Here is a 117926-nt window from a genome sequence, read left to right on the forward strand (position 1 = left end):
AAGCTGATAACGCTTATGGTGTGGATATTTTCTTTTTCTTTCCTTATTTGCTTTGTGAAGACAAATAATGGTTAAGGATAGATAAAATTAGCCGGGTGTGGTGGTGCATGCTTGTAATCCCAGCTACTTGAGAGGCTGAGGCAGGAGAATCGCAAGAAACTGGGGGGCGGAGGTTGCAGTGAGCCAAGATCGCGCCATTGCACTCCAGCCTGGGTGACAGACTGAGACTCAGTATTAAATAAAAAAAAAAAAAGGATGGATAAAATATTTAACAGCGGCCATACATAATTCATTCCTGAGTCAACGCTCATTTCCAGGCCAGCAGTTCACTCTCAATTAGGGGTTCTCAGAACATGGAACCACCATGTCTCCTTGGTAGACTGACATTGTGCTTATTTTTACTCTTTTCTTCCTAAGGCTAATTGTTTTTACCTTTTCCTTGTTGAGTACTCATTCCTAGATGTTTATATCAATAGGCAACAAAAATAAAAATTGTAGGCAAGGCTTTTTTTGTTGGTATGTTTTTTGAGATGGAGTCTTGCTCTGTTGCCCAGGCTGGAGTGCAGTGGCGCCATCTCGGCTCACTTGCAAGCTCCACCTCCCAGGTTCAAGCGATTCTCCTGCCTCAGCCTCCCGAGTAGCTGGGATTACGGGCACCCACTACCATGTCTGGCTAATTTTTGTATTTTTTAATAGAGACGGGGTTTCAAAATGTCGGTCAGACTGGTCTCGAACTCCTGACCTCATTATCTGCCTGCCCCGGCCTCCCAAAGTGCTGAGATTACAGGCATGAGCCACTGCACCCGGCCAATTTTTTGTATTTTTAGTAGAGATGGTGTTTCACCATCTTGGCCAGGCTGGTTTTGAACTCCTGACATCGTGATCCACCCGCCTCAGCCTCCCAAAGTTCTGGGATTACAGCCATGAGTCACCGTGCCCGGCCAGGGCTTTTTGTATTCATGTCTGGGCCTTAAGGTTTAACTCAGAGCTTCAGAGACATAACTGAGAAGGAGAAATGTATATTTGTACATATAAATATTGTGTACAAAAAGTAAACCAGTTAAGGAAGCTGTGTGCCCATAGAAGTAATATGAGATTTTAGGAGAAATTTTCGAAAAAATAAATTACTATTCAGAGATAACCACTCAAGTTTTTCAGCATATGTGCACATCAAATGTATATTCATATTAGACCTATAAAATTATTCTGTAGTTTGCTTTTTTTAGAGGACAATATATTGCACATATCCTTTCTCTAACAATATGGCTCTGTATCATTTATAATGGCTTCATCATATTTCACTGTATAGATGCACCATCATTTTGTAAAACCAATTCCTTATTCTGAGCTGTTTTCATTCATTCACCATTATGAACAGTGCTGTGGTGAACAACTTTGTAAATACATCCTTTTGTTCCTTGTCCAGTTATTTCCTTAGGATAAAAGGAATCTTTAGGTCAAGGTGTACACATTTTTTTGGAAAGGGAGGGGGTGGTTTATGAATATATCCAATTTCCTTCCAGAAAGGTTGCTCTAATGTACACTCTTACAGGGATATGTGTGTCTTTTTCTCCTTGAAAACACCATATTTTTTTAAATTATTATTATTATTTTGAGACATCAAAATAATCCAGCTCCATCACCCAGGCTGGAGTGCAGTAGTACAATCACAGTTCACTGTATCCTCGACCTCTCTGGCTCAAGCGATCCTCCCACCTCAGCCTCCCAAGTAGCTGAGACTACAGGCATGCAGCAACACACCCAGCTAATTTTTTTTGTAGAGACAGGGTTTTGCCATTTTGCCCTGGGTGGTCTCTAACTCTGGGTTTCAAGTGATCCTCCCCCTCAGCCTCCCAAAGTGCTGGGATCACAAGCGTGAGCCACTGTGCCCAGCGCACTATTGATTACATTTTAGACTTTATTTAGATAGCACCAGTTTTCCACTAATGTCCTTCTTCTGGCCCAAGACTTAATCCAGAATACTGCATCGCATTTCATCCCCATTCTTTGTTACAGCTTCATAATATGTAACCAATTTAATTTATTTAACAACCCCCTATTGTTGGACCTTGGGTTATATCAGGTATTTTCTGTTTGGCTTTTTGTTTTGAGACAGAGTTTCATTCTTGTCGCCCAGGCTGGAGTACAGTGGCACCATCTCAGATCACCGCCACCTCCGCCTCCAAGGTTCAAGCGATTCTCCTGCCTCAGCCTCCCGAGTAGCTGGGATTACAGGCATGTGCCACCACACCCTGCTAATTTTTTATTTTTAGTAGAGACGGGGTTTCTCCATGTTGGTCAGGCTGGTCTCCAACTCCTGACCTCAGGTGATCCACCCGCCTCGGCCTCCCAAAGTGTTGGGAACAGGCGTGAGCCACAGCGCCTGGCCTCTGATGGATATTTTTTAAAAAATCACTGCGGTATTCATGTGGGGCAGAGGGTGAGGGGGAGGCAGGGATTGGTCCTGGCGAGCAGGGGTGGAGGTGGGAAGGAGGGGACAAATTCAGGGTATTTCTGAGGAGCAGTGGAATCTCTTGACCAAGGCCTTCTTCAGCGGGGAGATGGAGCCATGTCCTGAGGGACTTTGCAGCCTGGCTGGGAAGACAAGCTTCTTCCCCAGGGAATTAGACACCAGTGGTTAACAGGTTAGCAACTTAATCTTAGAGACGAGAAAGCAGTTTCCAAACTCTAAAACAGAAGGAAAACCCGTGACAGATTTGGCCACATAAGTATTTAAAGCTTGTATCTCTCTCTCTCTCTCTCTCTCTCTCTCTCTCTCTCACACACACACACACACACACACACACACACACAGAACAATTTCAGATTAAAAGGTGAGGGGCCGGGAGTAACCTGAGAAAGGATGGTCATCTAGGATTTATCAGCCACTCCCAGGAATCAAGAAGAAGAAGGCAGATAACTGGACAAAGGAATAGGAACTGATAATTCCCAGAAGAGGAGATTGGGAAGCCGGTAAACCTAAGGCAGTATGCTTAATCTCATTAGGAATAAGGAAAATGCAAAGTAAACAAAGGCCCACCCCTAAGAGTAGTAGCTGAAATTAAAGGAGGGAAGTGGGAGCAAGAGGAGCCTCTCCCCCTGGGATGGGGAGGAGCCGGCCAGGTTCTGCGGAAGCAGAAGGGGGTGGGTGTACTCCTGCGATGGCGCAAACACACGTCCAAGGGCTCTCCAGGGGGCCCCACCCTCACCCCCCAGACCATTTCTAGGAGTAGGGGCTGAACAGGACCCAGTGGAGGCTACCGTCCTGCATTGTGAGGGTTAAGTAAGAGGCTGAAAGGTCAAGTATGAGGTCCGGCTGGGCACTTCCAGTGACTCTGTCTCAGCCAGGCCAGGGGCCATGCGGAACTGGGAGCAAGGAGAGTGGGAGATAAAACCCTCAGTTCCAGTGGTTTAGCGTGGGAAACGCTAAAGTGATCTGTGTAACACAGCTCCTGGGTGGGGACGAGATGGCGAAGGAGTCTGTGGCCTGGAGGTGGCTGGGGACAGACTCCCAGCAGGGCTGGAAGGGGTCAAGGGCAGGGCTGCGCTATGACTTCCCTGGGCACCGAGCATCTTGGCCTGCAGGGGCCCTTCCAATAAGAAATAGGGCCCGGTGTGGTGGCTCACACCTGTAGTCCCAGCTACTCACAAGGCTGAGGTGGGAGGACTGCTTCAGTCCAGGAGTTGGGGGCTACAGTGAGCTATGATCATATCACTGCACCCTGGCCTGGGCCACATAGAGAGACCCTGTCTCTAAATAAATTTTTAAAAAATTAGCTGGGTGCGGCCGGGTGCAGCCGGGTGCGGTGGCTCACGCCTGTAATCCCAGCACTTTGGGAGGCCGAGGCGGGCGGATCACCTGAGGTCAGGAGTTCGAGACCAGCCTGACCAACATGGAGAAACCCCGTCTCTACTAAAAATACAAAATTAGCTGGGCATGGTGGCGCATGCCTGTAATCCCAGCTACTCCGGAGGCTGAGGCAGGAGAATGGCTTGAACCCGGGAGGCGGAGGTTGCTGTGAGCCGAGATCACGCCATTGCACTCCAGCCTGGGCAACAAGAGCGAAACTCCGTCTTAAAAAAAAAAAAAAAAAAAAAAAAAATATTAGCCGGGTGCAGTGCCAGAGTAGTTCCAGCTACTCAGGAGGCTGAGGTGGGAGGATCACTTGAACCCAGGAAGTCAAGGCTGCAGTGAGCTGTGATCCCACCACTGCACTCCAGCCTGGGTGATAGAGCGAGACTCTGTCTCTCTCTAAAAAAAAAAGGAGAAGTGCATATTACAACTTGGTATAATAATGAATAATTACTATTATATAATAACACATTTTCTTTGACCTAAAGAACATTTTTTGTCCTCTGATCCTAGAAGTAATTCACACATGTTCATGGGCGCATGCGTGGGCCTGTGCGTCTAATGGAGACGTCACTCCAGAAAGGAACCTCAGGCTTCTCCCAGGCAGCAGCAGGGCGTGGAAGTCTTTCTTTGTCTTTTAGACCGTTTTGTAGAGGGAAGCTGCTCTGCTGTCCAGCCCTGTGGAGGGGGGCAGGGTCTGTGTCCCTGAGATGACAGAGGGTTGGGGGCAGTTCACTCCAGTGACCAGTGGTTGGCCGAAGAGTGCTTTGGAGTTCAGCCCACCTGGGTTTGAATCTACATCCTCCCCGCATGGAGCTAAGCCTGACCAGTGCGTGTGTTCATCAAGCTCAGGCGTTTTTTGTTTGTTTGTTTATTTTTGGATGGAAAGGGGAAGTAGCCCTTCACCCGTCTCTCTTCCCTTGCAGCTGTGCCAGGGTTGCAATGAAGGCAGGTCTCAGGCAGGTCTCGGCTCTGCTCTGGCAAACGGGCCCCAGAGGTCTGAGGAATCCGGCCAGCGCCTCCAAGCTCATGTCCCTGGTCTCAGACCTACAGGCTTTGTGCACATCCTAGGCTGGTGACAGCATGTGTGTGTGTGTCACGGCTGGAGTGGCAGAGGCCCTGTGGGAGCCGCAGACCCAGGGCCCCTCCGTAGGTGTCAGGCTGTGTGGTCTGCCAGAGTCCCACACCTATTCGTGTGAGGGGAAGGTGCCTGAGCAATACTGTAGCCAACCAAATAGCATAGTGTCTTCAATACTACTCATTTCGCCCATGGAAAATTATGCCTAAGCCACCATGCGGGTTAATGAACGCTCCAGCCCAGGTCCGAAGAGATGCCTTTAGCACAGGGACGTGTGGCAGTGTCTGGAGACGTGCCAGTCTGTCACAGGCTGTGCTCCTGGTGTGGGGACACTGCTGAACACAGAGGACAGCCTCCACAGCAAAGCATTACATGCGGAGGTCTAGGGACCCTCCATAACCAATTCCAGAGCGAGAGCTTCTGATTGGAGAGCCCCACTCTGCGTGTCCCTTAGTCACTCCTGGGACCTAGGTCAGGCGTACACACACCTGCACCACACTGCCTAGACACAAGCACTTTATCTGTATTGTATTTATTTATTTTTGGCTCACTGTGTTGCCCAAGCTGGCCTCAAATTCCTGGGCTCAAGTGCTCCTCCTGCCTCAGCCTCCCAGGTAGCTGGGACTACAGGTGAGTGCCACTGCACCTGGATTTTTATGCAGGCGTTTCAGTGAGTCATTAGAGGTACAACGCTACCAACTTGCCACTTCAGGTGGCTCCATCTCGATGAGCCTCAGCCTCCTGGTCTATACAATGGTAACAGTGCCCTCCCCCCGGAGTGCAGTGGGGGTGAGTGAGAGGCTGTGTGTCCAGCACAGTGTCCGGGGTTTAGAAAGAGGGGGTCTTCTCAGCGGGTGCAGAGCACAGGCTTGAGGCCAGACTTCCTGGGTACCAGCAATTCAATGAGTGACTTCTTTGAGCAATGCCTGGCACCGCACAAGTCCTGTAGCCGTGTTGGGTACCACTGGCATTATTGCTGTTTTCAGGTTTTTTTTTTTTTTTTTTTTTTTTTGAGTCAGAGCTTGCTCTGTCACCCAGGCTAGAGTGCAGTGGCTCGATCTTGGCTCACTGCAACCTCCGCCTCCTGGGTTCAAACAATTCTCCTGCCTCAGCTTCCCGAGTAGCTGGGATTACAGGCATGCACCACAACATCTGGCTAATTTCTGTGTTTTTAGTAGAGATGGGGTTTCACCATACTGACCAGGCTGGTCTCGAACTCCTGACCTCAAGTTATCCACCCACCTCAGCCTCCCAAAGTGCTGGGATTACAGGCACGAGCCACCGCGCCTGGCCTGTTTCTAGTTTTTGACAGTTGAACAAAGGTGCTTGGCCCGGAACAGTGACCACCAGGTCACCTCACTCCCTCAGTGTCAGGGGTCTGTCTGCAGGCTCCAATTGCTCTCATCTAATCTCAGTCCCTCCTACCTGTCCTCATCCTTATCACTGCTCCTACAGCTGGAGACCAGGGTGGGGCACGTTTGCGATGGGATTCCCAAGTCAGCCTGTGCTTGGAGACCCAGCTTCCCCCGCTCCCTCCTGCTACCCCATCACCCTCCACTCCCCCGTGCTCTCTTCCCCAGCCTGGGCAGGCCCCAGCTGCCTTCCCACCTGGTGCCCCGATACACAGCCACCCCCATAGTGGCCTCAAGAGGCTTCTTCCCTGGCCGAGTGTGGTGGCTCACACCTGTAATCCCAGCACTTTAGGAGGCTGAGGTGGGCGGATCACCTGAGGTCAGGAGTTTGAGACCAGCCTGACCAACATGGAGAAATCCCGTCTCTACTAAAAATACAAAATTAGCTGGGCGTGGTGGCTCATGCCTGTAATCCCAGCTACTCGGGAGGCTGAGGCAAGAGAATCGCTTGAACCTGTGAGGTGGAGTTTGCAGTGAGCCGAGATTGTGCCACTGCACTCCAGCCTGGGCAACAGGAGCAAAACTCTGTCTCAAAAAAAAAAAAAAAAAAAAAAGAGGCTTCTTTCCCAAAGAGAGACTTTGTTTTCAAGGTGACCCCTGGCTGACCCCTGGCATGGCTGGTGGGAGTGGTGACAGGGCAGCGATGGGGCCATTTGAATTAAAATGCCCTCTGGATAATTCACAGAAATTCATGAGTCATCTTTATCTGGGAAAACCCTAGTGGAGTGAGCTGGGATCCAGGGCTGCAGACTGATAGACAGAGGGAAGCGGCTTCCCTGGATCCCGGTCCTCACTCCCGTGCCTGCTGTTGACCAATCTGCAGTCAGGAGGCATCCCTTTGCCTGCAGTCCTGGGACAGTGGACCGCAGGGGACACTGGGGCTTCCCAAGGAGCTGCTTGTTCTTCTCTTAAATCAGAAATCAGGGTACTCATTGTCTGTCTATCCAACAGGCCGCTGTCCTCTGCAGAGAGACACCTTGGGTGTCCCCTCCTGGCTCCAGGTGGTTCTGGAGCATGGCAGAGCCAGGACCGTGGGCTGCCCTGAAGGTAGTTCCAACCTGCTCTATTTAAACCAAGGGTCCTTTAAATTTGTCTCTCTTTTCATTTAAATATGCTCTTTAAAAACCAGCAGGCTGGGCATGGCGGCTCACACCATGTGGATCGCTTGAGGCCAGCAGTTTGAGACCAGCCTGGGCCACATAGCAAGACCCATCTCTATAAAAAAATTTTTTTTTTTTTTTTTTTGAGATGAAGTCTTGCTTTGTCGGCCAGGCTGGTGTGCAATGGTGTGATCTCAGATCACTGCAACCTCCACCTCCTGGGTTCAAGCTGGGATTATAGGCATGCACCACCACACCCGGCTAATTTTTGTATTTTTAATAGAGACGGGTTTTCACCATGTTGGCCAGGCTGATCTTGAACTCCTGACCTCAGGTGTTCCGCCTGCCTCAGCCTCCCAAAGTGCTGGGATTACAGATGCGAGCCTGTAATTACAGGCATGTGCCCAGCCCTAAACAATTTTTTTTAAAAGACAGAAAAACTCCCTGCCCCCTGGAGTTAAGATTCTTGAGAAGGATACTGGATTAACTGATGAATAAGACAGTCAGAACAGTGATGAGCTCTTTGAAGGATACGGGTGAGGGGCAAGGCCACGTTAGCCAAGGGGGTCAGGGAGGACCTCTCTGAGGACGTGGCCTTAGTTGTGAGGCCTGCATGCTGGGAGAGAGTGATACGGAAGACCTGGGGGAAGGGAGGGGCTACATGGCAATCAGTGGTTGTATTGAGAAGTCATTTTGCACATGTGGAAATATATTTCTGAAGTAAATTCCTAGAAGAGGGATTACTGAGTCAAAAAGCATATGACTTTCTAATTCTGATAGATACTGCCAACTTGTCCTCTTTAGGGTGCACCAATTTCTACTCCCATCCACCAAGGACAAGAGTGCCTGTTTCCCCACAGCTTTGCCAATCCTGTGGATTTTCACTAATCTGATGGTTGAAGAATGTATCTTATGTCCATTTGGGGTGGCTCACCTGTAATCCCAGCACTTTGGGAGGCCAAGGCAGACAGATTGCTTCAGGTCACGAGTTCGAGACCAGCCTGGCCAACATGGTGAAACCTCGTCTGTACTAAAAACACAAAAATTAGCCAGGCATGGTGGTACACACCTGTAGTCTCAGCTACTCGGGAGGCTGAAGCAGGAGGATCGTTTGACCTAGGAAGCAGAGGCTGCACTGAGCTGAGATCGTGTCACTGCACTCCAGCCTGGGCAACAGAACAAGACTTCATCTCAAAAAAAAAAAGTATCTTATTAGGAATGAGATTGAACATCTCTTTATATGATTATGAGCTACTTGAATTATCTTTTCTTTCCTTCTGTTTTTTTGAGATGGAGTTTTGCTCTGTCGCCCCCACTGGAGTGCAATGGCGCAATCTCGGCTCACTGCAACCTCTGCATCCCAGGTTCAAGTGACTCTCCTGGCTCAGCCTCCCTAGTAGCTGGGATGACAGGCTCTTGCCACCATGCCTGGCTAATTTTTTGTATTTTTAATAGAGACGGGGTTTCACCATGTTGGCCAGGCTGGCCTCGAGCTCCTGACCTCAGGTGATCCTCCAGCCTCAGCCTCCCAAAGTGCTGGGATTATAGGCATGAGCCACTGCACCTGGCCTTGAATTATCTTTCTACTTGAATTATCTTTTCTCCCAACCAACTCTTGGTATCCTTTGCTCAGTTGATGTTTTCCTTATAAATTTCTAGAAGCTTTTTTTTTTTTTGAGACAGAGTCTCGCTCTGTTGCCCAGGCTGGAGTGCAGTGGCACGATCCGGGCTCACTGCAACCTCCGCCTCCTGGGTTCAAACGATTCTCCTTCCTCAGCCTCCCAAGTAGGTGGGATTACAGGCGCCTGCCACTACTCCCAGCTAATTTTTATATTTTTAGTAGAGATGGTGTTTCACCATGTTGGCCAGGCTGGTCTCAAACTTCTGACCTCATGATTCTCCCGTCTCGCCCTCCCAAAGTGCTGGGATTGCAAGCATGAGCCACTGTGCCCTGGCTCTGGAAGCCTTTTAAATATGAAAAAGATTAACTTCTTTTTTTTTGAATCGGAGTCTCGCTCTGTCACCCAGGCTGGAGTGCAGTGGTGCAATCTCAGCTCATTGCAACCTCTGCCTCCTGGGTTCAAGCGATTCTCCTGCCTCAGCCTCTGAGTAGCTGGGACTACAGGTGCGTACCACCACGCCCAGCTAATTTTTGTATTTTTAGTAGAGACAGGGTTTCACCATGTTGGCCAGGATGATCTTTATCTCTTGACCTCGTGATCCACTCGCCTTGGCCTCCCAAAGTGCTGGGATTACAGGCATGAGCTACTGCGCCGGCCCGAAAGAGATTAACTTTTAACTATGATATGTGTTGGGAAATAATTTTTTCCCAGCTTGTCATGTTACTTAGACTATGATATGTGTTTGCAAATATTTTTCCCATCTTATCATATGACTTTTCTATTTTCTTTTTCCCCCATCTTATCAATTACTTTCCTAACAATTAACTTTATTGAAGTATGATTTACGTTAATAATAAAATGTGCTTTGAAAGTACAGTTTGATGAATGTTGACAAATGCAATACACCCATGTAACCACCAACACAAGACACAACATTTCTGTGACTCTAATGTTATTTTAGAATATGAGTATGGTTGTTTTGGCCATGGAAAAACTTTTCTTTTCTTTTCTTTTCTTTTTGTCTCCCTCTGTGGCGCAGGCTGGAGTGCAGTGGTGTGATCACAGCTCACTGCAGCCTCGAACTCCTGGGGTCAAGCAATGTCTCTCTCCTCAGCTTCCCAAGTAGCTGGACTAAAGGCACGAGCCACTAAACCTGACTAATTAAATTTTTTTTTTTTGTAGAGATGGGTTTCTCCATGTTACCCAGGCTGGTCTTAAATTCCTGGGCTCAAGCCATCCTCTCTCTCACACTGCCAAAGTTATGGGATTACAAGTGTGAGTTATGGCTTCTGCATTTTGTGTTGTAGTAAGAGATGCTTTTACATTCTGAGGTTTTTAAATAATTCATTCTTTACTTCTAGTCTATTTCTGCCTTCATTTTTTTTTTTTTACATTTTGCTCTTTGATCTATTTGCAGTATAGCCTGAGGTTGGTGTAAGGTTCGAGTCTAATAATTTTTTTTCTAGGGGTCTATCCAGTTGTTTCCGCCTTGCTTGAATGAAGTGAAATGATAGTAGTTCACAAAATCTACTGGTTTATAATGTCACATACCAAAGGCTTGTCTCTTTGAATCTATTTTCTAGACTTGGTATTCTGCTCTCTCATTCTGTCTCTCCAAAGATTTCCATATATAGAGAGAGACAGTCTGGCTCTGTCACCCCAACTGGAGTACAGTGGTGCGATCTCAGCTCATTGCAACCTCCAACTCCCAGGTTCATGGGATTCTCGTGCCTCAGCCTCCAGAGTAGCTGGAATTACAAGTGCAGGCCACCACACCCAACTAATTTTTTTGTATTTTTAGTAGAGACGGGGTTTTGCTATGTTGGCCAGGCTGGTCTCGAACTCCTGGCCTCCAGTGATCCACCCGTCCCGGCCTCCCAAAATGCTGAGATTACAGGCATGGGCCACCACCCCCACCCATTTCCATACCATTTTAATTATTGAGGATTTATAGCGAGTTTTAATATTGGGTAGGTCTAGCCCCCTTTCTTAGTTTACTATTGTTTCTGTAACTTAATAGCTTAAAACAACACAGATTTAATATCTTACAGTTCTGGAGGGCAGAAGTCCAAAAGGGTTCTCACGGTTTATAGAGTGAAGGTGTCCACAGGATTGTGAAGTCTCCTCTCTGGAGACTGTCAGGGAGGCTCTGCTCCCTGCCCTTTCCAGCCTCTGCAGGCGGCCGGGTGTTCCCTGGCTCTTCCTTTCCTTCCTTCGGAGCCCTCAGTGGCTGGCTGAGTCTTTCTCACGCTGCTTTCCTCTTCCGCTTCCAAGAATCCCTGTGGTTATGCTGGGCTCACCTGGATAATCTGCCCATCTCAGCAGCAACTGACCAGCAACCTAAGTTCCACCTGCAACCTTCGTTCCCTCTTGCCAGGGAAGAGCACATTCACAGGTTTCGGGCATCAGGAAGTGGACAACTCTGGAGGACCATTATTCTCCCAACCATGTCCCCATCATTGTTTTTCTTTTTTGTGTTGAGACAGGGTCTCGGTCTCTCATTGTCACCCAGGCTGGAGTGCAGTGGCGCCATCATAGCTTACTACAGCCTCATCTCCCGGGCTCGAGTGATCTTCCCACCTCAGCATCCGGGGTAGCTGGGACCACAGGCGCGCGCCACCATATCCGGCCATTTTTTAAAAATTATTTTATTTTATTTATTTATTATTATTTTTTTTTTTTGAGACGGAGTCTGGCTCTGTCGCCCAGGCTGGATGCAGTGGCGCGATCTTGGCTCACTGCAACCTCCGCCTCCCGAGTTCAAGTGATTCTCCTGCCTCAGCTTCCCATAGCTGGGATTACAGGCATGCACACCAAGCCCGGCTAATTTTTATATTTTTAGTAGAGAAGGGGTTTCACCAAGCTGGCCAGGCTGGTCTTGAATTCCTGGTCTCAAGCGATTCACCTGCCTCGGCTTCCCAAAGTGCTGAGATCACAAGCATGAGCCACCATGCCTGGCCTGTTTTATTTGAGTGACATTAAATCTATCTATTACTTTAGGAAGGACATGATAAGCATTTTCATTTGGACGGACTCCTCTCCTCAGGACTATTTACAATTTACCTTATGTAAGTCTTGTAAATCTCTGACGAGGCATATATGCCTAGTACTTTATCTTATAATTTGTGTCTTTTTTTTCATTCTGTGTTCTCTTGGGTTGTTATTCTCCTAAACAAATCAGTCTATTTAAATTTTCTGCCTTTCCAAATTATATTTTCCCAGGAAATTTGCGATTGTATCCAAATGTAAGCAGAACAGTCTCCTATGATTATTTACATTTCTTCTATTTCTATAGTTATTTCCCCCAATCGTTTCTTATTTTGTGCATTTGAGCCTTTTGCCTTCTTTTCTTGATTAGGTTAGCTTGCTTTTTGTTTCATTTTTCCCCCTTCCAAATAAGCAACTTTTGGATTTAGTCATTTATTCTGCTCTCACTATTTTCTCCTTCCTTCCTTCCTTCCTTCCTTCCTTCCTTCCTTCCTTCCTTCCTTCCTTCCTTCCTTCTTTCCTCCCTCCCTCCCTCCCTTCCTTCTTTTCTTCCTTTCTATTTCTTTCTTTCTTTCTTGACGGAATCTTGCCCTGTCGCCAGGCTGGAGTGCAATGGTGCAATTTCGGCTCACTGCAACCTCCACCTCCCGGGTTCAAGTGATTCTCCTGCCTCAGCCTCCCAAGTAGGTGGGACTACAGGTTCGTGCCACCACGCCCAGCTAATTTTTGTATTTTTTTTAGTAGAGATGGGGTTTCACCATGTTGGCCAGGATGGTCTCCATCTCTTGACCTCGTGATCCACTCACCTCAGCCTCCCAAAGTGCTGGGATTACAGGCGTGAGCCACTGCGAATGGCCGCTATTTTCTATTTTAATACTGTCTCGTTTTATCTTTATTAATTCCTCCATTCTCCTTTGATTCATTTTATTCTTTTCTTATTTCTTTATATTTTATACTTTGTGTTCTTTTTTATTTACTCATGTAGGTTTTTAAGGATATAAATTTTCATCTGAGGACATTTTTATTTGAACCCTGCAGGTTCTATATGTTGTTTTTATTATTTTTATTTAATGTGCTGCAACTTTGCTTTGTGCTTGCTCTTTGCCATAAGAGCTGTTTGAGAAAGTCTTGGTCAGGAGGGGTGGCTCATGCGTATAATCCTAGCACTTTGGGAGGCCGAGGTTGGAGGATTGCTTGAGGCCAGTAGTTCGAAACCAGCCTGGTCAACATAGCAAAACCCTGTCTCTGCAAAAGAAAAACTTTAAACTTAGCTGGGTGTGGTGGCACACGCCTGTATTCCCAGCTACCTGGGAGGCTGAGGTAAGAGGATCACTTAAGTCCGGGAGGATGAAGCTGCACTGAGCCGTGATCGCACCATTGCACTCAGCCTAGGCGACAGAGGGAGACCCTGTCTTAAAAAGCAAGAAAAGAAGAAAGTCCCATTATTATGGTATTTTAAAAACTGCCGTGTATCATTGCTTTGTGATCACAGAGTGCTGTCTGTGCTATTTTCATTCTGTGGAATTTTCCTCCAAATAGTTCACTGTAGGGTCAGTATTTGTGACTGTTCCATTGGTACTGGAGAGGCAGAGTATGTTGTATATTTTCAGGGTTCTCAGCTTAAAATATTTGTAGAATTCTGATCTTTTGCATTCTTACTTATTTCCGTCCACTTCATCTGTCATTATATGAGAGGGTTAATTATTATAATTTTGTGATTTCAATTACTCTTATTCAAAACTTTGCTGGCTAATCTTGACAGCTAAGTTCACTAAACATAAGATGCAAGTTGAGCTCAAAAATGTTAAAATGTAGGGGAAGGAAAGTGTCTTAGAATCAATAGGATAATGCACGCTTGTTTCAGCAGATCAACTGTGGGATGTCTTTACATTTTACAAGAGAAATCTCACTGCAGGTCTAGTTTGTGATTTTGTTAAATTTGTAGATTTTTCTTTCTTTTTTTTTTTGAGACAGTCTCACTCTGTCGCCCATGGTAGCTCACACCTGTAATCCCAGCATTTTGGGGAGGCCAAGGCAGGAGAAGCCTGGAGCGCAGTGGTGCGATCTCAGCTCACTGCAACCTCCACCTCCTGAGTTCAAGCGATTCTCCTGCTTCAACCTCCAGAGTAACTGGGATTACAGGTGCCCACCACCATGCCTGGCTAATTTTTGTATTTTTAGTAGAGATGGGGTTTCACCATGTTGGCCAGGCTGGTCTCGAACTCTCGACCTCAAGTAATCCTCCCACCTCAGCCTCCCAAAGTGCTGGGATTACAGGCGTGAACCACTGCTCCGGGCTAAATTTGTAGATTCTTTTGGGGAAAAGCTGGTAGCTTTATGAAGTGGAGCCTTCTCTTCAGCAAGTATGGTGTTTCCCCATTTCTTTCCTTCTTCTTTTAGTTCCTTCATAGTTTTACAGTTTTCTTCTTCAGGCTCCTATACATTTCCTGTTAGGAATATTTCTAGGGATTGGTCTTTGTTCTCCTATGAAGGAGGTATTTTTACCACTATGTCCCCTAACTGGTTGTTGTTGGTTTATAGTAACTTCCCCTCCTGCTTCTTTTTTGTGTAAAGTTATTTAGTAAACAGCTCCCTCACTATTTCCAATTGGTTAATACTTCCAGAGGGATAAGGCAATAGGGGATGCTTCCTTTTTACAAAAATGCCACCCATATTTCATAACGAAGAATAACTTTTTGAATAACAGATTAATTTTTGTCCTTGCAAAAGTAATATATATTCACTGCACAGATTTATAAAATATAGAAGGATACCGGGTGCGGTGGCTCACGCCTGTAATGTGCTTTGGGAGGCCAAGGCAGGTGGATCACTTGAGGTGAGGAATTTGAGACCAGCCTGGCCAACATGGCGAAACCCCATCTCTACTAAAAATACAAAAATTAGCCGAGCATGGTGGCCTGTGCCTGTAGTCTCAGCTACTCGGGAGGCTGAGGCTGAAGAATCGCTTGCACCCAGGAGGCAGAGGTTGCAGTGAACTGAGATCGTGCCGTTGCACTCCAGCCTGGGGGACAAGAGTGAAACTCTGTCTGAAAACAAAACAAAACAAAATTAGCCAGGCATGGTGGCACGCACCTGTAATCGCAGCTACTCAGGAGGCTGAGGCAGGAGAATCGCTTGAACCCAGGAGGCAGAGGTTGCAGTGAGCCAAGATCGTGACACTGCATTCTAGCCTGGGTGACAGAGTGAGACTCTGTCTCAAAAAAAAAAAAAAAAAAAAAAAGGAATGAAGTACTGATACATGCCACAACATGGATGAACCTTGAGAACATTATAGTAAGTGAAAGCAGTCAAACACAAAGGCCATATAGTATATGATTTCATTTACATCAAAGTATCTGGAAAAGCCAAATCCATAGAGACGTAAAGTAGATTAGTGGTTGCCTTGGAGGTGTAGGGGAATGGGAGGGTTGCAGAGTGATGATAAGGTGTGTGGGGTTTCTTTTTGGGAGCATGAAAATGGTGGCTGCACAGCTCCACAAATTTACTAAATATACCATTGAAATGTACACTTTAAATAGGTGAATTGTATAGTATGTGAATTATATCTCAATAAAGCTGTTAAGAATGATTCACAAACTCTACTCTTTCAAAATATGTCAACTCTACTCTGCCAGATGGTGAGAACACGGCCCTGAACAAGACCAATGCCGTTCTTGTCTTCACAGGATTGCTAATCTGGTGAACTTCCTCTGGAACTCTATTCTATATCCTTGCAAAGAAAATACTTGTCTTGAACTTCTGAGCTCAAGTAATCCGCCTGCCTCGGTCTTCCAAAGTGCTGGGATTACAGGCCTGAGCCACCATGCCCAGCCATTACTTATTTGTTTATTTACTTAGAGACAGAGCCTCGCTCTGTTGCCCAGGCTGGAGTGCAGTGGCACAATCTCGGCTCACTGCAACCTCCGCCTCCTGGGTTCAAGTGATTCTCATGCCTCAGCCTGCTAATGTAGCTAGAATTATAGGCACAGGCTACCATGCCCAGCTAATTTTTGTAATGTTACTAGAGATGGGGTTTTCGCCATGTTGGCCAGGCTGGTCTAGAATGCCTGAGCTCAAGTGATCCATCTGCCTCGGCCTCCCAAAGTACTGGGATTACAGGCGTGAGCCACTGCACCCGGCCTAATTGACATTTCTTGATGAATAGCAGTCTTCAGGTGATTGAACAAATCTGCCTATTCAGAATCTGCATTTTAACAAGATCCCCAGGTGATGTCATTCACCTGGTGCATTCTTTTTTTGAAAACTTTTTTCTTGTTGTTTTTAGAGACAGGACTCATTATGTTGCCCACGCTGGCCTCGAACCTCTGGGCTCAAGAGATCTTCCCCACTCAGCCTCCAGAGTAGCAGGTGTGCACCATCATGCCTGGCTCATTCAAATTTGGGAAGCACAGATCTAGAGGTCAACCTTTTATCCAAAGCAGAAACCCTGTGTGATTTCAATTGTCAAACTTCATGTCAACTCTCTATGCAAAGCACAAACCCCATCTGTCCCATCCCTATGTATCAGGAACAGGCTGGGAAGTGACAATTGAACTCTGCTAGAATTGTCCCACCTATCGGGGCTCACTGTGTGGAGAGCCCACCTGTCCACTTGTGTGTGTCTCACATTTACTTTATTTTTAATTTTTATTTTTGAGATGGGGTCTCACTCTGTCACCCAGGCTAGAGTGCAGTGGCGTAATTTCAGCTCACTGCAACCTCTGCCTCCCAGGTTCAAGCTATTGTCATGCCTCAGCCTCCCAAGTAGCTGGGATTACAGGGGCTCGCCACCTTGCCAGGCTACTTTTGTATTTTTAGTAGAGACATGATTTCACCATGTTGGCCAGGCTGGTCTTGAACTCCTGACCTCCACTCACCTCAGCCCCCCAAAGTGCTGGGATTACAGGTGTGAGCCACCACACCAGGCCTATTTTATTTTTATTTTTGAGACAGGGCCTTGCTCTGTCACCCAGGCTGGAGTGCAATGCCATGAACATAGCTCACTGCAGCCTCCATCTCCCTGGCTGAAACAATCCTCCCATTTCAGCCTCCCAAGTAGCTGGAACTACAGGTACACACCGCCATGCCTGGCTACTTTTTTTTTTTTTTTTTTTTAATTTTTAGTAGAGATGAGGACTCTCTATGTTGCCCAGGCTGGTGTTGAACTCCTGAGCTCAAGGAATCCTCCCACCTCGGCCTCCTTTGGGATTGCAAGCGTGAGCCACTGCACCTTGCCATTTCACCTCTAGACACCCTTTTCCTTATTTCCAGGTAAAGTCGGCTTCCCTTTGGCAGTGCCATTTTATTTGTTTTCTACTGCTGCCTGACAAATCACCACAGACTTAGCAGCTTAAAACAACATACATCGGCTGGGTGCGGTGGTTCATGCCTGTAATCCCAGTACTTTAGGAGGCTGAGACAAGTGGATCACCTGAGGTCAGGAGTTTGAGACCAGCCTGGCCAACATGGTGAAACCCCATCTGTACTAAAAATACAAAAAAAAATTAGCCAGGCATGGTGGTGGGCACCTGTAATCCCAGTTACTCAGGAGGTTGAGGCAGGAGAATCGCTTGAACCCAGGAGGAGAAGGTTGCAGTGAGCCAAGATCACACCATTGCACACCAGCCTGGGCAACAAGAGTGAAACTCCATCTCAAAAAAAAAAAAAAAAAACAAGCAAACAAACAAAAAACAACACACATGTTATCTCGGTTTCCCTGGGTCAGGGGTCTTGGAACGGTTTACCTGGGTCCTTGGCTCAGGGTCTCACAAGGCTGCCATCAAGGTGTTGGCTGGGGCTGTCTGAGGCTCCAGGCCTCTTCCAAGTGCATTCAGGTAGTTGACAGAACTTAGTTCCTGCAGTTGTAGGTCTAGGGACCTCAGCTCCTGGAGGCACCTGCAGCTCCCTGCCACGTGGACCCCAAGGGCAGGCCACAGCATGAATGCTCACTTTCTTCCAGGCCAGCAAAGGCCTGTTTCTCTGCCTTCCTCCACCTCTAAACCCTCCTTTAAGGGCTTGTCTGATTAGGTCAGACCCACCCAGGATCATCTGTTTTTTGTTTTGTTTTGTTTTTGTTTTTGTTTTTTTGAGACAGTCTCACCATGTCACCCAGGCTGGAGTGCAATAGTGCAATCATGGTTCACTGCAGCCTCAACCTCCTGGGCTCAAGCAATCCTCCCACCTCAGCCTCTCAAGTAGCTGGGACTGCAGGCATGCACCACCACACCCGGCTAATTTTTGTTATTTTTTGTAGAGACACGGTTTCACCATGTTTCCCAGGCTGGTCTTGAACTCCTGAACTCAAGCGATCCTCCTGTCTCTGCCTCTCAAAGTGCTGGGATTACAGGCATGAGCCACCACACCCAGCCATAATCTCCCTTTTGAGTAACTCAAAATAAGCTCATCAGGAGTCTAATCTCAGGAGTGATATCCCACGTATCCACTGATCCAGCCCACCCCGGAGAGGAGGGAGTTATACAGGGCATGTCCACCAAGGGGCAGGAATCTTGGGGGTCATTTTGGAATCCCACTTCCCTCAGCCCCTGTGTAGCACAGCACGAAGAGATGCCACTCAGATGGTCATCTATGTGAGTGCTGCGGCGACCAGCCTGCACAGCCAAGCCGGTGGTGCTTCTGTGGCTTTTGTCTCTCTGGATCAGTTGGATTTCTTTCCTTAGAAGCCTCATAGAATTCACTGAATCTTTCTTCCTCGTGGTCTTGCTTCAGATCATTCAAGCTTTCTCCAGACAAAACAGCTCCAGCTTCTTCAAACTGGCACCACGTGACGTGACTTGAGTTTTAATTTTTCTCTTTTTAAAGTTTTTAAAAATAATAGAGACAAGATGTCACTATATTGAGCAGGCTGGTCTTGAACTCCTAAGCTCAAGTGATCCTCCTGCCTTAGCTGCCCACAGGGCTAGGAGTACAGGCGTGAGCCACTGCACCCAGCCAACATGGGATGACTTTATATTCAGTTTCTCAACAGACCCAGATGCACAGTTGGTGATGATAAAATAAAAACTTCAGCTGAATTAAATTTAAGAGAGTTTAACTGAACAATGAACGATTTGTGAATCGGGAGCCTCTCAAGCCGGAGTAGGCTCAGAGACTCCAGCACAACCACATGGTGGAAGATTTATGGACAGAAAAAGGAAAGTGACGGACAGAAAACGGAAGTGACGGCCAGGAGTGGTGGTTCACTCCTGTAATCCCAGCACTTTGGGAGACCGAGGCAGATGGATTGCTTGAGGCCAGAAGTTTGAGACCAGCCTGGCCAACGTGGTGAAATCCCTGTCTCTACTAAAAATACAAAAATTAGCCGGGGGTGGTGGTGCATGCCTGTAATCTCAGCTATTCAGGAGGCTGAGGCATGAGAATCACTTGATCCCGGGAGGCGGAGGTTGCAGTGAGCCGAAATTGCGCCTCTGCACTCCAGCTTCAGTGACAGAGCAAGACCCTGTCTCAAAAAAAAAAAAAAGAAAGAAAATGGAAGTGAGGTACAGAAACAACCAGATTGGTTACAGCTCAGCGTTTGCCTTATTTGAACATGGTTCAAACAGTTGGCTACATTTGATTGGCCAAAATTCGGTGATTGGCACAAGTGTAGACTACGGTCTGTTTACACCTCCACTTGTTTTGTTTTGGTTTGGTTTTTTGAGATGGAGACTAGCACTCTAGTCTCACTCTAGCTGGAGTGCAGTGCCTTGATCTCAGCTCACGGCAACCTCCTCTTCCCAGATTCAAGCGATTCTTGTGCCTTGGCCTCCTGAGTAGCTGGGACTACAGGCACCCGCCACCATGCCCAGCTAATTTTTGTATTTTTAGTAGAAATGGGGTTTCACCATGTTGGCCAGGCTGGTCTCGAACTCCTGACCTCAAGTGATCCTCCCGCCTTGGCCTCCTAAAGTGCTGTGATTACAGGCGTGAGCCACCACGCCCAGGCAACACCTCTGTTTGTTATAGTTCACCGTGTACAGAGAAACCTTTAAGCCGTACTTAAAATATGTAATGAGACAGTTTTAGGCTAATCTTGATTTAACAGTGACAAATACTTTGGCAGTGTCACCTGTTTTCTTATTTATCTATCCATCCTCTTTGCCCTTCCTTGAAAACATTCTATTTTGTCAAAATTTCACTTATAGTATTTATTGAGTGCTTACTCTTTGCCAGACACTGTTTGAAGCAGCATACATAATGAGATTGTTCTTACTGAATTTTTTTTTTTTTTTTTTTTTTTTTTTGAGACAGAGTCTTGCTCTGTCACCCGGGCTGGAGTGCTGGAGTGCAGTGGCATGATCTCCGCTCACTGCAACCTCTGCCTCCCGGGTTCAAGCAGTTCTCAAGCCTCAGTCTCCCGAGTAGCTGAGATTACAGGCGCCTGCCACCATGCTTGGCTAATTTTTGTATTTTTAGAAGAGACAGGGTTTCTCTATGTCGGCCATGCTGGTCTCAAACTCCTGGCCTCAAGTGATCCACCTGCCTCAGCCTCCCAAAGTGCTAGGATTACAGGTGTGAGCCACCATGCCTGGCCTCATTGAATCTTTTTAGCAACCTTGTGAGTTGTATCATGCCATTTTACTGGAGAGGAAAGTCAGGCACAAAGAAGTTAAGTAACTCCACCAAGATCACACAGCTCATAGGTAGGGAGCCAGAATTTGAGCCCAGGCAGTTTGAGTCTAGGACCTGTGCAGTTAGCCCCTATGCAATGCTCCCTCCCGAAGCCACTCTCTGTACCCAGAATGGGCTGTCCTAGAGCCAGGGGTCATTCTTTCTTGGCCCCTCTGTTTTACATTCTGTATTCTTCTTAGTAAACATCCTCATTCCTATTTGCTTTTTAGCAGCTATATTATTTCATTACCTTAAATTGAACTCAGAGTCCCTTTAAAAGATCTGTGTTCATCACGTGAACTACTGAAAACAAGGCTTCCCACATCCTCATTAAGGTAAATGCATTAAATTTTTTTTTTTTTGCTGAATTTTTTAATGTGGTTGCTTTTGGCCATTATTACAACCAGAGGCCCCGCTCAGCTTTTTATGTTATCGATATGGCTGCAGATTTCATATAGAGCAGCATCTCATTTACAAAGAACACAGAATGCCATGCCATGGACTCCAAAGATGGAAAAGTCCTTTGAGGCTGGGCACGGTGGGTCATGCCTGTAATCCCAACACTTTGGGAGGCTGCGGTGGGAGAATGGCTTGAGCTCAGGAGTTTGAGACCAGCCTGGGCAACATGGTGAAACCCCGTTTCTACAAAAATTAGCTGGGCATGGTGGTGTGCCCCTGTAGTCCCAGCTACCAGGGAGGCTGAGGTGGAAGGATTGGTTGAGCCCAGGATGTCAAAGCTGCAGTGAGCCAAAATCAGTGCCACTGCACTCCAGTCTCGGCCACAGAGAGTGAGACCCTGTCAAGGCAAGAAAAGAAAAGGTCGGGCGTGGTGGCTCCTGCCTATAATCCCAGCAGTTTGGGAGGCCGAGGTGGGTGGATTGCCTGAGCTCAGGAGTTCTAGACCAGTCTGGGCAACACGGTGAAACTCTGTCTCTACTAAAATACAAAAAAAATTAGCCGGGCGTGGTGGCGTGCACCTGTAGTCCCAGCTATTCGGGTGGCTGAGGCAGGAGAATCACTTGAACATGGGAGGCAGAGGTTGCGGTGAGCCGAGATTGTGCCATTGCACTCCAGCCTGGGTGAAAGAATGACTCCATCCCACAAAAAAAAAAAAAAAAAAAAAGAAAGAAAGGAAAGGAAAGGGAGAGAGGAAAGGTGGGGGTGGGGAGAGAGAGAGGGAAGAGGAGAAAGAGGAGAAAGAGAAAGAAGGAAGGAAAGAGAGAGAAGGAAGGAAAGAGAGAGAGAGAGAAGGAAAGAAAGAGAAAGGAAGAAAAGAGAGAAAGAAAGAAGCCTTTAGAATTTTAATGAAAGGCCGGGTATGGTGGCTCATGCCTGTAATCCCAGCACTGTGGGAGGATGGCTTGAGCTTAGGAGTTTGAGACCAGCCTGGGCAACATGGCGAAACCCTGTTTCTACAAAAATTACCTGGGCATGGTGGTGCGTGCCTGTAGTCCCAGCTACCTGGGATGCTGAGATGGGAGGATTGGTTGAGCCCAGGAAGTCGAGGTGGCAGTGAGCCAAGATCAGGGCCACTGCCCTCCAGCCTGGGCCACAGAGTGAGACCCTTTCAAGGCAAGAAAGGCAAGGCAGAGAGAAAGGAAAGAAGGAAAGGAGGGAGGGAGGGAAGGAAGGAAGGAGAGAGAAAGGGAGAAAGAAAAGAGAGAAAGAAATAAGTCCTTAGAATTTTAATGAAAGGCCAGTTGTGGTGGCTCATGCCTGTAATTCCAGCACTTTTGGAGGCCTAGGTGGGTGGATCACCTGAAGTCAGGAGTTTGAGACCAGTCTGGCCAACATGGTGAAACCCTGACTTATTAAAAAAAAAAAAAAAAAAAAGAATCTTAATGAAAGAAGAGAGAAAGAAGTTCTTAGAATCTTAATGAACAAAAACACAAGTTTCTGAAACAAGAAGACAAATGTCTCAAATAGTCTAAAGAATACGGTTTTTACTAGGGTGTTTAGCAATTTTCTTGCAGATTCTGATCTATCTCTATGTGATATAATAGGTGCAAAGCTCAACCGCTCCACTCAACGGTTATGTGTGGGGGCCTCATTTTCTCCAGCTGCGGGACTGGGAAGCAAGTCAATTCCTTTTTTATAATTTTGAAATCCAGGAAACGCCAAAACCATTAGCTTTCTTTCCCATCAGTTTGGCAGAAATTCACTGAGGTGAAGAGACGGGAGGTTATTTAAGGCCTCTATTTAGCTCATTTAAGATGAATATCCACACATTTTGCTGAGAAATACAATTAGATAAGAGGATGCTGCCCCAGCTCCCATGGGACTTGTATGTGCTTTGTATTAGCCTTCTACAATCCAACGAGCTCAGATTCTGAAACACATCTGGCCCCAGCGGTTCTGGATGAGGGGTAACACCTGTAACACCCAGAGGTGGCTGAGAGCAGTGAATGAGAATCCATGGACAGCAGTGAAATTCACACCTTGGGAACCTCTGATGTCCCTGTATCTGGCCAGTAGTTTCTGCCACTTACTGTTTAGAAGATGCAGAGAAAACAAGTAGGGACACAATTTCAGTAGCTGGAAGGGAGAACATTCCTTCGCCCTCCAACTAAGTGACTCTCCTCTTGCTTCTCAAGGCCGGGGAAGCTCTGCCGTAAGGCTAAACGTGACACTCAGGGAGCATTTGGAATCTTGCCCTGGGCCTCTTGCCTCTAAAGCTGCAAGACCCTTTACGTGGCTCTGTTGTGGAAGGGAAAGGAGTAGAGAAAAACTGTTCAAATGACTGCAGAGATGCAGAAGCTTTCCTTATCAGGGAGAGAATGGGAAGCTGCGATTGCTGTTTCCTGTTTCTGTAGTGAACATTTCAAAATTATGACATAAAAATGGTTTTTGTTTGTTTTTTTGAGATGGCGTTCTCGCTCTCTCACCCAGGATGGAAGGCAGTGGTGTGATCAGGGCTCACTGCAGCCTCAATGTCCCAGGCTCAAGTGATCCTCCTGCCTCAGCCTCCTGAGTAGCTGGAACTACGGGTGCATGACACCATACCTGGCTAATTTTTGTAATTTTTGTGGAGATGGGGTTTCACCATGTTGCCCAGGCTGGTCTTGAACTCTTGAGCTTAAGTGACCCACCCTCCTTGGGTGGCCAAAAATATTCGTTTATGTATTTATTTATTTTTGAGATGAAGTCTTGCTCTTGTCCCCCAGGCTGGAGTGCAATGGCGCGATCTCGGTTCACTGCAACCTCCACCTCCCTGGTTCAAGAGATTCTCCTGCCTCAGCCTCCCGAGTAGCTGGGATTACAGGTGCCTGCCACCACGCCCCGCTAATTTTTGTATTTTTAGTAGAGATGGGGTTTCACCATCTTGGCCAGGCTGGTCTGGAACTCCTGACCTCAGGTGATCCGCCCACCTCGGCCTCCCAAAGTGCTGAGATTACAGGCGTGAGCCACTATGCCTGGCCCAAAAACGTTTTTTAATATCTGGGTTTTTATTGTTGGTGGTGGTGTTGGGGTGTTTGTTTGTTTGAGACAGCATCTTACTCTCTTGGCCAGACTGGTGTGCAGTGGCACGATCTCGGATCACCGCAACCTCTGCCTCTGGGGTTCAAGCGATTCTCCTGCCTCAGCCTCCCGAGTAGCTGGGATTACAGGAGCAAGCACCACCAAGCCCAGCTAATTTTTGTATTTTTACTGGAGACGGGGTTTCACCATGTTGGCCAGGCTGGTCTCGAATTCTTGACCTCAAGCAATCCACCCGCCTCAGTCTCCCAAAGTGATGGGATTACAGGCGTGAGCCACTGCACCCAGCCAATACCTGGTTTTTAACTATGCTTCTATGAAGATGGGTTGTGCTTGAAATTATTTCACTAGTGGGGAAACACGCTAAGTAGGAGAGCGACTTCACATTTTATTTATTTTTTCAGAGAGAGGTGCCCAGGCTGGTCTCAAACTCCTGGTCCCAAGCGATTCTCCCCGCTCAGCCTCCCACAGTGTTGGGATTACAGGTGTGAGCCACCGCCTGTCACGTGTTCTTTAGACCGTGGGGATCGTCACAGGACCTACTTGCCTCACAGGGTGTGGTGGGGATCCAGTGAGGGCATCTATGCAAAGAGCTTAGAATAGTGCCTGGCACATAGTGAGGGCTCAGGACACATTAGCAACGAATATGGTTTTAGAGATCGGGGTCCCAGACAAAGCTATGCCAGTGCTGAAACAGTGTCGATTGGAACCACCTAGGAGCATCTTTTAAAACTCTCAAAGCCAAGGCCACACCCCACACCATAAATTAAGTCACAGCCTCTGGGGGTGGGGTCTGAGCATCAGTATTTTCTGGAAGTTTCCCAGGAGTTTTCAATATGCAGCCACATTTGGGAACTGTCTGGTCTAGAACTTTGTGTGCCTGAGGCCTGCAGTGGGAGAACTGACTTTGAAAAGACACAGACAGGCAGTCATTTTGTAGCTAGAGGTGAAGCAGATGGGGTGGGGGCAGAAGCGTGTGGAACCTGGCACCCAGCGGGGGGCCACGGCTCCCAGGGGCCTTCGAGCCTGGCAACCACTGGCACCCCTACTCCCCCCAGGCTGGGATGGAACCACTGTCTGCACCCGAGGAGGCCTCCAGAGCAGGAGGCGGGAGCAGCAGCTCTGAGCCCGGCTTGGGCACCAGAGGGAGCTCGTGGGGACGCGCCACGGCTCCATCCCTGCAGCTGGTTCAAACTGGTTTGGGCAGGGTGCGGCCTGGGCGGGCTGCATTCCAGGCCTCAGGCTCGCGGCTGTCCGGGGCCTCCCCAAGGGCTGCGGACCTAGGGCAGGGAGCAGCAGGGGCAGGGCCCCCCGGGCAGGAGCCCAGCACCCTGAGAGGCTGGGGAGATGTTTAAAAACTCAATCCTCTTTGTGTAAAATCATTTACTTGGCCTCCCACGGGGGTCCCTGACTAAGGCTGGCAGCACGGCGGAGCCCTTGGATAGGGTTAGTCCCAGACATCAGTGTGCATTAGAATCGATGCAGAGCTTGTTAAATGCGGAGGCCCAGTGCCCCCTCTCACCAAAGATCCTGATTCAGAACGTCTGGGGTGGGCTTCTGGGCATCCATATTTTTAGCTAAATATTTCTAAGGTACAATCACATATTCAGAAAAAAAGGCTAGAAACAAAATGATTGTCAACCAGGCAACCTGGCCCAGGGTATGAATCGCTGGGACGCTGTTGAAGGACACAGAGACCCCTTCCCCAGACCTCCTCTCTCCCCAGGGAAGAGGATTTGGGTAATTAGCACTTTTAGCTAATATCCCAGGCTTTTTTTTTTTTTTTCATAAGGGCAATTTTCTTTTTCTTTTTTATTTCATTTTTTTGAGACAGGGCCTGGCTCTGTCACCGAGGCTACAGTGCAGTGGAGTGATCTCGGCTCACTGCAGCCTTGACCTCTAGGCTCAAGTGGTCCTCTCACCTCAGCCTCCCGAGTAGCTGGGACCACAGGCGCGTGCCACCACTCCTGTCTAAGTTTTGTATATTTTGTAGATACAGGAGTTTCGCCATGTTGGCCAGGCTGGTCTCAAACTCCTGGCCTCATGTGATCCGACCGCCTCGGCCTCCCACTCCCAAAGTGCTGGGATTACAGGCGTGAGCCACCATGCCAGCCTGGCTTTTGTTTTTTTTTAAATGAGTCATTTTAGACATTCATACAGTTTTGGTACTGCTACAAACATCAGCCGAAGAAATAAAACATTCCGAATATTGAAATCCCTCTCAGCCGAACACTTGAGGTCAGGAGTTCAAGACCAGCCTGGCCAAAATGGCAAAACCCCGTCTCTCCTAAAAAATACAAAAATGAGTCAGGCGTAGCCGGGTGCGGTGGCTCACGCCTGTAATCCCAGCACTTTGGGAGGCTGAGGTGGGCAGATCACCTGAGGTCGGGAGTTCGAGACTAGCCTGGCCAACATGGTGAAACCCCGTCTCTACTAAAAATGCAAAAATTAGCCAGGCGTGGTGGTGGGCGCCTGTAATTCCAGCTACTTGGGAGGCTGAGGCAGGAGAATCACTTGAACCCTGGAGAAGGAGGTTGCAGTGAGCCGAGATCACGCCACTGTACTCCAGCCTGGGCTACAGAGACTCTGTCTCAAAAAAAAAAAAAAAAAAATAGGCGTAGTGGCATGCGCTTGTAATCCCAGCTACTTAGGAGGCTGAGACAGGAGGATCACTTGAACCCGGAAGGTAGAGGTTGCAGTGAGCTGAGATTGTGCCACTGCACACCAGCCTGGGCGACAGAGCGAGACTCTGTCTCAAAAAATATATATATATTAAATCCCTCTTGGGCTGGGCGCAGTGCCTCACTCCTGTAATCCCAGCACTTTGGGAGGCCGAGACTGGTGGGTCACTTGAAACCAGGAGTTCGAGACTGGCCTGGCCAACATGTTGAAACCCCGTCTCTACTAAAAATGCAAAAATTAGCCGGGCTTGGTGGTGCTTGTTCCTGTAATCCCAGCTACTGGGGAGGCTGAGGCAGGAGAATCACTTGAACCTGGGAGGCGGAGCTTGCAGTGAGCCGAGATTGTGCAACTGCACTCCAGCCTGGGCAACAGAGCAAGACTCTGTCAAAAAAAAAAGAAAGAAAGAAAGAAAAGAAAAAGAAATCCGTCCCTCCCATACCCCTCTCCAGTTTCTTCTCCCCCGCCCTAAAGTAACCACTTTTGGAACATGGGGTACATCGTTCCCATGCACAGCTTTGTACTTTTGCTCCATCTGTCGGTATCCATAAACAATATATAGTGTGGTTCTGCATGTTTTAAAAACTGTGCTAATGGCACAGTGCCCTACAGAGCCTTCTGCAACAAGGCTTTTCTTCCTTAGCTTTATGTTTCTGAGATTTATCCACCAGGAGAAGTTTGCTGTGCTCAGGTCAATTTGGCGATCTGAGGCCAGTCCTGGGCTCTTTGTGGGGGATGCCTAGCCAGCAGGCAAGGGCGAGGGTCTGAGACCGGCTCCCAGGGGATGGCGAGGAGGGCTCAGAGCATCAGGGAAATCATGACAATGACGAATGGCCGAGTGTGGGCTCAGTGAGTTCCTATAAAACCCTTAAGCACTTGAGGCCCAAGTCTTTGCCAAGAATTTTCCAGAAAATGACTGGCCTGAAGGCCTGGATATTTGGATAGGGAGAAATTAGCAGTGGACAGATTTGGAAGTGGGAATTGTGCAGTGATGGACTACACAAAAGGCAGGTCAAACATGTGTTGTTTAGGCCCCTACCTAGGGTGGCCAACTACAATTTAAATTCAGATTTAATGGAGAGGAAGGTGTGGGACGTCCTATATATTGCACCCTTGATACCAGCCCCCCTTTTTTTTAAAAAAAACAACAACAAAAGACAGGGTTTCACTGTGTCACACAGGCTGGAGTGCAGTGGTGCGATCATAGCTCGCTGTAGCCTAGAACTCCTGGCCTCAAACAATCCTCCTGCATCTGCCTCTCCAGTAGCTAGGACTACAGTTGTGCACCACCACACCCTGCAATTTTAAGTTTCTTCTTTTCTTTTCTTTTTTTCTTTTGGAGAGATGGAGTCTCCTTATGTTTACCCAAGCAGCTCAGCCTTTTTTTTTTTTTTTTTTAAGGCGATTTAACATTTAAAGAAAAGTCAGCAGGCGGGGGGCGGTGGCCCATGCCTGTAATCCTAGCACTTTGGGAGGCCGAGGCAGGTGGCTCACCTGAGGTCAGGAGTTCGAGAGCAGCCTGGCCAACATGGCGAAACCCCGTCTCTACTAAAAAATACAAAAATTAGAATTAGCCGGGCGTGGTGACAGGCGCCTGTAATCCCAGCTACTCGGGAGGCTGAGGGAGGGGGAGAATTGCTTGAACCCGGAAGGTGGAGGTTACAGTGAGCCGAAATCGCACCACTGCACTCCAGCCTGGGCGACAGAGCGAGACTCCGTCTCCAAAAAAAAAAAAAAATTAATTAAAAATAATTAAAAATAAAAATAAGTCAGCAAACGAAAAATCAAAACTTCAGACTTTTCTTATACCTGTTTGCCTTTTAATACTTTCCTCATTAGCACTGTTGGGGTGGGAGATGAGGCGCACCTCGCTCTCTTCAGCCCCAAGGCTTGTAAAGGGTCTATCTAGGCCGGCCTCCGAGGGCATGGAGGGAGTGGGGGCGGTTGTGAAATGTAGTGCGCTCAATAGTTTCCTGGTGAAGCTTATTTTAAAATCTGCACCGAAGAGGAAGACGAGGACCGTTACACTCGGCCTTCCCTAAATTCCAGGACCCTCCGCCCGATGCAAACTAGATGCTTTAGTAGGATGGGAACGGGCGGGGGGCACGCGGCTTTGGGCTTCCTCTAAGATAGCGCCTCTCTAACCCGGACGCCCGTTAGAATCACCCGGGGAGCTTTAGAAACTACCGATGCCCAAGCCCCACTCCGAAGGATTCCGACTAATCGGCCCGGTGCGAGGCCTGGCTTCCGGGCTTTTAAAAGCTCCCGGGGGATTCTATTTTACGGCCGGGGCCGGGAGCCTGTACTGTACTGGGATTCCGATGGGGAGGGGTGGCTTGCCCAATAGTTCTCAAATTTAGCTTTGGGTCAACAATCTGGTTGGAACCACCTAGCAAACATCAAAAGATCCTGATGCCCAGGTCTTATCCCAGAGACGGTGTGGTCCGGGCTTGGGAAATTCTAAAAGAGCTCCAGGTGACTGCCATCTGCAAGCGAGTTTGCAAAGCACTGATGCCCAGGTGCTGCGGGGGCGGGCGCAGCGCACGCCGCTCGCCACTGGGTGGCGCTGCCCGCTCGGTCCGGCGCTCCTGGAACTGCGAGCCGCGACCGCCGGGAGCGCACCTGCCCCGCCTCCGCCAGGCGGGCCGCGGGGCATGCAGCGGACCGGGGGCGGGGCTCCGAGGCCCGGGCGCAACCACGGGCTTCCAGGCAGCAACCGCCAGCCGGACCCCGCCGCCCTCCTGATGCTGCTTGTGGACGCCGATCGGCCGGAGCCCGTGCGCAGCGGGGCGCGCGAGCTCGCGCTCTTCCTGACCCCCGAGCCTGGGGCCGAGGTAGGGGACGGAGCTGTGGAGTTGGAGGAGAGGGTTCTCGCGGTTAGGGGTCCGGGCTCCGGACCCTCGGCTTCCCCGGAGCATCCTCTCGCTCCCGGAGTGGGGGGCCCGGGGATTCCCCCCTTCCTGAAGGGTGGCTGCGGGGCGCCACCCAGAGATGCGCAGCGGGTCATCCCTGCTCCCTCCTCCGGGCGACACCGGACCCCGGAGGCCCAGGCTCGCTTTCCTCCCCACCCGGGTCCCCCAGCATCCGCCGGGTCCTCAGGCGCCGCCCTTTGCCAGGCCGGCCCTGGGAGAGGCGGACCCCGGGACCGCCCCTGCCTCGGCTACCTCCGAGCGGTGCCCGGGCCGAGCGGCGCCTCAGGCTGCGGCTGTGCGGGGAGCCCCGAGGCCGCGCTGCGCTGCTGCAGCTCGGAGCGAAAACACCACGCCTCTGTCTGCGCTTTCTATTTTAAAAGCACCAAGAGAAAAGCAGATCTAAAAGGAGACCCTCTACCTTCCGGCTGGAGGCATCTGTCGACGCTGTTGTGAAAAAGTTATTTGTCTGAGTTCACTAGGAGTTATTTACGGTCAGAAATTCAACCCATTCTCTTTTTAAACCACAAAAGCAGTACAGGAGTATTTAAAATAAAGGCTATGCATCCCTTTCTCTTTTCTCTCCCACCCCAAATCTAGTTTTCTTAGAAAACCAGCATTAACTGTTTGGTATAAATCATTCCGGACCTTTAAAATGCATTTACAAATGTAGATATCTGTATATCTGTATCTGTCTAGGCAGAGTATTGGCTCGTGCCAGTGGTCCCAGCATTCTGGGAGGCTGAGGCAGGAGGATTGCTTGGGATGGGGATAGGGGACGGGGAAGAGTGAGGCTGCAGCGAGGCTTGATCATGCCACTGCACTCCAGCCTGGGCGACAGAGTGAGACATTTAAAAAAAAAATCTATCTCGCCAGGCGTGGTGACTCACGCCTGTAATCCCAGCACTACTGGGAGGCCGAGACGGGTGGATCACCTGAGGTCAGGAGCTCGAGACCAGCCTAACCAACATGGCGAAACCCCGTCTCTACTAAAAATACAAAAATTAGCCGGGCGTGTAATCCCAGCTACTTGGGAGGCTGAGGCAGGAGGATCGCTTGAACCTGGGAGGCGGAGGTTGCAGTGAGCTGAGATCAGCCATTGCATTCCAGCCTGGGCAACAAGAGCGGAACTCCCTCTCAAAAAAAAAAACCATAAAATATCTTTCCATATATATATACATATATATGGGTTTTCTCTTTTTTCTTTTTCTTTTTCTCCATATATATATATATATATATATATATTTTTTTTTTTTTTTTTTTTTTTTTTTTTGGAGATGGAATCTTGCTCTGTCACCAGGCTGGAGTGCATTGGCATGATCTCAGCTCACTGCAACCTCCGCCTCCCAGGTTCAAGCAATTCTCCTGCCTCAGCCTCCCGAGTAGCTGGGACCACATGCGTGTGCCACCATGCTCAGCTAATTTTTGTATTTTTCAGTAGACATGGGGCTTCACCATGTTGGCCAGGATGATCTCTATCTCTTGACCTCGTGATCCACCCGCCTCGGCCTCCCAAAGTGCTGGGATTACAGGCGTGAGCCACAGCGCCCAGCCATCTCCATATATTTTTAAAATAATTTTTGAACAGAAGTTTTTAGTTTTTTTTTTTTGACAGGGTTTCACTTTGTCACTCAGGCTGAAGTGCAGTGACACAGTCATAGCTCAATGCAGCCTCAACCTCCTGGGCTCAAGTGATCCTCCCACCTCAGCCTCCCCCATAGCCAGGACCACAGGTGCGCACCACAATGTCAGGTTAACTTTTAAAACAAAGTTATTTTGTGGAGACGAGATCTCACTATGTTGCCCAGGCGGGTCTTGAATTCCTGGGCCCAAGAGATCCTCTGGCCTCAGCCTCCCAAAGTGCTGGGATTATAGGCATGTGCCACCATGCCTGGCCCATCTATATTAGTTTTAAATGAAACCTCACTTGCCGCTGTAATACTGTCCTGCAACTTGCTTTTCTTTACTCAAAATAGCATGGACAAATGTGTGGGGACTACTAATGGGAAGGTATGGGGCTTCGTTTTGGTGTAATGAACATGTTCTGGATGTTAGATAGTTGTGATGGTTGCACAAATTTGTGAATATACCAAAAACTGCTGAATTGTACACTTTGAAAGGGTGAATTTTGTGGTTTGTGAATTATATCTCAATTTAAAAAACAGCATGGAGGCAAGGTACAGTGGCTTATGCTTGTAATTCCAGCGACTTGGGAAGCTGAGGTGGGAGGATCACTTGAGACCAGGAGTTCAAGACCAGTCTGGGCAATGCAGGGAAACCCCTGTCTCTACAAAAAAAAGTTAAAAGATAAAAAATTAAAAATAACACGAACAAAAATTTAAAAATTAAAAATAACACGAGCATGTATCCATAAACACTGTCCAATAGAAATATAATTGGAGTTACAAATGTGAGCTACCTATGCAATTTTTTTTTTTTTGAGACAGAGTTTCACTCTTGTTGCCCAGGCTGGAGTGCAACGGTGTGATCTCGGCTCACCGCAACCTCCACCTCCTGGGTTCAAGCGATTCTCTTGCCTCAGCCTCCCGAGTAGCTGGGATTACAGGCGTGCGCCACCACGCCCGGCGAATTTTATATTTTTAGTAGAGATAGGGTTCCTCCATGTTGGTCAGGCTGGTCTCGAACTCCTGGCCTCAGGTGATCCGCCCGCCTCGGCCTCCCAAAATGCTGGGATTACAGGTGTGAGCCACTGTGCCTGGCCACCTATGCAATTTTTAGTGTTCTAGGAGCCACATGAAAAAGAAACAGTTGGCCAGGCACCATGGCTCACACCTGTAATTCCAGCATTTTGGGAGGCCAGGGCAGGCGGATCACTTGAGGCCAGGAGTTTGAGACCAGCCTGGCCAACATGGTGGAACCCTGTCTCTACTAAACATACAAAAATTAGCCAGATGTGGTGGCATAAGCCTGTAATCCCAGCTACTTGGGAGGCTGAGGCACAAGAACCGCTTGAACCTGGGAGGTGGAGGTTGCAGTGAGCCGAGATCACGCCACTGCACTCCAGCCTGGGTGACAGAGTGAGACTCTGTCTCAAAAAAAAAAAAAAAAAAAAACAAAAGAATTAAAAAAGAAAAGAAACAGGTGAAATTAATTTCAGTATATTTAAAATAACAGTATATCTGGGCCAGGTGAAATGGCTCACGCCTGTGGTCCCAGCACTTTGGGAGGCCAAGACTGGAGGATTGCTTGAGCCCAAGGAGTTCAAGACCAGCCTGGGCAACATAGTGAGGCCCCCGTCTCTAGTTAATTAAAAAAAAAAAAAAAAAGTATATCCAAAATATTTCAACATATGATCACTAGTACAAAGTTAATGAAATTTTACGTTCTGTTCTTTGTCCTGAGTTTTCAAAAGCAGGCTTTTGATACTGAGCTTTCAGTCCGTCTCAGCTTGGACTGGGCACATTTGAAGTGTTCAGTAGTCCCATGAGACGCGTGGCTGCCACGTTGGAGAGCCTAGGTCTCTGTCACCCTCTGGCTTCCTAGTGTCCCATGATGAAATAGTAATTGCTCCCATTCCTGAGCACATACTGTGTGGCACCAGTTTGCCAAACTGTGTTCATGGCTTATGTCATTGTGTCACAGCAGTGACCCGGTGACTGGGATGGTGTTATGTTGATTTTATAGCTCAGCAAACAGAGGCTCTCATGGCATAAATGACTTCGTGTGGATGGACCGTAATTTATGAATCATTCATAAATGGTTCAGGGCTGCTGCGTTTTGCCAGGCAGGGTCCTGGGGGAGGCTCCACGCTTCCCAGGCTTACTTTGATCTAGTGTCCCAGGGACTCAGGCACAAACATTTAGGTTGTCTGCGACTTTTCACTGCCTTTAGCATCCTGAGTGCATTTCTTGTTCCTTCTCTCCCTTACTCTCAGCAGCGACATGTCATTGTGCCCAGTGGCTAAGCCCCAGCTTCATTTTGTCTCTATTAGGAATAGTCTTTAAGAGAAACTGCGTGTATTAATTTCATTTTCTCACTCAGGGCTGTCTTTAACTCAGTCACGGGTTTGCTTATGCTCATTTGTAAGGGATGTGTAATAAAGAGCCCCAACTCCCTGTAGCTCCATGCAGCCATAACCCACTGAAAGCGCTTGTTGAAGTTTATTTACCAAAAGAAACAGAAACTGCGCCAGAGCAGAGTCACGTGCAGCCTCCACTTTTAAAGCTTAATTCATTAGCAGATCCCCAAGCTGGAACAGTTTCCAGGTGGGCCCATGAGCAGGAAAAGGAAAACCTGGTTTGCGAACAGGCCTGGACAGCAGCCTCCTCCCAACCAGCCTGTCTCCCAGGGGCATTTTTGCTGCTTCCATGGAGCAATAGAAATCTCAGTCCAGCCAACCCCAGCTTTAGGGGGCCTGGGCCTCCCAGTGAAGTGGGGCCTGCTTCATTCAGCACCTTCAGCCTCGGTATGTGCCAAGTCTTTCCTGGAACTGGGGACGCCACAGGCAGTGAGACACATGAGGCCCTTCCCCTGTGGCACTGCCAGACAATAAACACATAACAAGGCCAGACACAGTGGCTCACGCCTGTAATCCTAGCACTTTGGGAGGCTGAGGTGGGCGGGAGTTCGAGACCAGCCTGGGCAACATGGCAAAATCCCATCTCTACAAAAATTAGCTGGGCGTGGTGGTATGTGCCTGTGGTCCCAGCTACTAGAGAGGCTGAGATGGGAAGATCACCTGGGCTCTGGGAGGTGGAGGTTGCAGTGAGCTGAGATCGCATCACTGCATTCCAGCCTGGGCAACAGGGTGAGACCTATCTCAAAAAAGAAAACAAAATGAAACCGTGACAAAACCTCTAAACTGTAATGAATGTTACAAAGCACAGACATGGGCGGATGTGAGATAGGGCTCCTGTGTGTGCACAGAGACTCAGGAGGGTGAATAGAAAGTTATTGTCTGGGTGCAGTCATGGAGGTCTTCCCTGAGGCAGCATTGTCTTAGGATGAGCCCTGAGCCTGAATAGGAGTTGGCTGGCTGAGGAGAAAAATATCCCAGGCAGAGAGAACAGTTCTTGCAGAAGCCCTGGGATGGGATGAAGCAGGGGGTTTTGGGGGATGGAAAGAAGAGCAGCTGGTGGGAGGGGGAGCAGCAGGTGTTGGGGCAAGTAAGGGGGCACAAGCTCTGCCTGGACTTCACACTGCTTTCCCCAGATGGAGGAGCTGCTGAGGGGTGGTGCCTTGAGCTGGGTTGGCAGGTGAGTTACTGTTTCCAGGGCCTTGGGTTTTCTGTTCAACCAGTTCCCTGCCACCCCTCTTTCTGGTTTGAACTTCCTTTTTTTTTGAGACAGAGTCTTGTTCTTGTCACCCAGGCTGGAGTGCAGTGGCGCAATCTCAGCTCACTGCAACCTCCGCCTCCTGGGTTCAAGTGAGTCTCCTGCCTCAGCCTCCCAAGTAGCTAGGATTACAGGTATGCACTACCACGCCCGGCTAATTTTTGTAGTTTTAGTAGAGACGGAGTTTCGCCATGTTGGCCAGGCTGCTCTCGAACCTCTGACCTCAGGTGATCCACCTGCCTCGGCCTCCCAAAGTGTTAGGATTACAGGCGTGAGCCACTGCGCCTGGCGAACTTTTGATTTTTCTATAGTCAGGATGAGAGAAAAGAGAAATATTTCTCCAAACTCTGTACCTGGACAAAAGTAGAAAAATGTAAATTAGCCAAAGATGGCCTTGAGTTCCAAGAAAAATGTGGGAGAGGAGTTTTCTTTGCAGAAGCTAAGAATATTATGTCCAACCTGCAAACACGACGCACCTATGGGAAACTTCTTAACATGTCCCATCCTTGTGTGACCTACTGGTCCCCTTTGGGCATTCAAGTTTGGGATGCTGGATTAGAAGTCTGTGATGGGGGGCTGGGCGCCGTGGCTCACGCCTGTAATTCTAGCACTTTGGGAGGCCGAGGCGGGTGGATCACTTGAGGTCAGGAGTTGGAGACCAGGCTGGCCAACATGGTGAAACCCTGTCTCTACTAAAAATACAAAATTAGTTGTGCGTAGTGTCAGGTGCCTGTAATCCCAGGTACTTGTGTGGCTGAGGCAGGAGAATTGCTTGAACCCGGGAGGTGGAGGTTGCAGTGAGGCTGAGTTCGTGGCACTGCACTCCAGCCTGGGCGACAAGAGTGAGACTCTGTCTCAAAAACAAAAAACAAACAAAAAAGTCTGTTAGGGGGACTCCAGGGTATGGTCTACTGTCTCAAAGATGTAGTTCCAATATTTATTCCTTAAATTTTGTTTTGAGATGGGGTCTTGCTGTGTTGCCCAGGCTGGTCTCAAATTCCTGGGCTCAAGCAATCTGCCCACCTCAGCCTCCCAAAGTGTTGGGATTACAGGCATGAGCCACCGCACCTGGCCTATTCCTTAAATTGTATGGCAAACCTGCATTGTGCCATTCTGCTGTAGGCACTGGGCGAGACCAGCAAGACAGGCATGGTACCTGGTGTTGCAGGTGGGGAGGAAGCTAAGCAGACTAGTGACAAACAGAGTGACTAAATGCTGATAAATGCCACACAGGAGACACCTGAGGGGTGATAGGGACTGAGGGGAAGGAGGATGGGAAGGACCGGAGGGCAAAGATTTGACAGCAGATGCCCGGCCACAGGGGAAAGATGAGGGACCGGGAGGTGCCTGAGTGGAGGGACCTCAGTGACCACAGGGGTGTGGGGGGAGGTAGACAGGGCCACACCAGGGCCTGAGTTCCCAGGGGAGGAGTCTGAATTCTGTTCTAGGGTCATGCATGAAGGACGGTTTTGATTTATCGACTTGTGCTAGGTGTGGTAGCTCAGGCCTGTAGTCCCAGCAGTTTGGGAAGCTGAGGTAAGAGGATCGCTTGAGTGCAGAAGTTTGAGGTTGCAGTGAGCTATGAGCGCCACTACACTCTAGCCTGGGTGACAGAGCAAGACCCTGTCTCAAAAATAATAAATGCAAAGATTCATGGCCATGTGGCTGCGGTGTTAGAATGTATTGGGGGGACCGCAGTGGCAGCGGGGAGACCAGAGACGGATGCTGTGCCCTCCAGGTGGACAAGGACTGAGCTGGCTGCCTCCCTGCATGAGAACCTTCTGGGGCATGAGGAGCCAGGGCCAAGGCAGATGCTGGGAGAGGCAGCTTTTCTCAGATGTGCCTGACTTTCTACCCACAAAACCTGCCCAGGAGCGGAGGGAGCCTTCCTCAGGGGTCTGGCAGTCTCTCATCACAGGACGTGCCCTTGCTTTGGGTGAGGGTCTGCATAGAGCCTTGGATGAAGGTTTCCCATCTGGCCGACCTTCAGCGTCACACAGAGGCCTTAAAACGAACACGTTACGCTGGGCATGTTGGCCCACGCCTGTAATCCCAGCACTTTCGGAAGCTGAGGTGGGTGGATCACTTGAGGTTAGGAGTTCGAGACCAGCCTGGCCAACATGGTGAAACCCCATCTCTACTAAAAAAAATACAAAAATTAGCTGGGCATGGTGGTGGGCACCTGTAATCCCAGCTACTTGGGAGGCTGATGCAGGAGAATCATTTGAAGCCGGGAGGCAGAGTTTGTGGTGAGCCGAGATTGTGCCACTGCACTCCAGCCTGGGTGACAGAGCGAGACTCCATCTCAAAAAACAAAACAAAACAGGTTGGCCGACCCTGGTGGCTCACACTTGTAATTCCAACACTTTGGGAGGCTGAGGCGGGCAATCACTTGAGGCCAGGAGTTTGAAACCAGCCTGGCCAACGTGGCAAAACCCAGTCTCTACAAAAAATACAAAAATTAGCCAGGTGTCGCAGTGTGCACCTACAGTCCCAGCTACTCGGGAGGCTGGGGCATGAGAATCACTCGAACCCGGAATTGTGGAGGTTGCAGTGAGCCAAGATTGCACCACTGCACTCCAGCTTGGGCGACAGAGCAAGACTCTGTCTCAAAAACAAAACAAAACAAAACATGTTCCCAAAGATTGGAAATAGCCCAGTGCCCATCAGTGTGGGCCAGTGCCATAGCGATGCTTCTGATAAGTGGAGCGGTAGCGGCTGCAGCAGGAGTCAGTGCTACTTGTGCCTGTGCACAAAAGCGTTCAGCACAGAGTGCTGAGTAAGAGGTGCAAGGGGCGTGTGTGTGCGCTGCCGTCTTCTGTAAATAAAAACAGAAGGCAAAAAATATGTATTTTCATGCATCTATAAACAGGAGATTCAATTAAATCAGTTTCTCGGGTGGGGTGGGGTATAGGCATGGTTGAGAGCACTAATATAGATTATCGTTCTCAAACTTTACAAACTTTGGCATAATTTGAGGATCTTTAGAAAATACTAGCTGGGGTCAGATGCAGTATCTCATGCCTCCAATCCCAGCACTTTGGGAGGCTGAAGCAAGAGGATTGCTTAAGCTCAGGAGATCGAGACCAGCCTGGGCAATATAGCAAGATCATGTGTCTACAAAATAAAATAATAAATTAGCCGGGTGTGGTGGCACACACCGGTAGTCCCAGCTTGTGAGCTGTGATTGCACCACTGTACTTCAGCCTTGGGGACAGAGTGAGACTAGACTCCAAAAAAAAAAAAAAAAAAAAAAAATACTGATTGCCTGCCCCCATCCCTGAGTATTCTGATTTAATTCATGTGGGTGCAGCCTGGTCATTGGAATTATAAAAGCTCTCCAGGAGGATTTTAAGCCTGGAAGTGACCTGGTCTGATTGGTCTGTTGGAAAATCACTCTGGGGGCTGGTGGAAAATGAATTATAGGGAGGATCCCATGAAGCGGGGCGTGTGGGCCTGGGGATCTGGATTTCTTTTTTTTTGAGATGGAGTTTCGCTCTTGTTGTCCAGGCTGGAGTACAATGGAGCGATCTCAGCTCACTGCAACCTCTGCCTCCCGGGTTCAAGTGATTCTCCTGCTTCAGCCTCCCAAGTAGCTGGGATTACAGGTGCCTGCCACCACACCTGGCTAATTTTTGTATTTTCAGTAGAGGCGGGGTTTCACCATGTTGGCCAGGCTGATCTCGAACTCCTGACCTCCAGTGATCTGCCCGCCTGGGCCTCCCAAAGTGCTGGGATTATAGGTGTGAGCTACTACACCTGGCCTCATGCTTTTTTCACTCATGTTTTGGAGACCTTTTTATACGAATGCACAGGAGCTACCTGATTATTTTCAGCAGTTCGACAGAATTTCATTGTCTGAATGACACTTTAGGTAACCATTCCTCTGTCAACGGACATTTAAGTTATGTGGAATTTTTTGCTGTCACAAAGTGTCCTGCAATAAATATCTCTGCACATACATCATTTTGCATTTATGCAAATATGTAGGATAAATACCTAGGAGGTGTATTACTGTGTGTAAGGGCACATGCATTTTAGACAAGATTGAGTGCGTTTAGAGCGGTATGGCCATAGATGGCACATGCATTTTAAATGTTGGTTACTGTTGCCAAATTAACCTTCCTGGAAGTCAGGGTCTGCATGATTTTAGAGCACAGTAGTCAGCCCCTTCTGGACACTCAAACCTCAAGATCAAGCGTCCTTTTGGGACCAGGATGGGAACTCTGTGTTGCTTTGGGGACCTGAGAGGAAAGAGTTCCCAAGTTTCTTCTCTGGGCGGTGGGTCGTTGTTTAACCTGCCAACTCCTTCCTGGTTTGCAGTTCAAACCTAACGCTACTCAGAGAATCACCTCATTTGCTCCCTGGCTTCCGGGATCTTTCAACCTTCATTTCATCACTTTCATCTTGTGCATAGCGATGAGGATGATTTTCTGCCTGGGCTGAATGGACCTTGCTATGCTAAGATTCTTCAGTATTTGTGTGTGTGTGCGCGTATGTGTTTAAGCAGCATTATTGAGATGTGATTTGCATACATATAACTCACCTGTTTAAAGTGTATTATTTAATGGCTTTTAGCATATTCACAGAGTTGTACAACCATCAACCACAACTAATTTGAGAACATTTTTATGACCCCAAAAGGAAACACTGCACCTGTTATCTGTCATTCCCCAACCCCCCACCACAAATCTCCTTCCCATCTCTGTAGATTTGCCTGTTCTGGTATTTCATGTGTGTTTGTGTTTTAAAAACACAGATTGGCCAGAGGCTTGAAAGCCACATTCAGCCCACAGACAGTTTTATTTGGCCGTCATAGTGTTTTTTAACTTATCAGGCTAGTTTTGAACATTTTCAAATCGAGAGAATTTGCATAAACATCTGGATTGCCATTTGTCTTGAACAAAGCAGGGTTGGCACATCCCTACCTGGCACAAGCTGGGGCCCAGTAGCAGCCACCCCATTTAAATAGGGCCTGGGGTGTCCTGTTTGCTACAGTCTCTACCCCTCCCTGTTGTCTCCCTGACCTGGAGGCTGAACATCAGCTGCTCTTTATGACCCCACCTGCACTGCTGTTTTTCTTAGGAGTAAAATCTCTCTGTCAAAAGTGGGAAACTGGCCAAAGCGGTGGTTCATGCCTGTAATCCCAGCACTTTGGGAGGCTGAGGTGGGCGGATCACCTGAGGTCAGTAGTTCAAGACCAGCCTGGACAACATGGCAAAACCCCGTCTCTTCTAAAAATACAAAACTTAGCCAGGCGTGGTGGTGTGCTCCTGTAGTCCCAGCTACTTAGGAGGCTCTGAGGTAGGAAAATCGCTTGAACCCGGGAGGCAGTGATTGCAGTGAGTTGAGATTGCGCCATTGCACTCCAGCCTGGGCGACAGAGCAAGACTCCGTCTCAAAAAAAAAAAAAAAGGTGGGAAACTGAACATAAACAGTTTGCAGAAAACAGTATTCAGCACAGCCCACTTCTCTTGTGTTTATTACCTGCATGGCTTCGGTGTCATTTGAGTTTGGAGACCCTAGTAGGGTCCTTTTAAATGGAGGTGGCATCTCACTGGGAGTGACCCAGAGAAGTGACTTAGTAGACTTCCTTAGCTTCTGTCATGAGACAAGAGAGTCTGGATTGTTTTTCTCACAATTTTCAAATGGGGAGTCAGAAGCACAGAGATGGTCAGAGGTGCAGTTGAGACCACACAGCATAAAATGCAAGGCTGGGACTAAGGCGCCGCCCAGGCTGCTGTTCTCAGGCCACAGCTCTTCCAGGCAGTACACGTCCTCCCCTTCCCTTCTCTCTCTTTCTCCCTTTCATCTTCCTTTCTTTTCTACAATGAATATTCATGAGCACTGTATTGATTACCAATCACTGGGTAGCAAACTATCCCAAACCTTAGCAACTTCAAGCAACTGCGATTTCATAGGGGTCATGCATGGACTGCATTCAGCTGGAGGATTGGCCACCCTGGCAGTGCGGCATGGCCTTGCCCATGTGTCTAGCAGTTGGTGCTGGCTATTGGCTGGGACATCTCAGTTCTCCTCCATGTGGCCTCTCAACTTCTAGAGCCTCACTCACTGGCCTCTACAGAAGAGTTACCTGGACTTCTTTTTTTCTTAAATTTTATTATTATTATTATTATTAATTTTGGGGGGTATAGAGTAGGTATATATATATTCAGGGGGTTCATGAGATGTTTTGATACAGGCATGCAATGTGAAATAAGCACATCATGGAGAATGGGCTATCCATCCCCTCAAGCATTTATCCTTTGAGTTACAAACAGTCCATTTATACTTTTTTTTTTTTTTGAGACCAAGTCTCACTCTGTTGTCCAGGCTGGAGTGCAGTGGCAAGATCTTGGGTCACTGCAACCTCCACCTCCTGGGTTCAAATAATTCTTGTGTCTCAGCCTCCCAAATAGCTGGGATTACAGGTGTGCACCACCACACGCGGCTAATTTTTGTATTTTTAGTAGAGACGGGGTTTCACTATGTTGGCCAGACTGGTTTTGAACTCCTGGCCTCAGGTGATCTGCCTGCCTTGGCCTCAAAAAGTGCTGGGATTACAGGCATGAGCACCGCACCTGGCCCAATTATACTCTTTAAGTTATGTTATTTTCTTTTTTTGAGACAGGACCTCACTCTGTCACCTAGGCTGGAGTGCAGTGGCAGAATCTTTGCTCACTGCACCCTCCACTTCCTGGCTCAAGCGATCCTCCTACCCCAGCCTCCCAAGTAGCTGGGACTACAGCCATGTGCCACCATGCCCAGCTAATTTTTGTATTTTTTTGTAGAGATGGAGTTTCACCATGTTGCCCAGGCTGGTCTCGAACTCCTGACCTCAAGTGATCTGCCTGCCTCAGCCTCCCAAAGTGCTGGGATTACAGGCATGGGCCACTGCACCTGGACTTTAAGTTATTTTATTTTTTAATTTCAATAGGTTTTTGGGGAACAGGTGGTGTTTGGTTACATGAATAAGTTCTTTGGTGAGTGGTGATTTCTGAGATTTTGCTGCAGCACTCATCACCTAAATGGAGTACATGGTACCCAATGCACAGTCTTTTACCCCTCACCTACCTCCCACCCTTTCCCCTAAGTCCCCAAAGTCCATTGTATCATTTTTATGCCTTTGTGTCCTCATAGCTTAGCTCTCACTTACGAGTGAGAACATATGATGTTTGGTTTTCCATTTCTGAGTTACTTCGCTTAGAGTAATGGTCTCCATTTCCATCCAGGCTGCTGCAAATGCCATTATTTCATTTCTTTTTATGGCTGAGTTGTATTCCATGGTATCTATATGTATATATGCCACATATTCTTTTTTTTTTTTTCTTCAGACGGGAGTCTCGCTCTCTCACCCAGGCTGGAGTGCAGTGGCGCGATCTCGGCTCACTGCAGGCTCCGCCTCCCAGGTTCACACAATTCTCCTGCCTCAGCCTCCCGAGTAGCTGGGATTACAGGCACCTGCCACCATGCCTGGCTAATTTTTTTTTTTTTGTATTTTTTAATAGAGATGGGGTTTCACCGTGTTAGCCAGGATGGTCTCGATCTCCTGACCTCGTGATCCGCCCGCCTTGGCCTCCCAAAGTGCTGGGATTACAGGTGTGAACCACCGCACCTGGCCGTGCCACATATTCTTTATCCACTTGTTGATTGATAGGCATTTGGGCTGGTTCCACATTTTTGCAATTGCTAATTGTGCTGCAGTAAACATGCATATGCAAGTATCTTTTTCATATAATGACTTCAAGATACCCAGGAGTGGGATTGCTGGATCAAATGGTTGATCTACTTTTAGTTCTTTAAGGAATCTCCACACTGTTTTCCATAGTGATTGTACTAGTTTACATCCCCACTAACAGCGTAAAAGTGTTTACAGTCCCACTGACAGTGTAAAAGTGTTCCTTTTCACCGCATCCATGCCAACATCTATTATTTTTTGATTTTTTGATTGTAGCCATTCTTGCAGGAGTAAGGTGGTATCACATTGTGGTTTTGATTTGCATTTCCTTGATCATTAGTGATGTTGATCATTTTTTCATATGTTTGTTGGCCACTTGTATATCTTGTTTTGAGAATTGTCTATTCATGTCCTTAGCCCACTTTTTGATGGGATTTTTTTTCTTGCTTAGTATTCTGGATATTAATCCCTTGTCAGATGCATAATTGTGAAGATTTTCTCCCACTCTGTGGGTTGTCTGTTTACTCTGCTGATTATTTCTTTTGCTGTGCAGAAGCTTTTTAGTTTAATTAAGTCCCAACTATTTATCTTTGTTTTTATTGCATTTGCTTTTGGGTTCTTGGTCATGAAGTCTTTGCCTAAGCCAATCTCTACAAGGGTTTTTCCAATGTTATATTCTAGAATTTTTATGGTTTCAGGTCTTAGATTTAAGTGTTTGATGCATCTTGAGTTGATTTTTATATAAGATGAGAGATGAGGATCCAGTTTCATTCCCCTACATGTGACTTGCCAATTATCCCAGCACCATTTGTTGAATATGGTGTCCTTTCTCCACTTCATGTTTTTGTTTACTTTGTCAAAGATCAGTTGGCTGTAAGTATTTGGGTTTATTTCTGGGTCTCTGTTCTGTTCCATTGGTCTATGTGCTTATTTTTTTAAATTTTTTTTTATTTTTTGAGACGGAGTTTCACTCTTGTTGCTCAGGCTGGAGTGCAATGGTGCAATCTTGGCTCACTGCAACATCAACCTCCTGGGTTCAAGCGATTCTCCTGCCTCAGCGTCCCCAGTAGCTGGGATTACAGGCATGCGCCACCACGGCTGGCTGATTTTTGCATTTTAGTAGAGATGCGGTTTCACCATGTTGACCAGGCTAGTCTTGAACTCCTGACCTCAAGCGATCCACCCGCCTCGGTCTCCCAAAGTGCTGGGATTACAGGCGTGAGCCACCGCACCCAGCCTTTATAGTATATTTTGAAATCAGGTAATGTGATGCCTCCAGATTTGTTCTTTTTGCTTAGTTTTGCTTTGGCTGTGAGGGCTCTTTTTTGGTTCCATATGAATTTTAGGATTTTTTTTTCCAGTTCTGTGAAGAACGATGGTGGTATTTTGATGGGAATTACATTGAATTTGTAGATTGCTTTGGGCAGTATGGTCATTTTCACAATATTGATTCTACCCATCCATGAGCATGGGATGTGTTTCCATTTGTTGGTGTCGTCAGTGATTTCTTTCATCAGTGTTTTGTAGTTTTCTTTGTAGAAGTCTTTCACCTCCTGGGTTAGGTATATTCCTAAATATTTTATTTTTTGCAGCTGTTGCAAAAGAAGTTGAGTTCTTGATTTGATTCTCAGCTTGGTTGCAGTTGGTGTATAGCAGTCTACTGATTTGTGTACATTGGTTTTTATATCCTGAAACTTTGCTGAATTCATTTACCAGTTGTAGGAGCTTTTTGGAGGAGTCTGTAGGGTTTTCTAGGTATACGATCATGTCATCAGCAAACAGCAAGTTTGACTTCCCCTTTACTGGTTTGGATGCCCTTCATTTCTTTCTCTTGTCTGATTGCTCTGGCTAGGACCTCTAAGTTATTTTAAAATGTACAATTAAGTTATTATTGAATCTAGTTGCCCTGTGGTACTGCCTGAACTTCCTTATGTGGCTTCTGGCTTCCCAGAGGGTGAATCGGAAGCTTTGAGGTCTCTCGAGGCCTAGACCTGGGAGTCACAGAGCCTTGCTCCCATCACATCCTATTGGTCTAAGCAAGTCACAGGCCAGCCTAGATTCGGGGATGGGAAGGATTGGATCCCACCTCTTCACCAGAGTTGCTGCAAGGTCCTTTTGCAAAAGCACGTGTGGGATGAGAGGGAGTTGGAGGGCCACCTTTGAAACACAAGTACCTATTATTTGCCAGACTTTGTTCTAGGCTCTGGGAATTGAAAGACAAATAAAAGAGACAAAAACCTGTGTCCTCTAGAGGTTTCGTTCTAGTGGGGAAGATGACAGGAAACAAGTTGAGAAAAATAGATAGTATGTTAGATGGTGATAAATGCTAAGGAGAAAAGTAAATTGGGGCAGGAGGACCGGGAGTAGGGGAGCTATAGGGTCAGGGAAAGCCTCACCTGGAAGAAATATTTGAGCAAAAGCTAGAAGGAAGTGAGAGACAACTTTCACCAGTAAAGGGAACAGCAGGTGCAAAGGCCCTGCGGTGAGGCTGTGGCTAGTATTGTGGGTGGGAACGAGCAACAGCCAGTGAGATCAGGGAGAGGTGGAGGCTCCAGATGGAGTAGGGCTGGGGAGGCCCCCATTAGGTGTTTCCTGAGCAGGTGGAAGATGAGGGAGGACTCAAAAAATTGAAGCCAGGTATGATGGTGCCCATCTGTAGTCCCAGCTACTCAAGAGACTGAGGCGGGAGGATCTCTGAGGCCCAGGAGTTGGAGACTGCAGTGAGCTATGGTCCCACCACTGCACTCTAGCCTGGATGACAGAGTGAGACCCTGTCTCTAAGAAAAAAAAAATGGTACATAATTCATGTATAAATTTATGATTTTAAAGTATATAGTTTGTTGGCTTTTAGTATATTTACTGTATTGTGCAGACATCACCATGACCTAATTCCAGAACATTTCTATGACCCAAAAAAGAACCATTAGCAGTTATTCCCTCTTCTCCTCTCCCTGCCACTCCATGCAGAGGAGCAACCACGAATCTACTTCTTTGTGTCTCTGTGGATTTGCCTATCTCTGGACATTTCCTCCCTCCCTTCCTCCCTCCCTTCCTTCTTTTCTTTCGAGATGGAGTCTCGCTCTTTTGCCCAGGCTGGAGTGCAGTGGCACGATCTTGGATTACTGCAACCTCCAGCTCCAGGGTTCAAGCGATTCTCGTGCCTCAGCCTCCCGAGTAGTTGGGATTACAGGCTCATGCCACCACGCCTGGCTAATTTTTGTAGTTTTAGTAGAGATGGGGTTTTGCCATGTTGGCCAGGCTGATCTCGAACTCCTGACCTCAAGTGATCTGCCTGCCTTGGCCTCCCAAAATGTTGGGATTACAGGCGTGAGCCACTGTGCCCAGCCTGGACATTTCTTATAAGTGGAATCATGTCATGCGTGACCTTTTGTGCCTGGCTTCTCTCACTTAGCATCATGTTTTCAAGGATCATCCATGTTGTAGTGTGTGCCGGTGCTCCATTACTTTTTATGGACAAATGATACTCTATTGTAGGGATACATCACATTTTATTTGTTCATTCATCACTTAATGGACATTGGGTCGTTTCTACTTTTTTTTTTTTGAGACGGAGTCTCACTCTGTTGCCCAGGCTGGAGTGCAGTGGCACAATCTTGGCTCACTGCAGGCTCCGCCTCCCGGGTTCACGCCATTCTCCTGCCTCAGCCTCCCGAGTAGCTGGGACTACAGGCGCCCACCACCACGCCCGGCTAATTTTTTGTATTTTTTAGTAGAGATGGGGTTTCACCGTGTTAGCCAGGATGGTCTCGATCTCCTGACGTTGTGATCCGCCCGCCTTGGCCTCCCAAAGTACTGGGATTATAGGCTTGAGCTACTGCGCCCGGCCTTTTTTTTTTTTTTTTTTTTTTTAATTGAGATAGAGTCTCGCTCTCTCGTCCAGGCTGGAGTGCAGTGGCGTGATCTTAGCTCACTGCAAACTCCACCTCCCGGACTCCCCAAGCAATTCTCGTGCCTCAGCCACCCAAGTAGCTGAGACTACAGGCTTGTGCCACTACGTCCAGCTCATTTTTGTAGTTTTAGTAGAGGGGGGTTTCACCATGTTGGCCAGGCTGGTCTCGAACTCCTGACCTCAAGTGACCTGCCTGCCTCGGCCTCCCAAAGTGTTGGGATTACAGGCATGAGCCACCACGCCCAGCCTTTTCAACTTTTTGACTGTAATGAATATTGTCCAAGTTTTTGTGAGAGCATATGTTTTCATTTCTTTTTTATTTTTATTTTTTATTTTTTTGAGACAGGGTCTTGCTTTGTCATCCAGGCTGGAGTGCAGTGGCGCCATCATGGCTCACAGCAGCCTTGATCTTCTGCTCTCAAGTGCTTCTCCCACCCCAGCCTCCTAAGTAGCTGGGAATACAGGCACATGCCACCATGTCCGGCTAATTTTTGTATTTTTTTTGAAGAGACGGTGTCTCACTATGTTGCCCAGGATGGCCTTGAACTCCTGGGCTTAAGTGATCTGCCCGCCTCAGCCTCCCAAAGTGCTGGGACTAAATGTGTGCGCCACTGTGCCTGGTCTGTTTTCATTTCTTTTGGGTATATTGCTTGGTCATAAGGTGATTCTGTGTTCCTTTTGAGGAGACGCTGGACTGGTTTTCAGAGCAGCTGCACAATTGTACCCTTCCCACCAGCAGTGCGTGAGGCTTCCAATTCCTCCACATCCTCGCCAGCCCTCATCATTTTCCATTTTTGTGATTGCAGCCATCCCTGTGAGAGTGCAAAGTGGTACAGTGGAGGATTTGGGGTGGGAGAGCTTTTGTTTTAACAGGACTGCACAGAGTAGATTGACGGGCAGTAAGAACAGGAAGCTGGGACCAGCAAGCAGGCTACTGTAATGGTCCTAGCAAGAGACAACGGTGACTTGCGCCATGGTGCTTGGTTGTATGGGAGAGAGAGTGAAGTAGTTGGATTTGGGCAGAGACATTTTGAAGGTAGAAATGAGAGGATTTGCTGGCAGATTGGATGGGGTGGGAGGTGGGAGAGAGGAGTCGAGGGTGCTCTGAAGTATTTGGCCTGAGCGAGAGGACGATGGAGTTTCCATTTGTTGAGTTAGAGAAGATCATGGGTGGAGGACCTTTTTTTTTTGTGCCAGCCCCTTGGTGAGCAGGGCCAGCCCCTCTTCAATGTTTGGGCATTCCCAGCTGGGAAGCTCGCACTGCCACTTTGTGAGAAGGGGGGATGTGGGAAAAAAAGTGAAAACCATGATTCACAGGTGTTTGTTTAAAAAAAAAAAAACAAAAAAAAAACATCTCCACTGGTCCTTCCTTGAATGTCACTTAAAGTGAGCCTCTCGCCTCCTTCCCCTCTGAGTGGAGCAGTTTATGCCCAGGGGGTTGAGAAGAACAGCGAGGGCATTCATCTGCTCACACGCTGGTTAAAAAGGCACATGGGCTGCAGCCTGCGGGACTCTCATTTCTGAGGCCACTTAGAGGATAATCTTGAGAGAAAATTGCCCATGATGATTTGTGGGCATGGTGGGCTGGCTTATCCTGAGCGCCTTCCTGTTGGTCGGGAATGTCTTGGGCTTGTTTCTCCCTTTGCTGACCAGACAGCCGGCAAACGCTCGCTTTGATCCTTCCTGCTTTTGGGAACCTCCCTAGATACCAGGGGGTGAGGTGGGGGACTGACCATAGCTGACAAGCAGCAATGAAGGGGACACATTTCTAACCTCCCCCAAGAGCATCTTGTTTTTGTTTTGAGACGATCTCGCTCTGTCACCCAGGAGTGCAGTAGTATATCACAGCTCACTGTAGCCTCAACCTCCCGGGCCCAAGTGACCCTCCCAACCTCAGCCTCTCAAGTAGCCGAGACCACACAGGTGTGCACCACCATGCCCAGTTAGTTTTCTTTTTATTTTTATAGACAAACTTTCCTCCTGTTGCCCAGGCTAGACTGGAACTCCTGGGCTCAGCCTCCCAGTGTTGGGATTACAGACATGAGCCACTGTACCCAGCCCCAAAGGACATCTTGTTACACATTCTAGCTCTGGAGTTAGAGTGCTCAGGGTCAAATTCTGGCTTCAATATTTATTAGCTGTGTGAGCTTGAGCAAGGGACTTAACCTCTCTGATCCTCTGTTTCGCAATCCATAAAAAGAGGGAAATAGTAGCACCTACTGCATAGGGTTCTTGTGAGAAGTAAATGAGGTAATTCAAATACAGTGACTAGCCCTTGTTTTTATTCTATGGTGAAAGAGATTGGGTGGGTGCAGTGGCTCATGCCTATAATATCAGCACTTTGGGAGGCTGAGGCAGGAGGATTGCATTGAGGCCAGGAGCTTGAGACCAGCCTGGGCAACACAGTGAGACCCCTGTCTCTACAAAAATTAAAATACAAAAAAGAGAGAAAGTGAGCTCTGGAATGCAACCCCTTATCATGCACCTATTGTGTGTCGGCACTCTGTTAAATCAGTTAGCCACATCTATGATGTGAGGTTAACCTCCTGACCATTCTGCCAAACGGGCCTGATGGTTCCTGTCACAGGGGATCCAGTGGCAGTGAAATGCAGAGGTTAAGCCATTGGGTTCCAGCTGCATGGCTGGCAGAGAGTAAGGTGAACCCAGAAGTGCCGTGACCACGCCATGCCCTTTCTGAGCGGGCCAGGATGGGTTGTGATGCGCTTCCTACAAGCACAGCGCTGCAGAAACATCTTGAGAAGGAGGCATCCCACCCAGCTGGGGCATGGGCTTCCGTGGCCTCCCATGCAGGTTGTGTGTTCTTAAGTGTGTCTGGACCCAGGTCTGCGTTGTGTGCGCCTGCACTCCCAGGATCTCCCCATCACCCACTGTGCCCCACTCCTCTCTTTCTCTTTCTCTTTCCCCTGGACCAGAAAGAACAACCAACCTTCTCCTCTCACCACAGTGACCTCTTGGCTCCATCCTTTCTTCCTAGTGCGATAATGACATTTTCTCATTGTAATTTAATTTTGGGGTTGAGTGGGGGGATGCGCTTTCTTTTTTCCCCGTCTTCTCTCCCCTCTCCCCTACTGAGGCACAGAAATAGTCCCAGCTGTGAGATGAAGGTTGCAGAGTTTAAAATTGCAACTTGGTACTATTTATACTCCAGCCTGAAAGATGTTTTTTTGCACAGTCGTTTATTTTGTTGTGGTAGAGATGGCTCATGCTGGAAGCAGCAGGAACTAGTGCTGTATAAACAGTTCTCTGGGGACAAGTGGGTGGTGAGGGAGCCTTCAGGTGCAGGGGGCAGGGACTAGGCCTGCCCAGAAACCCTGAACATGCCTCCCTGCAGCAGGACGGTGCGGCCTGCTAGGGAAAGCAGATCATGTGCTGGGCGAACTTTCTTCCTGAATGCTGGCCATTACAAAAATAACAACAGAAACTGGTATTTTAGAAGTCGCAAAAGTAGTAGATACTTGAGGGGGAAAAAAAACCTAATTTTTTTTTTTTTGAAGACAGATCTTGCTCTGTCTCCCAGGCTGGAGTACAGTGGCACAATCTTGGCTCACCGCAACCTCCTCCTTCTGGGTTCAAGCAGTCTTCCTGCCTCAGCCTTCTGAGTAGCTGGGACTACAGACGCCTGCCACCACGTCTGGTTAAATTTTGTATTTTTAGTGGAGACGGGGTTTCGCCATGTTGGTCAGGCTGGTCTCGAACTCCTGACCTCAGGTGATCTGCCCACCTTGGCCTCCCAAAGTGTTGGGATTATAGGCGTGAGCCACTACGCCTGGCCAAACCGCTAATTATTTCCCTAATTTTTACACAAGTGCATGAAGTAGTTGTACACTGGCAGGCCCTTTGCACGTTCGTGATTGGCTTCATTTGTGAAGCATTAAAGGGTTTTTTAAATGTGTTCCAATGTTTAAACATTGGGGCATTTCCTATCAAATTAGGATTTCTGGCTTCTCTTGGAAAATGGAAAGATATGGCAGCTCCGGGCCTGCATTTCCTGATGGCAGCTAGTGGCCAGCAGCTGGAGGAATGGATGAGCACCTCTCAGATCACCACAAGCCCGATGGCCTGTTTCACTCATTTATGTTAATAATGTCCAGCCTGATGACTGGGTTTTATTTCTTCTTCTTTTTTTAAAGACAAGTTCTCACTCTGTCGCCCAGCCTGGAGTGCAGTGGTGCGATCACTGCTCACTGCAGCCTCAGCCTCCTGGGTAGCTGGGACTACAGACATGCACCACCATGCCTGGCTAATTTTTTTTTTTTTTTTGAGACGGAATCTCGCTCTGTCGCCCGGGCTGGAGTGCAGTGGTGTGACCTGGCCTCACTGCAGCCTCTGCCTCCCGGGTTCAAGCGATTCTCCTGCCTCAGCCTACTGAGTAGCTGGGACTACAGGTGTGTGCCACCACACCCGGCTAATTTTTGTTATTTTTAGTAGAGACAGGGTCACCATGTTGTCCAGGGTGGTCTCGATCTCCTGACCTCGTGATCTGCCTGCCTCAGCCTCCTAAAGTGCTGGGATTACAGGCGTGAGCCACTGCACCCGGCCTAATTTTTTTTTTTTTTTTTTTTTTTAAAGGGACGGAGTCTCACCATGTTGCCCAGACTGGTCTCGAATTCCTGGACTTAAGTGATCTTCCTGCCTCGGCCTCCCAAAATGTTGGGATTACAGGCATAAGCCACTGCTCCCGGCCATGGACCCTTTACATAACATAAAAAATTCAAGTTTCCCTTGTCAGAGTCCCTTTCCCAACTCCTTCTGCCCAGGGCTAAGTAAGCCCTGTTAATAGGGTTTCCAAAGAAACTATGGGACGCCCGGTTGAATTTGAATTTCAGATAAACAACAAATTTTTTAAGTATAAGCACATCTCTTAACTATTAGCAGTTTGGCACATATCATTCCAGGCCTTTCTCTGTGAAGACATGTACTTTTTTTTTTTTTTTTTTTTTTTTTTGAGACGCAGTCTCGCTCTGTTGCCCAGGCTGGAGTGCAGTGGTGTGATCTTGGCTCACTGCAGCCTCCGCCTTCCAGGTTCAAGCGATTCTCCTGCCTCAGCCTCGGAGTAGCTATGACTACGGGCACACGCCACCATGCCCGGCTAATTTTTGTATTTTTAGTAGAGACGGGGTTCTGCCATGTTGGTCAGGCTTGTCTCAAACTCCTGACCTCAGGTGATCCGCCCGCCTCAGACATTTTTTTGGTATGGTTTGTATCTGACACCGTCTGCAGCTTGCTTTTCCTCTCCGGGGTATCACCGGGGCCACTGTGTTTATTAGAGCAGGCTGTGAGGCTGTGGACTCCATCTGGATTAGGATCCTTGCCCCGCTGTTTGTTAACTGTGTGATCTTGGGCAGGTTACCCCACCTCTCTGAGCCTCCGTGTCCTCATCTGTACAACGTGGAGGATACGGGTAGCTTTGCTATTTCCTGTATTTGTTGATCTTGTCTCTTTTGAAAGCTGCGTAGAATGGAGAGGCCGTGGTGGCTTTAACCAGTCCTCCCTGATGGGCGCCAGGACTGCTGCCTGTTTATTGCTCTTTCAAAGGAGGCAGTGGAAGGGGGTCGAGCAGGAACCGGGCACATAATCCTAAGACTTAGTTTGCTTTAAAAAAAAAAAAAAATGAAGGGTGTTTGTCTCCCTGGAAACCACTTGCTAATCTCCAGGATATCGTCTCTTTTTCAGGCGAAGGAGGTGGAGGATACCATCGAGGGCATGCTCCTCAGGCTGGAAGAGTTTTGCAGCCTGGCTGACGTGGTGAGTGGCTGCCTGGGAGGCGTGGGTTTAGGCCCAGGCCAGACTTCAGGCCCTTGCTGGAGTTTTCTGGGGAAGCCATTTTGGTGGTGAGTTAGCAACCAGGAGGAATGGGGCAGCGGCCAGCGCTGAGAGGAAAGCCACGTGCAAACACTCCCTCCTCTTTCTCTCTCTCTCTCTCACTCAACCCCAAGTGCTTCCTGAGGCGGCCATCTTGATCTCGTCCTTGCCTCGAGATGGTTCTTATTCCGCAGAGGAGCCAGGAGTGGACCACAAGGTGGCACTCTCGGGCACCGATGCAGGGAGCCGTTCAGCGGGGACGCTAGACTATATTTAACTTTCCTCAGCTCTGCACCGTCCCCTGTGCAAACATGGAGACAGCCAGGAAATGGCTTCAGGCCTGCGAGGCCTAGGAGGAGCCTCTTGCCCAGGCCACAGCCCGTGGTGAAGTTGGGCATCGAGTTCCTTCCTGAATCCTTCTGTTCTCTCTGCTTTTACCTCCTACTCTGTCTGGTTGGCCCAAATCTACTAGCCTGGCTGAGGAGGAAGATGGAAGACAATGGCTCAGAAGACAAGGCCTCCCACGCCAGAGTCTCTAGAAATCGCCTCTAGAGCCTGGGTGTAGTGGCTCACACCTGTAATCCTAGCACTTTGGGAGGCCGAGGCAGGCAGATCACCTGAGGTCAGGAGTTCAAGACCAGCCTGACCAACATGGTGAAACCCTGCCTCTACCAAAAATACAAAAATTAGCCGGGTGTGGTGGCAGGCGCCTGTAATCTCAGCTACTCAGGAGGCTGAGGCAGGAGAATTGCTTGAACCTGGAAGGTGGAGGTTGCAGTGAGCTGAGATTGCGCCACTGCACTCCAGCCTGGGTGATCTATTCAAGATTGTGTCTCAGAAAAAAAAAAAAAGAAAAGAAAAAGAAATTGCTTCTAGATCCCAGTGTTGCTAGGATTGCTGCCAGCCAGGTGTGGAGCCCCCAGGAGCGCCGATAGAATTTTCTAGAAGCTCCCAAGCTTATTAGAGGCAAACCAGTAACCTGGGCTTGAGGTGTCTGCCTGGAGGCCCAAAGGGTAGAGCTCCATATTGTGACCAGGCCCTGCGTCTCCCCAGAGTGGAGGAAGCCTGGCCACCTGGGCCCAGTGTTGTGCGTTTATGTCCCTGAGAAGCACCATGTCCGGACCCTCAGAGTGTTTGTGAGAACCCAAGGGAGTAACAGTAACAGCAGCCCCAGATGTTCATTGAACACCTTCCTTTGTGCCCGGCACAAAGGCACCCTAGACAGCAGGCACTGAGTCATCCCTACATATTCAGCAGACCTCGGCCCAGCCTCTAGGGTCACAGCAGAAATCCCAAGAGGACCTATGTGGTTTCTTCTCTTGAGTCAATTTTTACGTTCAGGTGTGGGTCCAGGTGGGAGCTAGGTAACAAGACAGGCTTTTAACAGCCTGGATTGTCCTTTTTTTTTTTTTTTTTTAATGTAATGTAATTTAATTTAATTTATTATTATTATTATACTTTAAGTTTTAGGGTACATGTGCACAATGTGCAGGTTAGTTACATATGTATACATGTGCCATGCTGGTGTGCTGCACCCATTAACTTGCCATTTAGCATTAGGTATATCTCCTAATGCTATCCCTCCCCCCTCCCCCCACCCCACAACAGTCCCCAGAGTGTGATGTTCCCCTTCCTGTGTCCATGTGTTCTCATTGTTCAATTCCGATCTATGAGTGAGAACATGCAGTGTTTGGTTTTTTGTCCTTGTGATAGTTTACTGAGAATGATGATTTCCAATTTCATCCATGTCCCTACAAAGGACATGAACTCATCATTTTTTATGGCTGCATAGTATTCCATGGTGGATATGTGCCACATTTTCTTAATCCAGTCTATCATTGTTGGACATTTGGGTTTGTTCCAAGTCTTTGCTATTGGGATTGTCCTTTCTTTACCACCACGCATTGGGCTCTTTCTTTTTCTTTCTGTCTTTCTGTCTGTCCGTCTTTCCATCCTTCCCTCCCTCCCTCCCTTCCTTTCTTCCTTCCTTTCGAGACAGAGTCTCGCTCTGTCCCCCAGGCTGGAGTGCAATGATGCAATCTCGGCTCACTGCAACCTCTGCCTCCCGGGTTCAAGTGATTCTCCTGCCTCAGCCTCCCAAGTAGCTGGGATTACAAGCATGCACCACCATGCCCGGCTAATTTTGGTATTTTTAGTAGAGACGGGGTTTCACCATGTTGGCCAGGCTGGTCTTGAACTCCTGGCCTCAAGTGATCCTCCTGCCTTGGCCTCCCAAAGTACTGGGATTGATTATAGGTGTGAGCCACTGCGCCTGGCTGCATAGGACACTTTCTCATGAATGGGCCCCATGATAAGCTTGAGTATGCAAAGAGAGTTCAGTCCATCTCCATCCCCATCAAGCCCCAGTGTACGTGGGGAGACTGATTTGGGTACCAGTTGGTGCCATCCCATGCTACAGTGCTGTTGTGAAGGTAAGGTCAAGGTGTGAAGGGATTCCAGAGCCAGGGGTGCTAAGTCCTGCCTAGGAAATTGGGAAGCCTTCGTATAACAGGTGGTGATGAATCTGGGGCTGGAAGGAGAAACAAAGAATTCAACAGATGGGAAAGGGGTGCATTCAGGCAGAGGGACCAGCCTGTGCAAAGCAGGGAGGCCAGGGATGTGGTATGGCTGGGCACTGGGTGAAGGATCGTGGCTGCGGGCAGGGAAGGCAGTTCAGGAGGATGGTGTGGATGGATGCCCCAGGGACACCTTTGTTTTCAAATCCCATCCCGTCATCCACGTGGGCATTCTGCGCAAGGAGACCCAGCATCAGCCTGAAGAGGGCTGGGGGCAGGAGTCCGTGTGGACAGGTGGAGAGAGACCCATGTGGCCCAGCCCTGAAAAACCATCGCAGCTTCCTGTGGTGGGAAGTGTGTGTCTGTGTTGCCAGGAGACTCAAGATTGCAGGCGGCATCAGGCAGGTCCTCCTAACTCGAAGCCTGGTGATGCTTCATGGAAAGATTTAATCCTGAGGCCACACACAGATGACCCACAGGTCCAATCCTGCCTGCAGATAATTTGATGTTTCTTGGGGGGGAAAAAAAGCAGGCATTAGCTTGTGACATTTTTAGAATTTCATGTGAAAAATCTAGAGTTCTGGCTTCTCTCAGAAAAGCAAAGATCTGGCCCTCCTGGGGTACTCATTTCTACCTTGCAAGAATCGGCCACCATGTCACGTGGCAAGCAAGCGACCGCCTGCTGTGGGCAGCGAGCGTGCTTTCCAGCTTGTTACAGTGCCGGCTGCTCCCCGGGAGCCTTCCTGACTCCACAGCCGCCACGTGCTTGTGTATTTTTGATAGATGATGTTTCTCTGTTCTTTTGACCCTACTGAAAGTGGGAAAGTAAAGCCAGACCAAGAGGATCCCATGTTCCAAGAAATGGAAGAGAACATGCATCCTTTTGGAAGCAAAGACTCTTCCCATGTGTCTGTGTTGACAGAATGTGCCCAGCCAGTTCTGCAAATATGTGACACTTGTGGGACCCCTGGGGGTGTTTGAGCTTGCAGCCCCTGCATGGGCACGCTGTGCCAGTGCCATTTATATTCTAGAAATCCTCTTGGCCCCTAGAGGTTCATGCTTGGCTTACCTGGTATGTCTGCTGCGTGCTGTGGGGCTACATGACTGCAGAGAGAGGTGTCCGGTGATCAGCCCTAGCTTGGGGCCTCTTTTTTCTCTTTAAGAGCTGCTTTGAAATCCAAGCTAGGGATGAGTAGGGTCCTCTAGGGGCAGGTGATGTCACATCATGGACCACTGTCCCCCAGGTCCCTGCCTCGGTCTTCAGAAACACTGTTTGATCAATTTACAGGTCCGAGAGAAGGCAGGCCCTGGGCTGCATGGTTTAGAGAGAAGCCACTTCCTTTCAGATAAAATTAGGCTGTTAGAAATCAAAGTCCAGCTTCCTGTCTGCTCTGTTAGTTCTTCCATTAGCCTGTCTTGATCACTCTCTGTCACTGAAATTCACCCCTCTGTTCTGGGACTTCTTTTGACATTTGATATAATGCCAATTGTTGGCACTTCACGTTCTGATTCCTTCCACTGTGGGGCCATGGACACGTCACGTTACCTCTCTGAACCTTTATTTTTTCCTCCGTAAAATGAAAATAATGGTTCCGATTATCTATTGCTGTGTCAAACTACCCGAAAATTTAGTGGTGTAAAACAACCACTCATTTATTTTGTGGGCTAGAGCAGGGCACAGAGGACTCAGCTCATTTGAGTCGAAGCTGGCTCCTTCATCACTGGTCTGGTACCTGGGCTGGGCTGGCTGGGGCTGGTTGGTGTAACTTGCCCTGTGCACGCTCTCCACGTGGCTGGCGTGGGCTTCCTCGTAGCATGGCTGTTTGACCTCCCCAGAGCAAGCAGTCCAATGGACAGGAGGGAAGCTGCCACATGTCTTGAGGCCTGAGTATGGAAACTGACACAGTGTCACTTCTGTTGTAGTTTATTGGTCAAAGCAGTTACACAGCCCAGCCAGAATCAGGGGAGAGAACCTGTATTCTTCCCCTTCATGGAAGGAATTAAGGAGTTTATGGCCATCCTTAATCCACTACAAATAGTTTCCATCTCCAAAGAGTTACTGTAAGGAATAGATGAGGCAGAGATGTGTGCTTTACACCCACTAGAATGGCTAGATCTTAAAAACCACCAAAATACCAAGTGTTGGCAAGGATGTAGAGCAACGAAGCTCTCATACATTGCTGGTAGAAATGCAAAAAAAACTACAGCCACTTTGGAAAATAGCTTGGCAGTTTCTTACAGGTTTTTTTTTTTTTTTTTTTTTTTTCCGAGACAGTCTCACTCTGTTGCCCAGGCTGTAGTGCAGTGGCGCTATCTCAGCTCATTGCAACCCCCGCCTCCTGGGTTCAAGTGATTCTCGTGCCCCAGTAGCTGGGATTACAGGTGCCCACCACCACACCTGGCTAATTTTTGTAATTTTAGTAGAGATGGGGTTTCACCATGTTGGCCAGGCTGATCTCGAACTCCTGACCTCAAGTGATCCGCCTGCCTCAGCCATGCAAAGTGCTGGGATTACAGGCGTGAGCCACTGCACCCAGCCTCTTACGAAGTTGAACATGTGCTTAACCCACATCCCAGCAATTCTAGCCCTTGTCATTACCAATAAGGAATGAAAACAAGTGCCCAAACCACACAAAAATTCACACACAAATGTTCATAGAAGCCTTATTCGCCGGGCGTGGTAGCTCACGCCTGTAATCCCAGCACTTTGGGAGGCCGAGGCGGGTGGATCACCTGAGGTCAGGAGTTTGAGACCAGCCTGGCCAACATGGCGAAACCCTGTCTCTACTAAAAATACAAAAATTAGTTGGGTGCGGTGGCATGCACCTGTAGTACCAGCTACTTGGGAAGCTGAGGCAAGAGAATCACTTGAACCCGGGAGGCGGAAGTTGCAGTGAGCTGAGATTGCATCGCTGCACTCCAGCCTCGGTGACAGAGTGAGACTCCATCCCCCCTGCCCCCCCCCCAAAAAAAAGAAGGCTTATTCATGATACTCCAAACTGGACACAACCCAAATGTCCATCAGCAGTAGAATAAGTAAAGCAATTGTTGATTTATGCATATATTGGAATACTACACAGCAATGAAAAAGAATTGACTGCTATACACAGCAACATAGATGATCTCACACATGTGATATTGAACGAAAGAAGTCATGGCCAGGCATGATGGCTCACACTTGTAATTCCAGCTCTCTGAGAGGACAAAGTGGGAGGGTTGCTTGAGCTCAGGAGTTTGAGACCAGCCTGGGCAACATAGGAAGGCCCCATCTTTATTTTTAAATAATAATAATAAATTTAAAAAGAAAAGCCTGACACAAGAATACATTCTGTGTGATTCCACTAGTCTGAAGTTCAGGAATAGGCAGAACTAATCTATGGGTGGTATAAGTCAGGTAGTGGTTGGTTTGGGGAGGGTAGTCACGGCCTACAGGAGGCCTTATGGGGTGATGAAATATTCTATATCTTAGTCTGGGTGGTGGTTACACAGATGTAAACATATGTGCAGATTCATCAAGCTGTCCACTTACGAGCTGTGCACTTTCTTTTGTGTCACTTACACCCAGTTAAAGATCATTGCTGAGCACAGTGCTATTTATTAAATGACTAACAAGTGGCAGCTACTAATGCCATCATCATTATTATCAAAGCACCAGAGGGGCATGATGCTGATGAAGTTATCCACAGTAAGGCTGGATTTGTAAAGGCTTTCAGCTTAGTGCCCTCTGGGGTTTGGGTAGCTTGTCCAGTCCCTCTGAAACTCCAGTGGCCTTGGGCCCACCTTCTGCCAAGGAGCAGAGTCTTACTTCACTCACATAAATGGAGAACATTTCCTGTTGGCCTTGGCCCAGCAGTTGCATTTGGCGTGGGTGCATGTTCTTGGGTCAAGCGCATTTGGCCCTCCTTCCTAGGGGCCCTGAATCATTCTGGACAGACGACCGTCCTCTGTGGTGACCTCAGCACCTGCTGCCCAGACTTCTGGGTTCTGGAGACCAGCTCTGGAGAGGTGGGAGGATAGTTGGGGGAAGGGTCTGGGGCCCCCAGGCTAGCACACCTGGTTGGGTGTTTGTCCTGGCAGAGACTCTAGAGCATGGAGGCTTTTTCACTGAAATCTCTTTGCTCGTCTCAGAGCATAGCCCAAGGCGCGCAAATGTAAACACCTGTAATGTAATGAGAAGTGAGTTGGAGATGAAAAATGTGTCACTTTCCTTTTGACTCTTCCATAAGAAGAAAGTGCTTGTCTGGGTAGCCATGGATTCCATGTTGGGGAGACTGTAGGGAGTGATGGGGACTGCGGTTAACAAAAGTGGCAGCTGCCACTCAGCTCCAGCTGATTGTTGCCATGTGGAACATGGGCTCAGTGTGGCCAGGTCTTGGCTCAGTGTGTCCAGGTCTTCTGATTTTTCACAAGAAGTCAGAGATCTGGGTTTCTAAGGGAAATATCCTGACTTTGATATCTTGGCATCTGGTTTGGTTTTACTTTTTTTGTTTTTTTAGGCATGATTGGGCTGACACTGCCTTTGCCCGATGAAAGACATCTGTAGACCTCTCATGTTAGGAAGGGTGGCCTCAGGTCCATCTGGATTGGACTCCTCCCTCTCCCACTTTCTAGCTTTGTGACCTTGTGCCAGCTCATGTAGTTTCTCTGAGCCTCGGTTTTATCTCCCATCAAATAAGGTTGAAGAGGAAATAGTTCTTGCCTCACAGGGCCTGTTCCCAGCACACGGTGAGAGTTCATGGAGTGTGCTCTGTTGGTATCATGCCCCTCTAGGCTGGACCTACATTAACCCTACAGTTCTGTTTTTTCCTTTAATAAATTTTTAATTTTTAAAATAGAGATGGTGACTCACTATGTTGCCCAGACTGGTCTTGAACTCCTGGCCTCAAGTGATCCTCTCACCTCGGCCTCCCAAAGAATTGGGATTACAGGTGTGAGCCACCGCACCTGGCCCTAAAGTTTCTTTTATGGTTCCCAGCCCAGGGTGGAACCAAGAGTAAGGTTTGGGGCCTTTCAGCCCCTAGGATTGCCCTCCCTGGCCTCTCGTTCTGAGTAACTATGGTAAACCTCTGGGCAGCTATAAACAGTTCCCTGTTGCCTTCAGTTTCAGCCATTGGAGAAGCTGCATCAGAGAAGGGATTTCTCTAAAAATAAAATAAGAAACAGGCTGGGCGCAGTGGCTCATGCCTGTAATTCCAGCACTTTGGGAAGCCAAGGTGGGTGGATCACTTGAGGTCGGGAGTTCAAGACCAGCCTGGCCAACAAGGTGAAACCCCGTCTCTATTAAAAATACAAAAATTAGCCAGGCGTGGTGGCAGGTGCTTGTAATCCCAGCTACTTGGGAGGCTGAGGCAGGAGAATCACTTGAACCTGGGAGGCAGAGGTTGCAGTGAGCAGAGATGGTGCCACTGTACTCCAGCCTGGGAGAGAGAGTGAGACTTGTCTCAAAAAAACAAAAACAAAACTAAATAAACAAAAATAAGGAAAAAAATAAGAGACTTCTTTGTTCCCAATTCTTCAGGATTTATTTAAGGGGCGAGGGTGGTCCTTGAGTCTCCTTTCTACCACTTTCTCTGTCTGCCATAGGTTGCCAATCCCAGCCCATACCCCCAAGCTCATTCTCACTCCTCCCTGATTTGTTTCTTTAGAAATTAACAGAAGGATACGATTCAAGTTTGTTCCCCTGTGTTCTGACCTTGCCCTGGAATTAATTATCTGCTCTTTGCTACATCAGGGTGATTTTCTCCAAGTTTAGCCTTGTTGAGGAATGAGCTTCTCCCTAGAAATCCGGCCTTGGGGAAGAAAGGGAGGAGACTGAGGACCTTTCCCTGTCACTGGTAACAAATGCTGGAGCCAGGCAGAGCGTGCAGCTGGGGTGAGACAATGGGGAGGGGTGATGACTGTGGAAACCCCAGCCTTCAGGCCCATCTGGAGGGAGCAGCCCCAGCCTTTGCTGCCTCGGGAGACTCAGGCCCATCATTGCCAAAGCTGCTGACTTAAGAGAAGCTGTAGATTCAGACCTAATTACTTGAATTTTTAAAACCATATTTATGTATTTTTTATTTTGGAATAGTTTAGATTTACAGAAAAATTGCAAAGATTGTTCAGAGAGTTGCCATATTAACCCTAAAGTTTTTTTAAATACATTTTTAATTTTTTAATAGAGATGGTGCCTCGCTATGTTGCCCAGGCTGGTCTTGAGCTCCTGGCCCCCGTTGTTAACATCTCACATCACCATGGTACATTTGTCAGTACTAAGGGGCCAGGCACAATGGCTGACGCCTGTAAACCCAGCACTTTGGATTGAGGCACGAGGATAGCTTGAGGCCAGGAGTCCAAGACCAGCCTGGACATCACAGTGAAACCCTGTCTCTACAAAAGATAAACAATTAGCTGGGCATGGTGGTGGACAGCTGTAGTCCCAGCTATTCAAGAGGCTGAGGCTAGATAATTGTTTGAGCCCAGGAGGTCAAGGCTGCAACAAGTCATGATCGCACCACTGCACTCCAGCCTGGGTGACAAAGCAAGACCCTGTAAAAAAACAAACAACAAAAAACAACTCACGCCGCCGCCTGCCGAAAAAAATAAGAACAACAACAACAACAAAAAACGAAGAAACCAGCATTGGTATGTTGCTATTCACTGAACTCCACACTTTGTTTTGATGCCACCAGTTTCCCATGAGTGTCCTCTTTCTGTTCCAGGATCCAGTCTAAGGTGCCACATGCCACGAGGTTGTCACATCTCCTTAGTCTCTTCCGGTCTGTGACAGTTTCAGTCTTACCTTGCTTTTTATCACTTGTGCAGTTTTGAGGCATGCTGGTCAGGTGTTTCGTAGAAGGTCCCTCGATTTTTGTGATGTTTTTCATGTGGTTAGACTGGAGATAGGAATTTATGGAACAATCACCACAGAAGTGGAGCCTTCTTATCACATCCCATCAGAGGGTACCCGATGTCCACATGGCGTCACGGATGTGAGCCTACATAAGGTGGTGCCGGCGGCTTTCTCCAGTGGAATTTGCCACTTCCCCCTTTCCAGACCCGTTCAATCCTCTGCACATATTAGGCTTGTGCACATTTACTTTGTACTTGGAGCTTTGATCTAATACTATGTTAATTTTTTGTTGCTCAGCTTGTCCCAGCTTTGGCCATTTCACTCTTGCAGGTGGGCTTCTGTGTCCCTTGGGTAAGCCCCATCTCATCCTTTATTTTGTGGAACACTTTCTTGCTTTCTGGTGCTACAAGATGCTCCAGACTCAGCTCAGTGCTAGAACCAGCCATTTCTCATGGGAGCCCCACTTGAATTTTTATTTGGTTTAGAGACAGGATCTTGCACTGTCGCCCGGGCTGGAGTGCAGTGGCGTCATCTTGGCTCACCGCAACCTCTGTTTCCCGGGTTTAAGTGATTCTCCTGCCTCAGCCTCCCGAGTAGCTGGGACTACAGGCACGCACCACCATGCCCAGCTAACTTTTGTATTTTTAGTAGAGACAGGGTTTCTCCATTTTGGCTATGGCCAGTCTTGAACTCGTCACCTCAGGTGATCTGCCCGCCTTGGCCTCCCAAACTGCTGGGATTACAGGTGTAAGCCACTGTGCCTGGCCTTCAAAAAAAAATTTTTTTTTCAAAATATGAGATGAGGAAACCAAGGCCCAGGGAGGCTAGGGGACCGGCCTGGTGTCATAGTGGAGAACAGTGGGGCAGGGGCTTAGGCTGGGCAGCCTGACACCACATGCCACCCTCTCAGGGCCGATTTTTGACCTTGTGGGATCAGGGCATGAAAAACGAGTATCCCTGAGGACACTGGACACCTAGAGCTAGGTGCCCAGAGAGATGGCGGTGCTGTGACCAGAGGAGGGCTAGGTGTGGGGAGAGGCATGGAGGAGTTTGGTTTTAGACGTACAGGGCAATGGGGCAAAGTTCTCAGGAAACCGAGGGCAAGGGGGAAATGTTGTTCTGAACAGTGGTGGGAGCAGATTTTCACAATAACCACAAGAAGTCTGATGTACTTAGGCAGAAAGAGGAGGTTTCAAAGACAGTTTTCAAAAAAGTTCTTAAATAAAAATTTGGGGCCGGGAGTGGTGACTCATGCCTGTAATCCCAGCTCTTTGGGAGGCCAAGGCAAGTGGATCACTTGAGGTCAGGAGTTCAAGACCAACCTGGCCAACGTGGTGAAACCTCGTCTCTACTAAAATACAAAAACTACCCGGGCATGGTGGTGTCCGCCTGTGGTCCCAGCTACTCGGGCGGCTGAGGCAGGAGAATCGCTTGGACCTGGGAGGTGGAGGTTACAATGAGCTGAGATTGTGCCACTGCACTCCAGCCTGGGCAACAGAGCAAGACTTGGTCTCAAAACACAAACAAACAACAACAAAAAAGTGAGTCACTAGGCCCAGCCCAAAATCTAGGGGAGGGGATTACATGAGGGTGAGGATACCGGGAGGGTGAGACCACGGGGAGCACATCAGAAGCCGCCTCCATACTCCATGCCAGCACTGTGCTAAACAGCTCATCCTCAGTATCCCAGCGAAAGAAGGACCATCATCGTTGCACCACTGTCCCAGTGAGCAAAGGAGGGCTCAGAGAGGTGCAGTGAGTTGCCCAAGGTCACAGAGCTCATGGTGGGTAGAGCTAAATTTAAACACTAGCCTGACTCCTTAGTTCAGCTCCTGCTGTGCCCACTGGTGTTTCTGTAACAGTGGTCCCCAGATTCCTATTCCAACGTTGCCTCAGACTGTTGGCTGAAAATGCAGATTCTCAAACTAGGAGAGGCTGGGAATCAGCATTTGAAAGGCTTCCCCCAGGAGATTCAGTTGCTCCCCATAATTTTTTTTTTTTTTTTTTTTTTTTAAGACAGTTTTGCTCTTGCTACCCAGGCTGGAGTGCAATGGCGCAGTCTTGGCTCACTGCAACCTCCGCCTCCGGGATTCAAGCAATTCTCCTTCCTCAGCCTCCTAAGTAGCTGGGACTACAGGCATGCGCCACCATGCCCGGCTAATTTTTTGTCTTTAGTAGAGACAGGGTTTCACCATGTTGGCCAGGCTGGTCTCGAACTCCTGACCTCAGGTGATCCACCCGCCTTGGCCTCCCAAAGTGCTGGGATTACAGGCATGAGCCACCGCGCCTGGCCATGCTCCCCAGAATTTTTTTTTTTTTTCTTTTTTGAGATGGAGTTTCACTCTGTCACTCAGGCTGGAGTGCAATGGCTCGATCTTGGCTCACTGCAACCTCTGCCTCCCGGGTTCAAGCGATTCTCCTGCCTCAGCCTCCCGAGTGCCTGAGATTAGAGGTGTGTGCCACCATGCCCGGCTAATGTTTGTATTTTTAGTAGAGACGGGGTTTCACCATGTTGGCCAGGCTGGTCTCGAACTCCTGACCTCGGGTGATCCACCTACCTTGGCCTCCCAAAATGCTGGGATTACAGGCGTGAGCCACCATGTCCAGCCGCTCCCCAGAATTTGAGAGCCATGAATATATGGCCTTTTTTGCACAGCGAGGATGTGATAACATGAAAATGGAATCTCTTGTTCTCTCTCACACACACAGAAGAGTTAGGCTTGGTCCTTGGGTTCTGAAGGAAAAAGGAACCATCAGCGTCTGATTTCAGTGATCAAGGGAAAAATATGTGGCTTTATACAGTTCACTTTTGGGGCCCTTGCCAAGCAGAAGAAAATGAAAACTAAAGGAGATGGTGCAAGGAAGTACTTAGGACAGTGCCTGCGTGTCGGAAGCATCTGATACATGAGAGTTGTGGTTTTCATTAACATTATTAATGAATATTAATCGTAATGATCAACTTGTTAATATTAATTCCAATGCAGTGAAAACTGGACTGACTTTGACTTTGGTTTAGAGAAGAGATTCTGATTCTTTCCATTCGCTCCAATTCAGTGGTTTAGAAAATGAAGATATTTAGTTTGGGACTGGTGTTGCTGGGTAGTTGGCGGGAAGTGATTAATTTGTGGTTCAGTAAATAATAGCTGGGGAGGTCTGGGTCCACAGAGGCGACGACGTTGGTCCTCCCCTGGGGCTCTGGGTTGTTCTTGGGCCTGTACTGTGCGGGATGCCACCTGGCACCTCAGCCATCAGTGGGGTCTGTGTAGACCCTGGCTGACCACTGAGGCAGGCAGGAGGACACAGTGACGGGGCAGAAGGCCTGATGAGCTGTTTTGTTCCTTGCAGATCAGGAGTGATACTTCACAGATCCTGGAGGAAAACATCCCAGTCCTTAAAGCCAAACTGACAGAAATGCGTGGCATCTATGCCAAAGTGGACCGGCTAGAGGTACGTCTAGTAAAACGAAGGTTCTGAGACTGTGGACTTGATCTTGCTTTTGCCTTTTCCTCAAAGACGCTGATCTGGCCTTGAGCATGTCAGGCATTATGCCCAATGCAGGGGGTTGGTGGTGGGAGTTGGGGAGTCTGCACTCAAGTGATATTTCGAAAATATCACAAGTAAGAATTTGTTTCCAGGCCAGGTGCAGTGGCTCGTGCCTGTAATCCCAGCATTTTGGGAAGCCAATGTGGGAGGATCACTTGAGCCCAGGAGTTTGAGACCAGCCTGGGCAACATGGCAAAACTCCATCTCTACAAAAAATACAAAAACTAGTCGAGTGTTGTGGTGCATGCCTCTAGTCCCAGCTACTTGGGAGGCTGAGGTAGGAGGATGGCTTGAGTCCAGGAGGTCGTGGCTATCGGGAGCCTTGATTGTGCCACTGTACTCCAGCCTGGGCAACAGAGCAAGATCCTGTCTCAAAAAGAAAAAAAAGAATTTGTTTCCAACATTTAAAAATCAGGGTACTTCATATAAAAATCTGCATTTTAAGCTTTTGAAAATTCAGAAGCTTTGATAACCCTGGGCCCACATTTCCTTAAATACTTTAATCTGTTTATGTTTCAAGGCATAAATATATAATGTATACACGCCTAAGTATGTAATTTAGTGAATTTTTACATATATCGACGTCATGTGATGATGACCCAAATTGAGAGAGAGAACATTTCCAGCCCCTGGGTTGCATTCTTGCAGTGTTCTTGCAAGAATGGCTGGAGGCTGGGCGCGGTGGCTCACACCTGTAATCCCAGCACTTTGGGAGGCTGAGGCAGGGGGATCAATTGAGGCCAAGAGTTCGAAACCACCCTGGCCAACCTGGTGAAACCCCGTCCCTACTAAAAATATGAAAATCAGCTGGGCGTGGTGACACACACTGAGGAGGCTGAGGCACAAGGATCACTTGAACCTGGGAGGCAGAGGTTGCAGTGAACCAACATCACACCACTGCACTCTAGCCTGGGCAACAGAGCAAGACTCTGTCTCAAAAAAAAAAAAAAAAAAAAAATGGATGGAGCTGGTGGCTGCTGCTGCTGCTCAGAAGGGCGCGGGCTCTCCAGTTTTCCACAGTCCCCACCATGCCCTGTTGCCTTACCGCTAACGTAGCTCACCCATCTTTTACTCACCTGGCTAAGATGCATGGCATCTCATTTCCTCCTTGCTGCACTGCAGAATCAGTCCCCTCACTGCCCCCGCCTCCTGGAAGAGGAGCATAAGCTTTGCAAGGTCAGCCACTTCTCTGGGGTCACACTACTAGTTACATCAAGCCAGGACTCCAGCTCATAGGTGCCGGTGCAGACACTCTTCATCCACCTGGGGCCCTGGGCTTGGGACCCTGGCTCCCTACACAGCAGGGGACCCGGAGGCTGAGAGGAGCTTGCGGTTGTGTCATAGTCACCTGGCCAGAGGGAACGTGAGCCCCTCCCAAGCTGCAGAGGGAGGGAGCAGGCGTGGCTGTCAGCACTGAGCAGAGAATTAACATTCTTGTCAGCAGAGAATGAAGCAGGAATATAATTAAAACTTTGCCCTTGGAATAGCTGATTCATTTGAATTTTATTCCACACGTTTGAAAGAGGAAAGAAAATGTGAAGACTTGCAGCCTGGTTCTCGCCTGGCCTGGGCCAGCCCAGCTGTCAGGCCCGTTCCTTTCTGAGCATTCAGTCCACTGATGTTGACTGAGGGCCAGGAGAGACCCTCCACAGGGTATTACCATATCGGCCTCCTATCACTGCTGGGAGAAATTACCACGAATTCAGTGGCTTAAAACAACACATGAGCCTCTCTGAGCCTACTCTGGCTCAGGACACTGCCCAATTTAAAAAAAAAAAAGAAAAGAAAACAACACACTTTTTTTTTTTTTTTTTTTTTTTTAAGACGGACCCTTGCTCTGTCGCCCAGGCTAGAGTGCAGTGGCATGATCTCAGCTCTCTGCAACCTCCGCCTCCTGGGTTCAAGGGATTCTCCTGCCTCAGCCTCCCAAGTAGCTGGGATTACAGGCGCCTGCCACCACGTCTGGCTAATTTTTGTATTTTTAGTAGAGACAGGGTTTTGCCATGTTGGCTAGGTTGCTCTCGAACTCCCGACCTCAAGAGATCTGCCCGCCTCAGCCTCCCAAAGTGCTGGGATTACAGGCATGAGCCACCACACTCATCCACAACACACATTTATTATCTTATAGTTCTGGAAGTCAGAAGCTCAAAATGTGCCTTATGGGGCTAAAGTCAAGGTGGTGGCAGGTTGGCCCGTTGCAGAGGCTCTGGGGAGAATCTTTGCCTTCCTTTGCCTTTTTTCCTGCCTTTTCCAGATTCTAGCACTGCCTGCATTCCTCAGCTCGTGGCCCCTGCCTCCCCTTTCAAAGCCCACGGAGTAACATCTTCCTGTCTCTGTTGCTGGCCCTCCTGCCTCCCTCCTGTAAGGACCCTTGAGATTACGTTGGGCCTACCTGGATGATTCACGGTGACCTCCCATTCCAAGATCCTTAACTTAATCACACCTACAGGATCCCTTTTGCCAAGGAAGATGACATATTCACAGGTTCTGGGACTAGGACACGGACGTCTCTGGGAGCCGTTGTTCTGCTGCCCACACTTAGCCAGGATTTGCTTTCATTAGGCAAATGTTGTGAAGGGAAGTAGCGACAGAGGTATGGGATCTACAGGACCCTGGAGAACGAGTGGAAGGAACTGTGTTAGGTGGGTGGGGGAACTGTGGGAACTGTGTTAGGTGGGTGCAGCTCAGGCAGGGGCTCCAGGTGGGATCTTGGCTCTGAGCAAGGAGGAGATTGGGATGTTGGAAGGATCCTGGGAGGCCAGGTATTGGAGGCAAAGGGGACTCGGACCCCAGTGGGGCCGAAGAAACTGGCAGCAGCAGCCAGGTTGTCCAACCCTTGCCATCCGAGGTCAGGACTTTGCCCTTTATCCTGAGGAGGAGGAAGCCGCCGAAGAGTCAGGACAGCCTAGTGGTTAGGGGCGCATACCCCAGAGCAGGGTTTCTCAGCCCCAGTGCTGCTGACCTGGAAAATTCTCTGTTGTGGTGCTTGTTCTGGGCATTGTAAGTTGCTTAGCAGCCTCTCTGGCCTCCACTCACAAGATACTATTAGCATTCCTCCAACCCCACTCCCCAGCATGACAACCAAACATGTTGCCAAATGTCCCCTGGTGGGCAAGATCGCCGCTGTTTCGAAGCGCTGATCTAGAGCTGCATAGCCTGGGTTCAAGTCCTAGTGCTGCTGCCTCCTAGTGTGTGGCCCCCAGAAAATTCCGAGCCTCATTTCCCTATAAAATGGAAGTTAACCGTGGTGAGGTTCTTGTACCCAAATCCTTGTCGTATTCAACAAACATTTGCTGCACTGTGGGCTGCCCTGAGATGGGTGCTGGGCATACGGCCGAGGGGAGATGTCGGCTTCCCTGCAGGTGGTCCTGGAGGAGCATTAGACAGGGAAGCAGGCCAGGTGGGGTGGGTCGGCCGCAAGAGCACACACCAAGGGGTCCTGGCCAGAGCTGGAACAGAGGGGGCTTCCCAAGTGTGTGACCTGGATCCTAAGGCCTGAGATCTGGTGCAGGAAACCCGGGGAGGAAGCAGCTTGTGCAAAGAAAGGTCCAGAGGTGGGAAAAGGCAGCTTCTCAGGCACCTGGGGCCTGGGAGGAGCTCAAGGTCAGGCATGAGATGGAGTAAGGGGTGTAGCCCATAGGGTAGGGCCGAGGCCTGGAGTTTGGACCCTGTTCTTAGAATGACAGGACCCGTCAGAGGGATTGCAGCTACTGTAACCCCCGTTTCCCACCAAGAAAGTCGACATTGATTATTCTTTTTTTCATTCATTCATTCATTCATTCACTCATTCATTCTTTGTAGAGACCGGGGCTCACTAAGTTGCTTCCCAGGCTGGTCTCGAACTTTTTTTTTTTTTTTTTTTTTGAGATGGAGTCTCACTCTGTTGCCCAGGCTGGAGTGCTGTGGTGGGATCCTGGCTCACTGCAACCTCTTCCTCCCGGGTTCGAACGATTCTTCTGCCTCAGCCTCCTGAGTAGCTAGGATTACAGGAATGCCCACCACACCTGGCTAATTTTTGTATTTTTAATAGAGATGGGGTTTCACCATGTTGGCCAGGCTGGTCTCGAACTCCTGACCTCAAGTGATCTACCCGCCTTGGCCTCCCAAAGTGCTGAGATTACAGGCATGAGCCACCACGCCCAGCAGATTGTTCTTAAAGTATACCATTTGGAGGTGTGGGGTATATTTACTAGGTGATACAACAATAAGCACTATCTCATTCCTGAACATTTTCCCAAAAGATACCGCATGTCTATTAGCAACCATTCCCCAGTGCCTGGCTCTGGCAACCACTCATCTACTTTCTGTCTCTGGATTTGCCTATGCTGGACATTTCATGCTAATGGAATCATACCCTATATGGCCTTCTGTGTTTGGCTTCTTTCACTTGCCATAATGGTTTCAAGGTTCATCTATGTTGTAGCATGTGCCAGGACCTCATTCCTTCTGTGGTTGAGTCATCTTTTGGTATATGGCTGGACCATACTTCATTTGTCCATGCATTAGCTGGTGCACAGTTGGGTGCTTTCCACTTTACGGCTGTCGTGAACAATGCTGCTATGAACGTTTGCATACAAGTTTTTGTGTAACATATGTTTTCATTTATTTTGGGTAGATACCTAGAAGTGGAATTATTGGCAGATCTTTTTAGGAGAGCTATGGAAACTCGTTTTAGGAAATTTCTAACAATTTTCCAAAGTGACTACACCATTTTGAACTCAACTCGTTTTAGGACATTTCCAACAGTTTTCCAAAGTGACTACACCATTTTGAACTCCCACCCGCAACGACTATAATTTTTTTTTTTTTTTTGAGACGGAGTCTCGCTCGGTCTCCAGGCTGGAGTGCAGTGGTGCAGTCTTGGCTCACTGCAACCTCTGCCTCCCGGGTTCAAGTGATTCTCCTGCCTCAGCCTCCCAAGTAGCTGGGACTACAGGCGCCTGCCACCACGCCCAGCTAATTTTTTGTATTTTTATTAGTGACGGGGTTTCACCATGTTGGCCAGGATGGTCTCAATCTCTTGACGTTGTGATCCACCCGCCTCGGCCTCCTAAAGTGCTGGGATTACAGGCGTGAGCCACCATGCCTGGCCTATTGTAAGTTTTAGATAGAGATTGCAAACTCAGATGCCAACAGGAGCCAGGACTGCTGAGGGACCAGGTGTTAGAAGACCAACCCCAAGCTCTCCCCATTCCTTTCTGGGAACAGCTAGAGCTAAGAAGCAACTGTCACCACCATGGGGCGTGAATCTCCCGGCTGTCACAGACCTTACTCTGCCCTAGAGTCTCACCAACATTGAGGCTGAGTGGCACTCACCTCCTGTCAACACCCCTGCACGTCTGCTTTCCTTAGAGTAGAGAGAGATTTCTCTGTAACTGATGCTCCATTAAAAGGGGGGAGTCCTAAGTGAGGTTCCAAGAGGGCCATGGATTTTAAGATCAAGTGGGAGATGATGTATTTCTTTTCTTTTTTTGGAGACAGAGTCTCGCTCTGTCGCCCAGGCTGGAGTGCAATGGTGCGATCTCAGCTCACTGCAACCTCTGCCTCCCACGTTCAAGTGATTCTCCTGCCTCAGCCTCCTGAGTAGCTGGGATTACAGGCGCTTGCCACCACACATGGCTAACTTTTGTAGTTTTAGTAGAGACGGGGTTTCACCATGTTAGTCAGGCTGGTCCTGAACTCCTGATCTCGTGATCTGCCCGCTTCAGCCTCCCAGAGTGGTGGGATTACAGGTGTGAGCCACTGCACCTGGCTGGTGATGTATTTCCTATTAGCTCAAGTGTGTGACATCAAACAATAAAACTGAGGGACCTGCTGAGAACCTGACATTGTATGGGGCAGGTGGACTCCAGAGCCAGAGAGCTGGGGCTCTGATCTGCCCCTTTGGTAATTCACCAACCCCCTTGGAGTCAGTGTCAAGGAAGACCCCCATCTCCAGGAAGAGAATGTGCCATCCACCCCTCAGAGTCATTGTGAGGATTAAATGAGACCAGCACCTGCCATCTTGCAGATGCTCAGCAAGGACAAACTATTATGGTGGTTGTAGTTGTCCACAAGGCTGAGAGAGGGATAATTTGTCCAGGATGGATAATGGCTGCTCTGCCCTGCCAGCCGGGGGTCCTGGGGTGACTAGGGTGTCAGTAGCTTCCACAGAGTGCAAGTCCACCCTGCCCTCAGAATCAGTGTGACCTGCCAGATGAGAGCTTGGAAACCACGAGACGACCTCTCAGGCCAGAACTTGACCCTTTATCAGTTGTATTAATAAAAACTAACTTTTCTTTTGAGACAAGTTCTCACTCTGTCATCCAGGCTGGAGTGCAGTGGTGCAATCACACTTCCTGGCCCCAACCGATCCTCCCACCTCAGCCTCCCGAATAGCTGGGACTACAGGTGTGTGCCACCACGCCCAGCTAATTTTTTATATTTTCTGTAGAGATGGAGTTTTGCCATGTTGCTCAGGCTCATCAAGCAGTCTGCCCACTTTGGCCTCTCAAAGTGCCAAGATTACAGGCATGAGCCACCATGCCCAGCCAACAAAAACTAATATTTTTGAGTGCCTACTACAAGCCAGGGACTATGAGTGCTTTACACATAAGAACTCACTTCAACTCCACAACAACCCCAGGAGCAAGGTCCTGCTACTAGTCTCATTTTACAGAAAAAGCCGCTGAGGCACAGAGATGAGAAGTGACTCTCCTGAGTTCACACAGGTGGAAAGTGGTAGAACTGGGTTGCAAAGTTTATGTTTTCCCCCTCCTGGATGTCAACACACCTTTCTGGACAGGACCCATGCTCTGAAGCTGGGAATTCTTTGGTGGAAGTGTTCAAATTCTCCAGGCATAGCAGCTCGGCCTGTAATCCCAGCACTTTGGGAGGCCAAAGTAGGAGGATCACTTGAGCCCAGGAGTTCAAGATCAGCCTGGGCAACATGGCAAGACCCCTGTGCCCAGGGGGGAATGAAGTGTTCAAATTCCTCAGTACTTGCCAATATATTTTTAAACAATAAGGCTTTCCTTCCCTCCCTCTCAGCTGATTATAAAAGTAGTATATCTTTATTGAAGAGGAAAATATGCAGAAATCAATCATGCTCCCTGCACCCAGCCCTCAGGGTGGCTAAGATTAGCGGTGGGCCCTCTTGCTCACCTGTAGCCACCACATCCTGGCTGTGTGGGTGGATGTGTGCGTCTCCTCTCCCTGGAGTCGGGGCTGCCCTGGCCCAGGTTTCAGCCTTTCTGGCTGCGGCTTGGCTGGGCTGGCCTCACTGGCAGGCATTTTGGAGATAGTTCAAACATCGCGAGTGCACATTCCTCAGCTTCGCCTCACACTCTCCACCAGATTGGTATTAACGCAGGGAGCGTAAAATTGGAATCGGCTGGAGGAAGGGGAGTCGGCACTTTAGTCTGAGTTTTACAACCATATGTGCTGGCTGAGCCAGGCCTCTGAGGCTAGAGCCCTTGGCATATGCTTCCTGGCCCATTTCCCACCCACCCACCTCTACACACACACATACACATGCACACATCTGCACACACACACGCACACACACGACGTGGCTGATTCAGCCTTTCAGCCCTGCTGCAGCCAGAACCCCAGGGCGGCAGCAGCACGAGAGAAGCCTCCATCTTGGGTTCACCCAATGTCGTTTTGCTAAGGATACACTCACTCACTCATTCGCTCATTCATTCATTCATGCACGTGTGCATTTATGCATCCACCATCCATATGGGCCCTGTCTCCTGGACCAGGCTCTGGTCTTGATCTGTGAGCAGTGCTGACTCAGCAGCTTCTGTTTTAGAACCCACATTCTAAAGGGTGTGGACCGTGAATAGATAAGAATTTCAGAGGGCAATGAGGGCTGTGAAGACCACGAATCTGAGTGGCTCCAGAGTGCCTGCCGGGGCTGTATGAGATCAGGTGCTCAGGGACAGTTAGATGGAAGCCTGAAAGACAGACTGGGCGTGGTGGCTCACGCCTGTAATCCCAGCACTTTTGGAGGCTGAGTCAGGTGGAACACCTGGGGTTAGGAGTTCGAGACCAGCCTGGCCAACATGGTGAAATGCCGTCTTTATTAAAAATACAAAGTTAGACTGGGTGCAGTGCCTCACGCCTGTAATCCCAGCACTTTGGGAGGCCAAGGCGGGTGGGTCACCTGAGATTGGGAGTTCCAGGCCAGCCTGACCAACATGAAGAAACCCCGTCTCTACTAAAAATACAAAATTAGCTGGACATGGTGGTGCTTGCCTGTAATCCTAGCTACTCAGGAGGCTAAGGCAGGAGAATTGCTTGAACCTGGGAGGCAGAGGTTGCAGCGAGCCAAGATCACGCTATTGCACTCCAGCCTGGGTGACAGAGTGAGACTCCGTCTTAAAAAAAAACACATACACACACACCCACAAGCAGGGCCACACCCCATGGAGAAAGGAGAGCAGGGCGCTATAGGCAGGGAGTGCAGGTGCAGAGGCCCTGTGGGGTGAGGCTGGGCACTTTAAAGGAACCAAAGGGAAGCGCGTGGAGGGAGGAGGGAAGGTAGGGCTAGATGGCGGGAGGCCTGGCAGGTCTTGGGAGGACTGCATTTCGTGGTATTATTGAAGGAGAGGCTTTCCCAGAAGCAGCCAGCACTGAGGTGTCCTCATTCCTGTTCCTGGTATGAGAAAAATCTTTTCTATTTTACTAATGGAACAAAACAGGCCACAGAGGTGCTGCCTGGTCTGAGGTGGCACCGTAGTCCCCACCTCTGCTGCCTTTAGCCATGTACACACATGCATACGCACACTAACACATGCTCATACATGTACTGAGCACACAGACAGTATGAAAAGACACACACCAGAGGTCACAAATGGGTGAGTTACATTTTACTGGGCCTGAACAGTATTTTTTTTTAAAATGTAGATTTATTGCTAACATTGAATAAAACTGGAGATTTTTCATAAAATCTGAATGTCCTTTTAAAAATGATAGTGTCTGAGATTTGATGGGCTCTTAATATGTGCTAAGCACTCTACTTGTTGAATAAGGTTAGTGTTTTTGTTTTTGTTTTTTGAAATGGAGCTTGCCCTGTCCCCCAGGCAGTAATGCAGTGTTGTGATCTCAGCTCACTGCAACCTCTGCCTCCCGGGTTCAAGTAATTCTCATGCCATAGCCTCCCGAGTAGCTGGGAATACAGGCATGCACCACCACACTCGGCTAATTTTTTTTGTATTTTTAATAGAGTTGGGGTTTCACCATGCCGGCCAGGCTGGTCTCAAACTCCTGGCCTCAAGCGATCATCCTGCCTTGGCCTCCCAAAGTGCTGGGATTATAGGCATGAGAGCTACTCCACCTGGCCAAGGTTGATATTGTTTTTAATCCTCATTTTTCAGATAAAAAAATGGAGGCTAATAGAAGTTAAGTAACTTGCTGAAAGGCACATAACTATTGAGAGGTAGAATTTGGATTCTAATCTAGAGAGTCTGATCATAGCTCACTGCAGCCTTGAACTCCTGGGCTCAAGTGATCCTCCTGCCCCAGCGTCCTGAGTAGCTGGAACTACAGGCACATGCCACCATGCCTGGCTAATTTTTCAATTTTTTGTAGAGATGGGGTTTTACCATATTGCCCAGGCTGGTCTTAAATTCCTGGCCTCGAGTGACCCTCCCTGGCTTCAGCCTCCCAAAGTATTGAGATTACAGGCGTGAGGTACCATGCCCAGCCAGAATTCTTTTTTTATTTATTTTAATTTTATTTATTTTTAAGTTTTTAAACTTTTTATTTGCGTATTAAAAAAACTGTGCATTCCAATAATTAAAATCATTTGAACAACAACAACAAAAAATGGCACTCTGATTAAACTGCATTACAGCCTGCAGGACACCTTGGGCTGGCCTGGTTTTACTCTAGATTTCACTGTCGTCCCATCCCACTTCTTCCACCCCACTTTTTCCATCACCAACATGCAAGTTCTTTCCTTCTCTGCCAGCCAGATAGACAGATGGGAGAGGCAAGCGTGGCCTTCGTTGTCGGTAGTTCTTTGATGTGAAAGGGGCAGCACAGTCATTTAAACTTGATCCAACCTCTTTTCATCTTACAAAGTTAAACAGCTAAAAGAAGTAAAATAAGAAGGCAATGCTTGTGGAACGTACAGTGCATATTGGCGGCGCACACCTCATTATGATTCTCCTGCTTGCTTCTCCGGTTCAATCGTTTCTTTGGAAGGCAGTGGATTTTTCTCTTGCCTCTCTGTCTTCTTCAGTTTCGACTTATCGAATTTCTTGATCTCAGCCATATCGTATTTGTCAGACATGGTTGCGGAGGAAAAGCGGAGCGAGGCACGCGAGAACGAGCGAAGTCTGGTCTGTGCAGTGGCCACCACTGAGTTGTCCAATTTTATTTATTTTTTTGAGACGGAGTTTCACTCTTGTTGCGCAGGCTGGAGTGCAATGGCGCGATCTCAGCTCACTGCAACCTCCGCCTCCTGGGTTCAAGTGATTTTCCTGTCTCAGCCTCCCGAGTAGCTGGGATTACAGGCATGTGCCACCATGTCTGGCTACTTTTTGTATTTTTAGCAGAGATGGGGTTTCACCATGTTGGCCAGGCTGGTCTTGAACTCCTGACCTCAGGTGATCTACCCGCCTCAGCCTCCCAAAGTGCTGGGATTATAGGTGTGAGCCACCATGCCCTTTTTTCTTCTTGAAACTGGCAATTCTGCACTTGAGGCCTGGAGCTGAGTGGTCCCTGTGGGCCTGGACTCAGCTTTCTGGTTGACCCTGCTTCCCATTAGGCCCCCTTTACCTGCTTGTTTCCTGCCAGGCCCTTGGTGGCTTCTGAGTTCGAATATACAGCACATCTGCTATTAAAATGAGCGATTGTGTGTCCTTAACGTAGAGGAAAAATACAAATAAATAAATACGCATTTGGGCTATTTCTGTAAAATCAACTTTTAACAAAAAAGGCTTTGAAATCTGATGAATGTGCCCTGAGACCCCCTGTCCCCACCCCCACCACTTCCTGGCTTTGTGACTTTGAGCAGGTGACCCAGCCTCTCTGAGCCTTGATTTCCCTCCTCTGTAAAATGGAGGCTAAGAACAGGGTCCCTATGGGGAGAAAGCAAGAGGCCACCAGCGGGAGCTGTGACCGTTGTCAGGGTTTCTGCAGGTGCCCCTCCAGCTAAGCAAGCCCTGCTGCCTTGCGGGGAGCCTCGTTGGAGGGAGGCTGGTCGCAGTGATGAAAGGCCTGGAGTCCCCACCAGCCCAGGGAGTGTGGCCAGGAATGGGCTCCAGCCTGCACAGATGCGGCATCATGGCTTCTCCGTGTCCCTCAGGCCTTCGTCAAGATGGTTGGACACCACGTCGCCTTCCTGGAAGCAGACGTGCTTCAGGCTGAGCGGGACCATGGGGCCTTCCCGCAGGCCCTGCGGAGGTGGCTGGGATCTGCAGGGCTCCTCTCCTTCAGGAACGTGAGTATCCTGCCCCGAGAAGTGAGGGGAGGTCCTCTCCCCCTTCCCTCTGCAGACCCCAGCGTGGGGAGGAGCGCACAGGAAGCAGAGTTTAGGGGGGCACATTTCACTTCTGCAGACAGGAAACGGGTACAGGCGGCCAGGCACCTCAGCCTTTCTCTGTCCCCCGTGAGCCTCGGCTGTGACAGTTCGTGTGCTCATCTACTATTTATTGGGCGCCTACTGTTTGCTGAGTGCCATCTGAGGTTACTGTGATGAGCAGAAACAGCTCCCGCTCTCCTTCCCATCGCTGCAAACTTAGGGACAGTGCCCAGGATGACATCCAGAATTCTGGCCATGTTGCCCTTCCTGAGGCAGGAGTCAGCCTCGAGCTGGCCCGAGGAGCTGGGGAAGGGGGACGGGCATCCCTCCTGCGTATGGCTCTTTGTGGCCTGCAAAGGCTGTTCTCTTCCTCATCTCTCCTCTGTCTTCCTGGGATCCTCTCCATGGCCCCGTAAGGAAGGAAGGATCATGTGTCCTTTTTGTTTTGTTTTGAAATGGGGTCTCACTCTGTCACCCAGGCTGGAGTGCAGTGGTGTGATCTCGGCTTACTGCAACCTTCGCCTCCCAGGTTCAAGTGATTCTCCTACCTCAGCCTCCCAAGTAGCTGGGATTACAGGTGTGTGTCACCATGCGCAGCTAATTTTTCTATTTTTAGTAGAGATGGGGTTTCACCATGTTGGCCAGGCTGGTCTCGAAGTCCTGACCTCAAGTGATCCACCTGCCTTGGCCTCCCAAAGTGCTGGGATTACAGGCATGAGCCACCGTGCCTGGCTAATCACCCTCATTTTATAGGTGAGAAGACGGAGGCTCAGGGAAGGAGATAAGGGGACTTGTCTGAGGCCACGGGCCTGGAGCGCCAGTTTCTGGTGACTTGCCCTTCACAGGAAAGGTGCCACCTAGCAGGGCCTCTTGTGGCTCCTTGGGCTCTGCCTGCAGGTACCCCCTCTACTGCCCTGTCTCCACTGTTCTGCCTGTCCACACGTTATCTCCACTTTATCATAGCAGCCCATTTAGTGAGTGCTTTTTGTTTTTGAGATAGGATCTCACTCTGTTGTCCAGGCTGGAATGCAGGCGTGATCCTAACTCATCGCAGCCTGGAACTCCTGGGCTCAAGTGATCCTTCCACCTTAGCCTCCCAAGTGGTTGGGACTGCAGGCACGCACCACCACACCTGGCTAATTTTTCTTTTTGTAGAGACAGAGGCTCGCTTTGCTGCCCAGGCTGGTCTCCATCTCTTGGACTTCAGCGATCCTCCTGCCTTGACTTCCCAAAGTGCTGAGATTACAAGCATGAGCTACCATGCCTGGCCTTATTGAGTGCTTACAAGGTTCCAGGCTCTGCGTTAGGCATTTTATATGCAGTGATTCTTTTATCTTTCCCAGCCATCTTGTGTGCTGGGTACTAACAGTATCTCCATTTAACAGGGGTGGAAATGAAAATTCAGAAAGTGTCAGGGGTTCTGCCTGTGGGCAGAATTTGGCCCATGTCAACTCATTCTATTTGGCCAGGCAATGTATTTAAATGGTGCGACTTGAAATGCCTGATAGGGCATGTGCTTTCCAGTCGTAGGCTCCTGGCCTCATTGTACCTGCTTGAGGCACATGCTTTTCACCTGTCTGCTTCCAGGTGAGTGGTTTGCCCAAGCTTGTAACAGCTGGACAGTGGCCTCGCAGATCTCATGGTCTAGGAACTACTCTTGATCCTTCAGAGACCAAGTTAAAGACACCTCCTGTGAGAAGCCCTCTGGGATTGCCTCTCTTCAGACAACCTCCATCTCTTTGCTTTCCAAAGACAATGAAGTCATGAGCTGCATCCTTTGTCCTCTCCCTCAACTTATGGTGACCATTCCCGAGTGACATTTCCCACCGATGGCTTTAAAAGCACATTTGGGGCCAGGCACGGTGGCTTATGCCTGTAATACCAGCACTTTGGGAGGCCAAGGCATGTGGATCACTTGAGCCCAGGAGTTCGAGACCAGCCTGGGCAACATGGGAAAACCCCATTTCTACAAAAAATAGAAAAGTTAGCTGGGCATGGTGGCGCATCCCTGTGGTCTCAGTTACTCAGGAGGCTGAGGTGGGTGGATCACTTGAGCCTAGCCTGGGAGGTGGAGGTTTCGGTGAGCCGAGATCGCATGACTGCACTCATCCTAGGTAACAGAGTGAGACCCTGTCTCACAAAAAAAAGCACATTAGGGGCCAGATGTGGTAGCTCATGGCTATAATCCCACCACTTTGGGGGGCCACGGTGGAAGGACTGCTTGGGTTCAAGACCAGCCTGGGCAACAAAGCAAGACCTTGTCTCTACAAAAAAGTATCCAAGTGTGATGGCATGCACCTGTGGCCCTAGCTACTCAGGAGGCTGAGGTAGGAGGATCACTTGAGCCTAGGAGTTTGAGGCTGCAATGAACCATGATCATGCCACTACACTCTAGCCTGGACAACAGAACAAGACCCTATCTCTGAAAATTTAAAAAAAAAAAAAAATTTAAGACACATCAGGGGCAGAAAGGACACAGGACCTTGGCTGCCCATGTCCTGTTAGAACCCAAGTATCCTAACAGTGGGTCCTGCCTGTCATTTAATACACTTCTTACACTCTGCACAGTCATCCCGATGAGGTTGGTGCTAGTGTTCCCATTTACAGAGGCAGAGACTGAGGCTTGGAGATGGAGAATCACCTATGCAGAGTCACTACTGGGTTTGGAATCCAGACCTGTGGGATGTGAAACTGAGGTCCCCCCAGCACTCCGGCTGCAGGGATGTGGCATCCCCCCAGGGTGTGGCTGGGGCATGCTGGGACCTGCACCCTCTCCTCTCCACCACACTGGGCCTTGCTAAGCCTTGGAGAGCCCCCTAGACCTACCTGCAGTGACTTGTTCCAGGAAGCGCGTCCTGGCCAGGGGTGGGTGAGTCATTCAGCAACCCCGGTGTGTTGTTCTTGGCCCCACGAGGGCTTTGTCTGGGGGAGGCGGTGCAGCCGAGTGTATACGCATGTGTGTGCAGACCTGAAGGCACCAGGGCTGTGGCTGCTCCAGGGTATGAGCTGGAGGGGCCCTTCCAGAATGATGATCATCACCACTGGTGTTGGGGCCGACTCTGTAGTCGCCTCACACCCCACCCTGTGAAGAGGGTGTGGTCATTGTTCCTGTTTTACAGATGGGGAAACCGAGTCACTGAGGGGTTAAGTTGCTTGCCCACCCGGAAAATGGTGGAGCTGGGATTTGAACTTGTGATGTCTGGGCCCAGAGCTGGTGCCCTGCACCCCATTGGTTGATTCTGTACCCTCCCTGACCGCCAGACCTGCTCTCTGGGAGGTGGGAGTCCTCGCAGGGTGCCCAGGCGTTCTCAGTGTCTTCCTTCTTGATTCTTTCACAGCTGGGATTTTGTGCCATCTGTAGTCAGTTCCCCTCAGCGCCTCCTCCCCCAGGGTGGACACCTCCTTTCTGTGACCCTGAAGGGCCATCACCCTCAGAGGCTGACGTTCCAGTCTCCACCAAGGGCTTGGATCTCCACCAAGCCCTTCTCCCGGGGCCTGTTCCAATGCCCGGTGTAGGTCTGAGGGGCCCAGGCAGCTGGGGGGCTCGAGAGCTTGGGTTTCTCTCTTGGTATCTCCCCCAGGACCCCACTGCTCCCCTGAGGCGGGTGTTTGAGGCCTCCCCTGACCCCAGGCTGGCCCGAACAGTGACCATCCAGACGCAGCAGCCAGTCAGGGTGACCTGGCCATGTGGCGCCCCTGGGCTGTCTGTTCCTCACCCACCCGCGCTGCCTCCAAAGGGTCCATGGAGTGGAGAGGGCTGAGGTGGGACAGGGATATTGGGTGGCCCCACGGGAATGCTGGCATGGGGTTCTGCCCCTGTGGGAGGAGCCACACCACTCGCCAGAGGCCCAGCCCCCAGAGAGGGCGGGCTGCCTGCTGCCCAGGTGACTTGGTGCTGGTGTGGACATTGCCTGTGGCCTGGGCTGGCCCGAGGGGTCCGGTGCAGGAAATGACCTGGGGATACTGGTAATCCACCTCAGCCCCCTCTCCGACTGGATCCTGGCCTCTCAGCCCTGCCTTTGAGCCGCCTGAGAAAGAGGCATTTGCTCCACAGACGGAGGCAGCCTATGCCCCAGGCCCTTGGCGCCCAGCCACAAAAATGTACGCATGACCATGCTACGACACATGTATTTCATAGCACAAAAGTCCACATTTTCATGCTGCACTATATAAATGAAAAGTTTTCAGTTATGCTTTTATATTGATCGTTACAACATTGTGAGGTTTTAATAAGAATTGCACCTCTCTTTTATTGTAGCTAAGCCCCTTCCGTGACATGTCTTAGCTGTGTGACCATGGGCAAGTCTCTTAGCCTCTGTAAGCCTCAGAGACAGCCAGGCACAGTGGCTTCCACCCATAATCCCAGCACTTTGGGAGGCCGGGCTGGGAGGATCACTTGAGCTGGGAACTACCTAGGGAGACCACGTTTCTAATTTACTAGATATTATTAATATAATACCTTTTTGAGATCTTAAAGTTATTTTGAATTGTTCTGAGATGGCTTCTCAGTGACCTCAGAATAAAATCCAAACTCCTTGTCATGGCCTGCAAGAGGCTGCATGATCTGGTCACGTTCAGTCTCTCTCTCTTTTTTTTTTTTTGAGACAGTCTCACTCTGTCGCACAGGCTGGAGTGCAGTGGTGCAATCTCGGCTCACTGCAACCTCCGCCTCTCGGGTTCAAGCGATTCTCCTGCCTCAGCCTCCTGAGTAGCTGGGATTACATGCACCCACCACCACGCCAGGCTAATTTTTGTATTTTTAGTAGAGACAGGGTTTTGCCATGTTGGCCAGGCTGGTCTCGAACTCCTGACTTCAGGTGATCTGCCCACCTCGGCGTCCCAAAGTGCTGGGATTACAGGCGTGACCCACCACACCCAGCTTAAAATAGTATCTTTAAAGTTCAAAAAAAATTAAGCTTCAGAGAGTCTGACTGAGTCAGTGAGCTGGCACGGGCAGGTTCATGAGAGGCTTTGCTTGCTAGAAAACTGTTTGGATTTGATGGAAAATGATGAGGGCCCACGCTAAAGCAGAGGAGGAAAGCTCCGGAACTCTCAGGAGGGATTCCGAGCATGGAGTGGAAGAGCGTCGGCCACCTGAAAAGCCAGCCAGTAGAGTGATCTCAGCTCACTGCAACCTCTGCTTCCTGGGGTCAAGCGATTCTCCTGCCTCATCCTCCTGAGTAGCTGGGATTACAGGCGCGCACCACCATGCCTGGCTAATTTTTGTATTTTTAGTAGAGACGGAGTTTCGACACATTGGCCAAGTTGGTCTCGAACTCCTGACCTCAAGTGATCCACCCACCTCGGCCTCCCAAAGTGTTGGGATTATAGGCGTGAGCCACCACGCCCAGCTGAAAAGCCAGCGTTGCTTGTGAGTAATGGAGTGGTCCAGGACAGACTCAACACTTAGTGCTCAGCAGTGAGCGGGAATCACGGGGCAGCTGACAGAGCCAGCCCTGCTGTGCCAGGCACTGTTTTCAGCTTGTCAGTCCTCATAACATCCCACGAGGGAGGTGCTATTTCTATCTCCATCTTACAGGTGAGGAAACTGAGGCACAGAGAGGGTAAGTAACTTACCCAGGATCACACAGTTGGACATGAGGATATGAATCCGCGTTCTTCTTTCCATCACATATTGCCTTGGTAGAGAGCTGTGATCTCTTCAGGGAGCTTGTGTCTGGTGCAAGAATACAGACAATGACCAAATTCAAAGAAAATTCAGTTACAGGTGGCACACGGTGACTCACGTCTATAATCCCAGCACTTTGGGAGGCCTAGGTGGGTGGGTCACTTGAGCCCAGGAGTTCCAGACCAGCCTGGGCAATATGCGAAACCCCATCTCTACCAAAAAAAAAAAAAAAAATACAAAACTTTGCCAGGGGTGGTGGTGCATGCCTGTATTCCCAGCTACTCAGGAGGTGGAAGGATCACTTGAGCACAGGAGGTCAAGGCTGCAGTGAGCTGTAATCGTACCACTGCACTCCATCCTGGGAAACAGCAAGACTCTCTCAACAACAACAACAACAGCAACAACAAACAGAAAATTCAGTTAGATGGCTGTTTCTAAAGGGGACCCTTTAGCCAGGCATGGTAGTGTGTGCCTGTGGTCCCAGCTACTTGGGAGGCTGGGGTGGGAAGATTGCTTGAGCCCAGGAGTTCAAGGCTGCAGTGAGTTGAGATTGCACCACTGCACTCCAGCCTGGGTGACAGAGGGAGACCCTGTCTCTGCAAAATAAAATGTACAAAAAATTAAAAGGGATCCCAGGTCTGAGGGGTCAGGAGGGGCCTCTAAGGAGGGGCCATGGAAGCTGAGAGCTAGATGATGAGTAAGTGTCGGTGTGGAGTCAGAAGAAAGAGCGTTCCCGGCCAAGGGAACTGCGATTGCAAAATCTCTGCAATGCACCTGAGCTTGGTGCTTGAGAAATTGCTAGTCCAGCGTGGGCTGCCTGCATGAGCCAGGGCAGAGTGGAGAGAGAGAAGGTCTGGGAGGTAGCAGGGACCAGATTGTGCAGGGTCTCAAGGCCACACAGAGGAATTTAACACTATTCTAAGGGCGATTCTTGTAGCAGGGGAGTGACTTGGCCAAATTTGTTTCACTTGGCGAGAAACCAGGGCTCGTTCTCTGCTCTGAGCTCAGGCTGGCATTCAGGGTCTGTGACGTCTTAGGACTTGAACACCAGAGCTGAGCAGGGCACGTGGGTGCTCTCCACGCTGCAGGTTCGGTTGTTTGGAATGTTTCCTCCCCCGGAAATATCTCATGCTGTGCCCTGAGCTCTCTGGAATCCTCCCCTTGCCAGGTCTCAGGGCCCTTGTCCAATCAGAGGAAAGAAAAGAGGCTCCAGAAAGGGGCCCAGGTCTCCAGACGAATGTCCCTGAGACCCCACTGGAGGGGGCGGCCATCAGCCCAGCGCCTGCCTGCGGAGGGCCCCTCACATCTGGAGATGGTTTCAGGCCTGTGCGGAAGTGAAAGAGTGAAATGGGGCTGGAGCCCTGCGGGCTGCGGACCTCGGAAGTGCACAGAGGCCACAGCAGGTGTCCCCTTGGCCCAGGCCAGCTTCCTGCTGACCGTGCCAGGCCGGCCCTCCTCCTGGCTCACGTACCCAGACGCACAGAGCAGCCTCACTAATTTGTTGTAAACCACTGTTTGTTTTCTGCCGCCAAAACATCTTGTTCACGAGGTGTCATTTTGATTAATTTTTCTGATGGAGAAGAATGTGGTGCTTCCCAGGGAAGCTCTTTGGCTGACAGCAAAGCTGACTGGGCCAACTCCTGACTCCTGCACAGAGCAGTGCTGCCCTGGGGGAGGGAAGCTTGGCTGGGACTTGGGGCTGCCTGGCCCACCTGTTCACCCCTGCCCCCACCAGGGCAGCAGAGGCGTGGGGAGACCGTGCTTGCTGAGACCTTCCCAGAAAGAAAGATGGACAGAGGGGCTGGAGGGGAGCCAGGGTGGCTTTGGAGCAAAGCAGAGCCAGGACAGGCAGGGTGTGAGATGTCACCTCGTCCCACAGTTGCAGCGCTCCCAGGGTGACCTGGTAACAGCAATGAGTGAGTGAGTCTTCTGGGCATGAGACAGGAGGGAGGGGTGGGGACTATGGCGAATTGCAGACCCCATGCCTCATGTACAGGAGTGGAGCTTGCCTGGCGCCAGCCTCGCATAAATGGCGGCCAGCGGTCACCAGGTTTTCCTATATGGGGGAGAAAGCTGGACATTTGGAGGGTTTTTTGTTTTTTGTTTTTTTTATGAATCTTCCCATGTCAAAAAGTCAGTATTTTTCTAACTGTTGAATACTGTGTGGAAAAACGTGTTGTGGCTGGAGCAGTGGCTCACACCTGTAATTCCAGCACTTTGGAAGGCCAAGGCAGGAGGATCACTTGAGCCCAGGAGCTCGAGACCAGCCTGGGCAACATAGTGAGACCCTGTCTCAAGTCTAAAAAATTAAAAGTAATAAAACTGTGTTGTACTGTGGGCTGCACCCAGCATAGCCCCAGCTCTGGACTTTAGGCTGATGACCTGTACCTCTTTGTCCCCTCCACTGTGGAGGACTTGAGACCAGGGAGGAGTAGAGCGGCATCTTCTCCACTTTTATGCACCAGCCCTGGTTGGAACTCTTCAACTCTAAACAGCAACATGACTAACAGCCGATAGTCGTATGGAACCCCTATGTATACGAAGGGCTTTCTGTGCCTCATCTCAATTTCCTGTAACAATGCCAGAGGCAGATGCTATTATTCCGGTTTACAAAGAAAGAACCTGAGGCTCAGAGAGGTCTGTTCACTTGCTCAGAGTCACACAGTATAACTGGCAGAGCTGGAATTTGATCCAGCTTTGACCTTGGTCAGCTGGTCAGGTGTGTCTCTACCTCCTTCTGTGGGCTTCCCAAGGGCAGGGACTAAAACTTCAACTGCCAAGGCTGTAAACTTGAGATCTTTGGGCTAGTTCTGCCTCAGCCACACTTGCTCTTCGGCCAGCGTGCTATATGGATATATTTAACTTGAGTTAGTTGCCAAAAAGCAAATTTCATGTGAGATTTTGAGGATGAGAGGGGAGGAAGTTCCTTCTGACAACAAGTAGTTTTTATTTGGGGGGGTGCTGTTTGTTGAGGCCTATCTGGAAGCACCCCGACTTTGCCCTTGTGGCTTCTCATGAAGAAGCAGAGGTTCAAGTGGGCCCCTGAGCAGCGTCCCTGCCCAGCCAGCATCTGGCCTACCGTGCTCACTCTTGGTGCCTGCTGGTGTGTTTGAGTTTCCTCCCCTGGTAGAGCACATAGTAGGTGTTCAATAAATAGTCATCAGCAGATGTTCTGGAGGCTTCTTGCCTGCCTCCCAGATTTCTTAGGGGGCGTGTCCAGGCACTGGAAGGCTGGAGAGGATTTTTAAGGCTGTAAGGGAGGTAATGAGGCCGTGGGCGGAGCTGCCCTGCCCGGGCTGCCTGTAGGAGTCGTCAGTGCCAGGCTCAGCGTGCTCCCCTCCCCCAGCGACCCCCCCAGCTCCCGCCCCTCTCCTCCTCTCCCCTTCCTGCTCAGCCCTGCAAGTGGCGGTGGGGGGGGGGGGTGGGTGCTGGGTCTCTCCCCTGCAGAATCCCGTTGCAGGGGGTGACTCGGGGAGGAGGCCGACGGGCTCGGCTTTATCTGGTGGTGGAGGCTGGGTAAGACACAAACGAGAAGGGAGAGGAAATTGTGAGGCGCCTTCTCCCGGCCCTGAACCAGCCGCTGCTTCTCCTGCTGCCCCCATCAGCCCTTGCGGTAAAAATGCAGCAGGAGCAGATGGCAAATATGAGGACCACAACTGTGGAGGGCTGAGGGGTGCCGGGTCCCAGCCCCCACCTACCAGCCCCCTCCCCACGGCTCCCAGCAACCTCCCGGGTTTGTTTCCTTCAAGATCTTTGGTGGAGTGCTACAGGGGGACGGAGGGTTCCTGGCAGGCTGGTTTGGGAATCAAATTGTGTTTTTCGGGCATTTCATTCTTGTTGAGATTTTGAGGATGAGAGGGGAGGAAGTTCCTTCTGACAAGAAGTTTTCATTTGTTGCGGGGGGTGCTGTTTGTTGGGCCCTATGTGGAAGCACCCCAACTTTGCCCTGGTTGATGGGACCCTCAACATGCCCTTCTCCCAACGCAGCACCACCTTCAGGGGCATCCCCTGTGGCAGCAGTGCCCTGGGCCCAGCTACCATCCTGGGGTTGTTGGACATCGTTGGCGGCCTTTGCACATGCCAGTCCCCCTCCCTGGAGAACCCTTCCCGCTCCCCACCTGCCAATGTTCATTATTGTTCAAAGCCCCAGTCACATGGTCCCACCCCTGGGAAGCCGCCTGGGTTCCCCCAGCCAGTCTTCCTCTGGGATCCCCTAACCCAAACCCTCGTTCATTCCCTGGCTGGCACATGGCCTCATCTGCATTTTCTCCTGTTGTTCCCCTAGCCTGAGAGCTGCTCAAGGGCGGGGCCTGTGTCTTGTCTTTGCCATGGTGATGAGAGTTCTGATGCTGCTGGAGTGTTCTGGGCTGTCTTTGGGCCGCCACAAGCAGCACTTACCTGCCCTACTTGGTTCATCCCCAGGCCACCTGGTACAGAGTAACTGTCTGCATCCCCACTCTTCAGGTGAGGAAACCGAGGACCAGAAAAGTTAGAACATTTTAACAAAGCCAGGGCCTGGCCCATTTGATTCCAGAGTCCCACAGTCTTCACACCCCAGGAATCGAAATTCAAACACTCACTGAGACCAGGCAAGGCCCTGAGTGACGCAAAGAGGCCAGGTTGGGGCTGTGACCGGCAGGGGAGGCGGGGCCCTCAGCTGCAGCCTGGAACAGAGACCAGAGTGGTCAGGCCTTGTGCTTTTTGTGGCTTTGTGTGTGTGTGTGTGTGTGTGTGTGTGTGTGTTTTCTTTTTTCTTTTTTATAGTTACACTCTGTTGCCCAGGCTGGAGTGCGGTGGCCTGATCTTAGCTCACTGCAACCTCTTCTCCCCAGGCTCAAGCAGTTCTCCTGCCTCAGCCTCCCGAGTAGCTGAGACTACAGGCGCCCGCCACCACGACTGGCTAATTTTTATATTTTTAGTCAAGATGAGGTTTTGCCGTGTTAGCCAGGCCAGTCTTGAACTCCTGACCCCAAGTGATCCACCCACCTTGGTTTCTCAAAGTGCTAGGATTACAGGTGTGAGGCACCGCACCCGGCTGAGGCCTTGCACATTTTAAAAGAGCGAATGCAGATTTTCTGTGAAATCAGCTGATTTTGAAAACAGATCTGAGAGGCTCAAATAAATCTCCTCAGGGTCCTTGGTTCAGGGACCTGCATCTGGGCCTTGGCAATGATCTGCAGTGACCGGGCAGCACCCAGAGGACCCAGGACATGAACCCGTGGGTGGGTACCCACCTCTCCCTGCCCAGCCTGGCATTTGAGTCTCCTCAGTGGGGGACATCATCAAGGATGTGAGGGGTGCCAGGGCCCACGGCTGGTCTGGGTTCACTTTGCAAAAGGGGTTCTGGGTGAGTGCCAAGGGAGGCAGTTGGTGGGATCCCTCTACATCCCCCACATTCTTTCCTCCTGGCACTCCTACTTTTTGAGCCAAACAGATGATGTTTTCTTAGTCTTATATGAAGTGTCAATGAATGCAGCTAACAACATCCCCTTTCATTTTTTTTATTTTTTATTTTTATTTTTGAGTCAGAGTCTTGCTCTGTCACCCTGGCTGGAGTGTAGTGGTATGATCTCAGCTCACTGCAACCTCTGCCTCCTGGGTTCACACAATTCTCCTGCCTCAGCCTCCCGAGTAGCTGGGATTACAGGCACATACCACCACGCCCAGCTAATTTTTGTAATTTGAGTAGAGACAGGGTTTCACCATGTTAGCCAGGCTGGTCTTGAACTCTTGACCTCAAGTTATCTGCCTGCCTCGGCCTCCCAAAAGGATTACAGGTGTAAGCCACCTCACCCAGCCAACACCCCCCTTTCTAATCGGAATGTCACCTTCAGGGTCACTCATCATAGAGAAACTCTGTCCCTCGCAGCTCCTCATATCATAATGCAAACCCCATTCGCCCTTAAGATTGCTGATCCAGTTCCTGTAGCATTTGGAGGGGGATAATCAAGAACAAGGATGCAGACCAGGCCTCGCAACCTCAGCACTGTGGACATTTGGGGCCAGGTCCTTCTTTGCTGTGGGGACCATTTTGTGTACCAGGGGGTGTTTTGTGCACTGGGGGATGTTTTGTGTACTAGGGGATGTTTTGTATACTGGGGGTGTTTTGTGTACTGGGGAGTGTTTTGTGTACTCGGGGATGTTTTGTGTACTGGGGGGTGTTTTGTGTACCGGAGCTGTTTTGTGTACTGGGGGGTGTTTTGTGTACTGGGGGGTGTTTTGTGTACTGGGGGGTGTTTTGTGTACTGGGGCTGTTTCGTGTACTGGGGGGTGTTTTGTGTACTGGGGGGTGTTTTGTGTACTGGGGCTGTTTTGTGTACTGGGGGCTGTTTTGTGTACTGGGGGGTGTTTTGTGTACTGGGGGGGTGTTTTGTGCACTGTAGATGTTTTGTGTACTGGGGCTGTTTTGTGTACTGGGGGCTGTTTTGTGTACTGGGGCTGTTTTGTGTACTGGGGGGTGTTTTGTGTACTGGGGGGTGTTTTGTGCACTGGATGTTTTGTGTACTGGGGGGTGTTTTGTGTACTGGGGGGTGTTTTGTGTACTGGGGCTGTTTTGTGTACTGGGGGGTGTTTTGTGTACTGGGGGGTGTTTTGTGCACTGTGGATGTTTTGTGTACTCGGGGATGTTTTGTGCACTCTGGATGTTTTGTGCACTCTGGATGTTTTGTGTAGTGGGGGGTGTTTTGTGAATTGCGGGATGTTTTGTGCACTGGTGGGTGTTTTGCCGCATCTCTGGCCTCACTCGCTAGATGCACCCTCCCCACAGTGTAACAACCAAAAAGGAGTCCATAAATTGCCAGCTGTCCCCTGGGGGCAAAACTGCCCGACTTAAGGACCCCTGGCCAGAAGAATGACAGCTGTCAAGACTGGGTGATGGTACATGGGGACTCATCATAGTCCCCTCATTGCTTTTATATGTTTCCTATAAATATGAAAAAGTTTCCTTATAAATACGGAAAAGAATACAAGGTTAAAAAATATATGACAGCATGAATTCTGGAGCCAAACAGTCCTGGGTTTTGTATCTTGGTGGTGCTGCTGGCCAGCTCCATGGCCTTGGGAGAGTCTCAACCTCCCCCTCTGTGAAATGGGTGGCAGTTCTCCAGCCTCATGGCCTCAGGTCGAGGATTTGAACGTGCATGATTTGCTCTTCATTTGGCAGCTTCTATATAGCAGTATTCTGATGTGGGCGCTGTTCTAGCAGCTGAGGTGCATAAGTTGTGGAGAGTGGCGTGCTTTGTTGAGTATTCACGTGAGGCAGGCACCCGGATGCTCTGCGCTGACCTGATTACTCACCTGCTCAGCTGCTGTGTAGTGAGGCAAGTTGCTATCATTGGCCTAATTTTATAAAGAGCAACTGAGGCAGCAGGAGGTGGAGCTTCTCCCCACAGTCAGCGGGAGGAGGTAGAAGAGGTGTCCCCAGGCCGCCTGGCTCCAGAGCCTGCAGTCCTGAGCTCCAGGCTGCCTGAAGGGATTCACTTATGCACTCGGCACAGCGCTAGCACATAGTAGGTGCTCAGTTAGGGTGGGCTGCGAGGCTTGCTTTTGTAGACAGCTCTCTCTGGAGGGGCTGATTGTTCCAAACCCGCCCCCCCCACCATGTGGCACCCTAGGTGTGTCTCTGACATCTTCAAGGCTGCCAAAGCCGAGTCCTGAAGCTGCCGTTTACAGAATAACCTGTCGCCCGCTTCCTGCCACGTGCTGATGTCGGCCACCAGGGATCTCGCCTGCAGGAATTGAATGGAGTGGCTCACTCGCCTCTGAGCTGCTGCCCATCTGGGTCAGCCCCTCCACACTGCTCATGCCAGGAGCACGCCGGTGCTCAGGGGTGGCCGGGTTCGTGGTATGTCTCAAGCGATGCTGGGTCATGAGGGGTTGGGCTAGCCACGCCCACCTGGGCACACCCGCCGGGGGTGTCTTGGGTCCCTCTCTGGGTTCCACCTCTCCCACTTCCTCCCAACTTCAGCCCCCCATTCCATCTTGACCACTGGGGGAGGGGCCCAGGCAAGGCCCCACCCTCACCCCCAGCCCTGCTTGGTGGAGATTTCGGCCTCTGGCTCTGCATCCTCAATGGTTCTGTTTCCTGCTAGCTCTCTTCCTGTCTCCATCTCTGTTGGTATTCTGGTCTGTCTCTGTCTTTGTGTCACTGCCTGGATCCATGTCTCTTGCGTTCATCTTGCTTGTCTCTGCCTCTCTCCATGTGTCTCTGCATCCCTATCTGTGCCACTCTGTCTCCTTGTCTCTCCTGCCTGTGTCTCTGTCCCATGTCTCTCCGTGTGTCACCTACACAGTCACAAACTTTCACTGTGCCCCCTGTCCCCCAGGCCACAATCCTTTCATCCCCTTCACGCCCCACCCCCACCTGCATCTCTGGCTACTCCAAGAGACCTTCCTGGGACCCCTTCCTCCTCAGACTGGAAGGGGAAGGGTGTGGGCCGGCGGGGATAGGACAGGTCTGAGTCTGTCTGCCGTCCACCAGCCTGGCTGGCCCGGGCTGGGCCGTGGGCACCCACTGCCCTTCTCTGAGCCCTGATGTCCACATCAGGGCATAAGTGCACCCACAGGAGGGCCCCCCAGGGACACTTTTTACTGCGTCACTAGAGAGCAACACTTGGTACGTGGGAACTGTTAGTAACAACAGCCGTGAACCTGAGGATGAATAAATGATGGACCTGGGTCCCCGCCTGGGCTTAGGGTCTCTCTGGAGAATAAAACTCACAGGCAGAAACTACAGCAGATAATAACAAGGTGGGCTGCATGCATCTGACTTCCATGCCTCACAGAAAAAAAGAGGAAAGAGCTGAAGGGAAGCTGCAGAGGATAGGCTGGGAAAGGCCTGCGGGAGGGAAGAGCCTGGCCTATGTGTGGCATTCGCAGCACAGCCCATGACAGGCTGCTGGGTCGCAGGCATTCCCGAGTGAGGTTGGGCCCGGCAGGGGATGGCAGGTGTGGTTGGTGTTGGAACGCAGGTTCTGGAATCAAGCAATGTGCAGAGGTGAGTTGTTTGTCAATGCAGACTCCTGCCTGCTGCCTGCAGCTGTGCATTGGGTCTGGAAAAGGTGCAATGCCTTTGATGCCTACGGAGCCTGGGAAGTACTTGGCTCTGTTCCTGGTCAACTTTCTGCTGGGAAAATAAACCGTGTCTCATTAGGCAGTGAGTTCATCCCGATGCCTGTTCGGGATGATAACATCATACCTTGTCATGCTGCCAGGCCCAAAGTCAAGGTCAAAGTTCCTGTTACTTAGGGAATCCTAATAATTAACCTGGGAACCTCAGCTGGAGAGGGAGATGCTGGTTTTTAAATGGAGTGAGAAGCTGGAGCAGGGAGGTGGCTGTTTCGGGGCTGGGCATCCCCAAGCGCCAATTTCGAGGTGCCATCCTGACCAGGATTGGTGATCACAGTCTTCCAGCCTCCTTGTCCCTTTTGTGTCTGGTAGCTCTTTGCTGGCCTGGACCTGGCTCCAGAGGCCTTGGGCAGTGCCCCTGGAAGTGTGTGCATTGGTACGGAGCAGGAGGGGCTCAGATGACAGTGGTCAGTGCTTGGAGAGACACGGGGTGGGGGGGGGGGGAGGGGGGCGCTGCTTGCAGGGCTGCCTGCCAGCATCTCCGTGCCTGACATGTGGCCTCCTATAACCTCTCACTCTCTGGCCAGCAGTTATTTATTGAGCACCTACTGTGTGCCAGGCCCTCTGATTGATTGATTGATGAGTCACATCACTTAGTGGCTGAGAGATGTTCTGGCACTTGTAATTTTCAAGCCTCCTTGTGAGTTAAACATTGAAGCAGTATCAGAAGTGAACTGGCTCCCATAACTGTGATTTAGTTTAAATGTTCATATTTTGAAACTGAATGCATTTAATTACTAAAAATGCAACATTATAACATTGTATGTTTGGGCTGTTCACAAGCTAATGATGGCATTTTAGAAGCATATGAATTCAGGGAGCCCTGTTCAGAATGAAATGAGCCTTCATTCTTTGAGCAGTATTTTCTTCCTTTTTTTGAGACAGAGTTTTGCTCTTGTTGCCCAGGCTGGAGTGCAATGGCACGATCTCAGCTCACCACACCCTCCGCTTCCTGGGTTCAAGCAATTCTCCTGCCCCAGCCTCCCGAGTAGCTGGGATTACAGGCGTGCACCACCACACCTGGCTAATTTTGTATTTTTAGTGGAGACGGGGTTTCTCCATGCTGGTCAGACTGGTCTTGAACTCCGGACCTCAGGTGATCCGCCTGCCTCAGCCTCCCAAAGTGCTGGGATTACAGGCTTGAGCCACCTCACCCAGCTGAACGCTATTTTCTAAGCACTTTCCATTATATGAGCATAATGCCCTATGAGGTAGGAGCCATTATTAGCCCCCATTTTTAGATGAGAAAACAGAGGCACAGAGAGGTTAGTAACTTGGCCAAGGTCACACAGCTAGAAAGGGGGACCGCTGCCATCTGAGGGATTTGGAACTGGGACAGTTTACTGTGCTGGATGAAGGGACGCTGCTCTCAATGCTAGCAGCTCTGGGGCTTTGGTGGGGGATGTCAAAGTGCAAATTCGAGGTTTTCTGTGACCCCCACCTCCACTCCCACCCTTATTCCCATAAGCAACATGAGTCTCACTGAGGGAATGGGCAGGTAGTGGGAAGCCCCTAAGGCTTTGTGCCCGGAGAAGTGAGTTATTCCCCACCAGAAGTCCCCCGTTTCTGGTTCTGTTGAGAATGTCCATGGTGGGGGTGAGGGTGGGCGGCTCAGCCAGCAGGATGTTCTCCTCTTTCCCTCTGTCTCTAGGGCTCTTGAGCCTGGAGACCACCCCCAAGTGTTGCTGCCTGGAGCTTCCTTCCATCCACCTCCATGCCCGTCCCATCCCCGCACAGTCCCCTCTTAGCCTGCTTGTCTGCTCCGGGAGCTGCCAAGAACTAGCAACTCCAGCCCCTGGGCCAGGCTTAACTCTGCTGCCAAACCTCCACCCCATCTTCCTTCCTTCCTTCCTTCCTTCCTTCATTCATTCATTCATGTTAATACAGTCATCCCTGGTATCCATGGGGCTTGGTTCCAGGAACCCCTCTCAGTTATCAAAAATCCATGGGTGCTTGAGTCTCTAATACAGAGAATATATAGAGAGAATTTGCGTATAACTTACATACATCCTTCCGTATACTCTAAATCATCTCTAGATTACTTATAATACCTAATACAAAGTAAATGCTGGCCGGGCATGGTGGCTCACACCTGTAATCCCAGCACTTTGGGAGGCCGAGGTGGGTGGATCACCTGAGGTCAAGAGTTTGAGACCAGCCTGGCCAACATGGTGAAACCCTGTCTGCACTAAAAGTAGAAAAATTAGCTGGGCATGGTGGCAAGCGCCTGTAATCCCAGCTACCTGGGAGGGTGAGGCAGGAGAATCACTCGAAACCAAGAGCCAGAGGTTGCAGTAAGCCAAGATCACGCCATTGTGCTCCAGCCTGGGTAACTAAGCAAGACTGTCTCAAAAACAAAAACAAAAAATCAAAGTAAATGCTATATAGATAGCTGTTATACTGTATTGTTTGGGGAATAATGACCAAAAATCAGAACATGTTCAGTACAGATACAACCATTCTTTTTTTGTTGTTGTTGAGTTTTTTTTTTTTTTTTTGGTGAGACAGTCAGTCACTCTTTCACCCAGGCTGGAGTGCAGTGACACAGATCATAGCTCACTGCAGCCTCAAACTTCTGGGCTCGAGCAATCCTACAACCTCAGCCTCCTGAGTAGCTGGGACTACAGGGATGTGCCACCACGCCTGGCTAACTTTTGTATTTTTTGGAGAGACAGGCTCTTGCTCTTATTATTATTATTGTTGTTATTATTGTGTGACACAGAATCTTGCCCTGTCACCCAGGCTGGAGTGCAGTGGTGAGATCTCAACTCACTGCAGCCTTGGCCTCCTGGGCTCAAGCAATCCTCCCACCTCAGCCCCCCGCAAGTAGCTGAGAGACTAGAGATATGTGCCACCATGCCCGGCTCATTTATTATTATTATTATTAATGTAGAGACAGCGTCTTGCTATGTTGCCCAGGCTGGTCTGAACTCCTGGGCTCAAGTGATCCTTCCGCCTTGGCCTCCCAAAGGGCTGGGATTACAGGCTTGAGCGACCACGCCTAGCCTCGTTTTTGAATATTTTTGATTCATGTTGGTTGAACGCATGGATGTGGAACCCACGGATGTGGAGGACCGACTGCACTTACCTTTGAACCACCTGTGTGAGCCAGGTATTGTTCAGACCCTTGGTGTGGAAGGAGCAGAGGCCGCCTGCTCCTGGCCCTGGCGATGGCCTAGTGTGTGATATGCCCCAGGGAGAGCCCTGTAAGGAAGGGAAAGGAGAGGTGTCTGAGGAGGAGGAGACAGGGGGCCAGGGAGAGCCTCTGGGGAGGTGACTTGAGAGCCAGGTGGCTGGCACCCTGGGGGAGGGACGAAGAGGGCCTGGGAACAAGGAGTTCAGGCACTGGAGGGAGTAGGCCCTGGGGCTAGTGGGAGGCTCAGCCTGGAGGCTCTGAGACCTGCTCAGCCCTTGTTTTACTGGGACCGCTCTGCTGCATGTGGAGGGAAGATGCCGGGTGTGTGGTGTGGAGCTTAGGGGGGTTAGAGCCGCTGGAATGGTCCAGGAGACGTGCTGGTGGCCTGGAGCGGGTTATGGGGGGCAGGCGGAGGTGGGGAGGTGTAGCCAACTCTGGCTGTGAGTGCGTGTTAATTGAAATTTTCTTTTGAGAACATTGTAGATTCACATTCGGTTACAAGAAATAACATGGAGAGGCCGGACGCAGTGGCTCATGCCTGTAATCCCAATACTTTGGGAGGCTGAGGCGGGAGGATCGCTTGAACCCAGGATTTCGAGACCAGCATGGGCAACATAGGGAGACCCCCATCTCAAAAAAAAAAAACTTAGTTGGGCATAGTAGCATGTGTCTGGAGTTCCAGGTACTTGGGAAGCTGAGGTAGGACGATTGCTTGGGCCTGGGAGGTTGAGGCTGCAGTGAGCTGTGATTGTACCACTGCACTATAGCCTGGGCGACAGAGTGAGATCCTGCCTCGAAAAAGAACACAGAAAGATCCCTTTCTGTGCCCAGTTGTCCCCAGTGGTAACATGTTTCAAAACCATAGCACAATATCCCAACCAGGATAGCAACATGAATCTGACCTGTTGATCCGATGCAGATCTCCCCAGTCCGACTTGGACTCATTTGCATGTGGCGTCAGTCCTGTAGGTTTGTACTCATTCCATACAATTTACTTGTATCAGCCAAGACACTGAGCAGGGTCCCGCCAGGTCCCCTGTGCTGTCCTTTATAATCACCCTCACCCTTCCTGTCCCCCAACTCCCTGCCCAACCCCTGGCTACCACTCACGTGCCCTCCGTTTTTAAGATTTTGCCATTTCAAAAATGTTCTGTAAATGGAATGGTGCAGTCTGTGACCCTTTGAATTGGCTGTTTTCACTCACACACTTCCCTGGAGATTTGTCCAAGTTGCTACATGAATTAAGAGTCTGGGCTGGGCGTGGTGGCTCATACCTATAATCCCAGCACTTTGAGAGGCCCAGGAGGGTGGGTCACCTGAGGTCAGGAGTTCAAGACCAGCTTGGCCAACATGGTGAAACCCCATCTCTACTAAAAATACAAAAATTAGCCAGGTGTGAAGGCACACGCCTGCAATCCCAGCTACTCAGGAGGCTGAGGCAGGAGAATTGCTTGAACCCGTGGCGAAGGTTGCAGGGAGCCAAGATCATGCCACTGAATTCCAGCCTGGTGACACAGTGAGACTCCATCTCAAAAAAATAAATAAAGAAAAAGACAAAGAGTGTGTCACTTGAGCCCAGGAGGTCGAGGCTGTAGTGAGCCATGATCGTAAAATCTGGATACGTTTGCAGGCGGAGCCAACAGGATTTGCTGGGGTGGTCAAGCAGCAGTTGTTAGAGATTTGAGCATGGAGTTCAGCGCTGGAGGCATCCAGTATTGTGTCTCCACGAGGCCAAATGAAGTCACCTGGGAGCAGGAGGCCCAGAGGTGGGAGGTCTGAGTTCACATGGATTAGGCGTCTCCTGTGCGGCAGATGCTGTCCTGGGCCAAGAGTTCAGCAGCGAATGGGGCAGACGAGTTCCCTGCATGGCGAGGGGCTGACTAGCTGCAGCGTCGGTGCGGGTATGGACTAGGAAGCAGTCTCGGGATCTCGTTCCCTTATCGTTTCTCTCTTTGCAGCTGTGGAGGGCTCCAGGGCCTGCACCATGTGGAGCCCACAGTGTGGCCCTGGGGTGGAGGGGCTGGACCAGAGCTTTGCAGGAGTTGTGAGTGAAATGACAAGAGTGCAGTGTTTCCCTGAAGGGGAGATGGCCTCTGTCCAGCACGGACGGCCTGTCTTCTGAGATGTCCTTTATACATTTAGAATATCATAGCTTTGACAGAGGGATGGGGTTGGCAGGTGAGGGGGGTGCAGTTGTTTTGTGTGTCCATGCCAGGGGCAGGTGACCTGCCCGCCCCTTGGCTTGGGTGCAGAGAGGCCTGGAACCCTTGGAGTGACTCCCCCAGCTCCCTTTCCCATCTCCCCTGCTCCAGCCCCTTTCCCCAGCCTGGCCTCTCATCCCTGCTTCCCGCTCACTATGTGGCTGCTTCATGTTTGCATCAGGGCCACTAGGCTGTTCCTTCGTATTTTCTTTTCTTTTTCTTTGTTTTCTTTCTTCTTCTTCTACTTTTTTTTTTTTTTTTTTTTTTTTTTTTTGATACGGGTTCTTGCTCTGTTGCCCAGACTGGAGTGGAGTGACATAATCATGGCTCACTGCAGCCTCCACCTCCCAGACTCAAACGATACTCCTGCCTCAGCCTCCCAAATAGCTGGGACCACAGGCACATGCCACCATGCTTGGCTAATTTATTTTATTTTTTATTTTTACTACACATGGGAGTCTTGCTATGTTGCCCAGCTGGAGTCTTGAATTCCTGAGCTTAAGCTATCCTCCCGCCTCGGCCTCTCTCTCTCTTTTTGCCTCATTCTTTCCTCCTTATCCCTCTAGTTTTCCTTCTCTCTTCCCCGCTTCCCCCCATCTTCCCCTCCTTTCCATCTGTTCCCGCTCTCTAGATCCTGCCCTCTTGTTTTTGGCGCTTGCTCTCTTTTACGTTTTTCTCAAGCCTTCTTCTGTTTCCCTTTGTGTCTCCTCCTGTCTCTCGTGATGTTCATCTCTGTTTCTACTGTGCTGTCTCCGTCTCTCCCTCTTTTCCTTTCTCCCCCTCTTAAAAATTATTCCCCAGACCTTGAAAACCATCCATCCCTTTTCACTCTCAGGGGCCTGGATGGAAGAAAATGTCTTCATCAGGCAAGGACAGCACAGGAGAGGGGTCGCAGGTGCATGTGCAGGTCCGTCAGTGCTGCCGGGGAGAAGGACGGGCCTGGGCTGAGATGCATGGGCACAGCCAGACCTCCAAGGACACCTCATGTCTGAGGAAAGGGGGAGATTGAGAAGAGGCTGCCAAGGCTCCCTGGAGGCCTGGAATAGGGGAGAAGGGGCACAGGGGACAGTCCAGGCCTTGTCTCTGAAGCAGGTCTTTCAGCTGCACTTGGGCTATGCTTCTCTGTAGGGAGGGGGCATAGCTCTAGGGAAGGAGTTTCTCCAGGCCTGGAAGGGGCCTGGAGGAGGCATCTGAACACCTGCTGGTTCCAGGCTGCCTCTCGTTTTGCACTCAGGGCTTTTTTTGTTTGTTTGTTTTTGAGGCAGAGTCTCACTCTGTCACCCAGGCTAGAGTGCAGTGGCACGATCTCAGCTCACTGCAACTTCTACGTCCCGGGTTCTTGTGCCTCAGTCTCCTGAGTAGCTAGAATTACAGGCGCATGCCACCACTCCAGGCTAATTTTTGTATTTTTAGTAGAGATGGAGTTTTTCCATGTTGGCCAGGCTGGTCTCGAACTCCTGAGCTCAAGTGATCTGCCCGCCTCGCCTCCCAAAGTGCTGGGATTACAGGCGTGAGCCACCACGCCTGGCCAGGGCTTGTTTCTTGAATGGATAACAGCTGCCTGCATCAGGAACTGGGCTCCTCAGAGTAATATTTGTGCAACCTGACAACATGGTAGGTCAAGTTTGCTTCCCAGAGCTAATTGGTGTTTTTTTTTTTTTTTGAGACAGAGTCTCACTCTGTCACCCAGGCTGGAGTGCAGTGGCGCAGTCTTGGCTCACTACAACCTCTGCCTCCAGGGTTCAAGCGATTCTCCTGCCTCAGCCTCCCCAGTAGCTGGGATTACAGGTGCGTGCCACTATGCCTGGCTATTTTTTTGTATTTTTAGTAGAGATGGGGTTTCGCCATGTTGGCCAGGCTGGTCTTGAACTCCTGACCTCAAGCGATACACCTGCCTCTGCCTCCTGAAGTGCTGGGATTATATTCATGAGCCATCACACTCAGCCTAGTTGGTGCTATTTTCAATACTTTTTTGTGGAGCCAACCACCTTCCAGGCCGGCCAACAAAACCTTCAAGGATTCTATTGATAATTCAGCATCAAAGTGAGAAATGTATGACTCTGATGTGACAGCAGGTGGTGGCCAGACTGTAGCCAGCTGTCGGTATGGGATAAGGGGACTGATCTGGAGGTTGGACTGCAGGCGTCTGGGCCTAAAGCTGCCTCCCTTGGGGAGGTGGATCTCAGTGTGATGGGGGACCCCTGAACCCAGCAAGGCCACTGGGCACAGCTGTTGGTTTGTTGCCCTGGGCTACGAAGGACTCTTCCATTTGCTGCTCTGTCCTGCAAGTGGGTCAATCCCAGCTCCAGTCAAATCTATCTGCTCATGTGCCCCCCCAAGTTCTACCACCATTCCCACCTCTGCCCTTTGCCCCTCGGTGTTTTCTCAGCCGGGAGCGCCGGCACCATGCTGTCCCTTGTTCCGTGCCCAGGGCTCATCTGTGGCGCCTTCCTGGAGTCATCCTTTTGACTGATAGTACAGGATGAAGAACACCATCCTGGGGGCACACAGATCTCAGGTGACAATTTGAAGTGCCAAGGCAGGGCCCCTTTGTCAAACTTATTAAGAACTTCAAGACAGGGATAGCAGAGCGGTAGCCCACGCCCGGGGCCTGATTGCATGGGTTTGCACACTCCAGAGGCCAGCCTGGTCTGTTGTACAAGCATCACGCCGGGGAGTGAGTTCCTAAACCCCACTGAGTCTTAGTTTCCGTGGCTATAAAATGGGATCACCATTCATATCCTTGCAGAGGATTGTTGTGTGCGATCATCGAGATAGGGTAAGGGGGAGCTGCTATTGTCCTTACTATTGATCATGATTGATTGATTTTTTTTTTTTTTTTTTTTTTGAGACAGTCTCGCTCTGTCACCCAGGCCGGAGTGCAGTGGTGTGATCTCAGCTCACTGCAACCTCCACCTCCCAGGTCCAAGAGATTTTCCTACCTCAGCCTCCTGGGTAACTGGGACTACAGGTGCACGCCACCACACCTGGCTAATTTTTTTTGTATTTTTAGTAGAGACAGGGTTTCACCATGTTGGCCAGGCTGATCTCTAACTCCTGGCCTCAGGTGATCTGCCTGCCTCGGCCTCTCAAAGTAGCATTATTGATACCATTTAACAGCAATTGTTATCTGTGTTATTCCCCCAGCACTTTGCATCTGCCGCCTTCTGTGTGCTTTATTTATATTTAAATGACCTTTTGGCCGGGTGCAGTGGCTCATGCCTGTAATTCCAGCACTTTGGGAGGCTGAGGCAAGCAGATCACTTGAGGTCAGGAGTTTGAGACCAGCCTAGCCAACATGGTAAAACCCCGTCTCTACTAAAAATATAAAACTAGCCAGGCATGGTGGCGCATGCCTGTAATCCCAGCTACTCCGGAGGCTGAGGCAGCAGAATTGCTTGAACCCTGGAGGCGGAAGTTGCAGTGAGCCGAGATTGCACCACTGCACTCCAGCCTGGGCGACAGAGCAAGACTCTATCTCAAAATAAATAAATAAAAATAAATAAAGATATACTTGTGTGTCTATGGTGATGAGACACTTACAGTCAATGGCCATGTGACAGGAGCAAAGCCCGTGCGCCTTGGTGCTCAAGTAGGATGACTCCGGCACAAACCATCAATTGAAGGAGGGAGTCAGGACTCTAGGACAGAGGGATGGGGAGGGGCAGGAGGAAAGAGGGGACTTGGCCCATGGACAGCAGAGTTTGTTGGCCAAGTTTGGAGGGACCAGACCCGATCAGGAGCTGGTGCCCCACGGAGCCCCGGTTTTGGAGGGTGCCGTGACACCGACTCCCCCCACCTGCTGTCCCTGTGTGTGAGCTTAGATTTAGTAGCCAGCAGCTTGGCAAGACTTCTGGGGCCACTCCTCTGCTGGTTTCCATGTTAACGCTTTTCCTCCAGCTAAAAGCAGAATCTGTGGGAATCCAGGAACCTTCCAGAGCTGCCCCCTAGGGTCAGCATCACCTTAACAAGATTGCACCAGCTTGTCCCTGCTGCTGGCTCACCCTGGACACCGGCTGCCAGCTCTAGCAGCCCCAAGCCCTGTGCTTCTGTCACTAGGGCCTCGGCAGCCTCCCATGTCCACCAGCTGCTGTGGTCACTGGGTCGGCAGAGGCTGGGGTCAGGGCTGGGCTGGACTGGGCAGGAGGATTCAGATGGGAAGGGGCCGGTGCCCGCACAAGCTCTGCAAGGCTGTCCAGCCCAACCCCGAGGGCAGGACTGGACACGCAGGGGCTGCCTACAGAGAAATGGGAGGGGTTCTGCTGACAGCTGTCAGAGTGTTCTGGAAGACTCAGGGCCCTGGAGCAGACACAAACATTGCAGGCAGGACAGGCTGAGGTACAGAAAGCCCGGAGCCAGGACATAGCAGGGCACCTGGGACCTAGGGGACAGGCCCTGGGGGCCGGCAGTAGTGGGGGCTGCCACCAAGAGCTCAGAAGAGCCCAGTTGAGTCTCTCCTCAGCCTTTGACCAGCTGGGACCCTGGGCACGTGGCCTAACCCTGTTCTCTCCAAGCCCGCTTTCTCATCTGTACAGTGGGCGTCATCACAGGTCCTCACTCACGGCTCTTGTAAGCGCTGGAGGAGACAGTAGGGGAGGGACAGCAGCCACTGGCCATGGTGGGGGCCCCAGGTCAGCAGTCCCTTACCTGTAGGGCTCAGGGTAAGCAGAGGCCTCTCCACCGGCATCCTCTTCAGCCTTACGGAGCCTTGGCCTGGTGTTGTGAACCTGGAGTCACTGCCAGCTTGGATGCCTACAGGGCTCCACAGGTCCTGCAGGCCAGGCGGGGACAGTGGCAAACCAGACAGCGTGTGTCCTGGCTGATGGGGCAGCTCACTGCACCCTGTGGGAATGTGGGCCCGCGGTGGCCAGATAGCTCAGTTTTTCTAGAGAAATAGGCACTCAGTGTTTATTTGAACATCCCAGTTCTTCACTGTTGGCAATGAACTCATTTTTAAATTTGTCTGCAAGCCGGATGCTGACCAAAGGTGACCCGTTTGTGCTCTCTGAGTGGGCCAGATCAGGCAACCCCTGAGGGTCCTGAGGTTGGAGGGCAGATGCTGAAGGGACATCCTGGTTCCTGACTGAGAGCTCACCCCCAGCCCCACACAGCTCCGGGGGTGCCTGTGTGCTGGGACAGTGCAGATGCTGGAGCTGGGTAGGCCTGGGGTCGAACCCCAGCTCTGCCAATTCCCAGCTGAGTGATTATGGCCAAGTGACTTGCTGAGCCTCAGTTTCCCCTTTTGCAAAGTGAGATGGAGGATCCCTGCCTCTCTCAGCCGCTGTGAGGATGAATGCTCTGTGACCTTTCAGGTCCCATCGCGGGCTGGGCACTCTGTAAATGCTCCGTTCTTGGTCACTGAGGTTGAATTAAGAGAGGCTGGGGCTTGGTTTATGGAGTGAGACTGATCTGTTTCTTCGGTTGGCTTTAAAAAAAAATTATAGAATTAGAGCGAAGTTGCTATGATAGTACAGAGACTCTCTTTGTACCCCTCGGCCAGCTTCTTCTGTTGTTAACATTTTACTGTGTGCATTGTCACAGCTAAGGAACCAACACTGACACATTATCAACTCAAGTCCACAGTTGCTTCTGTTTCCCTAAAGTCTTTTTCTGTTCCGGGATCCCATACTACATTCAGTCATCATGTCTCCCCAGCCTCCTCTGGCCTATGACAGTTTCTCAGACCTTCCTGTTTTGTTTTGGTTTGGTTTGGTGTTTTTGGTCTTGGGTTTTTGTTGTTGTTGTTGTGTTTGAGAGAGGGTCTCGTTCTGTTGCCCAGGCTGGAGTGCAGTGGCAAGAACATGGCTCACTGCAGCCTCGACCTCCAGAGCTCAAGCGATCCTCCCACCTCAGCCTCTCAAGTACCTAGGACTACAAGTGCATGCCACCATGCCCAGCTAATTTTTTTGTTTTTTGGATTTTGTCTGTAGAGATGGGGTCTCCCTGTGTTGCCCAGGCTGGTCTTGAAACTCTGCGCTCAAGGGATCCTCCTGCCTTGGCCTCCCAAGTTGCTGCGATTGGCCAGGCATGGTGGCTCACTCCTGTAACCCCAGCACTTTGGGAGGCCAAGGTGGGCAGATCACTTGAGGTCAGGAGTTTGAGATCAGCCTGGCCAACATGGTGAAACCCCATCTCTACTAAAAATTCAAAAATTAGCCAGGTGTGGTGGCGCACGCGTGTAATCCCAGCTACTGGGGAAACTGAGGCATGAGAATCGTTTGAACCCGGGAGGCAGAGGTTGCAGCAAGCCAAGATCACGCCACTGCACCCTAGCCTGGATGACAGAGAGAGACTCCATCTCAAAAACAAACAAACAAAAACACCCACACAAAGTGATGGGATTACAGGCATGAGCCGCCACGCCCAGCCTCAGACTTTCCTTGTTTTTGATGACCTTGACAGTTTTGAGAATATCGGGTAGGTATTTTGAACAATATCCTTTAATTAGGGCCTATCTGATGTTTTTCTCATGCTTAGACCAGGGCTGTGGGTTTGGGGGAAGAAGACCGCAGAGGTAAGGCGCCCTTCACATCATAGCAAAGATACTCAACATTGCTCGGCACTGATGCTGCTGGACGTGGGTCACCTGGCCGAAGTGATGTTTGCCAGGTTTCTTCACTGTGCAGTTTCTTTCTCCACTTTCCATACCCTGCTCTTTGGAAGCAGGTCACTAAGTGCAGCCCTACTCAAGAGAGGAGGGGCAGATGCAGACAAACAATTTGGAATTGTTTTGGAACAATTTTGAGATTTGCATCTTCTCCTTGTCTGCTTGCTTTTGCATCTAGCAGTTGTCACTTCTTGGGTGATCCTTTCTTTCTTTCTTTTTTTGAGTCAGAGTCTTGCTCTATTGCCCAGCCTATAGTGCAGTGGCACAATCACGGCTCACTGCAGCCTCGACCTCCAGGGCCCAAGCGATCCTCTCACCTCGGCCTCCTGAGTAGCTGGGACTACAGGTGTGTGCCACAATGACCAGCTAATGTTTTTGTTTTTATAGAGGTGGGGGTCTCGTTCTATTGCCTAGGCTGGCCTTGAACTCTTGGACTCAAGCGATCCTCCCACCTTGGCCTCCCAAAGGCTAGGATTACAGGCTGCCATGCTCAGCCTGATCCTTTCATTTCATTATTTAAACAACCCGGGCTTGAGTCCTAGCTCAGCGCATTTACTCTCTGTGTGACCTGCGTGACTCACTATTAACGGAGGGATCACAAGAACAAGAGGATGTGTACATCAGGCTGCACCTGGTGCTTTGAGCAAATAGGTTGGTGTTTTTTCCTACCTGTGACAAGAAGTACTGAGGTGGCCCGTTGAGCTGACAGGGCGTCTCAAGGAAGTAGTCAGGGACCCAGGCTTCTCCTGGCTGCTGTTCTGCCATCCGTAGCATGTGGATTTTGTCTTCCTGGTCTCAAGGTAGCTGCAGCACCTCCGGCCTCACTGCCGTGCTCCAGGCAGGACTCAGTGAAGCTGACGGCGTTATCCCCGTTTTGTAGAGGAAGAAAGTGAGGCTGAGGAGGATGAGAAACCCTGCCTTAAAGAGTGCTGTGAGGTTAGAAGTAGGGTCACCTGGTGTGTAGTAGGCATGGTTGTTTTCACAGTAGGATGGGCCTCTCTCAAGCTACCTGGCACTGGGGGTGCCCAGTGCCCTGAGGGATGAAGGTGGGCCTCTGGCAGCAGGCATCTGAGCTCCTCCACTTGGCTGGCCTGAGGCTTCAGGCTCCCAGGGGCTGGCCCAGGCTCTGGTGGGGCTGTGGGTGGCTGGGGCAGACCCTGGACAACCTCGGATCCCAGCCTGCGAGTAGGGGTACAGTGTGTCCGCCCCTCCTTTTAGGGTGGAGGATGCTGGGCCCAGCAGCCCTGTTGACCTGTGCCTCTTGCCTGTTCTGGGCGAGCCAGGACTGGCTGGGGCTGCAGTGGTCACCCAAGAACAGCCAGCCACATGAAAGTCAGGCCCGAGGACAGTCACTGAGGTGGGCCTGGCCCTGCAACTAGGTAGCCATGTCTGATGACCTACTATTCAGTGCTCACTTGGAAGGGAGATATAGGGAAGGGTTTGTTGTTCCTGTTCTATTTGGGAGGACAGATTGAATTCAGAGGCAAACTATGGTCTAAGGATCAAATCTGGCCTGCCACTGCCTTTTTTTTTTTTTTTTTGAGATGGAGCCTCACTCTGTTGCCCAGGCTGGAGTGCAGTGGCATGATCTCAGCTCACTGCAACCTCTGCCTCCTGGTATAAGTGATTCTCCTGCCTCAGCCTCCCGAGTAGCTGGGATTACAGGCACCTGCCACCACACCCAGCTAATTTTTGTATTTTTAGTAGAGATGGGATTTCACCATGTTGGCCAGGCTGGTCTCGAACTCCTGACCTCAGGTGATCTGCCTGCCTCAGCTTCCCAAAGTGCTGGGATTATAGGCATGAGCCATCACACCCAGCCTGCCATTGCTTTTGTAAATAAAGTTTTATTGGCACACAGCCATGCCTTCTGTTTACGTATTGTCTATGGCTGCATTTATACTACCTGGGCAGAGTTGAGTGGTTGTGACAGAGACTGTGTGGTTTGCAAAGCCTAAAATATTTACTGTCTAGCTCTTTACGGAAAACATTTGCTGACCCTGACCTGAAAACCATGCAGGGTCAAGGATGTGTGATTAGGGCTTCCCAAGAGGGAGATGCGGGTGGGCCAAGACTGGCGAGGGGCTGCGGAGGGTTTGTAGAAACAGGGCAGCACAGGGCAAACAGAGGCCCTGAGGTGGTGGGCTTGGCTTTAGAGCAGAGCTTGTTCTGACTGGGGGGCTTCAGAAGAGAGGCTGTGAACCCAGCCGGGGCCTGAGGCTTCACCCTGTCACGTGCTGTGACAGCCATTTGGGGTCTTTGTGGGAAACGGAGCTGCTGGGTGTTGTGGATTGCCGGGGCCAACTCTGAGGCTTCGGCCAGACGCAGCAGGTCACAGGAACCGTGGGGATCTCAGGCTGGTGCTCCTCAGCTCAGCCACCTTCAGCCATGAGGGACTGTGGGCCCGGAGCTGCCCAGTGGTCTGATTTTCCAAGAGAAACCGGCAGTCTGCTTTTCACGGGAAATCTGATTTTTACATGTTTGCAGTTAATTCCATTTTTACAAAATCACAAAGCCGACCCAGCACACGTGCATTTGCCTGTGCCCTGCAAGTCTGGGAACTCAGGTGTGCAGGGTGGACGCAGGGAGCTGCGGGGGTATGGGGAGACTCTGAAAGCAGCCAGGCCCTGCGCCCCAGCACTCCCTGTGGCAGAGGCAGGCCTTGGGCTGGGGGTAGGCTGTGGAGGAGCTCACAGCCGTGTCAGGTTTCTTTGTCTTGACCTATCCTATCCCAGGGCAGAGAACATTCCTGCCTGTGGCCTGGGAGGAGGGGGTGGGGAGCCAGATTCCAAAGGGTTGGACGTACCTCCTGGACCCCAGCGGGGACTCATTCCCAGCCGGAGGGCGAGGGGTGGGAGGTGGAGAGCTCTGAAGTCTTCTCTGAGATTTTCAAGGGTGAAAACCCTAGGGTTTGAGTTTGCTGCTCCATCCTCAAGGAGCCCTAGGGGGCGATGGGCAAGGGCTGGTCTTGGAGCTGGACAGGCCCGAGTGGACCCCAGCTCCAGTGCTCCCTCCCTCCTGGGACCTCTGAGACATCGGCAACTCCTCTCTTGCAGGCTGCCATGAGAATCCAAGAGAGAATGGGTGTGAAAGTGGTTTCCGTGGCATGCGGGTGTGCCGGTGAGGGGGTCTGCCTCCAGGGCGTGGTCCTGTCCACTTGCCAGGGCGTCTGCAGCCGGACAGCCCTGCAGGCATCTGGTTGTTTTCAGCCTCACACACCAGCCCTTACCTGCTGATTCAGGCGGCTGGTTTCAAAGCACTTGCTGCCACCCCTGGGGGTTTATTATCTATTTCAGGCAGGACTCTTAGTTACAAGCAACTGTGGTCAGTGTGGCTTAAAGAAAGAAGAGAATTTTGAGGCTCATGAACAGGAAAAGCCCCAGGGTAACTCCAGCCTTCAGCAAAATAGGGTTCACGTGCTCAAAGTGATATTGGCAGGACTCTGTCTTGCCGCGTCTTCTAACTCTGCATCCCTCTGTGTGGGGTTCATTCTCAGGCGGGCCCCTGGTGGGGTGGCAGGAGTGGCCTGTCGCCTGAACTCCCAGGAACCTCTGGGGAGAGCATCCCTGTCCCAGTAGCAAGAATCGCAGTGGCCCTGCCACATGCTTACTCCTGGACTAATCTCTGTGGGTGGAGGGTGAGCTGCTCACATGGGCTAGGCCTGCTCTTGGCCCCAGCCTGAGCTGTGGAAGAGGTGGGGAGCTGCTCGGATGGGGAGTTGGGCACACGGGGATCCCTTAGAAAAATCAAGATGCAGCCAGGCATGGTGGCTCATGCCTGTAATCGCAACACTTTGGGAGGCCAGGGCGGACAGATCACTTGAGGTCAGGAGTTCCAGACCAGCCTGGCCAACATGGTGAAACCCCGTCTCTACAAAAATACAAAAAACTTAGCCGGGTGTGGTGGCGGGCGCCTTTAGTAATCCCAGCTACTCGGGAGGCTGAGGCAGGAGACTCGCTTGAACCCGGAAGGCGGAGGCTTCAGTGAGCCAAGATTGCACCATTGTATTCCAGCCTGGGCAACAGAGCGAGACTCTGTCTCACAAAAAAAAAAAAAAAAAAAAAGAGGGGCCGGGCATGGTGGCTCACGCCTGTAATCCCAGCACTTTGGGAGGCTGAGGTGGGTGGATCACGAGGTCAGGAGATCGAGACCATCCTGGCTAACACAGTGAAACCCCATCTCTACTAAAAATACAAAAAAATTAGCTGGGCGTGGTGGCGGGTGCCTGTAGTCCCAGCTACTCTGGAGGCTGAGGCAGGAGAATGGCGTGAACCCAGGAGGCGGAGCTTGCAGTGATCCGAGATCGCGCCACTGCACTCCAGCCTGGGCGACAGAGCGAGACTCCATCTCAAAAAAAAAAAAAAAAAAAATCAAGATGCTAGCACCCCAAGGGGAAGTGGACAGACAGGCTGAAATAGCACCCACCCATGCCCGCCGCTCTCCAAGACTGTGTTTTGGTCTGAAGAGGAGACACCTGAGCTTCCTGGCTCCTGCCCCTCTGCCCCTGCCTGGCTGACTTCAGCCCAGTTCTCCAAAGAGCTGTGGGTTACTCACCCACGTGTCTCCAGCGTGTCCTCCAAGGTGTCAGGCTTGGGCCTGAGTGGATGTGGAGCAGCACCAGCCTCTGCAGCCTTCTGTCTGGTCTTCCAGGCCAGTGGCCCTCCTGAAAAATGAAAGCATGCTTGTTCTCCATGGAGCCCCTGGGGGCTCCTAGTGATTGACTTCCTTTCTGAGTGCACAGGAAGCAGCTGTTCAATAATCTATTGTGACGTTTGGCCAGACACCGACAGAGCTTGTCTCCCTGCGACCCCCTTGTCCAAATGTAGGGATGACCTTTCCCCTCTGTGACCAGGAAGGATGCGATTGTTGGGAGTTTCTTGCATTAGTTCTCTCCAGGCCTAAAGACACGATCACATCTAGAGCTGCCAGCGGCCTCTCGCCACTCCCTCTCCTTGGCTTCTTCATAATGATATTGATTTTTCCTCCATTTTTAGAATCCATCTCCTTGAGGGAGGAGACAGAAACTCCATCCCTCTTCATAGAACCATTTCAAAAAGGAACAGTGGGTTGGGATGAGGCCCAGCTGGCCTAGGAGAGGCCGCCTGGCTGGGCCAGATGCTGGCTCTGGCCTGGCCTGGTCACTGACCCTTGCCTGGGTCCTCAGGACCAGGAGAAGAAGGGCCGTGTCTTTTCAGATCACAGAACACTCTTTGGCCCCTAGTCATGTGTCAGGATGAGAGGGGCGGGCTTTGAACTCCCATGATTCACTTGAATGTTGCATTTTCTAGATACTATGACAGCCAGTTCTCAGGCCGTCATTAAAAAGAAAGAAGGTGAAATTCCACACCCGTGGGTTACCCACCAGCCGCAGCCCTCTGGCTGGAGATGTATCTTGTGGCTCAGCTCCTGTTTGTGTTCTGATTGCAGTGCCATCAGGGGGACGTGTGTCCACTGACCCACAGAGGCAGAGGCAGGGGCAGCTGGGGAACGTGCTAGGAGAAGAGGGGCACGCGGGAATAGACCTCGTCTCCCGAGTCATCCTCTGAGCAGGCTGAGCCAAGAGTGGCTGACTGAGGATTGGCTGGGCAGAACGTTCCATTCACCGTGTGTGAGGTTCACCCTTGGCCAGGTGCGTCACTTGTCCTGGTTTTCCAGATGTGGAGGTGGTGACGCAGGCTGGTACGAGGTCCCTAGACGTCAGAGCATGTTCTACCTTATTTAAGATCCTTTGATGGTTCCCTTCTGCAACAGGCTCGGTGTGGTGTGGTGGTAAGTCAAGGCTCTGGAGCCCAGACGTGATTACCTGGCCACTCTCACTTTTGGGGGACACATGAAACAGCCTCCTGCTGTCTCCACTGTCGCCCCTAGAGTGTATTCTCTCTCCTGCTCTTCCTGAAGCGCAGACCTCATCACACACACAGCCTCCCGCTTACGAGCTGCAAAGGCCCCCAGTGCTCATGGAATCAAGGTCATAGCTTGGCTTACAAGATCCCAAGTGGACCCCAGCCCTTTGTCTGGCTTCCTCCCTGTCTACGCGCTGATCCCCGCAGCCCCCACACTCCACCCACTCAGCACAGGCTGTTCCCTCGGCCTGGAACACCGGCCCTTGGTACCTCTCTACCCGTTCTCCTGACTCCTGGCCAGTTGCTGCTGAGGCTGTGAAGGTCCTAGACGGCTCAGCCCCTGGAAACTCCCCCAACCCTCTAGGATGAGCTGAGGCCCCATCTGGCTTCCCCAGGCCTTTGTGCCCGTCCTGCCATCAGCCCGCATCATAGGGTGGCATTGTTTCTCCTGGGTCATTTGTGTCCCCACTAAGTGCCATGCCCCATGAAGGCTGGGATGGTTGTCTTGTTCACAGCTGTGTCCTCAGTGCACAGGACAGGGCTGGCCTGGTGCACTGTGAGTTGGCGGCTGGTGGACAGATGCTTGGAGGATGTGTGACTTGGGGCAGGGCACCTCCTGAGTCTTGATCTCCCCCTCTGCACTGGGGTCATGGTGTCAAGTGCAGGGGGAGGAGAGGGAAGGGGAGCAGGCAGCATGGGGAGGGGCCTGCAGAGGTGTCTGGCAGTGGGGAAGCTGTCATTGGCCACGGTCTGGAGCCCACATCCCTGTACTGACACCCAGCTGTCAGCTGTAGCCAGAACTGGGTCTCAGCCAGAGTGGGCAGGAGTGGCCAGGAGATGAGACTGTGCAGGGAGCTGGGGGACAGGGTTAGGGTGTGGTGAGAAGGTCCCCTCCCTCTGTCCACCTTGACCCTGCATCCTTGCTCATCTCCACCGGCTCCAACCAGGAGCAGTAGCCCAGGAGCCCTGTCCTTCTTCTGGTGCAGGCCGTGGTCCTTGCAGCCTGGACTCTGCATGAGAATCACCCAGGAGCTGTGAAATGTCCCACACCCAGGCCACGCCCCTGACTAGAGACATCCGACTCCCTGGCATGGGCCCCGGGCATCAGTATTTCATAAAACTCCCAGGAGATTCCAGCGCATGGCCAAGTTTGACAGCCATCATTCCAGGTGCTTCTTGGTGACCTGGTTTTTCCTGGAGATGCTCAGCAGCCTGCTGGAGCCCGCCAGCCAGCGCACAGTGAGCGGCTCGATGGGAAATCTCCCCTTCTCCGCCTCCCTCCACAAAAATCCTCACCAGAAACGAGGAAGCACTTCTTAAAATTGTTTTGTTTTTTGAAAGAGTAGCACATGCATATGGCAGGAACTCCAGGCAGCACAGATGGGTACACAGTGGAAGAAAAGTCAGTCCTGGCCAGGCGCGGTGGCTCACGCCTGTCATCCTAGCACTTTGGGAGGCTGAGGCGGGCGAGTCACCGGAGGCCAGGAATTTGAGACTAGCCTGACCAACATGGCGAAACCTCATCTCTACTAAAAAAAAAAAAAAAAAAAAAAAAAAAATTAGCCGGGCGTGGTGGCGCATGCCTATAATCCCGGCTAACTCGGGAGACTGAGGCAGAAGAATTGCTTGAACCCAGGAGGTGAATGTTGCAGTGAGCCAAGATGGCACCACTGTACTCCAGGCTGGGTGACAGAGCGAGACTCCATCTCAAAAGAAAAAAAAACATCAGTCATGCCACCAACCACAGCCACTGTACCCAGGCTCTGGGATGGCCCTGCAGAGCTGTCACATGTTGGTATAGGTCCCTTTGTCACATGTCTACCCTTCTCACCTTGCTTTCTTAGTCCTTCTCTGCCAGAACGTATTGATCTGCCTGGCTTTTTTTTTTTTTTTTTCCCCCCCGAGACATTGTCTTACTCTGTTTTCCAGGTGGAGAGCAGTGGCACAATCCCGGCTCACTGCAACCTCCGCCTCCTAGGTTCAAGTGATTCTCCTGCCTCCGCCTCCCAAGTAGCTGGGATTACAGGTGCGCGCTACCATGCCCGGCTAATTTCTGTATTTTTAGTAGAGATGGGCTTTGACTATGTTGGCCAGGCTGGCCTCAAACTCCCGACCTCAAGTGATCCGCCTGCCTTGGCCTCCCAAAGTGCTGGGAATGAGCCACTGCGCCTGGGCTGCCTGGCTCTTCTTGATGCCTACAGAGTATTCTGTTGTGGAGAGGGCCTGACATGGATGCCTTGGTCCCTTTGGGTGGCCGGCTTTGGCTGTCACAGGCAGTGCTGTCAGAGGAGCTCAGAGTCTTTAGTCATATGTGTGAGTCCTGCAGGATGAACTTGTAGACTGGGAATTCCTGGGTCATGGAACAAGTGGATTCAAATCGCTGATAGAGCACCATTTCTTGTCATTCCAGAAGTCATCTGCACCGGTGCCTGTGATGTACAAGCTGCCCACACTGTATAGGACGGAGGACTATTTTCCTGTGGACGCCGGGGAGGCACAGCACCACCCCCGCACCTGCCCTCGGCCTTTGTGAGCTTTGTGGTCTTCCCATCAGGAACACTGGAAAGTGACATTGTGTACATGCTGCAACTTGGGGGTTTTTTCTTTGTATTGCTGTTCATTTTATATTTTAAAAATATTTTTAAAAATGTCGAGATGGGGTCTCACTATGCTGTCCAGACTGATCTCAAACTCCTGGGCTCAAGTGATCCACCCCCCTTGGCCTTCCAAAATGGTGGAATTACGGGCAGGAGCCTCTGTGCCCAGGCTGCTGCCATTTTCAAATTCCTCCCTGCCTCGTGAGACCACAGGGTTTGGAGAAGCAGTTGGAACCCACGTGTGGTGATGTCTCCCACGCTGGCCTGCCTGGGGTTCTGATTCTACAGGGGTTGAGGGGCCAGGCCTGGCCGGGGCTGATGGACAGTGGGGACTTTCCTTCTCTCCATGATGGCTTTGCAGGGGCTCCATGGTCCTTCTCTCCGTGATGGGTTTTTGCACGGGGTGCGCTCTGCCACTGTGGTGGGTGGGTGGATGCTGGTTCTGTTGCCTCCAGACCTCGGTGCCCACAGCCTTGAGGATCCTTCCAATAAAGGTGTCAAGAGCTCAGCCCTGGTCTGGTGTGAGAATGACGGGGAGTGATAGTTTCCTTTTCACCTGTGCAATGTTTTCTAGAAGGTTCCTCCTTTGCCTCACCTGTGAGGGCCTGATCCTGGGCACCTGTTGATGTGGCTCCAGCTGGGGGAGGGGATAGTCCCGGCCTTTGGATTCCCAGCAAGAGTGCAGAGGTCATTAGGACCCCCAGGTTCTTCAAAGGCTTGTTTACCCACATTTCTTCCCATGCAGATGAGTTTCCTGCTATTGTCCTAACACTCCGGATTTCTCACTGTGGCTTCAACCTGCAATGGGTATTTCTGGAATTCCTCGAAGAGCCAAGAACACACACATAATTCCCCTATGCACATACAGGACTGAACTGTAGACCTGCATTAGAATTTCAAGATAATCTGCCTGGGCAAGGTGACTCATGCCTGTAATCCCAGCACTTTGGGAGGCTGAGGCAGGAGGGTCGCTTATGCACAGAGGGTCAAGACTGCAGTGAGCCGTGATTGTTCTACTGCACCCTAGCATGTGCAACAGAGCAAGACCCTGTCCCCCACACCCCAAAAAAGTTTTTCAAGGAAGCCTAAAATAATGAATCTGGCAAGATAGAGTAGAGGCCAGTTGCAGCGGCTCATGCCTGTGATCCCAGCACTTTGGGAGGCCGAGGTGGGCAGATCGCTTAAGCCCAGGAGTTTGAGACCAGCCTGGGCAACATAATGAGACCATATCTCTACCAAAAATACAAAAATTAGCTGGGTGTGCTGGTGCACATCTGTGGTCCCAGCTACTTGGGAGGCTGAGGTGGGAGGATTGTTTGAGCCTGGGAGGTTGAAGCTGCAGTGAGCCATGGTTGTGCCACTGCACTCTAGCCTGGGTAACCGAGCAAGATCTTGGCTAAAAATGTTTTTAAAAACTAAAAACAGAAAAGCAGGGAAATAGTTGAGGACAATTTTTGGAATTCAGAGATATAGGTAGACCCCTTGTTTCTGGAAAAGTCAGCATTTTTCTTTTCTTTTTTTTTTTTTTTGAGATGGAGTCTCACTCTGTCACCCAGGCTATAGTGCAGTGGCGCGATCTCAGCTCACTGCAACCTCCGCCTCCCGAGTTCAAGCTATTTTCCTGCCTCAGCCTCCCAGGGAGCTGGGATTATGGGAGCACACCACCACGCCCGGCTAATTTTTGTATTTTTAGTAGAGACGGGGTTTCGCCATGTTGGCCAGGCTGGTCTCGAACTCCCGACCTCAGGTGATCCTCCTACTTTGGCCTCCCAAGGTGCTGGGATTACAGGTGTGAGCCACCGTGCCTGGCCAGCATTTTTTTATTGAGGTAACTTTTACAATTTTTTTTTCTTTAAATGAGACACCTGTCACCCAGCCTGGAGTGCAGTGGTGTGATCATGGCTCCCTGAAACCTCAAACTCCTGGGCTCAAGTGATCCTCCTGCCTCAGCCTCCCAAGTAGCTGGGACCACAAACATGTACCACCATGCCTGGCAACTTTTCAAATTTGTTTTATTTTTTGTAGAGACAGGGTCTCCCTATGTTGTTCAGGCTGGTCTTGAACTTCTGGGCTCAGGGGACCCTCCTGTTTCAGCCTCCCAAAATGTAGTGTTGGCACAAACTTCTATTGAAGTATAATTTACATTACAGAAAGGGGTGCCTAAGTGGTTCAGTAAATTTTTCACAAACTGAATGTATCTATTTAAGCCTCACCAGACTGATCAGCCAACATTATCAGCACTGAGCAGCCCCCTCATGCCCCCTTCTGGTCCATGCCCATGCCTACCCCCACCCCAGGCTGACAGCGTACTGACATCTAACCATATGGACTGGAGTTTCTTGTTTCTGTGCTCTGTATAAAGAGAGGACGCATGGGATGTGTACCTACAATGTGTCATCTCTTGTCTCTGGCCTCACTGGCTTGATGTTACCTTGGGAGGTGTCACTGTTGCTGTGTCACTGTAGATCATTCTCATGGCTGTGTTGTATTGGCTAGGACTGTTTTTATCAAAGGGAGCTTGGATACTCTGCCCCAGTGTGCTCAGGGAGAGCACGCATTGGATGGAAAGTTGGCCGGGCGCAGTGGCTCACGCCTGTAATCCCAGCACTTTGGGAGGCCAAGGTGGGCAGATCACTTGAGGTCAGGAATTCGAGACCAGCCTGGCAAGCATAGTGAAACCTCATCTCTACTAAAAATACAAAAATTAGCCAGGTGCTGTGGTGCACTCCTGTAATCCCACCTACTCGGGAGGCTGAGGCAGGAGAATCGCTTGAATCTGGGAGGTGGAGGTTGCAGCAAGCCAAGATCGTGCCACTGCACTCCAGCCTGGGCAACAGAGCGAGACCGTATCTCAAAAAAGAAGAAAAAGGAGAAAGCTAATGTTATTTTTTTAGACAAGCAGTTGAGGACACTCATTTCCAGAAGGGTGAGTATCTGCTGAGTGTTGGGCACTCCCAGGCTTCTTTCTCCTCCCAGCGCCTGAAACAGGGGCCAGGGGGAGTTGGAAGGAAATCCCGTGTGATTAAGCCACAGCAACGTTGAGTGTCCTAAAGCAGGGACCCACAGGCCCCGCGCTAGGAGCATGGCCCTGAGGTTAGCCTGCCTGGCGGCACTGTCTGCTCCCATGCCTCTTAGCTGTGTGAGCCGGGCTTTTCACTTGCTCTGAGTCCAGCTGCCCCTGCGGTAAGACATGAGGATGGCTCTGGCCTGATGGGTTGTGGTGAGGGTGACATGAGGTGAGCTGTGTGCATGCTGGGCACACTGGCGAGGGGCTGTCTGTAATGGGAGGCTGCTGTTGCAGGGCCCGGGCTGTGATGGGGAAAGGGTTGATTGTCCTGCGTTTCTCAGTTGACCAGCGGCACCCGAGGGCCTGAACAGCGAGTGACTCAGGGACTGCCCTTACATGTCAGAGTTAGAAGTCATGGGAGAGTGGAGGCTGCTCTCTCTGGGTTTCCCTGTCCTGTTAGGAGGGGTGAGGTTGCACAGGGAAATCTATGGGGAAAAGGTGACAAGTGAACTGGAAGTAGCCATTCCAAAGTTCCTAGGATTTGCACTGCCAAACAATGAGCTTTAAGGGACACTTGGAAACACCTGGGGAGAAGGAAGGCCGGGACACTGTGCCCTGCCACCAACCCCCAACCTCAGTCCTCTGAGCGGCTCCACTGTCCTTGTGCCAGGTGACGTCGTGTGCGTCCTCATTAAAGCAAAGTGCCTGACATTTCCATTGTCCAGTCAATGATGTCCTCAATTGCTGACTATCGATGGCCTCTAACCCCTTGGTAAGGGTAACTGCAGCCTAGGAAAGGGTGATCTGATCTTTTTCTTTTTTCTTTTTTAAACAGAGATGGGGTTTTGCTGTGTTGTCCAGGCTAGTCTCAACCTCCTGGGCTCAAGCGATCCTCCTACCTTGGCCACCCAAAGTGTTGGGATTACAGTCGTGAGCCACCGAGGCCTGCCGGTCTTTTTCTTTTGTGGCCGATGTTGGATAGGGGCACCAGTAGAAAGGCCACTGCAGATTTTTTCCCAAGAGAAAGGCTCTTCGGTCAACCCCCTTTCCCCCTTTCCCAGCGGATGTGAACTTCGTGCTCACCAAAGCAAGAGGTTTCAAGATAGCAGCCCATGGGGTTGTATCTGATTGGCAGAAATGTGTGGTTTGCCCTGAATTGTTTTAAGATGTTTTCATGTTGTGACAATTGGGTGAACTTCTGGAAAAAATAGAACTCCATACCTCACTCAGCACACCTGGAACAATTCCAAAGTTGCAAATCGATCAGGAGTTTAATGTATAAAATGAATCTATTGGCCAGGTGCAGTGGCTCACACCTGAATCCTACCATTTTGGGAGACCAAGGTGGGTGGATCGCTCGAGCTCAGGAGTTCAAGACCAGCAGGGGCAACATAGCAAAACCCCTTCTCTGTAAAAAATACAAAAATTAGCCAGGCACGGTGGTGCTTGCCTATAGACCCAGCTACTTGGTGGGAGGCGGGAAGATTGCTCAAGCCAGGGAACTTGAGGCTGCAGTGAGCTAAGATTGTGCCACTGCACTCCAGCCTGGGTGACAAAGTGTTATCCTGTCTTAAAAAGTAAAATAAAACGAATCTATTGAAGAAATACGTTAAAAACATTGGAGAAGTGTACAAAATCGAGAAGTCATAAAAAGGTCAATTTGATTATATATATATAAAATTTCTAAACTTTTGCATGGCAAAACCAACAGAAAACCAAAAAATCCGAAAACAACAAAATCCTAAGCAAATTCAAAAGATAGATGACAAATTGGGAAAATATATTTGCATCTCATGCTACAAAGGGATAATCTCCCTAATAAATGTCACCTACAAAAAAAGGGAAACAGTAGCAAAACAGGCAAAGGCTATGAACAGGAGTTTCACAGAAAATGCAAACATGAAAAGATACTCAACCTTAATGTATGCCAATAAGTATGGAAAAATACCCTGAGATTTTTCACATTTCAGTCGGGCAAGGATTAAAATTTTTGATGACAATACTGAATTTTTTTTTTTTTTTTTTTTTTTTTGAGACAGAGTCTGCTCTGTTGCCCAGGCTGGAGTGCAGTGGTGTGATCTCAGCTCACTGCAACCCCTGCCTCCTGGGCTCAAATGATCCTCCCACCTCAGGCACCCAAGTAGCTGGGATTACAGGTGCGCACCATGATGCCCAGCTAATTTTTGTGTTTTTAGTAAAGATGGGGTTTTGCCATGTTGGCCAGGCTGGTCTCAAACTCCTGGCCTCAAGTGATCCACCTGCCTCAGCCTCCTAAAGTGCTGGGATTACAGGCATGAGCCACTGTGCCTGGTCTTGCTGGTGATATTTTGAAGAAACATATTCTTTTACATTGATGGTGGGACATCATTCTCATGGGGGGGCATTTGGCATACCTAACAAAATTAGAAATGGTCCTAGCTACTCAGTAGGCTGAGGCAGGAGGATCGCTTGAGCCCAGGAGGTTGAGGCTGCAGTAAGCCGTGATCATGCCACTGCACTCCAGCCTGGATGACAAAGCAAAACCCCATCTCTTAAAAAAAAAAAAAAAAGGGGGTTGGGGGGAAATGTCCTTGGACCCAGTAATTCCACCCCTAGGAATCCAGCTTACACACACAAGAAAGAAAAGATAAATGTACAAGGTTAGTCACTGCACAGTGAGATAGCAAAAGATTAGAAAGAACCCAAGTGTTTATTGATCTGGGTTTCATTCCTTTATAGCCCAACCATATGATGGAATACTATAATGTTGTAAGAATGGGTTAAGAGTTCTTTATGAATTGGTGTGGAAACATCACCAAGATATGAAAGCCAAATGCAGAAAAATGTATGTGGTATGCTATTATCTATGTGAAAAAGGCATTACTATTCTCTGGAAGGATAAACACAAATTTGAGAATGGTGGATATCTGGGGTGAGAGGTATCCTTTTCACTGTTCTTTAAAAG

At 50.1% G+C, this 117926-nt stretch overlaps 2 protein-coding genes and 1 long non-coding RNA gene across 9 annotated transcripts; 1 reads left to right on the forward strand and 2 right to left on the reverse strand.

Moving 5' to 3' along the window:
• Positions 1 to 29370: 29370 nt before the first annotated feature.
• Positions 29371 to 112483, forward strand: BCAS4 (breast carcinoma amplified sequence 4). Of its 4 annotated transcripts, XM_054542326.2 has the most exons (6): positions 29371 to 29650; positions 52302 to 52373; positions 65124 to 65225; positions 76621 to 76755; positions 111308 to 111404; positions 111789 to 112483. In XM_054542326.2, exons 1-6 carry the CDS (start codon positions 29471 to 29473, stop codon positions 111836 to 111838), a joined length of 636 nt encoding a protein of 211 aa, XP_054398301.1. In that variant the 5' UTR covers positions 29371 to 29470; the 3' UTR covers positions 111839 to 112483. The 4 variants fall into 4 exon arrangements, with proteins under 4 accessions (XP_054398301.1, XP_054398302.1, XP_024094918.1 ...); XM_024239150.3 differs by lacking the exon at positions 111308 to 111404 and having other exon boundaries at positions 29457 to 29650; XM_054542325.2 differs by lacking the exons at positions 111308 to 111404; positions 111789 to 112483 and adding an exon at positions 78424 to 85853 and having other exon boundaries at positions 29457 to 29650.
• Positions 74385 to 75684, reverse strand: LOC129052300 (thymosin beta-4-like; the record flags this gene model as incomplete). The annotated part of the gene is made up of 1 exon (XM_054542390.1): positions 74385 to 75684. A coding segment is annotated over one exon (216 nt), but the record flags the coding sequence as incomplete, so codon positions are not given.
• On the reverse strand, positions 101434 to 110645 carry LOC129052249 (uncharacterized). Of its 4 annotated transcripts, XR_008517209.2 has the most exons (6): positions 109649 to 110645; positions 108898 to 109225; positions 108090 to 108198; positions 106342 to 106592; positions 104205 to 104430; positions 101434 to 102353 (listed from the first exon to the last, which is right to left on the reverse strand). It is a non-coding gene; the product is annotated as an uncharacterized LOC129052249 (long non-coding RNA). The 4 variants fall into 4 exon arrangements; XR_008517207.2 differs by lacking the exon at positions 108898 to 109225 and having other exon boundaries at positions 106342 to 106476; XR_008517208.2 differs by lacking the exon at positions 108898 to 109225.
• Positions 112484 to 117926: the final 5443 nt, after the last annotated feature.

Source organism: Pongo abelii, chromosome 21, assembly GCF_028885655.2.
Source record: "Pongo abelii isolate AG06213 chromosome 21, NHGRI_mPonAbe1-v2.0_pri, whole genome shotgun sequence".
Taxonomy (NCBI): domain Eukaryota; kingdom Metazoa; phylum Chordata; class Mammalia; order Primates; family Hominidae; genus Pongo; species Pongo abelii.

Coding starts and splice junctions, on each gene's coding strand:
- BCAS4 (XM_054542325.2), top strand. CDS start 29,471: ATGCAGCGGACCGGGGGCGGGGCTCCGAGGCCCGGGCGCAACCACGGG. Junction 52,374..65,123: donor TTTGCAGCCTGGCTGACGTG/GTGAGTGGCTGC, acceptor TGTTCCTTGCAG/ATCAGGAGTGATACTTCACA. Junction 65,226..76,620: donor CCAAAGTGGACCGGCTAGAG/GTACGTCTAGTA, acceptor CGTGTCCCTCAG/GCCTTCGTCAAGATGGTTGG.